General features: G+C 41.5%; 2 protein-coding genes and 1 pseudogene across 2 annotated transcripts; 2 read left to right on the top strand and 1 right to left on the bottom strand.

The window, feature by feature from the left end:
* Nucleotides 1-11,193: 11,193 nt before the first annotated feature.
* Nucleotides 11,194-19,330, bottom strand: LOC115783009 (putative beta-lactamase-like 1). The gene is made up of 7 exons (XM_030733586.1): nt 19,137-19,330; nt 18,866-19,006; nt 17,636-17,739; nt 17,388-17,545; nt 16,861-17,081; nt 12,860-12,965; nt 11,194-12,686 (listed from the first exon to the last, which is right to left on the bottom strand). The coding sequence occupies exons 2-7, from the start codon at nt 18,969-18,971 to the stop codon at nt 11,708-11,710; spliced, it is 1,674 nt and encodes a 557-aa protein (XP_030589446.1). The 5' UTR covers nt 18,972-19,006; nt 19,137-19,330; the 3' UTR covers nt 11,194-11,707.
* Nucleotides 19,331-26,885: 7,555 nt separating this feature from the next.
* ephb2a (eph receptor B2a) lies at nt 26,886-98,250 on the top strand. Its single transcript, XM_030732716.1, has 16 exons — nt 26,886-26,991; nt 54,952-55,016; nt 57,407-58,091; nt 69,835-69,990; nt 73,703-74,038; nt 74,189-74,313; nt 74,436-74,598; nt 74,721-74,829; nt 78,082-78,149; nt 78,317-78,439; nt 80,040-80,287; nt 83,092-83,307; nt 83,471-83,620; nt 88,037-88,230; nt 88,326-88,481; nt 93,690-98,250. Exons 1-16 carry the CDS (start codon nt 26,892-26,894, stop codon nt 93,796-93,798), a joined length of 3,003 nt encoding a protein of 1,000 aa, XP_030588576.1. The 5' UTR covers nt 26,886-26,891; the 3' UTR covers nt 93,799-98,250.
* LOC115782982 (transcription factor A, mitochondrial pseudogene) lies at nt 65,571-66,024 on the top strand (annotated as a pseudogene).
* Nucleotides 98,251-112,580: the final 14,330 nt, after the last annotated feature.

Raw genomic sequence — 112,580 nt, 5'->3', positions numbered from 1 at the left:
GCAAAAAGCTATTTAAGCATAAAAATTCAAAAACAATAAATAATACAGCTTCATCAACTGCACCAAAGAATAAAACAATTAAATGTGGATTGTTAAACATTAGGTCTCTCTCTTCCAAGTCCCTATTAGTAAATGATTTAATAATTGATCAACATATTGATTTATTCTGCCTTACAGAAACCTGGTTACAGCAGGATGAATATGTTAGTTTAAATGAATCAACACCCCCGAGTCACAGTAACTGTCAGAATGCTCGAAGCACAGGTCGAGGAGGAGGATTAGCTGCAATCTTCAATTCCAGCTTATTAATTAATCAGAGACCCAGACAAAGTTTTCATTCTTTTGAAAGCCTGACTCTTAGTCTTGTCCATCCTAATTGGGAAAATCAAAAACCTGTTTTATTTGTTATTATCTATAGTCCACCTGGTCCTTACTCAGAGTTTCTGTCTGATTTCTCAGACTTTTTATCTGATTTAGTGCTCAGTTCAGATAAAATAATTATAGTGGGTGATTTTAACATCCATGTAGATGCTGAGAATGACAGCCTCAACACTGCATTTAATCTATTGTTAGATTCAATTGGCTTCTCTCAAAATGTAAAGGAGCCCACCCACCACTTTAATCATACTCTGGATCTTGTCCTAACATATGGCATAGAAACTGAAGACTTAACAGTACTCCCTGAAAGCCCCCTCCTGTCTGATCATTTCTTAGTAACATTTACATTTACTTTAATGGATTACACAGCAGTGGGGAATAAGTTTAATTACAGTAGAAGTCTTTCTGAAAGTGCTGTAACTAAGTTTAAGGATCTAATTCCTTCATTATTATGCTCTTCAGTGCCAACACAGTGCAGAGCAGCTACCTAAACTCTGCTCCCAGTGAGGTCGATTATCTCGTCAATAGTTTTACATCCTCACTGCGTATAACTTTGGATACTGTGGCTCCTCTGAAAAGGAAAGCTTCAAATCAGAAGTGCCTGACTCCGTGGTATAATTCACAAACACACAGCTTAAAGCAGATAACCCGAAAGCTGGAGAGGGAATGGCGTCTCACTAAATTAGAAGATGCTCATTTAGCCTGGAAAAAGAGTTTGTTGCTCTATAAAAAAGCCCTCCGTAAAGCTAGGACATCTTACTATTCATCATTAATTGAAGAAAATAAGAACAACCCCAGGTTTGTTTTCAGCACTGTAGCCAGGCTGACAAAGAGTCAGAGCTCTGTAGAGCCGAGTATTCCTTTCACGTTAACTAGTAGTGACTTCATGGATTTCTTTACAAATAAAATTTTAGACATTAGAGAAAAAATTATTCATAACCATCTCAAAGATTATTCTTCATGTTCGGCTGCTTTCAGCACTGCTGGTATTTGTTTAGACTCTTTTGCTCCAGTTGATCTTTCAGAGTTAACTTCAATAGTTACTTCCTCCAAACCAGCAACATGTTTGTTAGATCCCATTCCTACTAGACTGTTCAAAGAAGTCTTTCCAATTATTGATGCTTCAATCTTAAAAATGATCAATCAGTCTTTATTAGTTGGCTATGAACCACAGACCTTCAAGGTGGCTGTAATTAAACCTCTACTTAAAAAGCCATCACTGACCCAGCTGTCTTAGCTAATTATAGGCCAATCTCCAACCTTCCTTTTCTCTCAAAGACTCTTGAAAGAGTAGTTGTAAAACAGCTAACTGATCATCTGCAGAGGAACGGTTTATTTGAAGAGTTTCAGTCAGGTTTCAGAATTCATCACAGTACAGAAACAGCATTAGTGAAGGTTACAAATGATCTTCTTACAGCCTCTGACAGTGGACTCATCTCTGTTCTTGTCCTGTTGGACCTCAGTGCAGCTTTGATACTGTTGACCATAACATTTTATTACAGAGATTAGAGCATACTATAGGTATTAAAGGTACTGCACTGCAGTGGTTTGAATCATATTTATCTCATAGACTCCAATTTGTTCATGTAAATGGGGAGTCTTCTTCACACACTAAGTTTAATTATGGAGTTCCACAGGGTTCTGTGCTAGGACCAATTTTATTTACATTATACATGCTTCCCTTAGGCAGTATTATTAGAAAGCACTGCATCAATTTTCATTGTTATGCAGATGATACTCAGCTTTACCTATCAATGAAGCCAGATGACACACATCAATGAGTTAAACTGCAGGAATGTCTTAAAGACATTAAGGCCTGGATGACCTCTAATTTCCTGCTTCTAAATTCAGATAAAACTGAAGTTCTTGTTCTCGGCCCCACAAATCTTAGAAACATGGTGTCTAACCAGATACTTACTCTGGATGGCATTACTTTGGCCTCCAGTAACACTGTGAGAAATCTTGGAGTCATTTTTGACCAGGATATGTCCTTCAATGCACATATTAAACAAATATGTAGGACCGCTTTTTTGCATTTGTGCAATATTTCTAAAATTAGAAACATCCTTTCTCAGAGTGATGCTGAAAAGCTCATTCATGCATTTATTACTTCTAGGCTGGATTATTGTAATTCATTATTATCAGGCTGTCCTAAAAGCTCCCTGAAAAGCCTTCAGCTGATCCAAAATGCTGCAGCTAGAGTACTGACAGGGACTAGAAAGAGAGAGCAGATTTCTCCCATATTGGCTTCTCTTCATTGGCTCCCTGTTAAATCTAGAATAGAATTTAAAATCCTTCTCCTCACATACAAGGTCTTGAATAATCAGGCACCATCTTATCTCAAAGACCTCATAGTACCATATCACCCCAACAGAGCACTTCTCTCTCAGACTGCTGGCTTACTTGTGGTTCCTAGGATACTTAAGAGTAGAATGGGAGGCAGAGCCTTCAGCTTTCAGGCGCCTCTTCTGTGGAACCAGCTTCCAGCTTGGATTCAGGAGACAGACACCCTCTCTATTTTTAAGATTAGGCTTAAAACTTTCCTTTATGATGAAGCTTATAGTTAGGGCTGGATCAGGTGACCCTGAACCATCCCTTAGTTATGCTGCTATAGGCCTAGTCTGCTGGGGGGTTCACATAATGCACTGTTTCTCATTCACCTTATTTACTTTGTTTATACTCCACTCTGCATTTAATCATTAATTTATATTAATCTCTGGCTCTCTTCCACAGCATGTCTTTTCTCTCCCATCAGCCCAACCGGTCGCGGCAGATGACCCCCCCTCCCTGAGCCTGGTTCTGATGGAGGTTTCTTCCTGTTAAAAGGGAGTTTTTCCTTTCCACTGTCGCCAAGTGCTGCTCATAGGGGGTCGTTTGACTGTTGGGTTTTCTCTGTATTATTGTAGGGTCTTTACCCACAATACAAAGCGCCTTGAGGCGACTGTTTGTTGTGATTTGGCGCTATATAAATAAAATTGAATTGAAATTGAATTGTGTTTAGTTTTCCTTCCTCTCAGGTGTTCCTCATCGCCTCATTACCTAGTGTGTATTTATTGTCTGCATTTTAGTCGGTTTATTGTCAGGTTGTTGGTGTTGTTGTGGTGGAGTGTTCGTGTGTTCCTGTGTTGCCTCGTCTTGTTTTGGTTTATGCTCTTTGCCTGGCTCCAAGAGGATTTTTGTATGTTCTGTTCTGTGACTCATTAAATACTTTTTAGTTATGTCTGTCTGCAGAGGCCTGCAGTTGGTGCATCTCTGCCTGTCACACTGCCCACTATCACAGCTACTATATAACAGATCAAAATGACAAAATGAAAATATGATGATGTCAGAACTACAGCGCAGCTTATTCACTACAGTAGCTTACCAAAACACAAACTATCAAACAACATTATGATTCCATGTAACTTATATGAAAATAAATGTTTACAAACTTCTGAACATAAGCTATGATCATATTTTCTCTGCTTAAGGCACTCTTTAAAATTCATGTGAATATTTTGTGCAATAAGATATATTTCGAACTCGCCTGTTCTTAATGCAGCCGTTCACGCTGACCGCGTAATTATGCAGGATGGATTTAAGGTATTCACTTTTTTTGGATCAATGAACTGACCAATCAGACCGCTGCATTTGGCAACGCGCGCATTCTTAGGTCTCACACACACCAGTACTGAACACACCGTGATACAGGAACGGTAACGACGCTGCTCCGGGATTTCTCTGCCTCCTCAGATGTTTTCCCAACTCTGCCAACAAGAGCTCAAACTGTCCCCCTGACATCCTGAAATATGTACGAAAGCTTCAACTCCAAACCGTGAACTTCTCCCTGCTGCTGCTTTCTGAACCCAGAATCTCCGTTTCTTCCATCTTGCTTATTTTCCTCATGATGCCGTTAACACAGCCTGTGTGAAACACCTCACACAGGCTGTTTCACACAGGCTCCATTTCCCCTTCCTATCTAAGCTAAAGCTGTTCCACATGGCTTTGGGCATTATGATGGGTTTCCTGTCATTCCCAACATTTCAGAGGACGAACTGAAACAAGAACGTTGAAATTACCGTCCTATGAATGAAGCCATTAACTACCTGGAAACAGGAGAAAGGTCTCCTCCTGCTGTGAGGAGAGAAATCAGAGAACTTTCCATCCTTCTGAGAGAGTTTAACAAACTTCAGCTGCAAAATGAGATCCTGTACTGCAGGTTGGTGCAGAAACTCATTACCAGATGGTCCCCCAGGGAGCCTGAGAGACATGGTCATGAAGAACGGGGCATTACAGGTCATTTAGGTACTGAGTGGACCCCTGAGTTCCCTTGAGCCAGATTTTTGGGCCCAAAATGGCTGCTGAAAGAGAGATTAGGACTTGCTGTGTTTGACACTGCCGGAGGAGGCGGTGCCTCTGGTAAACATCCAGGTCACCTGACCTCCTGAGTTAGTCTTTATAGACCTTCTCTTGATAGTTCCAGACTAAAGCAGAAGATGGCTTGTTATCACCGACCTCTTCCTAATCAAAAAGTGTCTTTGGGAGAATTTCAGAATTCACTATGGCATTCCTGATGTTTTCCTTTTATTCTCTACATTTTACATCTGGACTTTCTCCTCCTCACATTTTCCAAACAGGAAACTCTGTTACTCTGGGCTCAAGACATTTGAGGTGAGTAATTTTCCAGCACTGCAGGCCTTCAAACATCAAACAGTAACACATTAAAGACGCATCACCAGGACTTATGGAAAGAGGCAAAAACATATCATTTATGCATCACTTATAGTGCTATAGTCAGGATAAAATGGGCCACAGCCATCTGAAAGAGAGTTTTTTGGTGCATGTCAGTAAGTTGTGGTCGTGGTACTTCAGCATGTGGTACTTCAGTGGTAGGTAATTTCAAATGCAGCTTTTCCAACTGCTCATCAAATATCAGCAAACACAAACTGAGCAGCAGCTCAGAGCAGCTGTGGAGTTCATGATCAGAGTTAAGTTAGATCAGCAGAGTTGAATGTGAATATTAACTGATGATCAATGTCAGTGTAGGGAGTGGAAATCAGCCAGGATAGTTTGTGAAACATCTGCTTCCATCTTGTTGACTTCAGTTGTGTAACTCCCATCGGAGCAGCAGAGGTCAGCTGATCACAGCTGATCACTGCTGATCACTGCTGATCACTGCCTGACACAAAGAAGATCTACTGGATCATTGTTAGCTGTGATTCTTCTCCCCACACTGAATCCTACTCTAACCCCTGACTGCACTCATTTTTCTGTTAAGGTGTGGAAAAGTAAAAAAATATTTAAAATTCTGATGTATTGCTATTATTTTATTATTATACTTATATAGCACGGGATTCAGTTAGCTTGGCCTAAAAATAGCTGGTAGAAATGCGTGTCTTCTTTCTTCCTCTGAGGACTTTAAAAGACTGTACATTTTCACTTTTACTCGAGTAAAAATGTTGAATCAGTGCTTCAACTTTTATCAGAGTATTTTATCAACACAAGCATCTATACTTCTGCTTAAGTACAGAACGTCTGTATTTTTGCCACCTCTGGTGAGATTCAAGGTATCCAAAAGGTTCAAACCACACCTCATCACCCCCGCAGACTTGGTACACTGAAGGACACAGACAAAACACTGTTTATGCCTTTAACTGTACAAGACAGGAACCTTCAGGTCTTAGGTTACATGAACCACAGATGCCGTGGCTGTTAAAGCCCTGCAAAGGGATTTGCACAGGTTTAAAGTGGGAGGCTGTAACCCAGGCTAATATGACCCAACTGAACTCTGTGATGCACCCGTCAGAGTATGAATGAGGCATGTTGTATAAAAGGCTTTGAGGGCTCAAAGTGGAGTAGAAAAGCGCTATAAAAGAACCAGTCCATTTATATTGTATCTAATGATTAATAATCCTAATATGAAATTGAAATAATGTAATTTTCATGCTTTGTCAGAAACCAGCAGATCTGCAGTTGTGTAACGTGTTTATAATCTGAGTCTGGGATGAATGGTACACATGAAAGGATTTCCTGATAAATTCCAAGAACAAAGTGTGTGAGATCTGCACAAAAACTGGGCTGATCGGTCTCCAGAACCTTTAAACAATTTTCTATACTTCTGCATAAACATGACCTGAAACATGGTTAGATTTTCACAAGCTGTAAATAAGCAAAAGAAAATAGATGATGTGCCATTTTTTCCACAATTGAAAGGCATCAAAACAATGCATTCTGCTATGACCAATTTTATTTACATTATACATGCTTCCCTTAGGCAGTATTATTAGAAAGCACTGCATCAATTTTCATTGTTATGCAGATGATACTCAGCTTTACCTATCAATGAAGCCAGATGACACACATCAATTAGTTAAACTGCAGGAATGTCTTAAATACATTAAGGCCTGGATGACCTCTAATTTCCTGCTTCTAAATTCAGATCAAACTGAAGTTCTTGTTCTCGGCCCCACAAATCTTAGAAACATGGTGTCAAACCAGATACTTACTCTGGATGGCATTACTTTGGCCTCCAGTAACACTGTGAGAAATCTTGGAGTCATTTTTGACCAGGATATGTCCTTCAATGCACATATTAAACAAATATGCAGGACCGCTTTTTTGCATTTGTGCAATATTTCTAAAATTAGAAACATCCTTTCTCAGAGTGATGCTGAAAAGCTCATTCATGCATTTATTACTTCTAGGCTGGATTATTGTAATTCATTATTATCAGGCTGTCCTAAAAGCTCCCTGAAAAGCCTTCAGCTGATCCAAAATGCTGCAGCTAGAGTACTGACAGGGACTAGAAAGAGAGAGCAGATTTCTCCCATATTGGCTTCTCTTCATTGGCTCCCTGTTAAACCTAGAATAGAATTTAAAATCCTTCTCCTCACATACAAGGTCTTGAATAATCAGGCCCCATCTTATCTCAAAGACCTCATAGTACCATATCACCCCAACAGAGCACTTCGCTCTCAGACTGCTGGCTTACTTGTGGTTCCTAGGATACTTAAGAGTAGAATGGGAGGCAGAGCCTTCAGCTTTCAGGCCCCTCTTCTGTGGAACCAGCTCCCAGCTTGGATTCAGGAGACAGACACCCTCTCTATTTTTAAGATTAGGCTTAAAACTTTCCTTTATGATGAAGCTTATAGTTAGGGCTGGATCAGGTGACCCTGAACCCTCCCTTAGTTATGCTGCTATAGGCCTAGTCTGCTGGGGGGTTCCCATAATGCACTGTTTCTTATTCACCTTATTTACTTTGTTTATACTCCACTCTGCATTTAATCATTAATTGATATTAATCTCTGGCTCTCTTCCACAGCATGTCTTTTCTCTCCCATCAGCCCAACCGGTCGCGGCAGATGACCCCCCCCTCCCTGAGCCTGGTTCTGATGGAGGTTTCTTCCTGTTAAAGGGAGTTTTTCCTTCCCACTGTCACCAAGTGCTGCTCATAGGGGGTCGTTTTGACTGTTGGGTTTTCTCTGTATTATTGTAGGGTCTTTACCCACAATGCAAAGTGCCTTGAGGTGACAGTTTGTTGTGATTTGGCGCTATATAAATAAAATTGAATTGAATTGAATTTAATTGAATTGAATTTAAGAGTTAATAGTTAATACGCAAGCCATGAAGCTCATGCATGCATCACAGTTTTGCAAATCTGAACAAAAATTGCATCATTTTGCATACTGTGTACAGGTGTTATTCAAGAAGATGAAGAAGACCACAGAGGAAGAGTCAGAGGAAGAGGAGGCAGCAGAAACCTTCTGACAGACTCAGGCAGTTCAGCTGAACACTGCCATGGTCCTTATGCCCAGTGTTTTGTGTTTTCACTCTTATTGTTCTGTTTCATGATGTTTCTTAGTTTTTTATTTAGAGTCTTAGTTTGTTTAATGTTCTATATTTGTTAGTTGTAGTTATTCATAGTGGTCCTCTGTTCCCTGCCGTACCCTGTGTCTGTCCTGTCCCTCTGTCATGTCTCTGGTCTGATGTGTTTTGTTGTGCTGTTTATTTCCTGTGCAGTGTGTCAAGTCTGCGTTTCTGTCTTCATCTAGTTGTTTCCTGTTTTAGTTTGACAGTCCCTGGTCCCAGGTGCTTTATGTTTACTTTTGCTTCTCTTGTCTGATCTGAGTAATCAGTTTCAGCTGTGCCCTCACCTGTTGCCCAGTTATCCCTCTGTGTATTTATGGTCTCAGTCTTCCCCTTGTTGGATTCTTGTTTCCATGGCTGTGTTCTGCTCTCTGCTGTTTCTAGTTTACCTCCCAGTTTAGGTTTAGTTGTCAGTTTGTTTTGTTACCTGGGTTCGTTTTGCCACTTCACGTTCAGCCTCAGTCAATTCTTACCTGCCGTCTCCTGAGTCCTGCCTTTGGGTCCTCACCTCCTTACACAGCCCGCTCACACACTGTGACACACTCTGTGTTACAGCATCAAATAATATTTATTTTCTTACATGTTGCACTCATTCTTGTGGTTTTTCTCATTGAACTAATACAGTAAAATTATTGAGGTTTTTTACATACAACATGAAAAATGTTTGTTGCATGCACATGTAGCACTCTCCCATTTCCCATTTCATCACTGAAACATTTTCCAACAGCTTTGACTAAGGTCCAGATTAACAGCTTCTTTTAATGGGATGGCTCTTACCTGAGTCCAGTTGATAGGACTAACTCCTGTAAGACAGAGTGACCACTTTATGTGGGACTGCACAGTATTTCACATATTCCAGTGTGCCACATTTTGACTGATTTGGCCCTAATTCATGGTAGGCTGTCATGGTAGGGTATACCCTGGAGAGGCTGTCAGTCTGTCACGGGCAGTCACACCTACAGCCAATTTAGCATCACCAATTAACCTAGCATGTATGTGAATGGTCAGTGGGCTGCTGCTTGTATAGTACATTTCTGTGAGCACTCAAACACTTTCTGCAACAAGCCTCATTCACCCAATTAGATGTTAGAGCTGGTTAGTATTAGACCTAAGTGCTTTTTTTCAGTCTAACATTCACACAGGCACACAAACATACACACACATGCACACATGCACAGACACACACACACGGACACACTTTGATGGATGCATGAGGGGCAGCACATAATGCAATCAAAAACACTGATCTATAAGGTGTTTCAGTCAATGAATCTTGATAGGCCCATTTGGACAAAACAAAGATGGGAGGCAGAGACGGCCACAACCATTTCTGATGAAACATGGGAGGGAGTCTGGACTGAGGCACATCGGGCCACAAGCTCAAATACGTGGCGGGAATATAAATGGAAAATTATTAGTAGGTATTTCAGGACCCCAGATGTAGTTGCTAAGATAGATCCTAACACACCAAGTTTGTGCTGGAGAAATTGTGGCTCTACGGTGCCCAATCATTGGTCATGCCCTAAACTGCAAAACCTTTGGGATGAGGTATATAAGGCCATAAACCAGATTTTTCAGGAGGTCATACCAAAGGATGTAACAGTCGCAGTACTTGGTATTATACCTGCAGGTGTGCAAGGACGAGCTAAATCATATCTTTTAAATATCCTTTTTACAGCTGCCCTGAAATGTATCACAATTAGGTGGAGGCAATTAGAACCACCCTCCTAATGTCTGGGTTCAAAAAGTAAGGGAATTGTACCTAATGGAATAGATAACATATTTATTAAGACTTCAAAAATCTTTTTTAGCTTACGGTGGGGGCCAGCAGAAGCCCTACTCATGTAAAGGTCCTCTCTCCTTCCCCTTCTTTCTAGTATTGTATGATGCTAAACCCACATAAAACTGTTAAATGTTATGCTGAGGTGTTTAATTGTTGAAAGATTCTACATTATTAACATGTATGTGAATTGTTGCTGATGCTGCTGTGTAACCGCTCTGTTAAAAAGTTAATAAAAAATTTTAAGTTAAAAAAAAAAAAAACACTGATCAAACATTTGAGCTCATCATGGAGAATGACTGAAGAGCTCCTTGTATGCCATCCTGTCCTTAACAATGCTTTGCAGACCTTGTCTGGATATTAGATCTTTCCCCAATAACATAACAATTACATGGGCTTTGAAATGCATTAATCCATTATGTGTAACTAGTACATACACAGTAACTCAACATTTATTGTCACCCCAGAAGAAATCTTTCTTTCCTTACCGGCTGTTATGTTCATCAGTGCTGACCGTGACTTATTTCAGCTGCTCATCCCTCAGTAGACAAAAATTGTTTAGACCACCTTATGAGAAAAGTCCTGTGGTGCTAAAGTTCTTTAAATGATGAAGTATATGGAGGAAACCCAGGCAGGTACAGGAAGAACATGCAAACTCCACACTGAAAGGCCCCACCAGAAGATCTGAAGCACAGTGAGGAACAGTGCTAACCACTGCATCACCATGCTGCCCAAATCAATGGGTCTGTGGGCAAGAGACAAGGTTTTTTGGTTCTTGAAAACTTCTGGTTTCCTAATTGTAATCTGAGTAGGCCCAGTAAATCTGGATTACCTTTGACTGCATATGGATAAACTGTTTTAAGAGCAAAAAGTGGACCATTTTAGTGCCCTTGATGAAGATATTGATTAGCATTTCTTCAGTTTATCTCCATTTACAGTCAATAACCAGCACACTGAACTGGATCTCCATATTTTGTAATCAGGAGTTTGCACCCTGAAATCCTGGCCGGTATTAAACACTGTTGCAATGGACTCTCAGATTGTTTTTGTCCTTGTTTGTGTTTATGCTGTAACTTTGTTGTGCTTTGTAAATTTTGGGATATGTCCTCAGGGTAACTATGTGTGAAAAACTTTCATGGACATACATATTTGTGTTTTCATTGAAGAACACATCATGCTTGACAATTTTATTTAACATATTCTTTTATTTTACTTGCAACATATTTACATTCTTCCCTAGTGGAACAGAATCTGACCACACTGCAGGCACTCTACGGGTAAAAAAAGATGCTGCAACACTGTGCAGGAACAAAAATGGACACAGTACTGTTAGTTTTGCTTTGCTATTGCCAGAAATTTGGTAGGAGGATAATTTTCAAAGATCAATTTGAATTTACAAGACTAAAAGGTAAAATCTGTTATGAATAGAAGATTAACCAGTAAATAATAAAACACAGTCCTGATTAATATTTGCTTTGTAAAAGACAGTCTTGACGCCAGTGGTGACTTTGCAATTCAGCTGATCACTCTTCATAACATTCTGGAGTATACACAAATTGCCATCATGAAAACTGAAGTAGTAAATTTTGTGAAAACCAATACTTCATTCTCAAAGCTTTTGGCCATGCCTGTTTCTCACAGCATATCTCATTGATAAAATCTCCAGTTACAGTGATGGACTTGTTCAAAGTTAAATTCCAGTCTTTATGAGGTAAAATATGGTCTGCCGGCTATCCTGGTCATCCTGTATGTGTTGAGTCCTGGGGAGTCAAACCCTGGTGACACACCTTTCTTGTTGAAAGGATAAAAGTTGAAAAGCTGTCTGTCCTGTGCCTCCAGGGAGACAGGGACATTGTTAACCTTCAACTTGCAAGGGTATGGCCTCTCAAACACCACCCTAAAAACTCTGTCCTGCAGGTAATCCAGCCTAATAGTTCGATACTTGGAGGGCACAGTTGTGTCAACCTGTGGCCCAAACTGCTGCATGACAAGCACCCCATCGGAATCCGCCTTGATCTCATAGAATGTCATATTCCTATAAGTGAAAAATCCCAAATATGGAGCTGGGTCAGGTGGTGGTCTCAGAGTTTGTTGAGCTTCCCTGAAAGCATTCTCCAGTGCTGGGATTAGGTAGCTATATGCCTGGCTCACAAGGTCCTCATCTGTAGGCCGAACTCCTGCCATCAAGATCACCAGTCCCAGCTTGAGCTGGGGTACAAGGGAGAGGGTGGCACCAAACCCATCCAGGTCACCATCTTTTCTCACCACACTGTAGCCAAGCTGTTCATTGATCTCCCAAGGCGTACCAGTGAAGTTGGCAAAGTAGCCTCTGTGGCATCGGATGATTGGGGTCATCATTGTGTTCAGGGTGTCCTGGTGGAGCAGAGTGACACCATACGTACCCAGAAGAGCCATCATAAGTTTGGCCATGTCAGCTGCTGTGGAATACATCTGACCCGCAGGCCGATACCAGCCAAGGTTGTAAAGGGGAGCTCGCTTTCCATTGCTGTACACACCCACAGCCATTTGCTTCTGAATGGCTAGAGTAAAGTTAAAACCAGTGTCGTCCATGCTGAGTTGCTTGAGAATGTTGTTTGAAACCCAGCTCTCAAAGTCTATGCCAGTCACCTTCTGGGCCAAGATGTTGGCCAATAAAGAAAAAGCAACATTGCTGTAGTGGCATCTGAGGGGAAACAGAAAATCACATCTCAAATGTTGGCAAATTCTCTTTGGATGGTGTTAAAAAACAAAACAAACATTGGTCTATACTCTATATACTGCATCTAGATCTCCTCTGGCCATGCACATAAAAAAAATTAATCTTACAAAAACAGTACAACAAAGAAGGAAACTTACTTAGTGCCTGGGTCTGCCACAAGGACATCATCTTGTAACAAATTAAGGGCTTCCTGCGTATCTCCACTCCAGAGAAGGTTAGTTGATCTTAATCTTCTGGGTAAACCTGCACAAATGTCAATACCGCAAAGTGATAGTGCATGACAATATTTGACCAATGTATGTGTATGAACCCTTCACTTGACTTACAACTTGAATTAAAAATATTAATTAAAAACATGAATTAAAACAGTGTACACAATTTATCTTGAATTGGCACATTTTTTAAAAAAAAGCAGAAAGACTTTTTTCCCCTGCTCCTGGGATTAGTTGTTGGGGGCCTTTTGCCCCCTGGTAGGGTTCTCCCAAAGCAAATTGGTCCTGAGTGAGGGACCAGACAAAGAGCAATTCAGACAATCCCTATGAGAGGAAAATCAAAAGAACAGCTTAACCTGCCTGGGGTAGGATTACCAGGTGCCCCACCATAGGCCTGAGGAAGGTGCTTGAGGGAGAGCGCCTGGTGGTAGGCCTCAGCCCAGCTGGGCACAACCAGAAGGGGAAACTTGGGTCATGGGACATGGCAGACTAATCCCCAGCTATTGAGGCTGGTGACTGGGACATGGATCATCACCTTTCTGGTAGGGAAGAAGCCTGAGCTAGTGCATGAGGTTGACAGATACCGACTAGATATGGTTGGGCTCACCCTGATGCATGGCTTATGCCCTGGGACCAGACTCCTGGAGAGAGAGGCTGGGTCTGTTCCACTCTGGAAGGCTAGGATGGGTAACCTTGTATCCCTTGTTGCCTGTATATTGGGTTTTTTGCCGATGGATAACAGGATTGCTTCCCTGTGCCTTTGTTTCAGGGAACTCCTCCTGACTGTTGTTTGCACTTGTGTGCCAAATGACACTTTAGAATACCCAGCCTTCTTGGAGTCACTGGGCAGGGTGCTAGAGGATGCTCCATCTAGGTGATGCCATTGTTCTACTGAAAGACTTTAACACTCACGTGGACAATGCCAGTGAGATCTGGAGGGGTGTGATTGGGAGGAATGGCCTGCCTGATCTGAACCCGAATGTTGTTTTGTTATTGGACGTCGGTGCAAACAGAGTTTGTCCGTAACAAACACTAAATTTGAACAAAGGGTGTCCATAAGTGCACGTGGCACCAGGACACCCTAGCTCGCAGGTTGATTTTGTAATCGTATCATCAGATCTATGTTCTGGACACCCGGGTGAAGAGGGAGCTGAGCTGTCAACTGATCACCACCTGGTGGTGAGTTGGATCAGGTAGCGGGGAAGGACGATGGACAGATCCGGCGCACCTAAACGTATTGTGAGGGTGCGCTGGAAATGTCTGGCTGAGGCCCCAGTCCACAAGATCTTCAACTCCCACCTCCAGCAGAACTTCAACAGCATTCTATGGGAGGCTGAGGACGCGGACCATATTCCACATGTTATATGTTCAGGCCACTGCATGGAGCTGCGGCTGCCAGGTGGTTGGTAATCCCCGAACCAGATGGTGGACACCGGAGGTGAAGGGGGCCATCAAGTTGAAAAAGGAATCGTATCAGGCTTGGTTAGCCTGTGGGACTCTGGAAGCAGCTGATGGGTACTGGCAGCCTAAGCAGAGTCTGGGAGTGAGGGAGACAACTCACCTATTACTGGGGGAGAGGTCGCAGGGATAGTTAAACAACTCTTTGGTGGCAGGCCCCCTGGGGTGGATGCAATTCACCCTGCGTTCCTGATGGTTCTGGATGTTGTAGGGCTGTCTTGGTTGACACACATCTGTTTTTTGTTTGGTGATCTAGGGTGGTGGTACTGGACTGGCAGACTGGTGAATAACATCCTCAAGACCAGAGGATGTGCTCCAGTTATGGAAAGGAGAGTTCATCCATTAGTCAAACCTTGGATTCAAGAGGAACAACACGGTTTCCACCCTGGTCACAGAACAGTGGACCAGCTCATTATCCATCCAGTCTACATGTTTTTTGTGGACTTGGAGATGGCAATCAACCCTGTCCCTCAGGGTATCCTGTTGGGGATGCTTTTAGAGTATGGGGTGTCTGGCCTGTTTTACAACCTGTACAACCCAGTGAAACTTCCAGTGAGTGTTGGACTCCACCAGGACTGGCCGTTGTCACCAGTTCTGTTCATAATTTTTATTGAAAGAATTTCTAGGTGTAGCCAAGTGGTGGAAGACTTCCACCTGTGTTAATTTTGACAGCAAATTTTGATTTAGTTTAAGTCATAGTCTTTTGATGAAAATGTAATTCAGTTTTAGTCATAATTTAGTCATCTGACTAATTATCAACTAATTATCGTAGGAATATAGTCGACTAAATCTACAGTTGATTCAGTCGACTAAAATATAAAGGGTGTAAAATCTAAATGCTTTTTATTCACTTCCCTTGAATTAGTCATTATACACACTTACACAAAATTAAACACTTATTAGAAGTTATGGAATATTATTAATGCTTGAAAGACCAATACACACAAACATATTGAACAAACAACATCTTTGTTTACCTGACCCTTGTTTATTGAGCATAACAATAAAATATTGATGAGTAGGCCTGCTCTGCCTGAAAAATTCACAGGCTAGTTTGGCCTTCAGGGTTTAGATCAAATTTGTGCATCTGTGCGTTTGATTGGATGTTTTCCTAACTTGTCCCGCCCTGTCACAAAATTAAATAAGTTCTGTTGTTGTGATTTGGTATATAGTTAAAACCGAACTGATATTGAAAGCTTACTGATTATGTACAAGTATGTCATGTGGTGGGGTTTCTGTCAGTATTGGCCCACTTAAACAGAGTCATCACTGGATATTATTTAAAGCAGAAGTTCTTTGGCTCTACACATACATATGGGTACATTCATCTATCAGCTTTGTTTGTGGCCTGTCATCAAATAAATGGAAGTCTACACTCAGTGTCCTCATTTGTTAATCCTTGTTTTTCCATTGTGGGAGAACAGAGCTGATTAGTTCTATCTCTGGACACAGCTCAGTGTAATTATAGCTTCTTTCCCCTGATTTCAAGTTAGCTAAGGTGCTGTAGTGGGTGGCAGGTGTGTGCTTACATTATGAATTACATTATGTCACATATTAGACCTATATTTGACCACTATTGTTTACTGAGCTGTTTGACTATGTTGTAATGGTCTGCCCTTCAGAAAGATTCTGCTTCCTGAGGGCATCATCCTCATCAATCATCTTTACCTATGACGGGAACTGTCTTTCTGCCAAAAATGAACCCATTGTTAGAGCCAGTAGTTTGTTACTCCTGTCCATCCATCAGTTTTCTGTACAACTCATCCAATTCCAGGCTTATCCCAGATGCAATAGGGCAAGGTACACCCTGCACATCTTGCCAATCTATTGCAGAACCAAAACGCAGAGACAGACAATTATTCACATGTACAGACAAGTTCACAAAGAGACGTCAGGGGTGGGGTGTCCCACTTGGAGATGTGGTACGAGAGCTCTATGTACACAGTGACGGCGGAGGGTTTTGGCTTTCGTGCCTGTCTCCAAAAATCGCTGAAGTCACCAGAAAAATTCAGCTAGCTGCTGTACTAATGTAAGCAAGGGAATTTTCTTTGTTGCTGAAAATTATTCCGATGTTAAACATTAGTTCCACGTGACGTTTCTACCAGGTCGCTTGCACCCCAGCTGTCATGACCCTGTGCCCCACCACACACTTGAGAACCGCAGCCTAAATTTAACCAGAAGGTGACTGAAAATAAAACCTTAAACCTTAAAATGGAACAGCAGTCTTCTGGTCTGAAGCGAGATGCATTTATACCACCACCAACATGCATGTCACTTATTACAAACTTTGTCGCCCTCCCATATGTTTTATTGGTATGGTCTTCCTGACCACTCAAAGCACTTTAGGCTACAAGTCACATTTTAAGCAGACATTCATAGAGCACTTTTTTCTATACACTTCAAGCACAGTTGTTTGATGTGTGTTGCTTCAATGTATCAGAGATGGTTAAAACAGGCTGTGGGGTTACCAGAGAGATGACTGGCCATCCTGCGCAGGGTGAGTTCAGGGGTGTTGCTGCCCAGGGTCCTTACTGGTGAGGATGCTGGTTGCCTGCCCTTCCCCAGTGGGTTCTTGATGGTGAAGTTGTCTAAATACTTCTCCAGAGGGTCATCCAGAGAGTCCACCAGACCATCCTCCCATAGTTTGTATAGCATCAGTGTGGGAAAGATCTTAGAGAGGCTTGCAATTCTGCAGTCACAGTAATTCAAGTAAGTGCACCACATTGATATGGTGGTGTAAATAAATGTATCCTGGTTCAATGCATATAGTATTTCCACTGAACAGATTCAAGCACCTATCATGGTGAGGTTTAGTGTCATAGATCACACAACCATGGTCTAATCCCTAACTCCAACTCTGAGCCTCACATCACAGAGAAGACTCACACTGCTGGTTACAGCATGCATGGTAGTAAATATTGTTCAAATGAAGGTGTTAGTATTATGGAGTGAAAGAACACCTGTATGATACATTGTGCAGAAGAGTAAGTCTCACCTGTACACTGTGTACTCGTTGGGTGCAGGTGAGGAGGGGTCACTTGTGTTCTTCTTGCCAAAGTGTCCATTCCACAGAACTGAGTCATTTAAAACCACGATGGCTGACATCGAAGGTAGCTTGGTGGTGTGAATTCTTGACCTCAAGAGTACATCTATCTGTTAGGAGAAGCTTCATTAAGACCAAAGGTAAAATGCTGCATGAGAACATTTCAATATATATACTCCATATTTGCTGAAAGGATTCACTTTTTCTAATGCCACCCTCAGTGATGTGATGGGATGCTTGAGCGGCACAGGCTCCGGAAAGCGAGGACACATTTCTTCTGCTGTCACTGTTTTGGTCCATCCATCTGTGAACAGGGGAGAAAAGGCAGGCTCATCATGTCTGAAGCACGCAGACAAATCTATCTGTAACAGCAGGGTTTATTTTTAATATCTTTTACATCATATTTATGGAGAAGGGCACGTCAAAAATGTATGTATTACCAATCATCATCATATCTAAAGATTCTGACCTTTTAGGGAATGTGGCAGTTCCCAAGTATTGTATGTTGTACATGTAAACAAAACGTAAGGAAATGTGTTTGGTTGATTATTTCTTTTTTGCAATCAATAAATCTTAAGATCTTAAAGCCTGTTGATTTCCCTTACATGGAGCCACATTGATAAGGAACATGTATCTGTGGGCTGAGCAGCAGAGTCCAGTCGGTGGGTTGTGAGAAATAATCAACCAAACACATTTCCTTCCTTTTTGTGTTTATATTTATGCAGTTAACAGAGCTGCAGCGTGACCAGCTGCACTGATGGTTTCAGAGAAGAAAAGCAGCTGCTGTTGGTATGACACATGAAGATATGGAGTTATGTGTTTTCAGTGTTTTTATTGACCCTTTAGGTAACAGTAAATGAATATCCCAAAGGTGAGAAAACACCTGTGTATTTGGATGGTTGATGGATGACACACCTTTAATTGAACTAGGCCTGTTATTAAATATGGGCATGTATTAATATGATATTGGAAATACACTATTAATAATTGCAGTTTTAATTAAGAAAGTGTTCTGCAGTTTGTAATCTCTGCTAAAGTGACAGGACAGACTGTAACGTGTGCTGATAAAAATGCACAAGCCATAAAACAATTACAGTGTTCATTATTAAGTGCCATAAATATGTTATACTTTAGCTGTCCCAGGGCCACAAGGTTACAAAGCTGGGTAGTTTATTGTATGTCATCAGTGCCAGTGTGTTTGGCACCATCAGACAGCACACTGCTGTCTCTCAGGAGGAGTTAAGTCTGCTTGAACACCCTGCTGATCCCTCTGCTACTATTTCCAGCTTTGTGTAATCCTGTTGCAGCTCCTGCAAATGAGCAGTTACACAAAGAGGCTAAGAAAGGCCTCGTTCCAAAAGCGGTCCCAGGCTAGAAAATACTGTGCATGCTGTGTGAGTGTAAGCCAGTGCTGGCTAGCAAATCTTTACCTGTCTTCAGTTTTGGCTTCCTATACTGCCATATGAAGCAGCAGGTCATGACCACAGAGAGCAAGAAGAAGACAATCATGCCGAGCATGGTCCATTTCACCTTCATCGTGCTTAATGCTTCTTATAGGCAGCAACCAAAGTCTACAAAAAAGTTGCACAAAATGTTTTTGTGAAATGCACACTGTGCAAAGCTCACAGGCACGCTGACAAGTTCTTTCTTTTTCTGCTGACGTGCAAGAACATCAGTTCTGTTAGAGATCAGTTAGCTTACCAACGAAGTGCAAAGAAGCCTCTCAGAAGCCTTTCGTTATCTCTGTGGTATTCTCCATCATCAGACAAGAAAAATCCACAAATTAATTTCCTATAAGGTCCACAGAAGATTCCAGCTCTGCTGCTCATGAACCGTCACTGGCCGTCTACTACATGCAGTTAATCCTGACTGCGATCCCTGGCTCCAGAGGAAGAGTTCAGTCTATTCCCACTCAACATGACATCATAATCTGCTGGGACACTCAGCTGCACCACCAAATGTAAGGAGGGCAGGAGAATGGAAACCTCCTGAGGAATCACACTTCCTGTGGGGCTAATTTGACACATGCATCATTGTATCAGAAGCAAAGGGACAGTCTTATGGAAAATAATAAATAGTGATGTGAATGAACACAGGTTTGAAAGCTGCATGGAGATGAAGGACCACACAGAGTTTTTAAGAGCTTAAATCATTTTTGCACATAAAATTTCTTCTAAGTTCAAGTTACCAACATCTCTGTGATACTAAGACTGGACGTCCACAGTGCCTCTCCTTCAGCACATGGAACCATATACAGAATATATGCAGGAATTTTCCAAACACATTAAGTTAAATAGAAAGTGAAGATGCAGAGATGTTGTGTCAGGTAACAACAACAACAACAACAACATTTAGACCATGTAGAACATGTACATGTTTTAACTTACACATATACTCATATTTATTTAGCATAAAATCCAAATTTGTGACTACAGCATCAAATAATGTAAATATCACAGAAATCAATCAGAATGCTTCAATGTGCTCAAGCCAGTGTGGTGCCTCTCTGAGCCACTAGAGGGCACTCTAGATTTTAAATGAACAGATTTACAGACCAATGCAGACCTATAGATAGATAGATAGATAGTTTAAACATTTGATATGTTTTCTATGTTCTTTTCTGAATAAAAGATTTATGAGATTTATTTATATTTTATACAGCATCTTTGGGTTTGTATTTGAATGGGAGAGGCAGTCATGTGTGCTGCAGCAGTTCTCTGCTGTGTCTAAATCTGTACCCACGGATGCTGATTTAAGTTGTTCTCAGCTGCTTAATTCCTGAATGGCAGAACTCTTCAGGCTGTAACTTCTAAACAGAAAGAAAATTTCCTGTTCTTCGTTAGCATTAGCAACATTTACTTTATTGACTAGAGGTGTTGCCATATACTGACACTGATAATAATTTTGAAATTAAATATTAATATTATTGATGTACATATGATAGTATTACACCTTATTGCTGGCTGATATCACAGTGATGACAGTTTTAGCTACTGGATTTATTTGTCTTTGGCATGGAAACAAATGATTCAGTTTCATGGTTTTACTTTGTATTATTATATCATTGTGTAAGTCATCACTTTCAGAATAGTAGTTCAGCTGATTCTCAACATCTGTTGTGAACAAAAAGTTTTTTTCTGATACAATATTAGTGAAAATAATGTTGTACGAGACTGTTAGAAGATAAGTCTCTGAACACCCTGGATTACAGTGTCAAAGGAACTTTTCATTTTGCTTGCAGTGACCTATTTATCAACTTCATATTTACACTGGAATTAAATGTAGCAGCTTTTTGTAGAGTAACTTCAGTGTTTTGCTACATGTACTGAGCAGCTTTGGCTCAGGTGGTACAGGGTTGGTTGAAGGTTGGTGGATCGATCCCTGGCTCCTCCATGCTGATGCGTCTATGTGAGAGTGCAGGACAGAGTTTTTAGGCATTGATAAATGTGTTGTGTGAATGACAGATCAGCATTTTTAACTATAACTGCACTCAGGCTGATGCTGTGGAGCCTGACTGGTATTTACCACAGAATACCAGAACTGGCAGGTCCACCACTGGTGCCCTGTGCTTTTCACAGATGACAGCAGGTTCACCCTGAGCACATGTGACAGATGTGAAAGGGTCTGGAGAAGTCGTGGAGAACGTTATGCTGCCTGTAACATCATTCAGCATGACCGCTTTGATGATGACTCAGTGATGGTCTGGGAGGCACATCCATGGAGGGACACACAGACCTCTGCAGGATAGGCAAAGGCAGCCTGCCTGCAGAGGATCCTGGGTTCCTCCTGGTGGACAACAATGCCTGGACTCAGACTGTCCAGGAGCTCCACAATGTCCTGGTCCAGGACACCATCTGTTGTCTAATTAGGAGCACCGTCTAATTTATATATATATATATATATATATATATATATATATATATATATATATATATATATATATGCACACTTTAAAAAAAGAGGAGAAACTTGCAAATTAGTAGAATATCTCTGGTGGGGATAGTGTTAGCTGTGGCTAATTTAAGCTTCATTGACCCCCACAACCCTGAAAAGGATAAATGGATGAATGGATAACTTAACTTTGATAAACCACCACAGAGAATGAATCCGCTGTAGCTCCATCATCATCTTTTCATATATTCATTTGAATTCATTTCTTATATAGTGCCTAATCACAACAGTTGCCTGATGGTGCTTTGTATTGTAGGTAAAGACTGTATTACTGAGGATTTCTTTTTAGCAATTTCTACCTAAACCTTACTCCCACAGAAGGTAATTATCTTGTTAACAGTGCTCCTCACTGCGTACAACACTGACCACTAAGAATGGTAACTGGTAAATGGAAAGTTCTTATATAGTGCTTTTCTACTCTAGCTGAGCACTCAAAGCGTTTATGAAGGTGAAATCAGAAAGGTTTACCTCTGCGGTATAATCCACAAACCGGTGCCTTAAAGCAGAGAACTCATAAGCTGGAGAGGAAACAGCATTCAGCTCAGCACCGTCAACCACACGACTCTGCCGAGTACATGTGACTGTCTGTGCTGGGACCATATGTATTTACATTATACATGCTTCCCTTTGATAATATTATCAGAAAACATTGCATATATTTTCGTTATATACTGCATATATCTGCTATGCAGATGATACTCAGTCATATTCATCTATGAAGCCAGATGACATAACTCAGTTAGTTAAACTATAGGCATGTCTTAAACACATAAAGGCCTGGATGGCTTTTTATTTTCTGCTTCTAAATTCAGACAAAACTGAGGTCACTGTATTTTATCCTAAATATGTCATGTCTAATGAAATACTGACTCTTGGTGGCATTACCCCGGCCTCCAATAACACTGTAAGGATTATTGGAGTTGTTTTTTGACCAGGATGTGTCCTTCAGTGTGCACATTAAAGAAATATGCTTTCCTTCTTTCAGTAGAGCCCTTCGCTCCCAGACTGCAGGCCTACTTGTGGTCTTTAAAAGTAGAATGGGAGGCAGAGCCTTCAGTTATCAGCCTCCAGCTCACAATTTGGATTCAAGACACACAAACCTTCTCTGCTTTTAAAATGATGCTTAAACTTTACCTTTTTGCTAAAGCTTATACCCTGAAGCATCCCCTACTTGATGCTGTGGGGTCAGGCTGCTGGGGAACATTGTGTTTCTGCCACTGCTACATGTCATTAAGTTTTTTGTTTTGTCCTCATCTGTGTTTGCTCTCTTTGTTTCCCATCACCTACCAATCACAGATGGTCACACCTCCCTGAGCCTGGTTCTGACAGAGGTTTCTTCCAACCATCACCAAGTGTTTGCTCATAGGGCATTTTCCGATTGTTGGGATTTACCTTACAACATAAAGCACCTTGAGAGGGCTGCTGCTGTGAATCGTGGGCTTTGGGTTTACATATATAAACTGAACTGAATTCAATGGTTTGCAAATGGCTGCCGCTTGTTCTTGTTTGTAAATCTTTTAGAAAGAAGGGTTTTCTATCACCACACTTCCTCTTGAGCCACAGCCAGGCTCAAGTTTTTCTGGCCTTGTTTTGAAATATGATGCACCGCTCACACCTTCTGCACTGCTCTGTTCTGCTGGCTGGGACCCCGACAGTGAGAGCAGCCAAAGAAAGGCACCAGCTTTACTGTGCAATCTATGACCCATAAGTCAAGACAGATTATGTCTGATTGGATCGCTGATGGCGCGTCTGACCTACAATCTGCTGCATTCTCATTGCTGTCTCCCTGGGCATAGGTTTCCATGGGAACAAGCCGTAGGCTCCTCTAATCTGTTGTTTTGCAGCTCTCACTCATCTGGAGGCAGGCTGGATTCCTTTTTGTCATACCCATATTCTTCTGCTCTATTTCCTCACTGAGCTCTCTCTCTTTCCCCTCTTCCTGTACTGGCAGCACTGCTCTTTCTCACTCTGTTTTTCCCTCTCCCTCATTCTCTTTCATCCACTCCAGTCTTATCTTAGGGAACGGCTCAGACAGGTCAGCTGCACCATCTCTGTGGACATGCTAACAGTGCAGCTTGCACGAAAACTCAGCTATTATTAACTTCTCAGTGACAAAAAGACCAAATAAAACATGTAGTCACATGGCAGGTTATTCATTTTTTTTGTATATATATTTTCTCTTCCTGTCCACATAAAATGTCAGAAATGTAAAATGTAAAATGTAATTTTTGCAGTCATAAGATTTCACGGATTTACAAATCTAATATCAAAAGCATTCATGTGTTGGTACAGTACAACAGCCCACAGTCTTTCAGTTCAGTTCAATGTTTTTACTGCCAGTTCACAACAACAAGGTGCTTCATGTAGTAAGGAAGAGAGGCTGCAATATTAGAGACAGAACCCCAACAAGCACTTGGCAATGGTAGGAAGGAAGAACCCCCAGGTAGGAACGGGCTCAGGGAGGAGCACCTCGCTGGGGGTCGGGGGGCAATAAAAGAAGGAAAAGAGGGACAAGGAGAAATGACAACAAACAGGGGGGATTGCTGCAGTAGGGCTGGCAGCAAGAAATAATAATATAAAATAACAATAAGCAGGCAAGACTAAGTTAGAGCAACCTTCAACTAGTAACCTGCAATAACAGGGTTGTTATTTGAGTTCCTAGTTGAAGCTGATGTTTGGATGATGACATCTGTCTCTGAAATAACTGTTGCTCCATATGTTCCCCAGAAAAACAGGCAAAATAAATAAAAAGCTGTCAAGAACCACCCACCCACCCACAAAACAAACAACACTGCACACTGATGGTTCTCCAGGCTTCCTGTAGGACATTCAAAGCTGCTCTGCCTTTGGCTCTGTTCTCTGTCAGGATGATCTCACACTGCTTCAGTGATGCTGGGGTCCGGGCTCTGGGAGGCCGATCCGTGACTGAGTGTTCACCTGTGTGTGCGTTTCTATCCAGATCCACTGTGACTGCATTGACAGTGTGTTTGGGATCATTGTCCTGCTGAAACATGAAGTTGTTGAAGGTCAGATGTTTCCAGATGGTTTTGCATGGTGGATTAAAAGCTGACAGTACTTTTCTGTGTTCATAATTCCATCAGTTTTGATGAGATCTGCAACACCAGCGGCTGAAGTGCAGTCTGAACCATGACGCAGCCTCCACCGTGTTTCACAGATGGCTGCAGACACTCACTGTTGGACCTGATCTCCTCTGTACATACTGATGATCTGAGCCAGAAATTTCACATTTGGATTCATCACTCTGTAAAGTGGCATACCTCAGCCTTTTCTCCCTGTTTCCCTTCCTTAAGAATGGATTCTTGGCAGCTACAGAGATCATGTCTGATGAGGCTTCAGTGACAGCAGCTGGATCAGCTGAAGGTCCAGATGCATCTCTGAGGTCTTCTGTCAGGATTGTTTTCCATCTCTTAAGGAACGACTTTCAGATCCTGTTCATCCCCTGTAGTTTTGTAGTGCTACTTCTCCTTCTGTCCTCAACTTGTCCAGTTTTCTCAAATTTTTAAAGAACATACTGCACACCATGCCGATATATGTGAGGTCTTCAGCTAATAACACCCTGAGAATCACCTTGTTAGTGTTAAAACACTATTTTAGGCCTGTCATGCTGCGTTATCTTTGGCATTTTTTTTTCTTTTTACAAACCCAATTCTGAAAAGTTGGAACGTGTGTGAACTGTAAATAAAAACAGAATGCAGTGATTTGAAAATTTCATAAACCCATATTTTACTCGGAGAACAGAGAAAACATTAAATGCTTCAACTGAGAAAATGAACAATTAATAAATATATTAGCTCAATATGAATATGATGGCAACAACACTTTAAAAGAGTTGAGAGAGGGGGAACAAAAAGCTGGAAAAGTAAGTGATGCTAAAAAGAAATGACTTATGAACATTTGGAAATTAACTGGGTTAATTGGCAACATGTCAGTAACACAACTGAATCTCCAAAAAGTATCTTAGAGAAGTGAAATCTCTCCAGAGTAAAAATGGACAGAGGTTCAGCAGTCTGCAAAAAACTGTCTCCAAATTGTGAAATAATTTCAAAATAATGTTCTTCAAGGTAAAATTGTGAAGACTTTTAATATCTCATCATCTTCAGTGCATAATATCATCAAAGGACTCCACAATCTCTGCGTAAGAGAGACAAGGTCAAAAATCAGTATTTGGGCTCATTAAAAACAAGCAGGAAATCAGTGCATGAGCTCAGGAACACTTAGAACAAACACTGTGAGCACAGCTCACTGTGCCAGCCGCAAACACGGGCTAAAACTCTACAAAGAAGTCAAAAAGAAGCCATATGAGAACATGATCCAGAACCACAACCTCGTCTCCGGACCAAACCTCATTTAATTCAGTTCAATTTTATTTGCGCCAAATCACAACAGTCGCCTCAAGGCCATTTAAAATGGACTGCAGCAAAGTGGGAAACTGTTCTGTGGTCAGCTTGCAAATCTGGAAATCACCATTTATGCTGCATATACAGGTTTCAGAGCAACACGTGCTCCTATCCAGATGATGGGTTTTTGGCCTCAGCAAGACACAGCAGCAACTGTAACAACAGCATGGCTCTGTAGCAGAAGAGTCCCAGCCTTCCAACATGGACTGCTGAGCAGCTAGAATCCTCTAACATATAAGACCAGGAGTCCAGCTGCTCTCCTCAGTTCCCAGATGTTTCCCACCACTTCCCACCTTTTGTTGCCCTCTCCCAACACTCCCAAAGTGTTCCTGCCACCAAATTCTAAATGAGATGTTCTTCCTTAAAATGGTACATTTTCTCAGTTTGAACATTTGTTTTCTATGTTCTGTTGTGAATAAAATATAAATGTGAAAATCATTACATTGTTTTTCTTTACATTTTCCACAGTGTCCCAAGTGTTTGGGGCTGCTTTGTGATTGGTTCTCTGCTGTCTGTCAGGAGGAGTCAGTGAGTTCGTAGATCAGTGTTAAGAAACAAGGATGGACTGAAAATGAGCGAACAAGCAGCCAGTGTCCAAAGAAAAGCCTGGAGAATATTGCTCAAGAGCACTTTGACAACAAACTCTGGCTCTCTGGATCAAAATGTAAAGAAGAATTTTGCACATTGTTTTTATGAATTATGAAGTCAAATTTTGGTTAAAAATTAAAAATGGCAACAGTGACAGTAAATTTGGGTAAAGGCGCTTTCTTTAACTGGTGATGCATATTAATAACTCCTCTGATTATTTGGATGATCAGCTGAAACTGTTGATTAAGAACGTGAATCTGGATTTTGGGCTGCAGGACGGACCCCGGTGGCCTCCTTTAAAGCCCGCGGCGGGACGCCGGTGTTCTTCTCCGCCCCCTCCTTTTTGGTTTCGCCCAAACTGGCGTGAGCAGCGGCGCTTCAGCCTTTATCTCCGTGCTGCCGCTGCCGCTGCTGCTGCTGATGGTGATGATGATGCGGATGCTTCCCTCCATCTCTAAATGATTGCACAGTCAATGGACCACTGCTGTACAGCTGCGCGATGAATGCACTGGCTTTTAACGGGCATATGCCTGGAATATCTATGATTATGGATCTCTTGTACTTTCTATGGATGCTGCCATCGGTATGGGCTGTCGAAGGTAAGCTGGAGTTCAACTCTTTCTGAATGTAAATGCTTGAATGGAGCCGAACTGTGAGCGAAGGAAGCGCCATCATTAGTTTAAAAATACCGACTGTGTGTTTTAACGTGATTTAAGGAGCAGGCTGCTGTTTGGCTGCAGCTCAGTGTGCTGAGAAAGGCTGAAGCTGCAAATATGCTGGAGACACAAATTAATCAGCGTCTCTGGCTTTGACTCTTTATCATTAACGGCCATCAAGACAGCTGCATTGCCTCCATTCCTTTTCCTTTTTATCATTATTAGTAATAAGTAATCACTTTGACCTTTATAGCCACTGCAGCCTCTGTCTATGACTATCTATACGTGTAAATGTTAGTCTCCTGAAGCTCAAGGAGGTGTAGGAACAGCTGTGATGACGAAAGATACAGACTGTGGAATTTATCGATTCATTGCTGCAACAACAACAACAACAACAATAAATACTATCTTTGCATGTGTGTTAAATGAACTATGTTGTTAAATTCGGTTGAGCTGATTTTCCTTTTGTTTGCAGGGAGTCAAACATTCTCCAATCACACATCACTTCCGTTTCTAGTTTCCACATTTATAAGAATAATAAGAGTAAGAATAAGAAATACTCAAATATGTGAAAGTGGTACAGGGCTTAATTACATAACTACCAGCCTGTCCCATAAAAAGCTTATTGAAAGGGGCAAACAGGTAAATCAAACGTTTAGAGGCTGACAATGACTCTAAATGCATGTGGCAGGACAGCATAACTGACTTCAGATCAGTTATCAGGTGACTGAAAAGGTGTTTGGCTTTAGCTTTAAAATCTATAAATATAAAGCCTATTTAGAACATTTGTAAAAACAGGGAAAAAAAATAGCAAATAAATTGCAAACATAAAGCTTCTTAAAGGGCGTCCTGGGTTATCTGAGGAGGGGCGTACTGGCCTTTCAGTTCTTACAATTCTTCTAGAAAATTTCATTAAACTCAGTTTGTCAGATTGTTTGATAATAAAAAAAATTCAGTCTAGCCTGAGATAAGACAAGGTTGATAAATACAGACTGTCTAGTCCTATAAACATCTTCATGTTGGCATGGAAAATATTTTGAACGTGTAAAAGAACAGTGAGCGTCCATCTGAGACGACTCAGCGCTTCATACGAAAGCCTGGATCCTTTGACGCTGGCAAGAAACTGCTTGATGTTATTTATGGGGGCAGTATCACTGCAGGAGATTAAAACAGGATCAATTATTAAATTCAGTTCAGTTTCCAACAATCTTAGAGAGAGAACGGCAGCGATCCAGAGGAAGACCTTCAGCAGAACCAGGATCAGGCAGGACAGTGACTTTCTTTGGGAGATGAGACGAAGACATAAAAGTGGCATATAGAAGAACGGCAAACCAAACTGTGCCCACCAGAAATATTTGTCAGGTTAGTGAGACACCACGGACCAGACCAGCCAGAGACAGCCCTGCAGAAGAGCATCATGGGAGTCCTAGCACCCTGAGCCTGTAGCAATATTACTAAGGGATGGTTCAGGATCAGCTGATCCAGCTCTGGCTGTAAGCTTTATCAAAAAGTGTCTTCTCCCAAACATAAACTGGGAGCTGACTTCACAAGTATTTTCGAGCACAGACATGAATCCAGTGTAATAGGTGAATGACCGGACAGTAGCTTGATGTTACTGCAGGAATTTTAATAAGGAAGACTGCACTTTGAAGGCCTTCCATCATGCAGCGACTTTAATGGATTTAAACTCTCACTCAGTTTGTAGTACTGGACATGATAACTCAAAGCTATTTGTCCCTACGCCACCCGCTTCAGATGTTATCAGTTCATTAAATGCACGTTATTAACAGCTATCAGCCCCATAGTTAAGGGCCAGGAGGGGCCGTCTCCACCTCCTAGCCGGTCAAAAAGGTTGTTATCATCGTTCTAATTGAGGACCACTGTTCTGGTGTGATGTGGACTGGAGTGGATTTCTGGAGTGGATCTGGATTCATCGTAGTCCCTCCCAGCAGCCAGCTCTAATTAGTGATAACGGCCTACTGAGATGGCTAGCAGGTGCAGCAGGCCCAGTCTGAACTACACTTGTGGGACTGATAACTGTTAATAACGTGCATTTAATGGACTGATAACATTCGAATCAGCTGCCCTACAATGCTCAGAATATTTTTAAGAAGGATTTCACTGGTAATCATGTCTCAGGTGGCCTTCTGTGGCTAATTTATTAGCCTTAACATTTTGAATATAATGTCATGAAATGGAAATGGGTTCCATATCTTGCCCAAGGATACTTTGGCACGAAGACTAGAGCAGCTGGGAATCAAACCACCAACCTTCTGATTAGGAGATGCCCTGGTCTACCTCCTGAGCCACAGCCACACTCAACCTAACTGCAAAACTACAATAACTAAGAATCAAACAGTGACATTACATAAAAATAAGAAGTCCAATGAAAACGCTGGGTCACAGATGCAGCATCGTGAAACTATCAGTACAAGTGTGTTCATCAAAGTGCAGTGAGCAAAACACTGCATGAATTTATGAATGGTTCAATGTGACTAATAGAATAAAAGCACTTTGTGTGGTCTATTAGAGTATTCAATTCAATTCAACTCAGTTTTATTTAAATAGCACCAAAGCACAACAAACAGTCACCTCAAGGATTTTAAATTCTATTCTAGATTGAGTAAATAACTTTTTCCTTTATGCTATTTTAATATGGATGGAATAATTCCATCACTTGATTTTAAATACCCAAAGAACCACAAGTAAGCCAGCAGTCTGAGAGTGAAGTGCTCTGTTGGGGTGATATGGGACTATGAGGTCTTTGAGGTAAGATGGGGCCTGATTATTCAAGACCTTGTAGGTGAGGAGAAGGATTTTAAATTCTATTCTAGATTTAACAGGGAGCCAATGAAGAGAAGCCAATATGGGAGAAATCTGCTCTCTCTTTCTAGTCCCTGTCAGTACTCTAGCTGTAGCATTTTGGATCAGCTGAAGGCTTTTCAGGGAGCTTTTAGGACAGCCTGATAATAATGAATTACAATAGTCCACCCTAGAAGTAATAAATGCATGAATTAGCTTTTCAGTATCACTCTGAGAAAGGATGTTTCTAATTTTAGAAATATTGCACAAATGCAAAAAAGTGGTCCTACATATTTGTTTAATATGTACATTGAAGGACATATTGCCCATGTATGGCGAGGTGGGGGAGTGGTTAGCACTCTTACCTCACACCAAGAAAGTTCCTTGTTCAGATCTTAGCAGGGGCCTTTCTGTGTGGAGTTTGCATGTTCTCCCTGTGCCTACATGAGGTTCTTTCAGGTGTTCCAGCTTCTACCCACAGTCCAAAGATATGCTTGTTAAGGTCGGTGGTTTGGTGCAGCTTCACTGTATTGCAGTTTTAAAAAAAAACAAAACAATTCTGTATGGCGGAGTTTTTGCTATATCATGGGATTTTGCAGGTATCATCAGCAGATGAATACCGTACTGTACACAATGGAAACGCAGGACTGTACGTCACTACCACTTCCTCGAGTTTTTTCCCACCATCATACAGGCACCTGCACCATAACCATAAACACGACTTACATCTGAGTTGTTTTCCCATCTTCCCACACCCCCACAGAGGCCCACAGAAGTTATTTGAGTTGAAACACAAATTGTAGCTTGTCTGCTGGACCAGACCACACAGGCCAGCCTTCTCTGCCCACCCATGACCCTGTCGCTGGTTCACCGCTGTTCCTTCCTTGGACCACACTTAAAGGGCACATATCCTGTTTTTAAATCCTTCCTTTTCATATATAAATCATTCATTGTGGTCTATATAAAGCAGAACTGCAATTATTTGTTCCGAATTCCTCGTTATTGGAGCTCCACAGACCCCTCGTTTACCCCTTTTCTGAGGCGTCTTAGAGCAGCTCGTTTTGGTGCGGTCTCTTTAAATGTGAATGAGACATTTTACGCTCCGCCCCCCTCCAGATTACAAAGTGTTCCACTCCACCCCGTTCGGCCATTTTTGTAGTTTAATAGCAGCGATACTACCAGCAGAGAAACAACCACTTTGAAGAGGCTCTGATGCCGGGGTGGGGGTGGGGTGTAAGGAATCGTGTGGGTTAATACACCAACAACCGAACATTTGGACTTGTCTACTTGCAACTTCGGCATAACTGAACTTGGACTACAAAATTGCTGCAAGAAAAAAAATGGCGGATTCACGAGATTGTTTAGCCAGAAGTCCATGACCTTGTTTATCAGTTCCACAGCAAATAATAGACAAGAAAACGTAACTGGGAATAGAGAAAACTGAACAGACAAAAAATATGATCCAAAAAGAATATAAAGGTATCTACGCAGAGAGAATATATTAAAATTTTCTGCACTCCTACACACTCAAAGTACACAACAAAATGTATTTAAGGGCTAAAAAAGTGGATTTTGCATGATATGTCCCCGTTAATAGATACTGACCACTCAGTATGTCAAATGTTCTTCAGCCTCTTCAAGGACTACTTGTAATAAATGCAGCTTTTTCATAGCCTTGGAGGTCAGGCTCAGTGAATTGGAGACCATGCTCTGCACCACTGAAAATAATCCAGTTTATGTGGGCCAAAGTAGCTTAGCCCCAGTTAGCTGTCCCCTAGCAGGTCCTCCCGAGCAGCTGAGAAATCAGTCTGGCTCAGTAACTGTGAGGAGCAAGTGCAGTCTGAAACAGAAGTCCCTGGTACACCACCAACCTGTTCACTGTTCCAGCTGATTTTCCCCAGGAGGCGACACAGTGGCCGAGGAAAATGTCTGGTTACTGGTGCCACTGTTCTCAGAAACGTGACGCTAGAGACTCCAGCAGCCGTAGATGGTTGTAGATGACTGCCCCTCTCTCAGCCTGTTTCCATCAGAGTGTTCTTCCTGTTAAAAGAGGGGTTTTCATTCCCACGAGTGCTTAAGAGGTTGTGTTGTTGTTGCGGTTGCTTTCTAATATTGTGGGTGTTTACCTTACAATGTAAAGCACCTCAAGGCAGCTGTTGTTGTGAATTGGTGCTATATAAATAAAACTGAATTGAACTGATACAATACATTTTTTTATTTTCTCATTGCATTTATCCTGCGCCTGGGCCAGCTTATTATTAATTCAAGCCTGATATTGCATTGGTGGATATTCACAACCAAGATATTGTTATTTGATTGAACTGGAAAAGGCTGGATTTGTCCATCCCTAGTTGTGACATCACTTTTGGTGCGATGCCACAAGGGTGAAAGTGGCCTGCATAAACCAAGTGTAAAACATGGCCAAAAATGGGTCATGCAGCAGGACAGTGATCCCAAGCACAGCAGCAAATCTATGGCAGAAAAGCTGAAAACGTTAGTTATTTGAGTCTAGTCAGAATTTTCTAAGGCTGGAAGTCAGTTTGTTTATCTGCTGTCAGGAGAGAACCAGCTGTTCGAGTAATGAATCACTGGAGGGCTGGAAAGTAATCTCAGTCTTTTGCAGCCAGTCAGTGTCCTTTTATAGTACTGCAAACAGTGTTGAAGGAGCCAGTTATGGTATTGTTTGAAAAGGTTTCGTGTCATCCCAAAAACTAGAGTCTCTTCTCTGTCAGCAGCATGTCCTTAAGACAGAGCCCAATCTCACGTTCAGCCCATCAGATTTTTACCAATTTAATGTATTGTGTGCAGTTTTCCACTTGTGGTCTCCCAGCTGTGTGCAGTGTTGTTGGCTACCATTTATCCCATCTCCATATGCAAAAGCTTTTGTTCTTTTAAGCAGGAATATTTGCTCTTCTATTACTGCTGCATCAAGGCACAATTACCAAAGAATATCTTATGCAAATGTCAGACACAGAGATTTTGTAGTGGTAAAAATAATGGGTTGGCAAGGATCATACGCTCTAATATGATCATACGCTCATGCATACAGTGAGTGTTTTCCACTCTAGTGCCTGATTCAGAACCTTTAGAGTTTGATGGAGCATAATGTCTTTCTGAAAGTGCCTAACTAAGTTTCAGGATACCTCTTAATACCTACTTTATACCTCCTTCATTATGCTCTTCAGTGCCAACACAGTGCAGAGCAGCTACCTAAACTCTGCTCCCAGTGAGGTCGATTATCTCGTCAATAGTTTTACATCCTCACTGCGTATAACTTTGGATACTGTGGCTCCTCTGAAAAGGAAAGCTTCAAATCAGAAGTGCCTGACTCCGTGGTATAATTCACAAATGCACAGCTTAAAGCAGATAACCCGAAAGCTGGAGAGTGAATGGTGTCTCACTAAATTAGAAGATGCTCATTTAGCCTGGAAAAAGAGTTTGTTGCTCTATAAAAAAGGCCCTCCGTAAAGCTAGGACATCTTACTATTCATCATTAATTGAAGAAAATAAGAACAACCCCAGGTTAGTTTTCAGCACTGTAGCCAGGCTGACAAAGAGTCAGAGCTCTGTAGAGCCGAGTATTCCTTTCACTTTAACTGGTAGTGACTTCATGGATTTCTTTACATATAAAATTTTAGACATTAGAGAAAAAATTATTCATACTTACTTAAAAAGCCATCACTTGACCCAGCTGTCTTAGCTAATTATAGGCCAATCTCCAACCTTCCTTTTCTCTCAAAGACTCTTGAAAGAGTAGTTGTAAAACAGCTAACTGATCATCTGCAGAGGAATGATTTATTTGAAGAGTTTCAGTCAGGTTTCAGAATTCATCACAGTACAGAAACAGCATTAGTGAAGGTTACAAATGATCTTCTTACAGCCTCTGACAGTGGACTCATCTCTGTTCTTGTCCTGTTGGACCTCAGTGCAGCTTTGATACTGTTGACCATAACATTTTATTACAGAGATTAGAGCATAATATTGGTATTAAAGGTACTGCACTGCAGTGGTTTGAATCATATTTATCTCATAGACTCCAATTTGTTCATGTAAATGGGGAGTCTTCTCCACACACTAAGGTTAATTATGGAGTTCCACAGGGTTCTGTGCTAGGACCAATTTTATTTACATTATACACACTTCCCTTAGGCAGTATTATTAGAAAGCACTGCATCAATTTTCATTGTTATGCAGATGATACTCAGCTTTACCTATCAATGAAGCCAGATGACACACATCAATTAGTTAAACTGCAGGAATGTCTTAAAAAGGCCTGGATGACCTCTAATTTCCTGCTTCTAAATTTAGATCAAACTGTGCTGAATAATCTGCAACCTTATTACCCAACACCAGTTTTGGACCTTGCTAATTCATTAAGTTGTGTCTGAATGGAAGCAGATCGCTGCAGTAGGTTCCAGCATCTAGTAGAATAGTGTAAAGTGTTGCAACAGTATATTATTGCTTATCATGAGGAAATACTGTGTATGTACACTGTATGGCTAGAATGTTTAGATGTCAGCATACTTGTGGTCATTCTGTACGTCACTTTAATGATGAGATAGAGCAAAATAGGCTAGATGGGTGTTTTGCTACCGCATATCTGTCAAGTTACAAAAATACTCAAAGGTTATCTAAACTGCTTTATTTGGAGGTCCTACTTTAAAAGCAAGTACATCTGAATTATTGCTTTTAGTCTGGCATTGTTCAGGAAAATTAATTTAAAACAATCCATTCTTCTGCATCAATGAATAAAAATCCCATATTAATATTATCAGATATAAATTATGAACAAATACACAGTCATACTCTCGAATGTGAATTAACCTAAACTGTTTTCTATTATTGTTATTATATGTGTGACTTCACCTGTTTTAAATGTGTAGCATTAGATAGGTAAGGTGATCAATAAAGAGTAGAATAATGTAATAAGTGGAGCTTACTTATCACACATTTATGAAGATGAGGAACAGGTTATGAGAGGTGAGCAGGCTGACAGATGGCAGCGGAGAGCAGGCAGGCAGGTGATACGGGTGAGCCCGGTGAGTGTTTGACCTTTGCAGGAGAAGTTCTTTCTGAGAATCCAAATAGAGACTTTTGGGAGACCCAGTGGAAGCATGAAAAACAGGGAAACAACATTATTTAATGCTGCAGGAACATTCACAGGAAACTTGTGGAAACGCCATCATAAAAACACAAACTGGAAAAATTCAAACTGGATGCAAACAGGCACAGCAATGACATATTGCACTAAGCCTTTATTTTTTCACAAAAATGAAGCCATACCACTGTGACTGTATATGATGACACTCACTCTGAAACAAGGACAGTGCAAATACATTTGATTAGGGCTGCAACGATTCATCGACGTAATCGATGATGTCGACTACAAAAATTAGTCGACGTGGAATTTCATCATCAAAGCATCGTATTGTATCTATTTTCTTCCGCTTATCATGTGATTTTGTAATTGCAATACACTACAGGAAGATATGGGGCAGTATTGCCTCCATTGTCTGCCAATAACAACAATACCAATGAAGAAGAACATAACAGAACAATGTAAGAGAGGAGGGTGGAGAAGATGAAGGAAAATGGGGACAGACTGTCAAAGGTGTGGGAGCATTTGACAGAAACCAAAAATAAAGCTGAATGCAGAGCAGAGCTTTCCCTCCACAGCAGCATCACTGCAGTGCTGAGAGTTTAAAACGCCGGCACCCTGGAGCTGTGACGGCAGCTCTGGATGGGTACTTTTCAATTCAATTCAACTTTATTTATATAGCACCAAATCACAACAAACAGTCCCCTCAAGGCGCTTTATACTGTAATATAAAGACCCTACAATAATACAGGGAAAACCCAACAGTCCAAACGACCCCCTATGAGCAGCACTTGGTGACAGTGGGAAGGAAAAACTCCCTTTTAACAGGAAGAAACCTCCAGCAGAACCAGGCTCAGGGAGGGGGGGTCATCTGCTGAGGGGGGGGAGAGACAGAGATTAATAATAACTAACGATTAAATGCAGAGTGGAGTACAACGAGAGTAAAAAGAGGTGATTGAAAAGAAGCAGTGCATTATGGGAACCCCCCCAGCAGCCTAGGCCTATAGCAGCATAACTAAGGGAGGGTTCAGGGACACCTGATCCAGCCCTAACTATAAGCTTTAACATAAAGTTGTAGTAGCATTCAGTTTAAAGATGTGTTAATACATTTTCTAAGACAGCCTTCATCGTTTGTTCCACAGCAGTTCTAAATTTCTCCAGTATGAAGAAGATACTAATGAATGACTGAATGAGAAACATCTGAGCCCAGCCGTAGCTTTCAGTCACATGGCCTCATATTTGACTCTAGAACACTTTGGTATGCAGAGGAGTTCGTGGTTGAGTCAGTGACTGTAAGGTACCCAGTTCTTGTGGCTGCAAAACAAGCCCACATCAGCCCTCCACCACTATGCAGACAGGGGGTGGCTGTGGATCAGGAGGTAGAGCAGGTCATCTACTAATTTGAAGGTTGGTGGTTTGATTCCTGGCTGCTCCTGTATCCGAAGTATCCTTTTGCAAGATGCTAAACCCCAGGTTGCTCTCCAATGTAACCATCGGAGTATGAGCGTGTGTGAATGATAGATAGTAAGCATTTAGCTGCAGAAGGAAGTGCTGGTGTGAATGGGTAAATGCAAATGTGTTGCATGAAGTGCTTTGAGTGCTCAGCTAGAGTAGAAAAGTGCTACAGTATATAAGAACTAGTCCATTTACAGCTTGTATGAGGTGCTTGTGCTTGATATGCTTTTTTGTTTTCACCCACATGCTGTGGCCAAAAACATCTCTACTTTGTCTGGTCTGCCCAAAGGACATTTTTCCTGAAGTCTTGTGTTTTGTTCAGATACAACTTTGCTAAATTAAGAAGTGCTACCAAGTTCTTCTTAGAGAGAAGAAGTTTTATTCTGGTAAGCATACTTGTTCAGTTACCATGTTAACATTTAACATGCTAACCCCCCGGGAAGATTGTGACATTGGCCTGAATGCTCTGCTTTCTCAGAGGTGCCTCACACTTGCTGATGATCAGTTATTCAAGTGCATTTGATTAGCAGCATTTGATTGGCTGCTAGCCTCTTAATTCCTATGGAAGCAAAGAGTGACTGCATAGAGTCCTGTGAAAAATTTCTTTTTCACACAACTGTATATAATATCTGAACTAGCTGAAAATATTAGAAAAAAAATATCCACCCACCCATTTTCCTTTGCTTATCCAACTCGCAGGTTCGCGGTGGGACTAGAACCTATCCGGGCTGTCAGAGCTGAGAGCTGGGGTACACAGTGGGGCAGGTCCATCACAGAATAAACCACACATACCAGGAGGTCAGCACTCATTTACCTGTATTAGCCCTAGAATTGCCACAGTTATCCAAGAAATGTAAGATATTAAAATTACAAGTTTTAAATATAGCTTCATATGGCAATAAAAAAGTGTAACAGCCACCTCATTAATGATTATAAAATTAATATAACCAAACTTTAACACTCCACAAACTGACTGAATGCTGACTGCTCAGTCCATCCCTGGCATGATGGAAGAAAGGGCCATTTCTCACTCCTGCATTTATTACATACTGGACTATTTTAACAGAACAACAGGTCTGTCAGGTTAGAAATGCAACAACATTTTTCACCTGTGATGCTGTTAAATATGATTGGTTTTGGAATTACTTGCTTTGAGATGTGCATTTTTTCTTGTGCAGCCCTCAGCCGTATGCTGCTTCCTGAAATGGGCACTCAGTAAACTAAACCCTGAGGACTCCTGCCCAGAAATCTTTGTGTTAACATTATAGACTCACTCTTTCTTTAAGTCCATACAGTATATAGCATATTAACTAATATTAACCCTGTTGAATCAAAAATAATGTAGGAATACTTGAAAATAAAACAAGACCCAGCTATATCAAAGTTTGTTGTTATGAAGAATTTAAGTTAAATGGAATGCATATAATTGGGTATCTTGGTAAATTAGTATAGCTAGTATACCAAGAATAATAATCATTAGTTATCATTAATCTCTGCCCCCCCCCCCCCCCCAGCAGATGACCCCCCCTCCCTGAGCCTGGTTCTGATGGAGGTTTCTTCCTGTTAAAAAGGGAGATTTCCTTCCCACTGTCACCAAGTGCTTGCTCATAGGGGGTCGTTCTGACTGCTGGGTTTTCTCTGTATTATTGTAGGGTCTTTACCTACAATACAAAGCTCCTTGAGGCGACTGTTGTTGTGATTTGGTGCTATATAAATCGAATTGAATTGAATATGCTCTGATAAGTAATTTTGTCTTCTTAAACCTAGAGAGATGTCTGCAGTGTATACTTGCATATTTACAAAATTATACCTCTTTCAGTGCTGAGAAGTGGTGACTGTACTCTGGTCACCTCCTAAATGACAGAGGTCCTCAGTTATAAGGCTTCTCTGCCTTAGAGATAAGGCGATATTCTACAGTTAACAGCATTTCATTGAAGTTAAGCAAAATCATCTTCAGTCAATTAATCTCCCAAATTTGTTGAATGAGGTTTTATGTTTTAATTTTCTAAATTCCAACAAATGGCAGTGTAATTGTAGTATTCTCACAATTCCTATTTCCATATACTGAAAGTGAGAAAATGTTTAAAACTGTACGTTTGACCTTAAAACTTTAATTTAAACTTATTTAACTCAGTGATTGTCCTCATTTCTCAGGGGCAACTTCTTTTCTTTTTTCTTGGTTAGAAGCCAACTTGGCCTCAGTGCTCTTTGCTGACATTTCAGAGTAGAAGTGACTTATCTAAGCCAATCAATATTCAGTGTTAGGAGCAGCACAGTGCTCTTTCGCCTCCGGGAGCAATGACAGAAAACACTGAGCATCATGACCTAGTTCTTCACTGGCGCATAATCAGTCTGTTGCTTTAAATCGAACAGGAACGCCTGCTGCACCCGCCCCTTTCAGGAAGAGGTCTGTGATTGACAGAGAGAAGCAGCCAAAAGGAGCAGCGCAGCCTATTTAGTGTAGTCTGTGTGAGGCTGTTCACAGACCTGAATGAGACACTGCATAGCTTCTTTTTCTGTGTGATCGCTTTTCTTCTAAATGCTTCTGAATAATCAGCAGTGTCTTTGTTTTTAACATATATCAGACTGTGTCTGATCACGTGGTTACTAAAATCTAGATGTTAGTGGAGCAGTGGCTTGGTAGATATGGTAGTGGGTCTTCCTGGTCTCAATAGCTCTTCTGGTGTTTGACAACAGGAGCAGAGAAATGTGTTTAAGAACAGATTTATTGTGAATTAGGTTGTATTACAGTGCAGTGTAAATTAGTGTAGAGTATCATGGAAGCAAACAGAGGTAAATGGCTAACAGAAAGTCAGCTGAGTTTAAATATACTGAAGCACATAAAGCAACATGAAAACAGTAACACATGCCCACTACTTCTATGAATCCCTCTTTAAAGTTACCACAATTCACTCTCATCCCTCAGCATTTCATTTCAGACCTCTGGCCTGTAGGCATGCGATCAAAGCTAATAATGACGTTACGCACATGAGCCACACTAGGCAGCAACAGGTTATCCTTTTCCTGCAGGGTCATTGTCACATTTTTATTTTATCAGAGCTGTTACATTTCTCTCATTAAGAGACCAGTACGCTGGACACACACAGAGCCTACACACAATTTTGTGGACTGTTTATATGTTGCAGCTGTTTACTGTCATTAGGGGCAGTCACAGAAATATGTGGAGCAACAGGTCTGTGAGCTCCTCTTGCGTGTGCTGTTGTTGGTCCTTCAGCCAACCACAGAGAAGATATGTTAGACCATAGAAAGACGTGAAATAAAATCCATCCATCCATTCCCTTCCGCACATCCTGTTAAGGGTCGCGGGGGGGCTGGAGCCTATCCCAGCTGTCATAGGGCGAGAGGCAGGGTACACCCTGAACAGGTCGCCAGCCTGTCACAGGGCCAACACAGAGAGACAAACAACCTTTCACACTCACATTCACTCCTATGGGCAATTTAGAGTAGCCAATTAACCTAACCCCAGTAAGTGCATGTCTTTGGAATGTGGGAGGAAACCGGAGTACCCGGAGGAAACCCACACAAGCATGGGGAGAACATGCAAACTCCACACAGAGAGAGGGAGAGGCCTGGGCCAAGGTGGAATCGAACCCAGGCCTTCCAGATGGTATTCTAACTGTGAGGCAGCAGTGCTAACCACTACGCCACCGTGCTGCCCGTGAAATAAAATCAAGTGTTAAAAATAATGAGAGCTGTCCACTGCAGCCACCGTTTGTGGTTTTCATGCAGATTTTTTTTTTTTTTTTTAAATCTTAGCTTCTCTCTCTCTATGTCAGGGATCCTCAAATCCAGGCCTCGAGGTCCGGTGTCCTGCAGCTTTTAGACGTGTCCCTGATCCAACACACCTGAATCAAATGGCTGAAGTACCTCCTCAGTATGCAGTCAAGTTCTTCAGAGTCCTGCTAATGACTTCTATATTTGACTCAGGTGTGTTGAAGCAGAGACACATTTAAAACCTGCAGGACACCAGCTCTCAAGGCCTGGATTTGATGATCCCTGCTCTATGTGGTGAACTCAGCTTTTCCTGTACAGGCAAACTTTTCAACCAATCACCAATCAATCTATGCAAAACCCTCTTGGGCTACACACTGCTGGATTTCTATTTTTTATTTTTGAGGACTGCACACAAACATGTTTGCATAGGTTCCATATCCATAATCCTTAAATCAGTGTATCCAAATGCCTGCATAAACAGATACAAACACAGTACCAGTTCAATGAGGAGAGATAATCAGGAAGAGTTGAATGTAATTTATTGATATACAGAATTCAATTAAGCTATTAGGCGATTAGACTCCAATGGCCCATCGAAGCAGAACAGAATCCCAGCGATGATAGGAATTAGACAGCATGGAAAAGCAGACAGGATGTGAAGAATAAACCAAATAACCAGAAAGCAGAGTGAATACAAACCTTCCTTACTGAGCTCACGCATAAGCTTCATTACCATGAATTAATTCCACCAGATTCCAAAAACAAAAAGCAAAACAAACAAAAAAAACACTAACCTTACCTCAAAGACCCCCCCCCTCCACAAGCAGTCTGGTTTGACCAAGGAAGAAGCTTCAGTTTCTCTTTCTTGATGTCCGACACAAGTTTAGACCTTGCCAGTATATATTTGAAATACAGCCCACAGTCATCAGTCTTGTTGAGAAAAATATGCTTTGCTGCTGACTGTCCACAGGAGTACATTTAGCTTCATGCTATGATACTCCAGCTGTGTCCAAATTCAGGGGCTGCATCCTTCGAAGCACCCGGCCTACATAGACCGGATTCTTCAAATCCCACAAAGGCTGGAAGTGAGCGGCTGTGACACTGGACGGTCTAGCCTTCATATCTGCGTCGCCTGCCTTCATCTCAGCATAGCTCATGTCACCTAGCAACTGTGACAGTGTGAAACACCGCTGTGGAAAAGCAGCTGTTAAAATGGAGCCGAACATTTTCACCTTTTCTTGTTTGTTTATTTAATGTCAGCTGTTAACACATTTCTACATCGAGGAATACAGATGAACGAATGATTCATTTCCAAATATATTAACAGCTCTCTAGAAAGACATTAATGTTAAATAAAACTATCCTGTTATGAAGCTTAACTGTAATTTCAGCCAAACTGATTTGCTCAGGAACAAATGAAACACTGAAATAAACCAAACACCAGCCATCAGAGATCATCTGAGTGAGTTATATCTGTGTTTAACTTCCACTCAGTGGCGAAAGGATGTGCCAGGAGTCGGGCGTTCTCTCCGGGTATAGCGAACCTTGACTGCCCGGTCAGCTGACAGCTGGTGAGTCGAGCTGTTAGCGAAAAGCGCTCCAAAAATGTTGAAGTGCTTTTGCAATTATGTGATGTCTTGACAAATCAAGCAAATAATTGAGGTTTACACATCTACATTCTTGCATGAAAACATCTTAAAAGTTTATTTTGTATCACAGAAATGGTAATTTCAAACTTTTTGGCAGCTGTCCTCCACCATTGTCGCATTTGAGTTTTGCCGTGCAATGAATTATGGGATATGGTAGGCCACACAGAATACACCGGACCCATCCTTCAAATCCGGGAAAAAGAAGGACACATTCATCAACCGCATTTGGAGCCTAATCGGCCTACAAATGTCGAAGGATGCAGACCCTGAACTTGGACACAGCTTCTGCTTAGCACAGACTAGTGTTGTAGTGCTCGAGACCGGTCTTGGTCTCGAGACCAGTTTTTCATGGTCTTGGTCTTGTCATGTACTCGACCGCATTTGTACTCTGTCTTGTCTCGGTCTCGGACATTGAGATCTTGGGATTTCATTTCAAGACCAGTCAAGACCACAATGGTGGAAATATCACTAAATTGCCAGAGTATTGTCCAATTTATTTGTTAACATCTTTGCTTTTATTGGATGCAAAAGGAGTGCACCCCGCGGAATCCGCCCCCGGCTAGGTTGATGCTATTATTGCCTCTTGCGCCTGTATCATTTCACCGCAATTTGAAACTACCACAGGGCACGGGCAGTTTTATTCACAATGTGCACATTTGAGCTCGCTACGGTCATGCGTGCACTTGATTTTGCGGGCTACAGAAATCGAAATGACAACTAGCATGAACGCGAGAAGTAAAAGGAAAAAAGGAAGATCACATGAAAATTTCAGGCTTCCAATTCAACAAAAAAAATCCCAGAATTAAAGGTAAATACCAACCTTCATGAATTTTGATACACAAATTGAAAATTTAATGAAAATTTTAGGGCTGCAACGATTCCTCAAGTAACTCAATTTGATTATTAAAAACAACAAATATGTTTCAATGTTTTGTTTTAACTCTGCAGCTCAGATGTCTCTGTGTAAGCGGAGCATTTCATCCACGTTAGCAGCATTGAAGTTCTCTGTCACTGCGATGGATTTCCATCATTTGGAAAAAAACGACCCTTTAACAGGAGTGGATCATTGCTGACAATTTTTTACACACCCCCACTGCTCTGTGCTGTGAGTGTGCATGTGTGTGGGTGTGTGCGTTGTGCAGAGAATGTCTGCTGTTATTTTTTCTTTACTTCAGCTGTAGCCACCAGAACAGACCTATAATCACAGTTTGCTAGCAGGGGCTGCCATTAGCACTAGCGATCATTTGGTGATGGAAGGCCCCCTCTCCACCCCCCTTCAGTACAGAGGGGCTCCGTCAAAATGTTTTCTATGCTTTAATCTCTGATTACCACCTAAAAATAGAGCTGCAGTAGAAACGTAATTTGGAGGATGCGTGTGAATAAAAAGCATTACAGCATTAAGCTCATGCAGCCCCCAGTTTTTCAACAAAAACACAACAGCAGCTGTTTTACACGCAGTCTGTCTGCACACGCGCAGCAAGCGCAAAGAGGCGGAGCTGTTACTGAGACGGTGAGCTCAGGTGGAGTGAAAGGAGACATTTTTCTAGCATCCAAAGCAGCAGCTCTTGTTCCTGTAACCAGCTTAAACCTTTACTGGGAAACAGCTGGAGGTCCTTCATCAACCACCTGATCAGCAACATGAGGAAAAGAGAACTTTGTAGCTGCTCCATCCACCCTGTTTGTTTCACACAGAGAAAAAATGCAGTAAGGAAGTCAAAATATGTAGATGAATTGTTAAATTATTTCTTATTCAATTATTTGAATAATGGATGGAGTAATCGATAGAATACTCAATTACTAAAATAATTGATAGTTGCAGCCCTGCTTGTATTCAAAAAGCCATAGTCAAACATTAGTTTTCAGCACCAGTAGAGCTGTGAAAGGCCTTCAAGAAAAAACTACAGTTCCCAGCAAGATGATGTCACTTCCTGTTGTTGCATTAAAAACGTGATAGTTTATGCTCACAACATGGTGGCTGATATTCAAATGTAGGAAATGCTTTTAGCAGCTGATTGTTAAAATATTCAATTCAATTCAATTCATTTCATTTCAATTAAATTTTATTTATATAGCGCCAAATCACAACAAACAGTCGCCTCAAGGCACTTTGTATTGTGGGTAAAGACCCTACAATAATACAGAGAAAACCCAACAGTCAGAACAACCCCCTATGAGCAGCACTTGGCGACAGTGGAAAGGAAAAACTCCCTTTTAACAGGAAGAAACCTCCAGCAGAACCAGGCTCAGGGAGGGGGGGTCATCTGCTGAGACTGGTTGGGCTGAGGGGAGAGAAAGACATGCTGTGGAAGAGAGCCAGAGATTAATATCAATTAATGATTAAATGCAGAGTGGAGTATAAACAAAGTAAATAAGGTGAATGAAAAGAAACAGTGCATTATGGGAACCCCCCAGCAGCCTAGGCCTATAGCAGCATAACTAAGGGAGGGTTCAGGGTCACCTGATCCAGCCCTAACTATAAGCTTGATCATAAAGGAAAGTTTTAAGCCTAATCTTAAAAATAGAGAGGGTGTCTGTCTCCTGAATCCAAGTTGGGAGCTGGTTCCACAGAAGAGGCGCCTGAAAGCTGAAGGCTCTGCCTCCCATTCTACTCTTAAGTATCCTAGGAACCACAAGTAAGCCAGCAGTCTGAGAGCGAAGTGCTCTGTTGGGGTGATATGGTACTATGAGGTCTTTGAGATAAGATGGGGCCGGATTATATGTAAAAATTATCACTCTAATGATCTAATAAGGCCTGATTTAGAGTTCTGCATTGGTCCTGCGTACATAACTGAAAATCTCTCTGAACCTAACCTGACATGCACCTCGAGAAATGTAACTACACGTCCACAAAGACTGTGATTGAAGCCTAGGCAGTAATCACAGTCTTTGTGGACGTGTAGTTACATTTATCAAGGCCCCGCCACTCAATTAACAAGCGGGAGAGGCATTTAGCGGTTAGTATTAGCTTACTAATTAGCATTAGCATTAACGCTGGGCAGAAAAAAATTTCTGGCTAGAACCCTGTAGTTAGCATGGCCACCAATGACGACAGATAAGTAAGTTTCTCCGCCATTAGTACACTGAGAAGCGCCTACACGAGGAGTGATTGACAGTGCTAAGACCCTCCTCCTGGCTCTGATTGGTTGTTTTTGACCAGGAGAGCTGCATTTCTGCAGATGGCAATAGTAGCTCAGGGAGGAGGTGGAGGAGCTCGATTTTTTTTTTTATTTACAGATTATCGGTCTCATACTGTCGCGACATGGTGACAGTTTTAACAAATATGTAAAAAAAAAGATTTTTATAAAAGTTACATAGTGCAGCCTTAATCTGTATAAGAGAGAAACTCTTACCGTTGATGATTGTTTGCCTTTTTTTCAGTTTTACACATTTAGCTATGTGTTTTTGAATAACACCCATTTTCACAGAGATTGTTGTTGGTTTATGTATAACTTTATGTATTGTTCATGAAAGGCAGAGAAAAGTGAAGGCTATTGTGATGAACTATGAATAATTGTTTTACATTCTGTGATAAATGATGGAAGTCACCCAAAGATGGTTATATTTATTTGAGCTGTGAGTGTTTAATATCTAGGTGTTTTAATGGCAATGTGGATCTTTCAGATCAATTTGAGAAGTGATTTTGATCATGTTTCACATTTTATTGGGTCATGTAGCCTCAGGCACTGGTCTTGGTCTCAACTCGGTCTCAGACCCTAAAAGTCTTGGTCTTGTCTCGGTCTCGATACACTCTGGTCTTGGTCTTGTCTTGGTCTCGGGTTAGGTGGTCTTGACTACAACACTGGCACAGACCCAAGAAAAAAGTGAGCAGAAATTCTTAGTGGCTTGTAAAGACGTGACTGTCTTGTTGCAGATTGGGGGGCTGGAAGAATGCTGGTTCTAAGGCACATAAAATTTTTACAGCTCATAATTAACACAGGAAAGCGTTGCCATTGCTTCAGTATTTACTTACTCACTGCCATAGTCTATTAAAGATTACAAATCTGGTCACATTCCATCCTTCGTCTACCTGGCATTATATTTCCCTAAAGGTCAAAGTCATGATCTCCCAACATGACACTAAGACTGCAAATCCACTGAAGCATAACTTTTATCAGGGAGAGTTTCATGGTTTGATCCCAGAGTTGAAGCTGCATCACAGCCGCTTTCACACATATTTCAGGATATCAGTGGGCAGTTTGAGCTCTTCTTGGAAGAGTTGGGATCACATCTGAGGAGACAGAGAATAATTTCAGAGAGCCAACTGACCCGGAGCAGTGTGTCGCTGTGTTTGAGGTGAAATTGTATTATTTTACTGTTCCCACATCACTGTATATTCAGTGCATCAGTGCGCATTTTGCACTATAAGCTCACATGTTGCTAAATGCAGTGCTGTGATTGGTCAGATCCGTTTGTTCGTTTGTGAAAGTCAGAAAAATTGAACTTGATCCGAAAAAAAAATTGCTGCAAATTCGTCCTGTGAAATGCCGCAGTTGCTGTGAATGGCTGCATTAAGAACAGGAGAGTCCAAAAAATATTTTTTTAACGCACGAAATCTAGGTGTCCGGTGTGTAAAGGCCTTTCAACAGGTACTGAAACCACTGAAGCTTGTGGGTTTAATTTTAGTGGTAATGTATCTCATGACCGAGACAAGCGTCGTGTAACACGTCAAGAGTGAGTCATAGACAGATGCAATGGAGAGAATCAGCCCATTTTTCAAAATAAAGCATTGTTCAGACTCATAATAAATAAAACAGAAATAATGTAAGTAATTTATTCTTTCAGTGCAGTCCGGTAACAAATGACCTACAGACTGGTACCTGGGACCTCTGATTTAAATAACATGAGAAATGGTTGTCTTAATTGGAAGGGAAAATTAAATTTAAAAAAGTAACTTAAAGGGCCAAATTGTGTTATACTATTGATATCAATTTGCAGGCTGGAAGCAGGGGGGCGTGGGCTGGAAGTGGCCCGCGGGCTGGGAGTTTGAGACCCCTGCTTTAGGTCCCTTTGGTATGTACGTTGATGTTGGAGCTTCTGGAGTAATGGTAGTATAGTAATGATACACAAGTTCTTGGCTCCCTTTTTTGGTGCTTTTTAGTTAGTATTGCATGCATGCTGCTGTATGAAAGTGTTTCTGTGAGTGGTCTTAAACTCTCCTACACCCTAGCCGAACTGAAAATTCTAGGAATTACATGCCGTACAGTAGTTACAAACAAGTTTCTACAGTCCCACAACATTCTGGAGGACATCGCCATTACATCGGGCTCTCCCTGGCTAGTTTTTGGATCCGTTAGGCAGAGACGGTGGCGGAGGCATCATAAACAGATGTGGGGATGCAGAGTGGGCCTCATAGCAAGGCTACCACGTCAGCCACATAAGCCGCCGATTCCAAGCATCTTCCTGACCAACGCCAGATCCATTGTCCACAAAACAGACGAACTGGAACTACTACAGGCAAGTAGCAACAAGATTCGGGACTGCTGTGTGATTATTATCACGGAATCCTGGCTACACCCGCTCATCCCGGACACTGCTGTTTAGCTAACAGGCCACAGCCCTCATTGCTACAACTGCAACACTGAGTCTGATAAGAGCAGAGGAGAGGGACTTTGCATCTACACACACAATGACTGGTGCACTAACTGCAGAATAATTTACACCCACTGCTGTCCAAATCTAGAATCTAGGCCATCTCAGTCGTGTGTAGACCCTTCAACTTGCCTAGAGAGCTCACTGTAGTGGTTATAACAGTAGTGTATGCACCACCCGATGCTAACGTTAGCGTAGCCACGTAGCCACGTAGCTCCTGCATGATAACATCAACAAGCTAATGCAGGTCTTCCCAGCAGGAGCCTTTGTTGTTGCGAAGGACTTTAACAAAGCCTGCTTAAAAACCGTGCTCCCTAGATTTGTACAGTATGTACATTAGACTGGATCTATTCCAACCTGAAGCAGGCATGCAAAGCTGTTCCGCTCCCCCACCTGGACATGTCTTATCACCTGTCTCTGCTCCTTGTACCTGCATACACCACCCTCAAGAGGAAAACCAAACCTGTGACAAAGACTGTCAATTCCTGGCCTGAGGGTTCCCTCAATCAGCTGCAGGACTGCTTTCAGAGTACAGCATGGGCTGTATTCGATCACCTGGAGCTAGAGGAGTACGCAGATGCTGTGTTATCATACATCAGATGCTGCACAGACACTGTCACTGTGAATAAGTGGACCTGGGTCTATCCTAATCAAAAATCCTGGATGACCTGGTGAAAGCATTTTTGAGGGCCCGGAACTCCACCTTCAAGTCAGGTGACAGAGCTCCTTACAGTACGGCTAGATCTGACCTCAGGAGAGGTACAGTATTAAGGCTGCTAAGGAGGACTACAGGAGGAAAGTGGAGTTGCACCTAGAGAACTCTCGGTGGGTGTGGCAAGGAATCCAGCATCTGACAAGCCACAAAAGTCAACCCATCAGCAGATGTCAATGCAGATGCCTCGTTAGCAGATGAACTCAACCACTTCTTCGCCCACTTCGAGTCATCCAGACCAGCCACACCCCTGGTGCCCTGCCAATCCCCCAGCCTACAACCTGTCACTCTCCAGGAACACCAGGTGAGGCGCAGACTAAAGGCTGTTAAATCACAGAAGGCTGCTGGACTGGATGGGGTCCTGGGCAAAGTGCCCCGTGCCTGTGCAGATCAGTTGGCAGGAGTACTAACCAGGATATTCAACACGTCCTTGACGCTGGCTGAAGTCCCATCCTGTCTAAAGGCAGCCACCATCATCCCGGTTCCTAAGAAAACAGCCATAAAAGACCTTAACCACTACAGACCAGTGGCATTGACGTCTGTAGTCATGAAATGTTTTGAAAGGCTTGTCTTCGAGCACCTCAAAGCCCGCCACCACCAGAACTTTGACCCACACCAGTTTGCCTACATTGCTAACCAGTCCACGGAGGATGCCATCTCCACTGTTCTCCACACAGCCTTGGAACACTGGGACCACTCAGTAACCTACGTCCACTATAGTTCGGTGTTCAACACTATCAGCCCTGACATCCTGGTGGAAAAGTTGGCTGACATGGACTAACCCCCCTCACCTGGACTGCCAACATAACAGCACTGGTAAAAAAGGCCCAGCAGAGACTCCACTTCCCGTGTGTCCTGCGGAGGAATCACCTGGAGGAGAAGCTGCAGGTGTCCTTCTACTGAGCCACCATAGAGCCAGTGCTGATGTACTGTGTGTCTGTCTGTCTTGCTACCTGCTCTGCTGCAGACAGGAGGGCTCTGCAGATGTTCACGAAGTCTGCTGAAAAAAATCATCCGCTGCCCCCTGCCTCGATTGGAGAACATCGCTGCATTAGCAGAACAAAGAAAATCTTGGCAGGCGACTCCCACCCTGGTCAACTCAGGTCCCACAAAGGCAGGACGAACAGGATGAAGAACAGTTTTTACCCCTGGGCCATCAGACTCTTAAACGCTACACAATAATACACAATAGCTTCACGGACACATTGCTCAGTTGTTCTCTCCTATCTCACTGTACTGTTCCGCATCTGCTTGGTAGTGGATTCATATTCAATGCATGTCGGTATCAGCACAGTGGACAGGGGTAGGGTATCCTTACGGCAGAAAATCCCATGCGCTGAGCGGACTTTAAAGTGAGCGTCATAGCATTCTCAACACCAAGGGAGTGATGCCACATCCCAGGAGTATTTTGCTTGTTGTAGTCCAACACCACACTCAATGCATTTCTCTGTAATGGCGATAACACAGAGCCCTTTTATTTTAATCTTCAAAAGTGCATAAGCATGCAAGCATCTAGACAGTCTAGTCTAGATAGTCTAGTGGTGATTTAGTTGTGATGCTGAGTGTGCCACTAGGCCAGGGGTCGGCAACCCGTGGCTCCGGAGCCGCATGCAGCTCTTTCAGACTCAAGCTGCGGCTCTGTGTGGCTCGCGGAAGTAAATTATAAGTATCCAATTGAAGTGCATTTTATTTTTGTCAGTTCGGTTTTTGTTGTAGTTTTAAATTGGAACATTATTGTGATCTTGAAATATTAAATTAAAATCATTTTATTTATTTATTTATTTTTGTTTCTCAATATATGCGTCACTCGCGTAGGCCGCTACCGGCTTCCTCTAGTATTTGCGGCTCTCGGTGTCTTGTTTTCCGTGGGAACCGGGTTCAAATGGCTCTTTCCGTATTAAAGGTTCCCGACCCCTGCACTAGGCAATATCCGCCGCCCATGGAGAATTAAGCCTAGGTGGCAGGGTGTTTCATGGACTTATGGTAGGTGCCTTTCTGGGAAAGAATGCACCATAAGTCATCAACCCTCCCACTAGAACAATTGGATCTATCATCTGGAACCACAGCAACACCATAGCAAAACTGAAAAAACTGAAAAACTAGCCCAAGCCAACCCCCCTGAGCTCCGAGCCACACCCTCTTCCTCTGTCTTGCAATCCCAAAGCAAAAGTGAGCAGATAGGACATCAGGAATATATACATCAGTGTTTTGCAGATGACACTGAATATCTTCAGTGGATTAAAATAGTGAAGCCAGATCAAGACTCATCCATAATATAATTACTGCACCTTGAAAGAAACCTCTACAGCTTGTATGGCCATTCTCTGTTGCAGTAATAAAAAAAGGCACAAGGCTAGAAGAAGCCAAAATTCCACTGCACTCACTCTTATTGGTGTAGCTGACTAAGTCATGTGGTATTGTCTACCATGGTTGTTGAATCAAGACGGCGGTCTGTATTAATTAACTCCTGGGAAATTCAGCCTTGGTGATACTGTTCTGTGGTGTTGTGGTGCTGGATGTAGTCTACCACTCTTTTACATCTTGTCTTGAATACTGATCCCACTGACTCATCAAATCAGTTAAACTTGTAGAAGTTCTATTGTCCCATTCAATATATACATCCCTGGACTCTGTAGTCACACAAATTTTCCCACTCTGTGGTTTCGAAACAGTTCCTCAAAGCCTCTTCAGCTTCTTCAGACCATTTCTTCACAGTGCGGGTGACAGCAGGTTCTCTATGTACAAGCGGTTTGTACACATTTGTACAGGAGATGAACCAGGTTGTGATCTGATCTTCCGAGGGGGGTGGGGATGAGTTGTATGCCTCCTTTGCATTGGCATAAAACAGGTCCAATATTTTATTATCTCTTGTGTGGCAAGCCACATACTGAGTGAAAGTGGACAGGATGGAAGATGGGGAGACATGGTTAAAATCTCCAGAGATCAGAAGATCAGAACATCACAAGCAGCGTCAGCGTTAGCCGAGGGGGAGCATGCACTGCTATCTCGATAATGTGCAAGAATTCCCTCAGAAGGTTATATATATATATATATATATATATATATATATATATATATATATATATATATATATATATATATATATATATATATGTGTGTGTGTGTGTGTGTGTGTGTGTGTGTGTCCAATTTTGTGAAACTTTTACAATGTTGCACAGAATCTTAACTTTACCGCTCAGGTTATATTAAGCTGACTGGTGTCTGGTTCTTAATCAAGAGTAATAAATAAATCAGGAGACTGTGTCTGAGTATGAAAGCTGGTGCTGAATGCAGCATGGCAGACAGCGCTGTGACAAAAAGCAAAGTGAATTTCACTGAGGTATCCCTGTGGGTTTAATCCAGCGGGGCGTTGTGCAGCCTACAAGGATTATGTGTGCTGGACTTAGTTGCCCCACTCTCTCCTCCTCTTTGCCCTACTTTTCATTGATTCATGAAGGAAAGGCAGAACAAGAGCTCTCTCTATATATGTGCTGCAGGACTGCAGGGACAGATGAAGCCAGTGGGATGAGGAGGGAGTCAATAATGTACAGAAATACAGTGAGCTCTACAATGAATAATAAGAAACTGTAGCACAACCAGGGTTTAGTTAAACAAAAATTCCAGCTTAATGAAAATAATTCATAGAGAGTCCAGAGAAAACCATTAGGTGCCCTTAGTTCTACTTTGAATAAAATGTCACTAGAGTCAATAAGTAGTAGGTCCAGCAGCATATTGTGGTTCCTCAGTCACTCAGCTGTGTTCAAACTGCAGGGACTGAGTAGCTGCCGTGACAAATGTCTAGTCACAAAACGAGGGCAACATATACTAATGCACCCCCACCCTTGCAAACCCATGCTGTCCCCATTTCCCTTGTCCAATTCTCATCTGTAGCTCAAGCCAATGCCAGCCTGCAACACTGCTCTTCACAATTAAACAGATTAATTTGTGACTTCAGAGCTGCTTTCTCCCTAAGTATTAAAGACAGTTTGTTGGTTAGTCACAAAACTGGCTGTCAGATTGGCTAAATTTGTCCTGATTCAAGCAGGAGATATTACGGCAATTTAAAAGAGCCAGTTTAACTCAAACAGCCTAATGCAGAAAAATAGACAGTACTGTGCCAAGTAGATGTTTAGATGACCTTCGTCTCTTTTTCAGTTCAGTTTAAGTCATGTCTGTGTAATTATTATTGTAAGGTTAAGAATAGAGACAGAACAATCCTGTTTTCCAAGGTCTGTGACAGTTTTTTGGGACTAAAAATATTCTACTGAACCAGGTTTTTGAGATTTCTGATTATATAATTAGCTCAGTAGTGGCTGTAGCTCAGTAGGTAGAGCAGGTCACCTACTGATCGGAAGGTCAGCGGTTCGATTCCTGGCTACTCCAGGCTACATGCCAATGTATCCTTGGGCAAGATACTTAACCCCAAGTTGCTCTCCGACCATCCTGTCGGAGTATGAATGTGTGTGAATGTTAGTTAATTAAAAGCACTTAGCTTAGTATAAAACATGGAAGTGCTTGTATGAATGTGAGTGCATGGGTAAATGTAAACATGTTGTGTAAGCGCTTTGAGTGCTCTGACTGAGTAGAAAGCGCTATATAAGAGCTAGTCCATTTACCATAATTATACATTTTCCACTGTAATCTCAAGTAGATTAAAGTCTTTCTCCTATTATCTAATTTTTCAGTAATCGTTATTATTATTATGTTAGCTATGGTGCCCTGTGGTGTAGAGCTGAGGGGAATTACAGCTTTGTTATAAGTCAAATTCATTGCTGTGAGTAACAGCAGTCGTCGTTAAGCATCGTTCAGAGAATACAGATTTGTTCACCAGCTTCAGACCATACACAGACATCCTGTAACATATTTTCAGTGTGTGTGTGTATAGACATTTACTGCGACATTGAAAAACATTTTGGTTATTTATTTGGTTTTGTAAAAAAAGGGGTTTCATATAGTTTTTTGTCAAAGTAGATTATTAAAGGAAAGGAGCTCAAAGAAAGGTGTTGGATCAACATTTTCTGCTCCTGTTTTATAAAAGGATGGAAGCTGACTCAAGTCAGAAAAAATCTGAATGAAAATGTCTCTGAAGAGACTTTGTATTTAGAAACAAATGAAACAGCATTTAAGCGAAACACATACAGTTGGTTTCTTGGTGATTAAATCTTCAACATTGCAGGTCGTATCAGTGCTGCAACACAGAGATACATTCAGAGCTTTAGTCTCCTCCATCCCTCCTGCTTCCTTCTTGGCTGAGTCTGTGGGAATTGGTTGCAGGTCAGTGCTCATGGCCTCTTTATTCCTATTAAGTGGTGGCTGTGACACCTGGGTTGCAGCTCCTTCCCAACTCCTCATTAATAGCTGCTGATACTAATAGGAAGCGAGCAGCCAGAAAAATGGGCCATTTGAGTGCAACACTGGGTGCTTACATTTTACCCTGACTCTGGACCAATACAAGACTGACAAGACTCTGCTTTTAACAACAGTCCCTAAACATCTGTGATCTGAGGAGACCAGCTGTTGGACTTTTGGGAGAGGAATGATGTCCTGTTCTTATCTGTTACAGGATTCTAGCTGACAGCCTGGGATCTTTTCCCTTTGCCAAGGAGGTTATGTGTGTCATCATTCTGTCTGTAAACACGATAGCTTGAAAAGCTTTGAATGAATTCTTATAAAACTTTGTAGGGGTGTAGAGTGGGGTCATTTTAGCAATTCATTAAAAATCCACCAAGACCTCTAAGGTCAACTTAATGATTTATTGGTTGAAAATTGACAAAATGCCTTATAACTTAGAAACTATGATTCTTACAAGTGTGGTGTGTATTGTCAACATATGGAAAGTAAATGAGCTTGTTCTTATGTAGCACTTTTCCACTCTACATGAGCACTCAAAGTATTGTTTCTGCTGTGTAGTGGAGGGATGGCATAGGGATTATGAACCTCACTCAGAGGCTTTAGATATAGTGACAGAGAGAGCAGATATCTGAAGGCAGGTGAGCTAGCAGAGTGTGCTGGCACTTGGAATAAAATGAACACAGTAGAAAAACAGTGTGAGTGGCTTTGTTAACATGGATGTGTTTCTTTAAGAACCAGTGTGAGCCAAAAAAAAAAATACCACCTTTGCAAAGTACAGTGTGCTCTTCCAGAAAGATGCTTAGCCAAAACTGTGACAGCTTTTTGACATGATTGGAACAAATGTTGTGCTCAGCAGTTTTAAGTCCAAATAACAAAGTCCACACTCAAAAACACAAAACAGAAATGCTAAAGCTTCCAGGTAATACAGAGCAAACATCAAGGGAGACATGCAGCTGCTGGAACAAAGACCAAGGAAAGGAAAGGACTTTATACTCACTGTGGGATAATTTGGGGATTGAGAGCATTAGTGAAACTGGACAAGATTGAAACTAATCAACACAGTCACAAGAGAGGAGTAACACTCAAGAGACAGCTAACAAAGTAAACCAGGAAATTAACAAAGTAACCAAACTAATGGGAAAACTCACACTGAGAATGAGACTAAGAAGCCCTGGAGGGGCTAGAATATAAAGCCAAGACAGAAACCAAAATGCATCCCAAAACTGAAAGAATAATAAAACTAAGGACACAAAATTAAACCAGTGCAAAGGTCATGTCATTCATTTTCTATGGTTGCTCCATTGCAACATCCCCCCAGCAGCCTAGGCCTATAGCAGCATAACTAAGGGAGGGTTCATGGTCACCTGATCCAGCCCTAACTATAAGCTGTCTGAGAGAGAAGTGCTCTGTTGGGGTGATATGGGACTATGAGGTCTTTGAGATGAGGCCCAATTATTGTATACTGTCATTGTAATTTTAACTCCCACTTGTTTTGTTTTGTCCATCTTCAGAGGTACTAATGGATTCAACAACTGCGACGGCAGAACTGGGCTGGAATACCTACCCATCTCAAGGGGTGAGTAGTAGAATCAAGACACTAGGATCAGTACAGGCAGTGTATAAACAACCATTGTATATTGTCTTATAGTTTTTATACTTATTTGTTTTTTCTGTAAGCACGAAGTACCGCAGCAATTTCCTAATGCTGTGAACCTGTTCACCCATATGGCAATAAAAACCTTCTGATTCTGATTCTGATTGTACAGATGTGCTTCCGTAGCATAGCATCACCGGGAAAATATGCTCATGGTGGAACACACAACTCTATATTGATTTCTATACTTTAAATGTGGGTGTCAAACATGTGGCCCATGGTCCAGAACAGCCTTCTCAAAGATCTAGTTCAGCCCATTGGATAACCTTGTAATGTATGGTCAATTAATTAATTATTTAATGTTTTTCAATAAAATGGATTAATATTCCAGGTGTGATGGTGCGATGCCAACATTGCTACACCAGAGTGAAACTGCAGAGAAACTTAGATTAGCACTTGATCATTTGTTTAAATGATGAAGACAGAATACTATTGTTGCTCACAGTAACTAATTTACAGTGCAATGAAAAAGTATTTGCCCCATTCCAGATTTCTTAGTTTTTTTGGCATATTTGTCACACACTTCAGATCATCAGACAAACTTTAATATTAAATAAAGATAACCTGAGTAAATACAAAATAAGATTTCCCTTTTCTTAAGGGATAAAACACTATTCAAACCCACCTGTTCATGTGAGAAAGTAAATACCCCCCCCCCCCCCCCCCCCCCACACACACACACACACACACACACACACTCTCTGGAATGAGCTGTGATCAGTTTTTAGAAAGCTGAATTCAGTTTTAATAGCCACACCCAGGCCTGATCACTGCCAGAGCTCTTGAATCAAGAAATCTCTTTGTCTGACACAGCGAAGTAACAAATGTAAAAGCAACACATCATGCCACAATCTGAAGAAACAACTGAGAATAAAGTCTTTGACATCTGTCAGTCTGGAAAGGTTGCAAAGCCATTTCTGTGGTTTTGGGACTCCAGCAGACTAAGGTGAGAGCCATTGTCCACAAATGGAGAAAACTTGGAACAGTGCAGTTCTTAAGTAGAAGTTCTTGATGCCAAGGGTGGCACAACCAGGGGGCTGGATAACTTTTTCCCTTAATAAATGAAATCATCATTTAAAAACTGCATTTTATATTTACTCAGGTTATCTTTGTCTAATATTGAAATTTTTTTGATGATCCGGAACGTTTAAATGTGAAAAATATCCAAAAAGCTAAGCAAACAGGAAGGGGACAAATAACTTTTTCACAGCACTTAAGCGCTTTGAGTGCTCTGATTGAGTAGAAAAGCGCTATATAAGAACTAGTCCATTTACCATTTACCATTTACCACTGTATAGAGCACCTGTGGTCTGTAAATGGTCATTACATGTACATTACATGTAACAACACTAGACCCACTGAATGTGGGAAAATAGACATATTGTTGAAATATATTTAGATTTGCTTATTAAGAAATTTCAAGCTGTTTGTTATATTTTTGGTGATGGATGGCTCATTAAACAAAACTGAATGTTTTTAGAATTTTTAGCATTATTTTTTTGTGGTCCAGACCAATAGAAATCAAACTGGGCTGCATGTGGCCATGAACTAAATTGAGCTTGGCACATCTACTTTATGCAATCAACCTAAATTAATCAGCATGACTCTTACACCACTGTATTTCACAGATGATGAACGAGGCGTTGGATTAGAAGCCAGTCAGTGTTCTCCATATACTCTTTGTCCCAGCACCATTCTATTAAAGATTAATATTAGTTTCATCTGTCCAAAGAGTTTTATTGCTGCTCACACTTTGCCTTTGCTGTCAAAGTCAAAACCAAGCCTTTCTATTTTTGAGGTTCATTAATTGTTTACACCTCTTGTGTTTTTTCTTATATATGTCCTCTTTATGGAGGACTCTATAGATATGATAGATGTGTCTGCCGCTGATCTCTGCTTGGCTGTTGTAAAGGGGGACTTCTTAACCATGGAAAGGCCCACAGCTGCTGTCTTCTGTTTATGTTACCACGCTCAGCATTTTATCAAACAGTTGAGGTGGACACTTTTCATTTTCCTGCTATTTCTCTGATTGACTTGTTTTATTTCTGCAGCCTATGGATGGCTTGTTTCACTTTCATTAGGAGATAGCTGTGAGTTCAAGATTTCCAAAAACACAAATGGCACACTTGTCCAATATTAATATGGCATCATTTTTAGACCTATTTTTTTGTGTAACACCATGCCATTGTCCAAAGTGCAGTGCACTGCTCTCAGAGCTCCTGCTGCTCCTGGACTGCTTCCAGTTGCCTTCACTGTTTTAGTTTGCACATGTGTCACTTTATCAGTATTTCTTTTTCTTGGCTCTCTTCTAGTGGGAAGAAGTTAGTGGCTATGATGAAAATATGAACACCATCCGAACATACCAGGTGTGCAATATCTTCAATACCAGCCAGAACAACTGGGTCCGCACCAAATACATCCGTCGCCGTGGTGCTCAGCGCATCCATGTTCAGATGAAGTTCTCTGTGCGTGACTGTAGTTCCATACCCAATGTCCCTGGCTCCTGCAAGGAGACCTTCAACCTCTATTTTTTTGAGTCTGACTCAGATCTGGCCACTAAATCATACCCACCCTGGATGGAAAACCCTTGGGTGAAAGTGGACACTATAGCAGCTGATGAAAGCTTCTCTCAGGTTGATCTGGGTGGCCGCATCATGAAAATCAACAGTGAAGTTCGAAGCTTTGGACCTGTTTCCCGCAATGGGTTCTATCTTGCTTTCCAGGATTATGGCGCCTGCATGTCACTGATTGCTGTCCGAGTCTTCTACAGGAAATGTCCCCGTGTTATCCAGAATGGAGCCGTTTTCTCTGAGACACTGTCCGGAGCAGAGAGCACCTCTCTTGTGGCAGCCAGAGGAGTGTGTGTTCCCAATGGTGAGGAGGTGGATGTACCCATCAAGCTGTACTGCAATGGCGATGGGGAGTGGATGGTACCTATTGGCCGCTGCATGTGCAAAGCCGGATATGAGGCTGTGGAGAATGGTACAGTCTGCAAAGGTAAGGAGCACATCAGTGCTACACCCCTGTTTTCTAGATTTTTCCTGAAATTGTGCTGCACAGATCCAGTGATTGTTTATTTTTGGACAGTTGCTCATCCTTCCTTCTTGAAGAGAGTTTTCAGTGTTTTCCAGTGAATGTGTTATTATGAGCTGTGGCTCACTACTCTGACTCTGTTCTAGAGCTGTGCTAAATCTCGCTTGAGATAATAGCGATATAAATTTTTGCTTGATATAAAAATGTTATATTGCAATATCATTGTATAGCAATGCCATGTATTTACCTAGACAAGCCCAGCCATGTCTAGGAGCAAGAGTCACGTGTCAGCCTCTGATGACGATTTAGTGCCTAAAAAGGGAGCAAAGCAGAGAAACTGTTACAGCTGAAGGTGGAAACGACAAACGTGTTAAACCTGAGACAAAAACACACCGCTGAGTCCAACTATGCTATGAAAGAAGAGATACTAGCAACTGGCAAATGGCTCAAACAGGCATCACTGGAGCACTCACTAGTTGTGCTCCCTATGACAGGAAGAGCATACAGGGCATGGAAATGACCAAAGTGGTTACACGGTGGAAATGTGGGGCTTTAAGAAACTGATTAAAAAGCTCGACCCAAGGTAGAAAATATTTCTCAGTTTTATTATTATTATTATTATTATTAGGCTCCTGAAGATTTAAAAAGTTACTTTAGGTGTTGTTAAATTAAACTTTCACTTGAAATTTCCCAGGAAAACACTTCCTAGGATACTTTTGTGCTTACATCTGACTTATGATGTGTTGGTGGACATAATGCTGGGTCACTGCTATTGTACCATAATGCTGCTGCTGCTGCTGCTGGCATCTTGTTTCAGTAGATTCACACTTCAAATTAGGATGTGTGTCTTCAATGACAGTAGCTCATTGGAAAAGAAGGATGGAAAATGACCTTCATTTACTTGCACTTAAATGATGCTGCCTCCAAGTATCAATAAAACATTCAGTTTTTTTTACATTGTCAGAAATCATCGACAAATTTTCTTGAAGTAGATATCAAAATGCAGCTAATAATGGTGTTGTGTTAGTGTGTTACTGCCATGGTCCTGGGTCATTTTGACCCAGTGTGTTTTGTTTATTGCATTTATCTTTTCTGGGGTTCGTTTATTGTGGGGCCTGGTTATGTTTTGATTTCTAGTTCCTTGTGTTTCCTCAGTGTTCAGTGTCTAGTCCACGTCTTTGTTCTCTCGTCTGACTTCCTGTTTTATTTTGATAGTCTTCTGGTCCCTGTGTGTGATGTTCTGTTTTGCTTCCCCCTTGTCATTAGTGTTATGTGGTTCACCTGTGTTCCCAGCTGTCCTCACTCCCCTCATCAGCCCTCTTGTGTATTTAAGTCCTGTGTTTCCTCTGCTTGTTGTCGTGTCCTCATCGTTGACTTTCCCGCTGTGTGCCTCTGTGTCTGAGTCCGGTTTTGAGTTCATGCTGGTGTCCGTCCAGCCCTTCCTGTGTTTGACTCAGCAAATAAAGCTTTAATTTACAGTAAGCTTTTTGTCTTGTGTATCCTGTGTTGGGGTCCTCTATCCTGCCTGCCACAGCGTTTCATGACAGTTAGAATAATGTCTGAATGTTACAGTATGTTAGAATTACCGTATTTTCCGGACTATAAGTCGCTCTGGAGTATAAGTCGCAACAGCCAAAAAATGCACAGTAAAGAAGAAAAAAACATATACAAGTCGCACCGGAGTATAAGTCGCGGGGGGGGGGGTTATTTAATAAAATCCAAGTTAAGGTAACATGAACAGTTATTCAGATACCTAACATAAAGAACATGCTTACAAGTTTATCAAACCATTTTTATCAAAGTTTATCTCACTCCAAATCATCAAATCCATTGAACTCTTCATCCTCTGTGTCACTTATGAACAACTCCGCCAACTCCGGAGGTGGACGAAGCGCCACTTCCTCTTCTTTGTCGCTTTCGTCAGTCTCGTCCTCAGTTACATTTGCAATTATTCCAGCCTTTTTGAATCCCAGCAGGATGCTTTCGGTTTTCACTGAAGCCCATGCTTTGCTGATCCATTCAATGACTTCCGAGAACGTTGCGTGGCGCATTCTCCCGGTTGCCGTGAAGCTGTGCTCTCCATCCATCATCCACTGCTCCCACAGGTGACGCAATACTGCCTTAAAGCTGCGGTTCACAGAGATGTCAAGTGGCTGGAGTATTTTAGTTAAGCCTCCAGGGATGATGGCAGGTATGGTGTTGAAAACTTTTAATTTATCTTTGAACTGTGGCGTGATGTGCGCTCGCATGCTGTCCATCACAAGCAGGGGTTTGCATGTTCTAAAGAAGCCATCCGGACGCTTAGTGTAGCACTTCGTAAGCCATAAGTTCATCATTTCTTGATCCATCCACCCTTTCTCATTCACGGCGACGGCAACTGAGGGGGACTGGATTTTTGGCATGGTTTTTCGTTTGAAAATGACCATTGGTGGCAGTTTTGATCCATCTCCACAACATGCCAGCACCACTGTGAAGTGTGACCAGTTGTTACTATATTCACACTCTTTTGCCCTTTCTCCGCGACACTTCGGCCCATGGGAATGTCAAACGTGAGGGGGACCTCATCCATGTTAATAATATGATCTGGAGTCACGTTGTGCTCAGTTACATGCTTTTCAACAAACTCACGGAAACTGTCGACCTTGGCTTGGAAGTCTGCTGGCAGTTTTTGGGACATTGTTGTCCTTGCTCTGATAGAGAGGCGGTTGCGTTGCATGAAGCGGTAACACCAAGAAGGTCCTCCCGCAAAGTCATTTATATTAATTTCCTTGGCAACTACCTGGGCGTGGAGACGCAACTGCACTGTTGACAAGCCTCTCCCGGCTGCACGTTGTTCAAGCACCCATGTGCGAACTCGTTCCTCTAGCTGTGGCCACCTAGCTTTTAGCCCGCGATTAGCTTTTTTAGTTTTCTTCATTGCAGTAAGAGTAACTTCCGCTTTTCGCCAGTCCCTCACAAGTTTCTCGCTCACTCCGAACTTTCTTTCTGCTGCTCGATTACCATTTTCGGCTGCATATTTCACTACTTGCAGCTTGTAATCTGCAGAATATGATTTTCTTTTCTGTGGCATTTTTTTTTCCAGCCCTTCTCAGTTGTCTTTATAAGTTATCGGTAATGTTGAAACTTTAAATTTTCAGTGGTACAAATGTAGCAGGTACCGTACACAAGCCTAGAGCGCCCTCTTGCGGTTTTCAGTGTAAAAATAACGAACATGTGAAATTACCATATCTAACATTCCGGGTTTTTTTTTTTTGTCAAAAACGCCTAAAAATGTACCGTATTTTTCGGACTATAAGTCGCTCCGGAGTATAGGTCGCACCCCCAGCCAAACTATGAAAAAAAGTGCGACTTATACTCCGGAAAATACGGTAGTTAAATTAATATTTGCAATATTCCCAGTCTCACATGCTCCTCTTCAGACACTCAAACACAACAGTACAAATGGTTTAACATTCCAGAATTAAATCCCCCTCTCTACTGTAGTGGCCGTGGCTCAGGAGGTAGAACAGGTCACCTACTAATTGGAAGGTTGGTGGTTTGATTCCTGGTTGTTCCGGTCTGCATGCCAAAGTATCCTTGAACCTGAGTTGCTCCTGATGCATTGAATGGTAGATACAAAACACTTAGATGTAGAAAAAGGTGCTTCCATCAATGTGTTTTGAGTGCTCAGGTAGAGTAGAAAAAGTGCAATTTACCATTTACTGTGTTTACCACCTGTGCCACTTAATTTCAGTATTTAATATGAAATAATGTCAAAATGCAGAAAGTGCTGTCAGTTTAAAGAAAGAATTAATCATTATTACCACTACAGAATATTCCTAACAGAATGGTCTGCTTTGATGGGTTTTTTCTGCTTTCCTCCAGAGCGCCATCTGCAGCACATATTTTCTTTACATCTGTAAATTTTCATACAGGGAGGGAAACATCATCCTGTTCCATTTACTGACAGTGGACCTTAGGAGTGTTAATAAATATGTGACAGTGACTCGGCTCTGCAACATGCTTCAGAGTATGTGAATAATGCAGTGAACGGCTTTCAGGTTAGGGATGATCTTAGAGCTGATACTCTATCCCCATAACAGCAGCTACACCATCAGTTCCAACAAACCGTGCAGGTAACGTTTCTTCAGACACCATCACAGAAAGGCATTTTAACGTGAGAGAGCAGGCCCCAACACAGAGCTCCAATTCGGTTTCATACACTGCAGAAAAACCAGGATGTGGCACAATAACAGTCTCATCACTAACACACAGAGGGTTTGGAGTCTTACAGTAAATAATGTTTTGTACACATCATACATATTACACACAGATTTCATTTTTATAAGGAGGAGTTGTGTGTGATGAAGCAGCTCTCAGGATAAATCCTGCTCTTCAGGCTCAGTCTTCAGGACATTTACACACCCCAGCAGCAGACGGCTTCATCCTCTGATGCTGGCTCTTCTTCAGCCTCCTCTCATTCAGCTGAACTGATACGCTGTTTTCATCATCGCCCTCTTAAAATAATGGCCCGAGTCATTTGTTTCAGGTTTTTCAGAAAAACAAAAAACTGAACCAAACACTGAAAATATGTTTTAGGCAAAAATAAAACTTTCATTTCTTTTGTCATTATTTTAAGAGGGTGACGACATGCTTACACTGTATTACAGTACTGTGCAAGTCCCGAGCCATGCCTCATTCGTTTATATTTTGCTAGGAAAATGGGAATAAGGTCATGTTAGTTATTCCCAGCCGCGTGCCCACCTGCTTCCCATCCAAGTGTATTTATTGTGTCAGTTTCCCTTGGTGCCTTGTCACATTCTCCCTCATGTTGGGTGTTTCTTGCATAGAGTTTTCTGTTCTTTAGTTTGTATCCCTGGTTGATGCAAAAAATATAATTTTATGCCTGTCAGTGTTATCGTTGGCATTTATTTGTAGATTCAACTAAAGAAAAGTTTTTTATAGCAGCCTGCTAGTACCATAAGTGCAAATCTGTGTAATTTGTCAGTGCATTACTTGCACCCTCATTGTTAATCTGCAAATTTGTACATTGGGGACTCCACCCCTAGCTGTGGTGCAGCACTACATGTCTGATGTAGACAGCAACAGGTCTGAGGTCTGTCACAGTTAATCATAGTGTTATCACAAACAGACTGTAAGTTCCAGCTTGACCCAGTTCAATCAAAAACTGATAGCAGACTGATTCCATCTTATTGCTGTTTTATCCCTTTTTTATTACCATCTTTTCACACCAAAGTCTGTTTGAAGATGTCGGTTCACTGCGAGCGGCTTCAAAGTTCCTGTCTTTAACGCAACCATTTCAGAGGCATGGGGACTGCAACATCACTGCACACAGTCACAATCATTTTAGTCATCTAACCACTGTTTTCACTAGTGTGACTGTAGCCTTAAGCAACTGGTTAAAAAGCTGAACCCAGATTACAACAAATCGGTTTCAGTTTTATTATGTGACAGCAGGCTGCTGAAGTATTAAAAGGTTAAGCTACTTGAGTTATTGTCAAATAGTTAAGCAGCTATGTTGTACATTAGATTTCCTTTAAAAACAGTACCTAAGCTACTTTTGTGCTCAATTCAATTTTATTTATATAGCGCCAAATCACAACAAACAGTCGCTTCAAGGCACTTTGTATTGTGGGTAAAGACCCTACAATAATACAGAGACTGCTCACAGTTGATGTATGCTGTGCCACTGTATATAATGCTGCTGCTGCTGCTGTTGGCACCTTGTTGCAATAGATTTACACTTCAAATTAGGAAGTGTATCCTCAAAGACAGTATTTCATTGGAAAAGAATGATGGAAAATCCTGATGCCTGCGAGCTGCTGTCACAGATAAAACATTGTTCAGTCTTTTTTTTCTACTTCATTAATATAATTTCCCCTGAAATATTGTGATACAATTTTAAGGCTCTTTAACAGCTAGATTTTCACATGGGTATGTATGGAGGAGGTTCTAGGAGACAGGCAGTTAACCTAGGAGAGCTGGACAGGGCCATAGAAGGTCTTTCGGCCATCAGCAGGATCAGTATTTGCTCCATTATGCAAGGAGGAACAAGATGAGCACTGCCAGAGCTACAAAGTGACCTCCAGCAGCCACTGGTGTGAGTGTCTCTGAGCAAACAATCAGAAACAGATTTGATGAGGGTGGCCTGAGGGGCCGACGTCCTCTAGTGGTCCCTGCCTGGCATCATGGAGCTTGATTGGCATTTGCCATAGAATACCAGAATGGCAGGTCCACCACAGATGAGAGCAGGTTGAGCACATGTGACAGACCCGAAAGGGTCTCTAGAAGCTGTGGAGAACGTTATGCTGTCTGTAACATCGTTCAGCACGACCGGTTTGATGGAGGGTCAGTGATGGTCTGGGGAGGCATATCCATGGGGGGATACACAGACCTCTACAGGCTAGGCAACGGCACCCTGAATGCCATCAGGTATCAGGATGAAATCCTTCGACCCACTGTCAGACTCTACGCTGCTGCAGTGGGTCCTGAGGTGCTTCTGGTGTACAACAATACCTTGTGTGGTGAGAGTATGCAGGAAGTTCCTGGAGGATTGACTGTCCCCCACGCGGTCCTGACCTAACTCCAGTAGAACACTTCTGGAACTCTGTGTTTTGGTCCATCTGACACTGCCAGGTTGCATCTCAGTCTGTCCAGGAGTTCAGTGATACCCTGACCCAGATCTGGAGGTAGATCCCTCAGAACACCATCTGTTTTCTCATTAGGAGCATGGGTACATTTTCTCCAGCATGTTCTTGGTCTGCTCCGGTTCCTCCTCCCAGTAGAACATGCTCCTCCACCAACCACCTAACCTCTCACCGAGGGCAATTCCAGAACACAACAGATTCCAGGCCCTTTCCAGGAGACTGGTTCCAGAGACCAAGCCATGCATTGAGGTGAGCCCAACTGTATCAGGATGGTATCGTTCAGCCTCACGCACTAGCTCAGTTTCCTCTCCACCTGAGCGGTGAAGTTCCATGTCCCAATAGCCCACCTCAATAACCTAACATCAGACTGCCAGGGCCTCCAGCCCTGACCACCACCCAGCACACATTGCACTGAACCCCTACAGCCTCTCCTGTGGGTGGTGGGCCTACAGAAGGAATCCCCATAATCCACCAGGAGAGAGTTATGGTATATTCTGTTTGTAGACCGTTGATGTGACATGCCGCCAAGGAAGAGGGAATATTTCTCCTCTCCTGGGTTTGTCATACAATTACAGCTTCAAATGCATGAATACAGAGATGCACTTAATGACAGCAAGTGTTAGCTTGCTGGCTAAAACCTTCAGTGTGCTGTCCTGAACAAGCACTCTGGTAAGGTGTACCAGTGTCCCCCCCTCCACATACTTCAGCTCAATGAAATTTCTGACCTCTGAGGCCAGCTGTCCTACAAAGACCTCTGAATAGATACATGGGATATGTTCAGCAACTGAAGCCAATCATGGCCGGACAAAATCCAGGCATCAAAGCAGTGGATCTCATAAAGAAGATTGGCCAGCAGTGGCGATCAATGAGCCCAGAACAGAAACAGCCATTTCAGGAAGCCTCTCTCTGGGTCAGGGAACAGTTCAAGTGGGATCTAGTGCACTATGAAACCCAGGTGACTCCAGCGAATGGCCAAGAGGAAGACCATCCATAAGAAGAAGGATTTAACAAACCATGGGAAGCCTAAACGCCCTTGCTCTCCTTTCAGCATCTTCATGTCAGAGCTCTTTGAGGAAGCTAGAGGAGTTATGTCTCAGGCAAAGATTAAGTCACTTTTGGAGGAATGGAGGAATCTTTTCAGCCATGAGAAAAAGGTCTACACACAGCTTGCTGAGGATGACAAAATTTGCTACAAGAATGAGATTAAATCATAGGAAGACCACATGGTGGAGATCGAGTTTTCCAGTTAGCACTAAGTGTAGGGCTTTCAAATGAATTATAACTCTGACTGGGTCTTTGCTTGATTGATAAGCTGAAGTAAAAGCTTGATGCCACTTCTGTGTGTTGAAGATTCTGACAGTTTGTACCCTCAGTGGTGCTGATTCATTAAAACTAAGACATTCATCTTGCTCTAAGCAGGTTTCTTGGAGGCAGAATAAATCAATATATTGATCAATTATAAAACCATTTACTAAATGGGACATAGAAAAGAGAAGCCTCATATTTAATAGTCCACATATAATTTATTTACTCTTTGGTGCAGTTGAGAATATTGTTCTTTCTTCCTTTTTACACTGAAATAGTTTTTGTCTGATTTTAGGTTTGTTTTTGGGGGGTCTGGGACAGTGTTAATTTTGTTGACAAACTATTTTCATCATAGTTTTTGTCAACGACTCTTTTTTTCATGGTGAAAATGAGACGATAACTAAATAAAAACCACCTAAAAGGATAAAAACGATGACGAAATTAAATTACACTTTTGTCAGTGAATGAAAATGAGACAAAAATGCTTGGTGGAGACGACATCCAATCAGAACTGATTTAATTTTGTGACAGGGCGGGACAAGTTAGGAAAACATCCAATCAAACACACAGTTGCACAAATTTGCTCTGGTCTCCACCCTGGGTAGTCAGGTTTTAGGAGGGTTAATAAATTTGGCCAGATTTCTAGAAATGAGAGCTGCTCCTAACAAGACCAGGTTTCCCCCAGAAACTTTCCCAATTATCTATGAAGCCCACGTTGTTTTCGGGACACCACTCAGACAGCCATTGGTTGAAGGATGGGATGTGGCTATTGCGGTTTTCTCACATGACATCATGCACAAATTGCTCAACAGTTGTCTGCCATATTAGATAGCTTCAGCAATCATTTTCCCTGTGACTTCCATCAACCTCCAGCAATCACTCACAACCATTTTGACCTCAGGACCATCACAGGTGGTCTCTAGGTCTTTGAGACTGGAGCCTAATTTACTTGATCCTACATCATCACAACAAGTGTCACGTGTCAAAAATGGCTGACAAGTTAACATAATTAGTGGTCACACATGTGTAAAACATCAATACAGGTGATGACAGAGCAGGTGATGCCTCAGCGTCACCTGCTCTGTCCCCTGGAATACATCTGATTATGATGAAACACAGTGTCATTATTTATTTAACAGAAACTAAGCTAAAATGCAGAAGCAGCGTGTGAAAAACGAACTATAACCCTGACTGAAAAAACTTTAGATCCTTCTACCATGTGCTCAGATGTAGCCTTCAATTTCACTGTTATAGCAATGTTACGAGTTTCATGGAGGTAGCTATGGCTCTGGTGGTCATCTACCAATCAGATGGTTGGTGGATCCGTTCCCTGCTTTCTGGACTCCTCACAGTTAGGTTGTCAGGTTTCAAACCCATGATGGAATTTCCAAATCATCACTATTAATCATTAGGTTTGCATATGTGCATCTTTGAGCTTACAGGGTTTAAAAAATTGTGTAGTAAAGTGCTTATGTTTTACAAAAATACCTCCATTCTAATTCAGTTTAATAAAACCCAGGATCATGAGAATGGGTTGGACGAATCGTGTAATAAGGAAATCTTTGCCTTGGGTAAATCCAGTTCATTATTTCACATGTAGATATAATTCAAAGACTGAACATATTCAGAGTTGGCTCAAGGAATTGCTATTTGAAAATCCATTAGTTTGGCTTTGAGGCATAGTCTATGGTAATGTGGAGCACTACCATAAATATTCAAGTACTTCACTCACTCTGTTGATGCCCTCCTTAGTTTTTCTTGGGTTTTTAGGTTTTCTAAGGTCTGGCTTTCCCACATGTAACAGCCTGAGTGCTCCTCATTAAAGCATGCCCCAAAACACACATGCACAAATTTGTTCCTGGTTGGCACAAACATCAAAAACACACCCATAAAATATATTTTTTAAAAAGGCAGCAACATGGAAGACGAGGAAGACAGGCTGGCTGAATATACTCAGAACTGGCAAAGAGGTTGTTCAGTCGCCTTATCAGCTGGCAGCACGTGTCCTCAGTATTACTCCTACTGCCATCTTCCTTCACTTGTTTATGGAACTGGCAGTACCGCTCGGACAAACACCGCGAAATCCAGAAGCGTATCACTGAAAGATTGGATCTGATGAACTGACAGTCTTGTGAGTAAAAACTAATAACTGAAAAGAAAGCAGTCTTGTTTGTGTTTGAGGTCGATCTATTTTGTTGTTTTGTTGGACTGCAGGAAAAGAAGAACTTCTGTGTTTATATTTATAAAGGAACAAACACAAACCTGAACAATTTCCTGAGTTGAAAAAGTTTGTTGTGTTGAATTTGACATATTGTTTGAATATATTTTTGAATTTTGAATATATTCTTGGTTGCTTTTGTTTGCAGTTTTGGTTTCATTCAGGATTCAGTTTTAAGGGTTCTTTATGCTTTTTCAGTTTGCTCACATCCTTTGTGTCAGTTTAATGGGTTGGAGAGCACATAACAGAGACCCAGAGAGACTGAAAAAATAAAGTGTTAGATGTGAGGACAGAGACCTGGATAACAATCTAAACATCTATTGTGCCTAAAAGGAATGAAATTAACATACACATGCATAAATAGCTGTTCCATTCCCCCTTTTTTTTGAAAACATTTTTCTGGGTGAAAATCTGTTATGCTCTGCATCAGAGAAAGATAAGAATTAATAAAGGTGAGATCCTTTGCGAGTGTTTTTTTTTTTCTTTGATTAAATTTTGACTGAATTCCACAATAATTAACTTTTCAGAGTTAAAATGTTTTGCCTTTAAATACAGTGGTGGAGTTAGTCCTGTTGTAATTTCTGTCCTGTATTTATGAACCCATTATGGAAAACACTAATAAAATAGTAATGCTTGCGTGCGGTCTCTGATTCTTCCTTGTCATGTGTAATCCCAGACACCCTCCCGTGCTCCACATTATGCCATGTTTTACAAGGCTGTGAACAACAGAACTAACAGCATCTGAAGGAGTTCCAGTACATGTCGTTTCAATGTGCTACCCTTTATGAGATCCTGAGATGCGGGCTATCATGACTAAGTGAGGGAAGTCATTGGAAACTAAATATGTTTATATAATGTTAATATGTTTAAACTAAATATGTATTGTCATGTAACGACTGTACGGCAGGCAAGATTCTGACCCAAATTCAGAGCACAGGAGGAAAAACAGCTTTAATGCTGAACAAAACACAAAACAAAGGCTGGTCAGGAGCAAGAAATCCAAAAACACACAACCATGAGGAATGAGGGAGGAGACGATAAAGAACTAAGACAAACTGAGGGGATAAATACACAAGATGAGGGCAAACAGGAGACACCCGGAAGGACAGCTGAACCTAGTTTAGAAAACAAGACAAGGGATGTAAGATTAGATACACACACAAGACAAAAGAGTAACAAAACAGGAAGTAACTGAACTCGGGAATAGAGAGGCAGAAAAGGAAAAGCAAACTCAGGGAACCAGGTCGACTCAAAATGGCCAGAGCAAAGACCAAACTAATCAGAAGAATATGAAGGGGAAGCATCTGAACCATAAGCAAACAAACCGCAGATATTTAACAATAGCAGAACTTCAAAGACCAAAAAATCATAAAACACTGGGTGGCAGACCCCAGACCGTGACGCTGTTCTGTATTTGTGGTTCATAAGAACGTTTTTCTGTACTTGTATAGTGTGCATTTTGTTCCTAAGCTAACTGTTTCTTCTTTCTTTTCTCTGCATTTGTATCTGTTTAACTACTGTATATTTCCCCTCACAGCATGCATCACAGGCTTCTTCAAGGCTGCACAGGGAGACCACAAATGTCTACAGTGCCCCATTAACAGCCGGACCACCAGCGAGGGAGCAACTAACTGTGTCTGTCGCAATGGCTACTATCGCACTGACTCTGACCCTCCGCAGATGCCTTGCACCAGTACGCACACACACCTGTCACAACAGCACATTCCTGGACAGCAGTCTACCAGCCCGTATTATATGAACACCTAAAGATATCAAAAGATGCACACACAAAACATGGGGCTGTTTATATATTGTGCGAGTAACATTTTCATGATAAGTCATGAGCTGAACATGACCTTCTCTCTTCCAGTTACTGTGTGACACTCTTTGGGTGGGTAGTCACACAAGTGAGCTGACTCCATCTAATGAGTTCGTTTCCTTCCTTCTTTCAGAACTTCAGAGCTGGTCCACCTGAAGTGAGCAAAACTGAGTTATCTCACTTTTAACTCAGCAGTTCCTTTAGGACCCCGCCACCATTAGAGTTGAGAATGTAATCTAGAATATATATATATATATATATATATAATGTATCGTAAGTCAATAGATTAACTTATTCTAAAGACAAGCTGAACAGGAGTTTAGTTTAATTTAGTTCATTAGGATCCCCATTAGCTACAAGAGGGAATTCTATGGGAACGCCACAGTGGGATTGCTCACAGAAAACCCATGTGAGGCCAGTGTAGGCCAGCCCACAGCAGTTTTTCTTTTTTCTTTTAATTGTGGAGCTTAATTCTAAAAATACAACAGTTTGAACTGCACTGAGTGACAGAAACAAAACAAAAAACAACAGAAAAAGAGAAGAAAAACACATTTGCACATATTTTATTAAAATTTGTGTGTGTGTGTGTGTGTGTGTGTGTGTGTGTGTGTGTGTGTGTGTGTGTGTGTGTGTGTGTGTGTGAGTGTGTGTGTGTGTGTGTGTGTGTGTGTGTGTGTGTGTGTGAGAGAGAGAGAGTTGCATGTGCATGGCTGCATTGTGTGGTTATGTGGATGTGTATTATTTGGATACATGATTTAGTTCAAAAAGTGATATTATTGAGACGAGATATAAATAAGTAAATAAATAAATATTATAACAACAACAATAATAATGTCAGTAATAATAATAATAATAAAGGATAATACCATAACCATACAAATAACAACAACAATAAGAAGACAAAAAAGAAGAAAAGAAATAATAAAGGCAGTAGATATGTAAAGATATGCTCAGGATAAACCTCATTAGGGTACCACAGCAATTCTGCCCTTTTGGGCCCTAATAGGGAATTCTGTGGGTAACACACTGTGGGATGCCCATAGGAAACACGTATAGGCCCCATGTAGGCCAGTCCATTTGGGACCCATAGCAATTTTGCCCTTTTGTTTCCCTGTTAGGATTTTTGTGGACAACCCACAGTGGTCTTGCCCACAGAAAAGCCTCACTGGACCCCTTGTGGGTTAAGCCTATGGTATGGGTATAGGGTGGTCACCAAATAGCTGATTTGGCTAAGTGGTCACCACATGACCAAATCAACCGTGATGACTTATGAATAAGGGAGTGGCTAAAAATAGCTTTCTTTCTTTCTTTCCTTCTTTCTTTCTTTCATTCGAGCAACATTCTGGTCCACACTTCATATCAGTTGGTGGTGGTAATGCATCATGGGATACATACAGTATGGGCCCCACGCTGTGTGAAGCCCAGTATCAACATAAAATGTAGAACATGTCTGGGCCCCGCACCTTGTAGTCAAACTTACTAATTTGCCACCCTGTAGTGGCAAATTAACACTATCAGGAATTAACACTATAATGAACCAAAAGGTCTACCATAATATCTTGGTGCATCACGGACCACGTGACGCACCAAGGGGCCCACTGTGGGCCCACTGTAGGCCCCAGTACCAGCATGAAATGTAGGGGAGAGCTGGGCCCAACAGTTCAGGGCCCAGATGGGCTCCAGTGGGGTAGCCCATAGTTGTCCACATTAAGCAGGGAGGAGCCCACAGTGGGCCCCACTGCAGCCTACCCGCTATATGCTGTCTCAGTACAACATGGAAGCTGCTGTTAGGCATCATAGTGGCTAAGATGAACAGACACATGGCTCCAGCTACAAATAGAGCAGTCACTCAAGACTGTGCACCGACTTGATTGATTACAAGAAAGCTCACACATGGATCCTGGAATGCCTAGAACTGTACAAAATCAACAGGACCCTAAGAGCCTTCATCAGGAACTCAATGGGGATGTGGAGAACAGCACTAGAGGCCAACTTCAAGGCATTTGCACAAGTCACCATCAAATGCAGGATTTATCAAGGAGATGCTCCCAACTGGTGTTCTGCATAGGCCTGAACCCCCTCAGCCAGATCATTAACAAGACTGGCTACAGATACCGACTACAGAATGGAGCAAACCTCCGCCACCTCCTCTAGTCTGCTTGAGCCTCTCTTCCAGTTTTGGGGTTACAGCTACTAATGCTCATATTACCACTGGGACCACTTTGGACTTTACTTTTTACATCTGTTCCAGTGGTTACTTCAGCATTTGGTCTTCTCTTCTTTGGTGGTGTTTTCCATCGGTCTTGAGGACTTCTAGTTCATATGTGGCACAGATGTTCTTGTACACTATCCCAGGCACTTGGTTGTGCCTCTCAGTGTATGCGGTCTCAGCTTGCATCTTACATCCTGCTTACTATGTGGTGAGGTATGTAACAGGGACACTGGGCTCCTGGATGGGTTTCACTGGGAGAGAGAGAAGTCAGTTCATTTTAGGCAGGACAGAAAAGCAGGGTGCGCATAGTTCCAGAGACTGAACTGAATGAATGTCTAACTTGTGTAGTCAACAGAGCACTCTGGAAGGGGTGCACTGGTTTGTTTGTGGAGAAATGCTGGTAGAATGAGGTCATACCTGGACCCTACAGAGGTTGCATACGTAGTCCAATTCCTCCAGGATGGCACATCAGAATCAAAATGACCTCCAGCAGCCACCAGTGTGAATGTCTCTGAACAAACAATCAGAAACAGAGTTCATGAGGGCGGCCTGAGGGCCCAACATCCTGTAGTGGATGCTGTGCTCACTGCCCAGCACTGTGGAGCCTGATTGGCATTTACCATAGAATACCAGAATTGGCAGGTCCACCTGTGCTTTCACAGGTGAGAGCAGGTTCACCCTGAGCACATGTGGCAGACGTGAAAGGGTCTGGAGAAGCCGTGGAGAACGTTATGCTGTCTGTAACATCATTCAGCATGATCGGTTTGGTGGTGGTGGAAACCGACCAGATTTCCAGCATGATATTTTCCCCCACTGAGATCTGATGTGTTTTCCCCAACAGAAAGATACAGTCGTAAGGCCAATAGACAACAGACATCCTTCACACCAGGCCAAACACAAACAGAATATGTGAGTGATAGGACTATTAGAGCCATCAGCCACTGACAATGCACTCAACTTGTAAGGTAGCTTACCATGCAAAGGTAAATAACTTGTTCACTTTGCTTCTCCTGAATTGGAGATTTAAAAGTGAAGATGAGATTTCTTTTTTTGTTTTTGTTTTTTTTTTTTATTTTGTAACCACAAAAAATATATTAATGTTTTAATGGTTTGTTTTCATGATCATGACATAGGAAATTATTATTTTCTGATAAAGCAGGGTTAGGGCTAGGGTTAGGAAACAGGTTATTGGAACAGACAGATGTTCTTTGGTTGTTATGTAGTCTCTCCACCAAACTCCTAGAGAAACAATGTCCTGATACACCATAGATTTTCTTAAATTTAAGTATTTGTAGTACAGTAATTTGGTAAACAAACCTAGAACAGCCAGTAATTGCCATTAGCATCACTTTCTTCTCTCCCTTTGTCTTCTAGCTGTTCCATCAGCGCCACAAAATGTCATCTCCATAGTAAACGAGACTTCTCTGATGCTGGAGTGGAGCCCCCCAAAGGAGAGTGGTGGCCGAGAAGATGTTGTTTACAACATCATATGTAAGAGTTGTGGCAGTGGCCGCAGCGGCTGCACCCGCTGTGGTGACAACGTGCAGTTTATCCCACGTCAGCTGGGACTCACCAACACTCAAGTGCATATCAGTGACCTCATGGCTCACACACAGTATACCTTTGAAATACAAGCCGTCAATGGAGTGTCTGATCAGAGTCCTTATTCACCGCAGTACACATCTGTCAACATCACCACCAACCAGGCTGGTGAGGCTTGACATAACTTCACTCTAGTGTTATTTCAGTGCTCTGACGGAAGTTTATTCAGTAATTTCAGTAATAGCTTCTGTTTTAGTAGCTTTTCTACCTGTCAGTATGTTTTCTACACACTTCAGATTCTCTTTGTTTTCTCCTCAGCACCATCAGTAGTGTCCATCATCCACCAGGTCAGCAGAACCACTAACAGCATCACTCTGTCCTGGTCCCAACCTGATCAGCCCAATGGGGTTATCCTGGACTATGAACTGCAGTACTATGAGAAGGTATATCAGTGCTGACCATAATGAATCTGAAACATTGTAGCTCTTGAACTGTAGTGGAAATTTTACAGTTCTGATGACAGACAGATCTGCCTGATTTAAAGTTACTGGTGCGTGTTATTTAGAACCAAGCAGAATGGAACTCGTCTTTAACGAGGAGTCAGACCAACACGGCAGTCATACGAGGCTTAAGGCCTGGAACCATATACGTCTTTCAGGTGCGGGCTCGGACTGTCGCTGGATTTGGACGCTTCAGTGGCAAAATGTACTTCCAAACCATGACTGAAGGTAGGAATCAGACCAACTATATTTAGACATATGTCTGCCCTCATGGGCTTTCTAATATGTAAGTCTGTATTTTTAAATTACTCATGTTTTGTGGTTTCCTGTCTTTTCACCTGTCTTTGTAGAGGAATATAACTCCATCATCCAGGAGAAGCTTCCCCTCATAATTGGTTCATCTGCTGCAGGGGTAGTCTTTATCATTGCAATCACTGTCGTCATAATAGTTTGTCGCAGGTGAGTCAGTAACATTACAGACTACTGAACAATAATAATGACATGGAAGTTTCCTCCAAAAATATATAATTTTGTAAGAACATACACTATATTGCCAAAAGTATTCCCTCATGTGGCTTGTCATGCATATGAACTTGAGTGACATCCCATTCTTAGTCTATAGGGGTTAATATGATGTCGGCCCACCCTCTGCAACTATAAGAGCTTCAACTCCTCTGGGAAGGCTTTCCACAGAATTTAAGATTGTCTTCATGAGAATAAGGTCTCAGCTACTAACTTCCAGTTCAGTGGACACTGGTGTGTTTTGCAGCCGCTACTAGCCGAGAAAACTTTTTACACCCTGATGTGTTTAAGATTTGTGTTCGTTTGGCCGATTGGACTTTTTTCTCTATATGTGAGCTATCTTTTTCTCTGTTATCAGTTCAGTTTTCAGTTGGGCAAGCAACAGCTTAACCCCTTAACACTCTAATCAGACGGCTTCGTGACCTTACCTGGCCACTGCGACTCATAATGTGGGTCAGTCTGATTTACATCTGGTCTGCTCTTGTTTGGACTCTTCTGCCACTCCTCACTCAGCCCGTGTCAGGTCTCCTCCAATTTATGGCTGCTGAGCTCCTTCGTCTCTGCTGGCACCTGTTCGTACCTCCACCGTTGATGCTGCGCCTCCACCCAGACATTGCTCTCCTGCCTCGCTGGAGATACATTCACTGAGGGTCTCCTGGAAACTTCCAGCTCGACAAAACCCATCCATTCCATCTGGTCCACCACTCGTCGGCCTTGCAAGAATGCCGGCCAGTCTGCCGACATGTTGGCCAGCCCAGCCAGATCGGCTAATCCTTCTGTCAAACCTGCCTCCACCGCTGTGATCTTCAGTCTGCTCAACATCCATTCACTCACGAACAAAGGACCTCTTACTCAGGATCTCCTCACTGACCGTAAGCTTGATTTTCTGTGTTTGACTGAAACCTCGCAACAACCCATGGACTTTTCACAACTTAACAATTCCATGCCACCTGGCTTTGTTTACATTTGTCAACCCCGTGGCTCAGGTCACGGTGGTGGTGGTGCCTGTGTCAATACCCACCGTCAGTTTTTCGAGTGTATTGTCTGTAAACTGTCTGGACCCACTCCCACCATCAAGCCAAGCCCTCCACATGTCTCCTCGATCCTCTTCCTACAGCTCTGGTTAAATCCTGCCTCCCCTCTCTCCTCCCCTTCATATCTGCCATCGTTCACTCTTCTCTTACCACTGGAAGTGTTCCCACTCTTTTCAAAACTGCAGCTGTGACTCCAATTCTGAAGAAGCCTGGTTCTGATCCAAATAATTACAATAATCTTCGCCCCATCTCTAACCTACCCATTATTTCCAAAATACTTGGAAAAAACTGTTGCTATTCAACTTCACTCCCATTTAACCCAAAACAGTCTGTATGAACAATTCCAGTCTGGTTTCCATAGCACAGAAACCGCTCTACTCAAAATCACCAATGACCTTCTCATGGCAGCTGATTCTGGACCACTCTCCATCCTCATCCTCCTTGATCTGAGTGCAGCCTTTGATGCCATCTCCCACAACATCCTCCTCAATAGATCATCTTCATTGGCATCACCCAAACCCCTCTTGTCTGTTTTCGATCTTATCTCACAGGCTGCACTCAGATCATCCAGCTTAAGCCTTTCAAATCCCACCCCTCCCCTGTTACCACAGGTAACCTCAGCACCAGGGGAACAGAGCTTTTTCTCACCCCACTCCCCGACTGTGGAACACTCTCCCATCCATAGTATCGACTCTCTCCCTGTCTTCAAAGCACAACTCAAAACTCACCTGTTTAAGAACACCTACTCACTTTAGTTCCCGGGTCACTGAATTCTATTTATTTTATGTGATTTTTGTTTGTTTGTTTTTGTTTTTCTTTCTGTAAAGTGTTCTTTTGAAAGGCTCTTACAAATGTACAAATGTACAAAATACAAATGTATTATTATTATTATTATAAATGTTGGATGAGAAGGCCTGGCTCACAGTCTCTGTGCTAATTCATCCCAAAGCTGTTCTGTCAGGTTGAGGTCAGGACTCTGCAGGCCAGTCAAGTTCTTCCACACTCGCTCATCCATGTCTTTATGGACCTGCTTTGTGCACAAAGTAGAACTCCTGAAAAACACCCCCACACCATAACCCCCCCCCAACAAACTTTACACTTGGCACAATGCAGTCAGACAGGTACCGTTCCCAGACTCCTCCCTCAGATTGGCAGATGGAGAGGCATGACTCATCCCTCCAGAGAACACGTCTCCACTGCTCTAGAGTCCAGTGGCGGCGTGCTTTACACCACTGCATCCGACACTTTGCATTGAGCTTGGTGATGTAAGGCTTGGATGCAGCTGCCATGGAAACCCATCCATGAAGCTCTCTACACACTGTTCCTGAGCTGATCTGAAGGCCACATGAAGGTTGGAGGTCTGTAGTGATCGACTCTGCAGAAAGTTGGTGACCTCTGTGCACTATGACTGTAGAATATTTAGTAGCAAGGAAATTTCACACCTGGACTTGTTGTACGCTGGAGTTCCTGAGAGCGACACATTCTTTCACAAATGCTTTTAGAAGCAGTCTGCATGCCTCTGTGCTTGGTTTATACACACATATATATTTATATGTGAGTGAACTGGGTGGGTGAGTGAATACTTTTGGCAATATATTGTACATGTTTATTTTGAGTTTTAAGTACCATCTCTGCTGTGAGTTATTGTCTATATAAAAACATGAAACTAAAGCAATTGCAAGATACAATTTGAAATTAAGCAGGAAATGTTCAAGTCTTCACCAGAGTGTGAGCTTTTGAGGTACACGTGTTTTTTTACAAAGCCACAAAAATGGTACAGAAGTCACTTTATCAAAAGGAGGGTAGAAACACAAACTGCTGTTTTTGTTGTTTTTGTTTTCCTGGAGTAGTTCAAACTCAAGATTTGACCATGTCAGGCTACGATTATTAATTTATTTAACATATATATTGTATCCTACATTTTGTTTTCTACATTTTCAGCTGAAGCATTTTTTGTGGTGCTGATATTTAATTTTAGCACATTATAAGCCACCACCTCATGCTTAGTGGTCATGTATCAGTTCTTACTGTACATTAGCATAAAAACGGAGCTTGGGCTTGATTCATCACTAATTCAGTTCCAATGTGATTGGTAGAGTTTGTTGTTGTTTCTGAGTTGATGGAGCTACATGCAGACCTGTCTGTTTGATTCCAGCAGGAGAAACTCTGACAGACCAGAATCTGACTATACAGACAAACTCCAACATTACACCAGTGGCCACAGTAAGCACCTTTTTACTGCAAGCTGTTAATAGTCATTAGTGCTGTATTTTGTCAAATTGGTTTAGTTTTGGGGATTGCAGGGAAACAATTGTTTCTACTCTGTGTTTTCATATTTCAGTTGGTGTGTGTGTATATCTGTTGCTGTTTCTTCCATTTCTCTGTTGAAGTGTCACCTGGAATGAAGATCTACATTGACCCCTTCACATATGAAGATCCCAATGAAGCAGTTAGGGAGTTTGCCAAGGAGATTGACATTTCCTGTGTAAAGATCGAACAAGTGATTGGAGCAGGTAAAAGAAGGAGGTGCATTAGAAAGGAAATGACATCAGTAAAGACAGGCAGTAACTGCTGAGGTTTTAACAAGTTCTCCCTGGAGGTGTTTAATACTCAGTACACCAGGACGTGACTTTCTTGACTTTTATTATATTAACTACTTGTGGTGCTTTTTCACTTCCTTCGTGAATGGTAGACATGTATGGTTCATTTTTCTTAATATCTTTGTTATACCACTATATATAGGTATATAGTCAGATGACAAAAACTTGGTTGTTTATGAACAGTTAACAACAGAATGACATAGACATGTAGAAATGATTTATAACCTGTAATTGAAAAAAAGACATTTAAAGGACTGGTACTGCTTTCTCTGGTCAATAATTTAAGATCTCAAGTCACATCTTGGCTGTTAATCTAATGTAATCATGTAACTTCAAACTGCTGCCTTCATAGTAATTCATTTAAATTTTAAATAAATATCTATACAAACTGGGGGGGGGGGGGGTAATTATTTGATCCCTCACTGATTTTATAGGCTTGCTCACTTACATACAATCGGACACTCTCTAATTTTTATGGTAGTTTGAATGGCTGCAGATAGAATATCAACCAAAAATCCACATAAAAGTTCTAGATTGATTTGCTATTGAATGAAATCATTATTTGATCCCCAAGGAAAACATGACTTACTGCTTGGAGGAGAAACTCTTGGTAGCAAGCACAGAGCTGTTGGCCCACTCCTCTTTACACAAACTCTCTAAATCCTTTAGGTTTTTTGGCTGCTGCTTGACAGCTTGAAGCTTCAGGTCCCTCCACAGATTTCTATGGGACTGAGGTCTGGAGACAAGCCTGGCCACTCCCTGACCTTCTTAATTAAGATTAAGAAGTCACTGCACTGTTACCACCATGCTATAACTTATAAATACCATGAAACTGAAAAACACAACTCTAACACAACATAAACAACTGAACACAATATTCCATCTATGTACAACAAAATATCAAAGGCAATTTGACTGATGGAAGTGCTTGTATGAATGAGTGTTAATGGGTGAATGCAAACGTGCTGTATAATCCCGTTGAGTGCTCAGAGTAGAAAAGCACTATATAAGAATTAGTCCATTTACCACAATTATTCTGTATGGTAAATGGTAAATGGACTAGCTCTTATATAGCGCTTTTCTACTCAGTATGAGCACTCAAAGTGCTATTACAACATGTTTACATTCACCCATGCACTCCCATTCAGACAAGCACTTCCATATGTACTAAGCTAAGTGCTTTTTTAATTAACTATCATTCACACACATTCATACTCCGACGGGACGGTCGGAGAGCAACTTGGGGTTAAGTATCTTGCCCAAGGATACATTGGCATGTAGCCTGGAGTAGCCAGGAATCGAACCGCTGACCTTCTGATCAGTAGGTGACCTGCTCTACCTACCTGCTCTAATCCTGCCCAGATTAGAGCAGTTTAAAAAAAATATGATGTTGACACTAAATAAACTGATTTTTATGGAAACCTGTCTAGCACCAACTGCAATGGTAAGAAATAAGAATGGTTTCAAATTTTATTAATTTACCTTCTGCTCACTGCTCCTTTCTTCCCATCAGGAGAGTTTGGAGAGGTGTGCAGTGGAAATCTCCGACAGCCTGGGAAAAGGGAGATTTTGGTGGCTATTAAGACTTTGAAGGCAGGGTACACTGAACGCCAGAGGAGAGACTTCCTGAGTGAAGCATCCATCATGGGTCAGTTCGACCACCCCAACATCATCCATCTGGAGGGGGTGGTTACCAAGAGCAGCCCTGTTATGATCATCACTGAATTCATGGAGAATGGATCCCTTGACTCCTTCCTTAGGGTAAAAGAAACACACTCTCTAATTGTTAGTAGTTTCTCTTTTTATTTATTTATTTTTCTTCTTTCCCACCTTTTTCTCCACTTTCACATTTTCTCCTCTTTGCAATCACACAGATGATGTTTGATTAGGACCAGTGTGTTGTTTGGGTCCCCTGGGACCTAACAGAGACGGCTTGCCCAGTTCATGACGCCTTGAAAAGAAATACCCCCCCGACCCTGAGGCGGGGGCCTGTGTCTTAGCGGGTCAGCAGTCAATTGATGTTAATATTTTAATGGCTGAAGGTGGGGATAAGCCTACTCTCAGGGAGCCCTCTGAATTCATATCCCCCAACTCCTATGGACAGACTGGAAACATGTTGTTGTTAGAGGTAAAATAAACAAATAGTAAATAATTGAATAAATGAAAACAACACCATCAAAAATAATTACAATAAAAACAATAAGTAGCAGATGAGGAGGAAGGAGATAAAGAATAATATGGAATATGGGGCAGAGATTATTTAATGCACAGCTAGTTAACTAGAGCATAAGAAATTGGAGGATGGATGATAATATTAGTAAGAAGAAGAAGAAGGAGAGCACAAACAGTTACATTATTAAAATCCTAATCATCAGGGATTGGAAAACAAATGTAGTACCAATAAGCACAACAATGACATCATAAAAGTTAGTTAGTTTATTATTATTGTCACATACAGGTAACAATGGCACATCAATACCTGCAATTTTGAAATTCTTCAGCCCAGGCCCCTCAATATTTCACATTTAAAGACCAAAAGCAAATTGCACATGAACACTTAAATAAATAGAATGAAGTAGAATATAAAGTAAACTATATAAAAAGACTGTAAAGACTATATACAGATAGAATAAATATAGAAGCAAAATACAGAGTACTTACTTACTGTGGCTTACTGTGCTCCTAAAATGCTACACATGTAGTAGTAATAGTAGTAGTAGTGTGTGTGTGTGTGTGTGTGTGTGTGTGTGTGTGTGCGCTATCATGTAGTGATCATGAAGATGTGCAATGGGAGACTGAGCTGTAGGCTGCTCGACCAATCAGACATTAAAAGTATTACAATACTATTTTCTGTGACCTTTTTTCAAGAAAAAAAAGTAATTTCTCTTTATTTTGTATTAGATACGTAAGACGATTCATTTTCTGTATACATACAGTATATTTAGTGCTTACCAATTTAGAGTCACCATTAACCTAACAGGCATGTTGGGGGGCTCCAGATTCTTCCCAGTCCTGTGGAAAGAAGCTGGAGTCCCAGTGGAACAGAGCACTTCTCTCTCAGGTGCCGTTTACACGAGACCGTTTTCACTTTGAAACGGCGTCGTTTTGATGTGTTTCGGCCTTCTGTTTACACGACAACAGAGTGAAAATGATGTGTTTCTGAAACGGGGTCCAGAGTGGAGCGTTTCAGAAACGCACCGGCTTGTGTTCTCATGTAAACACTTGAAACCGGGGTGATTTGAAAACGCTCGACTCGCACATGCGCACTATGGTTGCGACGGCCACAGTTTTTCACGCACGCGCAAATTGATAAACAGTACTCGCGGATTCACGAGTGCTTCTTATGCTTTTGTTGTGTTTTCACCATTTTGTAATTCAGCGTTGTGTGCAGCAGCGATCCAACCTCATCGGCAGTCCACACAAAACCTCTCACATTGGCCGTTTTGTAATGAACAATTTGCCGCACTACCTACTGTGTCACTCCACGCATGCGCGTCTTGCATAAACAAACTTTGCAAAGAGAAAACCAACGCCAACTTGTGGCCTAGCAGGGGAACTACATCGTTTTCATCGTTTTCATCATTTCCATCGTTTCACGTCATCGTGTAAACGCGGATCGTTTCTGAAACGCCATCATGTAAACGAAAGGCTGAAACGCATCAAAAGGACACAGTTTCCAGTGAAAACGGCTTCGTGTAAACGGCACCTCAGCCTGCTGGCTTACTTGTGGTTCCTAGGATACTTAAGAGTAGAATGGGAGGCAGAGCCTTCAGCTTTCAGGCCCCTCTTCTGTGGAACCAGCTCCCAGCTTGGATTCAGGAGACAGACACCCTCTCTATTTTTAAGATTAGGCTTAAAACTATATTTCTTTTCCACTGACCTGTTTTTACTCTGTTTATACCCTACTCTTCATTTAATCATTAGTTATTATTAATCTCTTGCTCTCCTCCACAGTATGTCGTTTGTCCTGTCTCTCTCCCCCCTCACAGCAGATGACCCCCCCTCCCTGAGCCTGGTTCTGATGGAGGTTTCTTCCTGTTAAAGGGAACTTTTCCTTCCCACTGTCACCAAGTGCTGCTCGTAGGGGGTCGTTCTGACTGTTGGGTTTTCTCTGTAATTAATGTAAGGTCTTTACCTTACAATATACAGCACCTTTAGGTGACTATTTGTTGTGATGTGGTGCTGTATAAACTGAATTGGACTTAACTGAATTGAATTGAATGTTGAAAATTTTTCTTGGTTTAGAAGGCTCTTGTGTTTCTTGCTAAAACAACATTTGCAGAACTTTTCTATAGAACCTGGTACCCAAGTAATGCAACTAAATTACACTGGATTTTAATTTCAAAGGAATTATTTTTACAGTTTAATATCTGAAAAAGGTTGCACATGGAAGCAGGCAGAGTGGTTTTAACATAATGCTTTGAGTCCAATGTTGGGTTGTTATTTTTTTCATGTAGTTTTGTAACAACCTGTGACGAGACAAAGCTCTGGAGAGCCAGCACATGTAGTTGGTGTGGAGTGAATTTATTTAAATTTACATTCATTTTTTGTTGTTTTCTTAAAAGCAAAATGATGGGCAGTTCACCGTGATCCAGCTGGTAGGAATGCTGCGTGGCATAGCAGCGGGAATGAAGTACCTGTGTGACATGAACTATGTCCACCGAGACCTGGCAGCTAGGAACATCTTGGTCAACAGCAACTTAGTGTGCAAAGTGTCTGACTTTGGCCTGTCACGATTCCTTGAAGATGATACTTCAGACCCCACTTACACCAGTGCTCTGGTGAGTCCTTATCACTGACTACAGAGGCAGAGGCCTGCATTCAGTACATTTCAACATGAAGCACTTCATCTATCTATCCATCTATCCATCCATCCATCCATCCATCCATCCATCCATCCATCCATCTATCATGTCACTCTTAATACATTTCTTCTTTGTTCAGGGAGGGAAGATTCCCATCAGGTGGACAGCACCAGAGGCCATTCAGTACAGGAAATTCACCTCCTCCAGTGACTGCTGGAGCTATGGCATAGTCATGTGGGAGGTGATGTCCTATGGAGAGAGGCCCTACTGGGACATGAGCAATCAAGATGTGAGTAAAGCCCTTTCAAATAGCCAGTATTTGTGTTTAAGTGCACATCAGTAAACTGTCACATAGTAGTAACTGTCTTCTTGGGCTTCAGTTAAGCAGTTTGAAATTTCTGCCAGAATAATGTGGTAAAGGCTCATTACACAGCATGTCGTCAGTGAAAGAAAATCTTTCATAACTGAAGTTGCATCTAATTTGCTGGTCGCAGTGGAATAAAAAATATATGATTTCTAAACATAGAACAATATCTTTTAACTTAACTAGTGGTTTCAACATAAGAACTATTAAGCAGCGTCTTTTATGGGGGGATCTGGGATGGTGCCTCTGGATTGGCAGACTTGGGTGGTGTTCCCATCTTTAAGATGGGGGACTGGAAGGTGTGCTCCAGTTATAGGGGGAGCACACTCCTCAGCCTCCCCAGGAGGTTTTACACCAGAGTACTGGAGAGGGGAGTCTGCCTGTTCATTGAACCTTAGCTCCAGGAAGAACAATGCAGTGTTTGTCCTGGTTATGGAATGCTGGCCCAGCTCTTTGTCTTCTCAAGGATATTTGAGTGTATGTGGGAGTTTGCTCAACTGGTCTACATGCACTTTGTGGACTTGGAGAAAGCATTCAACCATGTCCCTCAGAGTATCCTGTGGAAGGTTCTTCAGGAGTAAGTGTGTCTGGCCCATTGTTATGAGCTTGTGTTGAGCAATAAAATCTGTAAAAACCATTATATGCTTTTTCCATTTTTAAGTGGTTTGAGGTTTCACCTCCAGCTTTGTAAGGTATTGCTTCAGCTACTCCCAGATGCTGCAGTTGGCACCTGCTTTTATGAAACCATTATTAGAACCAAATACAATGTGAATTCCAAAAATTTGGGACACTGTGTAAAATGTAAATAAAAACAGAATTTGGTTATTTGCAAATCTATAAACCTGTATTTTAACATATCAAAAGTTCAAACTGAAACATTTTATTGTTTCATAAAAAATATTAGCTAATTTTCAATTTGATGGCAGCAACAGGTCGTGAAAAAGGTGGTAAGGGGCAACAAAAGGCTGGAAAAGTAAGTGGTACTATAAAGAAACACCTGGAGGAATATTTTGCAACTAATTAGTTTTATTGGCAGGAAGTCCCCAATATGACTGGGTATCAAGAGTATCTGAGAGAGGCAGAATTTCTCAGAGGATGGGCAGTGGTTCCCAAATCTGCAAAAAACTGTGTCTGCAAATTGTGGAACAATTTCAGAATAATGTTCCTCAACATTAAACCCACAGTACATATTGTCAGTAAAAGAGTCAGAAAAACTGGAGAAAAGGACAAGGCTGAAAATCAGAATTGGATGCTTGTGATCTTCGGGTCCTCAGGTGGCACCGCAGTAAAAACAAGAGTGATTCTGTCATGGAAACCATTGCTTGGGTTCAGTGGCGGTTCCTGATATGGGCAACATGGGCAGCCACCCAGGGCGGCTTCTCATCTAGGGCGGCATGACCCTAATAAAATTAGATGCACACAATTGATAGAACACAAAGCACATTTCAGTTATAATTAGGGATGGGAATCGAGAACCAGTTCCCAGTAATTCAACTCCTTGGAATCGTTAGTCTGCTTGCTTAATGATTCCACTCATGGATTCCACTAACATGAAGACGCATTTGTGTGATTACATCACACACGCGTCTTATTTGGTTCGGAATATATTCAACAGCGTCAAGATAAAAAGCATTACAAAATTATGTTCAAAGAGCTTCAACAACAGCAGCAGCTGTTTTACTGCAGTCTGTGCACACGCAGCAAGCGCAAAAAAGGCGGAGCCGTTACCGATGAGTATGGAACTGCAGTATGGAAGTTAAAAAATACAGATGAATTGTTAATACGAAAAAAGGATTTCTAATCCAATCACTCAATCAATGGAATAATCAATACTGTAGTTGCAACCCTATTTGGCTGTACTGCTTTCACTATACTGTATGAATTAATCTCCGTCTCCTGGTTTAGTTGGTGAGGACTGCCACAGTCTGGCTGGCTCAGAGGTTCTCGCACACCTTACAGTTGTGTTTTATGTTAAAATATTATTAGTATTTATTTTGAAAGAGGAATTCTTGTTTTTTTTAATACCAGTTTTAATTTTGTTCTACTTTACATTTAAAAGAGTTAATGCAAACCAACCCATCTGTGGTATATTTATTCACTAACCCAATGAGAATCGATACTAGAATACTAGAAGAGTCTGGTTGCTGAACTGGCCTACTTGCAGTCCAGACCTTTCACCAGTTGAAAACTGGTGCATTGTGAAATCAAAAATACGACCAGGGCTTGTAGAGCAGCTGGAATCCTCAATCAGAAAAGAACAGGACATTCCTCTCCTAAGAGTCTATCAGCTGCTCTCATCAGCTCCCAGATGATTATGGACTGTTAACAGAAGAGGGATGTTACACAGTGGTAGCCACAGCCCTGTCCAAATGTTTTGAGATGTGTTGCTACCATCAAATTCGAAATTACCTCATTTTGTTTTTCTTAAAGTGGTACATTTTCTCAGTTTATACATTTGAGATGTTTTCTACGTTCTACTGTAACACAGCATCCCAACTTTTTGGAATTGGGTTTGGAAAAATATGACAATTCTGAATCACTCAAATCCTTAAGAGTCAAAGACAATTTGTCAGAACATGTAAATGCAATGTTACCCTGCTGCTTTTAGGATAGTAAAAAACTAAATAAAAAAAAATCTGAATCCAAGTTAGCTAGTGGGCTGCAAAGATTACACTCAACTTTTTGGCCATCATTCTTGTTGATTTTTAATTTGGTTTTATTACTTTTGTGGTTTTACAGTATTTTTTCTTTTTTTTAAAGTCAAAGTAATAAAAATTTAAGGCTTGATGCTCAGGTGAACGCAGTGGTGAAATCCTGCTTCTTTCAGCTGAGAAGACTGTCGGAAATCAAGCTTCTATTTTCAAAATGTAATCTAGAAACAGTAATACATGCTTTTATAACATCTCGTCTTGATTACTGTAATGCCCTTCTGACTGGAATGAGCCAGGCCTCCATTGCTCGTCTACAGCTGGTGCAAAATGCTGCTGCTCGATTTTTATCTGGTACAAACAAGCGAGAGCACATCACCCCAATTTTAGCTTCTCTTCATTGGCTTCCGGTTAATTTACAAATCCATTTTAAAATTCTTTTATTTGTTTTTAAGTCTCTTAATGGTTGGCCCCATTTTATCTATCTGAACTGCTGCACTCATGTGTTCCATCTCGTTCCCTTTGGTCAGAAGACCAGATGCTTTTACTTGTACAAAGGCGCAACGAAAACTCAGGGGTGATCGAGCTTTTGCAGTTGTGGCTCCAAAATTATGGGATGGTTTACCGCTGTATGGCAGACAGGCTCCTTCACTTGCTGTTTTTTAATCTGTTTAAAAACACATTTTTATTCCTTGGCCTTCGACCCAATGTGAGACTTAAATCTTAAGACACTGTTATAGCTCTTATTTAATGAATGAATGAATTAATTTAATCTCTTACACCTTTGTTTTATTTCTGTATCTCATTGCCTTTTGACCTGTTTTGGTTTTTTATGTGTGATGTTATTGTACAGCCCTTTGGTCAGCCCTGTTGTTTTTAAAAGTGCTTTATAAATAAAGTCGTATGGTATGGTAAAAATTGGGCCAAGTTAAATTATATAAATGGGAAAATAACAATAATAAATAAGCAAAAATAAATAAAATAATTTAATACTTAAATAAAATAGAAAAAATAAAAATGTAATAAAAATATATATATTAAAAAAAGAAACATACATAATCACAGTAAAATGAATGGGTGACATTCAAGGAATAGTGCATCATTATTAAAAAAAAAAAACTTTGATTGCTGATGATTTTGTTAATATCAGTTTGTAGGTCTAGCTTAGAATGAGGACTGGAATCAGGGGAAATTGCTAATCCAGACATAAGAAACAAGTTATTTCCTGATTAATAAATAGAATTTATCACAAGGACTGCACAGCCAAGTCAATTTTGTATGCACTGCACTCAGTTGCTGAGCACGCCAAAAGACAAACACTTAACATAAATATATACATTCTAGCAACTCCTGATTTTCATGTCCATTACCCAGTGTTAAGGTCACTGTTGTTAATGATAACCCAACAGATGCATTCTCCAAAATACAAAGTTTCAAGTAATATTAGAGTCACCATATTCTACAAGCTAAAATGTTGACTATATGGTGAATACCAACAAAAACTGGCGCGACTGATTTCATTAGTTGTGCTTTCTGTCTTGAACAAAATGAACAGTATGGCAGAATTCTACTAAATGACTACTGCAAAATGCTAACTAATTCACTCCAGAGCTTGTTATGCCAAGCATATTTTACTTAGGTTCTCATCAGGTTCTCAGACATTCACTATGAGTTTTCATGTCAATTGCTGTAGGTAATTAATGCCATAGAGCAGGACTACAGGTTGCCACCTCCTATGGATTGTCCTAGCGCACTCCATCAGCTAATGCTTGACTGCTGGCAGAAAGATCGCAACAACCGTCCCAAATTCAGCCAGATTGTCAGCACACTGGATAAGATGATCCGCAATCCCAACAGCCTCAAGGCCATGACACCACTGTCATCAAGGTATAGCAGGAAGAACCATTATTTCATAGTGAGAGTAACTGACACCCAAGCAACTTCTTAACTTTGTCTTTTTTTGTCTTTTTTGTATCCACCAGTGTTCACTTAGCTCTGCTTGACCGCAGCACTCCAGATTTCTCCTCTTTCAGCACTGTGGATGAGTGGCTGGATGCCATAAAAATGGGCCAGTACAAGGAGAACTTCACCAATGAAGGCTTCACCAGTTTTGATGTAGTCTCTCAAATGACCATGGAGTATGTTAGATACTTTTCTTATATCAAAAAGACAGGTCACACAAAGAAAGTTGGGATGACAATATTGAGTGTTAATGGTAGTTATTATTACAACCCTCAAGGTCAAGGGCAGGCAAGAGTTAAAAATGCTAGGCTATATATATTTAGCTGGATAGTGTAGTGGCTACAGTGCTATTTTGGGGACTTTGGGGATTTAGATTAGATTAGATTAGATTAGATTAGATTAAACTTTTTTAATCCCTTTGGGAGGGTTCCGTCAGGGAAATTAAAGTTCCAGTAGTGCTGTTTACATTATAGTCACACAAGCAGAGATATAGTTGGAAATATTGTCAGTCGTAAATATACAAGAATATACAGTCAGAAATCTACAAGCAAAGAATAAATAGATAAATAATAAGCAAAGACACAACAAGACAAAGAAGATATAAGATGTCAGACAGCTGAGGTAATAGTTGCACATTGATATTATTCATTGTCCAGTACTGTTTTACGTTACATTGTGTTTATGGTCAGGCTCAGGCTGCTCCCCCCCCACTGTCCTCCTGTTGCCCCCCCCCCCCCCCCCCTCCCCCCCAAAAAAGAGGAGTTGTACAGTCTGATGGCGTGAGGGACAAAGGAGTTTTTCAGTCTGTTGGTCCTACACTTGGGAAGCAGCAGTCTGTCACTGAACAAACTCCTCTGGTTGCTGATGACCGTGTGCAGAGGGTGACTGGTATCATCCATAATGCCCAGTAGTTTGTCCAATTGAATCCCAGCCAGGGCATGCATCCAGTAAGGGTCCCCAGGCTAGGCCCAAGCCTACCGTGGAACATGAGCGAGAGATATATGACTGAAGTGATGCCAGCTCAGCTCTAACAAGGTCCGAGTCATGTGTTGAGGAACCAGGACATACTGAGAACACCTGGCCTGCTAGAACAAGTCTACAGCGTAAGTGGAAAAAGGGATGAGAATAAGGAACTGTTGTAACGCTGCTATGCATGTAACCCCAGGGAAAGGGGTTACATCAAGAGGAGGTAGGACCTACAGATTCTTCGACATCCAACATCTAGATGAACATTGAAACAACTATTAGGGCAGTGTTTACTCCAGAGCAACTGCTATTGCGACTAGACCAGTGGTTCTCAAACTTTTAACATCATGCCCCACTTTGCTGGTCAGAATCAAGGGGGGAGGTGAGGTGACACAACAGCTCTATGTAAACAAAACACAGTTGTCGCTAGCCACTATGCTAACCATAGACATACCTGCTGTCATGGGCTACTGGAATTTCCTTGTTCCGCCGTGAAAATTAATCTGATGTTCAACATTTGTTCTGCATGACTATTCTCCCGGGTCGTTTGTGCCCCACCTGTCATGACTCTGCGCCCCAATCTGTCGGGCACGCCCTACAGTTTGTGAAACACTGACCTAGAGACTGATGAGATACAACACAAATGCTATGGCAAGGGGGAGCCAGGACGTCACGTCAGGGGGGGAAATTTCATCATCCACACACTGCGTGATTGGGCAACAATCCCCAAGAACAACTACTATGTTGAATGCTAGAGCAGCTGACCTAAAAGAAAAGATCATGGCTAAGCTGGAACCCTGGACCCTCTGTGGTTGATTACCAAGACTATGTAAAGTAACCTCTGAAAGTAAATGTAGCATTACAGACAATCCCTATGGAGGCCATTGCTCTATACCACAGCAACAGTGATCTTTGAGATGCTTGGCTATAAGATGAATTCTATGGACAGGAGATTTGAGGCCAAGATCAAGGCAGCAAAGAGAGAAGTTAAGCAACTATCAGAGCTGCAGAAAGGTGTGATGAAGAGAGGGGTGCCTAAGAAGTACAACAAGGGACTGTTCCTATCCAATTACTTGCCAATAACTTGTCTCAGGACATCATGAAAGCTCCTGTCAGGCATCGTAGCAGCTAAGATGAACAGGCACATGGCTCAATACATGAGCGGGGCCCAGAAAGGAATCGCCAGTAACACCAGAGGAGCAAAACACCAGCTACTTGTAGATAGAGCAGTCACTCAAGACTGTAAAACCAGACTGACCAACCTGTGCACTGCCTGGATTGACTGCAAGAAACCTATGACTCAATGCTGCACACATGGAGCCTGGAACTAGGAACTATAAAAGATAAACAGGACCCTAAGAGCCGTCATCGGGAACTCAATGGGGATGTGGAGGACAACACTAGAAGCCAACTTCAAGCCACAAGTCACCATCAAGTGCGGGATTTACCAAGGAGATGCTCTGTCCCCACTGCTGTTCAGCATAGGCCTCAACACCCTCAGCAAGATCATGAACAAGGCTGGCTATGGATACTAACTACTGAGTGGAGCAAACAATAGCCATCTCCTCTACATGGATGAGATCAAGCTGTATGCCAGGAGTGAATGAGACATTTATTCACTGATTCACACCACGAGGATCTACAGCAATAACATCGGAGTATTATTCGGACTGGAGACGTGTAGTTGGATGGCAACAAAGAGAAGGAACATAGTCAGAACTGCACTACTGGAAGGTAACAGTGCACACAATGAGGACAACTGCAAGTAACTTGGAATCCCACAGGCAAATGGGAACCATGAAGAAGCCACTAGGAAAGCTGTAACCGCGCTGATCCACACAAGTATGATCTGCAGTAATGGCATTAGAATGTCATTCAGACTGGAGAAGTGTAGTCAGATGTAACAAAGAGAGGGAAGGTAGTCAGAACTGAGGGGCTGCACTACCAGCATTATGAAAGGGCAGGTGTGTACCACCAGCAGATTGAAGAAGTGGCCAATATAGAAAAATCCTACCAATGACTGGACATTGTCTGAAAGACAGTACAGAGGCACTATTCATGACAGCACAGGAACAAGCTCTAAGCATGAGATCAATATAGGCTGGGGTCTAATATACCAGGCTGTGTAGAAATACCCCTGAGACAATCCAGTACATAGGGTGCATAGGGCATAAATGGAACATCATAACCACATGGCTGGAACAGTTAACACACGCAGTCCACCTGCACAAGCATAAAAACGCCAGCAACAACATCGGCCACTTATGTAGGTTACGTTGTATCTCTGCATAGACCCAGCGCTGAAGCCTGAATCAGGGGGAAGCTGGACGAGGAGGCTGGGGGAGAGGGAGGTCTGGGCTCCACTGCTCAGGTTACAGCCCCCCGCAACCCACCCTGGATAAGTGGAAGAAAATGGTTTGTATTGTACTGATTTTGATGCGTGTGAATCATAGAACAACGAGCATCGTTCATAATGCGCGACACAGTGCACCACACTTTTAAGTGGCAATTTATTCATTTTTTGGATGTTTTTTTTTTCATATCCAATATCATCATATCATTTGTAGTAACGCATTTTCATATATTTAAAATCAATTAATTTAAAATTTTTTTCTTCGTTGTTTGGCATGTAAGGTTCAACGTTCATAATGCCCGATGTGCGATGTCGCACAGTTAAGCAGCATTTAAAGTGCGAGTCATTATAGAAGAATGTAATTAATTATTCAAATGACTTTGGTTAGACAGTTTTTGACATTGACATCAAGAAGACTTGATTCCAAGGTCAAGATAGCACACAGAGAAGTTAGCCAACTGTCAGAGATGCAGAAAGGTGTGATGAAGAACGGGGTGCCTAAGAAGTACAACAAGCTGTCCATATCTGAGGCCTTAAAAACTGTCAAGCAAAGACTCACAGCCTTGGCTAACCACTAGAAGATGTATACCAGAGACATAGAAGCCAAATGTTCTCCACTGAACCATCCAAAGTTTACTCTCAGTGGCAGGGGAACAATATGACAATAACCCTAGACTGACCAACCTGTGCACCGCCTGGATGAACTACAAGAAAGCCTCTCTCATACATGGATCTTGGAATGCCCAGAACTATACAAGATCAGCACCCTAAGAGCCTTCATCAGGAACTCAGTGGGGATGTGGAAAACTAGAGGCCAACTTTAAGCCAATTGCAAAAGTGAAATCCCTCAAAAGTGAGGGATTTACCAATGAGATGCTCTGTCCCTACTTCTGTTCTCCATAGGCCTGAACCCCCTCAGCCAGATCATTGACAAGACTGGCTATGGATACCGACTATGGAGTGAAGCAAACATCAGCCACCTCCTCTACATGGATGACATCAAGCTAAATACCAGGAGTGAATGGCATATTGATTCACTGATCCACACCACTAGGAGCTACAGCAATGACACTGGAATGTCATTCAGACTGGAGACGTGTAGTTGGATGGTAACAAAGAGAGGGCACCTGAAAGAACAAATGTGTTTTCACGGGTTGAAAACCCAAGTAGAAGACATGTGTAAGGTAAAGTCCAAAGTGGTCCCAATGCTAATAGGAGCATAACACTATTACCCACAAAGTAGAAGAGGCGCTCCAGGAGATTCCAGACAAAATCAGAGGTCTATCTAAGAGACTGTACAAAAGAGACTGTCATAATTTCCAAATAATATGAACTTTAAATTTAATTCAAAATAAGACCATGATAGCATATTAATTGTTTTGGTTTTTTTAAAACTATATGTTCATTTTTGTCTGTGTAGGTTCAAAGTCATCCAGGTCATGGTAGTTTCTGGTGCTTAAAAAAAGATACTGGAATTCCTGTAGTTTCTAGAAGATATTTCACTTCTCATCCAAAAGACTTCTTCAGTTATAAAACCAAATGGAGGTGGTTGTTGACCCACTATTGATCATGTGAATAATCACATAAGCCAAGGTGTGAAAAAAAGGGTTGGGTCATTACAACAGTGGTTTCACACTCTATCTATCTATCTATCTATCTATCTATCTATCTATCTATCTATCTATCTATCTATCTATCTATCTATCTATCTATCTATCTATCTATCTATCTATCTTATTTCTACAAAGTCATCCATGTCCCCAAAATGAAAAGCTGAAGTTGTTTTCTTGGCATATTGAAGGAGACCCAGTGTGTATAACGAAGGCACAAGTGCATGCGAACGTCCATTGAGAGATCTAAAAGTAAATGCTGTGCTTAAAGTGTTGTAGAGTTGATTGAAAGGAAGGTTGGCAAAATTTCACGATTGTTTATGGTACAAGTCCCAGAAACTTTTGTTCTCACCTTGTATATTATAAAATACACAAACAAAGAATGCCTTGTGAGATATGTCAAGTGTTAGTCTTGTGGTGTTCTTAGGTGGTACTGACAGATGATTTGTTTTCAGGGATATCCTCCGAGTGGGAGTGACATTGGCTGGTCACCAGAAGAAGATTCTGAACAGCATCCAGTCAATGAGGGCCCAAATGAACCAGATCACCTCTGTGGAAGTGTGATCTCATAGACCAGGAGCACAAAGACTCTGTTCACTGTACGACGTCCAGCTGCCAGTAACCCTGCATTGAGGACACAGAGACTATGGCTTCAATCGAACCTCAGATTCACCTTTCCTTACTCCAAACACTGTCCAAAGGCTTCCATCAGTATGCAGCACAGCACAGATGTTGGGTAGTTTTGTTGAAACTGCTGTAAATTCAGGTAACAGTCATGTTTGAGGGTTGTTGACCATAACCATCGGCATCTAATCTTCAAACTACTACAGTCAGATTTATTGTTAATTTCCAATCACTCTTCCTCTTGCTCCACTACCAGCAAGTTAAGTTATTCTTGCAAATTTTCTAAAATTGCCCTTGTAATTTGAATTTTTGTCACATTGAAAGGTAATATTTAAAACAGCATTAGCTGGACTCAATGAACTGACTAGTGCAAAATGCAAATCATGCGTTGAGCGCATTTATTTATAACTGCCACCTTCACCTTACTGCTACCTCTGTCCCACAGTAATTGTGGACTTTTTATTAACTATTAGAGTTACAATCCAGAACGTTTTGTCAGATCAAACCCCCTTTTTGGTACAGGTAATTTTACATTTACATACAGTGTGTGGTGTGAATTCAAAAAAGGAAGCATTGCCTAACTATGACCATAACCCTCCTTAGTTTATTTAGCAGTTAAAAATCCAGCTCTTATTAACATTGCATTACTGGTGCACAGATGATAGTTGTTTTGGGATATCTTTATTGTGTTTATGGGCTCCAAGACTGAAATTAAGTGAAGACGTTTGGTCTTTAAAATGTCTCTTTAAATGGTCTTCGTAAATTTCAGTGTCTGGTTGTCCATAGTTGTTTCAACTGGTGAAAGGACTTATGACACAATGAAGGAACCAGGTACCTACTATCGACCCACAGACTTTAGAAGGATCTTTATAACAAATCATGTTTGTGGTGGTCATCTTACATGTCATAAATTGACACCTAATATGTTGAGAAGTTAATTGATTGCTTTTTTACAGACATCTTACCCAAAAAGGGAATATTTTAACTCTGAAATATAGTCCTTGTCACTTGAGATGAACTATTAATTAGACCATGCTGTTTGCTAATTAGACCATGCTTTCCTGTTACTTCACTGTCCTATTTGCTGTTGGAGCTCTGATGAATAACTGTAAATTCTGAATCAGGATTCTGACTAGCAAACAATACTTTGCAATATGCTTCTCAGTGCTGTACATATGTTTTGGAGGTAACGGTTTACAAGTTTTCATGTTTTACAGTCAGTTGTTCAAGAGAAATCCTTTTTAACTTCCAGTTGTCGTGTTGTACATATCAGTCTATTTTTTCATTTGAGAAGATAACCTGACAGAAAAAAGACTGCACTTTTATATGGCACCTTTTAATCATAGCTGTTACACAAATTGCTTTACAGTATTTCTTATTCTCACACACCAGTGGCAGCTACGCAAGGCGCTGGCTTGACGACAGAAGCAACTTAGGATTCAGTGTCTTGCCAAAGGAGAGTTCTGTATGATGAGGCAACTCAGCTACTAACCCTGAATTTAGTGGCGCAACACTACTTGAGCCACAGCTTCCCAAATGGTGTCTGCTACAGTCTAATTACCACACCAGCATTTATTAGTCTATCCTCTAAGTAGTTTAAAAAACATCCAAATGTGCTCCAAATTTTAAAATTTCATGTCAGGCTGTAGAGGAGTGCTTTTTAATATAGGTCAGAAACATAATGAAAAATGTAATGAATTATGTGCAAAGTGTCAGATTAAAGTGGATGATAGATATCCCTTTATGGAATGACTTCTAAATTTGACACCAAAGCGTAGCCTTTAACATCGAACTATGTGTCACTTCTTGACTGTGACAACCTACAATGTCAGTTTCTTGGATACATAAATTACACAAACTCCTGCTTTCATAATTACAGATACAGATCTATTCATTGTGAGACAACTAGTTCCTTTTTGTGAAAAATAGATTCTCGTAATTAGTATGTCATATTTTCTCATTAAAAAAACTGGATAGCATTTAATAATACGATCCACAACCTATGCTATAATTTCCCATATTTAACATGTTTTCATTTAGGATTTTTTTCAGTTATCTAAAAATACTTCTACTGTAGGTACATTGCAGCGAAGAGTAATCATTGGAAGTAACTAAAAAAAGAAATACATTAGACTAAAGTATAATAAAGTACTGCAATATGGAGTAGAAAACAGACACAAATTACTGTAAGAATGTTTTATTTCCTTTTGGAACAAACAATATTTCCCCTTCTTACTTTGTAATTACATATTACTATTTGGAGTCTGTACTATGGCATATCCTAGCCTCTGGCTGATTGCACTGCAATTAGTCTGTTTTGCTGTGCAAGCTGTAACAAGCTTCAGTTGTGTTTACAAATTGAAATAGCGCCATTCAATCATCCATTTTCTTCCGCTTATCCAGGGCCAGGGCCGGGTCACTGGAGCAGCAGCCTAAAAAGAAACCCAGACCTTCCTCTCCCCAGCTACGTTCTCTAGCTCATCTGGGGAAACATCAAGACATGTCCAGGCCAACTGAGAGATATAATCTCTCTAGTGTGATCTGCATCTATCACAGGGCCTCCTCCCAGTAGGACATACCTGAAACACCTCACCCAGGAGGCATCCTATAAAGATAACCTATAAAGATAACCAAACCACCTCAGCTGACTACTTTCAAGGAGTAGTGGCTGTACTCTGAGTCCCTCCTAAATGACTTAACTCCTTGCCCTTCTCTAAGGGAGAGGCCAGCCACCCTTTGGAGAAAGCTCATTTCCACCTTGTAAGGGCAATCTCATTCTTTTGGTCTATACTCAGAGCTTGTGACCATAGGTGAGGGTAGAGACGTAGATCAACTAGCAAAATAACAGCTTCACTTTTATGCTCAGCTCTCTCTTCACCACAGTGGACTGGTATAGCATCACATCACTGCAGATGCAGCACCAATCCATCTGTCAATTTCCCACTCCCCTCTCCCCTCACTTGTGAAAAAGACCGTGAGATACTTAAACTCCTCAGCTTAAGGCAGTGACTCATCAGTGACCAGGAGTGGGCACTCCAACCATAGCCTCAAACTTGGAGGTGTGAAACACTCTAATGCAAACTGGAGGCCGCCACCTGATGCAGCCAACAGAACCACAGCATGCGCAAAAAGCTGAGATGAGACTTTGGAAGGCTTCCACTTTGGTGGTCTCACACCAAAGTGGAATCCTTCCACCAGCTGACTACACTGAGAGATTCTGTCAGTAAAAATTATGAACAGAATTGCCAAAGTCTCTGGTGAAGTACAACACCCAGACCAAGTCTGAACAAGTCTGGCTTACTGCTGATAATGCGGAACAAGCTCTCACTGCATTTGTATAGAGACCAAATGGCTTGTAGCAATGGGCCAGATACCCCAAACTCCTGAAGCACCTCCCACAGGCACCCCCAAGGGAAGTGGTCAGATGTCTTCTCCAAGTGCACAAAGCACATGCAGACTGGTTGGGCAAACTGCTACGCACCGTCGAATATCCGAAAACCTCCTCCTGAATCCAAGGTTTGACCAACAGATGGACTCTCCTCTCCAATACCCTGGTGTAGACTTTCTCAGGGAGGCTAAGTAGTGTGATTCCCCTATAATTGGAGCACACCCTCTGGTGCCCTTTTTTCAAAAATGGGAACCACCACCCCAGACCTCAACAAGATGTTACTGAGACGTGTCAACCAAGACAGCCTTACAACATCCAGAGCCTTGAGAAACACAGGGTGAATTTCATTCACCCCAGGGGCCCTGCCGCAGAGGAATTACCTCCTCCATCTCCTTTCCCTTAGTGATGAGCGAGTCATCCCCCTTATCACCAGACTCTGCTTCTTCTGTGGAAGGCATGGCAGTGGGATTGAGGAAATCTTTGAAGTATTCCTTCCATTACTCGACTATATTGGAGTCAGCAGGTAGAGCACCAGTTTCCCCTCCTGAATCACCTGATGATTTGCCAAAATCATTTTTAGGGCAAACTGAAAGTTTGTGTACCATGGCATTATCTTACTCTTCCCACACCCGAGATTCTGGCTTCAGCTACTGCCAGAGCAAAGCCAAAGCTCTTCTTGGTCTGCCAGTACCTGTTAGCTGCCTTCAGAGTAACACAAGCTAACCAAGCCCAATAGTACTCCTTCTTCACCTATGGCTCCCTTGACCTATGGTGTCCCCCATCTGGTTCATGGCAGCCATCAACCACCTTGCAGCAGCAGCTCCATGCCACTGCCTCAACAGTAAAAGTGTGGAATAAGGTCCATTCTGAGTCAGTGTCCCCAGCCTTGTTCTGAATGCTGCTGTAGTTCTTCTGAAGGTGGGAATTAAAGATCTCACAGTCCAGGGCCTCTGCCAGATGCTCCCAGCACACCATCGTTTTGGACTGCATGCTGGACTGGCCTGGCACATTTGGGTGTACCAGGCCAGTCCGGCATCCTCTCTTCACCTGACTGTCCTGACTGGCCACAGATCTGATGATGCAATTACAAAATCAATTATCAGCCCATCACCTAGGGTGGCCTGGTGGCACTAATGAATACCCGTATGCTCAAACATGATGTTTGTTTTGGACAAACTGTGGTTAGCACAGAAGTCCAATAACTGAGCACCACTCGGGTTTAGATCAGGAAGGCCATTGCTCCCAGTCACACCTCTCGCGGCCTCACTGTCATTGCCCACACGAGCACTTAAGTCTTCCAGCAGGACAATGGAATTGCCAGGTGGTGCAACTTTCAGCAGCGCATCCAGCGATTTCCAGATGGCTGGATACTCTGGACTGTCATTTGATGCATAAGCACAAACAACAGCCAGGACCCATTCCCTGACCCAAAGGAACAGGGAAGCCACCCTCTCATCCACTGATGAAAAACCCCAATGTACATACAGCTGGAGGGATATAGGAATATCCACGCCAGCTCACTGCCTGTTTCCAGAGACCAAGCTGTGCATTGAGGTGACCTCTACTATATCTTGCCAGTATTTCTCAACCAACTTTGTGCACTAGCTCAGGCTTCTTCCTCACCAGAGAGGTGACATTCCATGTCAATTCAATTCAGTTCAATTCAATTTTATTAATCGAACAACAACAAACAACAAACAAACAGTCGCCTCAAGGCACTTTGTATTGTAGGTAAAGACCCTACAATAATACAGAGAAAACCCAGCAGTCAAAATGACCATGTCCCATTCACCAACCTCAACAGTTGGGTATCGGACTGCCAGGGACTCTGCCCTTGATTGCACCCTAGCACACATTGCATCTGACCCGTACGGCACCTTCTGTGGGTGGTGAACCCACAAGAGGGTGGGCCTGTGTCACCTCTACAGTGTGCGACCAGCTGGGTCCCATGGGCTAAGACCCAGCCATTTGGCCGTCTCCCTTGTGTTCGCTCCCCAGGCTTAGCCCCAGGATGGGGCTCCATTTACACTAATCCCAGGCAGAGTCAAGTGGTCCGTTGGTTATCTGTCTTTCATAGAGGTCTTCTGAATGATAGCTATCAAAATGACAAGAAAATGTTACTAGTTGAATGGCATTTTAGAAGCCAAATTATGGTCCTAATCCCCCCCCTCCCTTTTTTTTTTCCTTGAAGTTTTTACACTTTGTTTGCTATTTCTGTTGTTCAGTTTGGTTTTAAAGTATGATTTATTCACTTTTCTATTATTTTAGCTTTTCACCTAAAAATGATAGCTAACTGACTAAATAATGGTTCTTATAATTAAAAAGTTGAGAGCAAAGAAATAAATTCTTTACTTGTCTTTTTAACTTTCAGTTTAATCATGCCCACACCCCAAAATATTGTGTAATTACAATGTAAAGAAGGGAGGTTTGAATTCTTTATAATACAATGAGAAAGAGAAAACATGGCAAATGGTCTTGTACAGTAATTTTCTACTCTACCCCAAGGGTACTCATCAATCTGAAAAAAAAAGATACTACATAATTTGTGCCCACTTTTTAAAAAAATATGTATTCCAAAGTTTACTTAACATTACTTAAAAACACTGACGCTATTATAAAGTACCTACTGGTAAGTATTATAAGATACAAATTACACCTGAAATTTAGCAACATTACATGTAGGGAAATTTCACCATACAGTAAGTAAATGTAGGAAAAGATCGTGATAGTTATGGTCAGTGTTTGGCATTTTGGCACCATAACTGTAATACCATTTCCATCTTTGCTTCTGAGAGGAAAACTGTTAAAATTTGCCATTAGCGCTATAAGCACCAAACCTAAGAACAAAATAACTATGCTGTGGCTCTTATGGGAGTCTCTGCAAGAACGTAGGTATTATATCCTTTTTAGACAATGGTGTTTATACACTCAGGTTTTTTGTAGGACATACAGGTCCTGTACTCCACGTTATTACCATAGAAGATGGGTTTTCATCTCTTGTCTATTCATGTGTAATATGTCCTTGTACATATTCCCTTCATGATTTAAAATGAAGCTGAAGTGTATCATCATCTGGATTCAGAAACCACTGTGGGTTGAGGTTGGAAAGGGAATGGCTTTTAGGCCTCATAGGACCAATACATTCTAAGAAATATTTTGTCGGATTTTAATGTGAATTTTGATAAAAATGTGTGTTTTTTTAAATAAATGTTATGCATTCATTGTAAGTACAGAAGAGAAAAGTGAATTTTCAGTTTGGGTCATGTGATGTTTGAGTGAATCTTTTTTGATATGGGGACATTTGGCATGTTAAACCTCTTCCTGCTACTATACTAGCACAAATCACATGTTCACCCATTCATCATTGATATTATGTACAGATTACATGTTATGTAGAGTTCCTTTTGATCTCAAAACCCATTGAACTTGGTCTTGTTTGTAAATGTTCCGAATGTTGTCAGTTATTTTGAGGGTAGAACATGCTTTGATGGTAGCATTGAAAAGCACAGCACAGTGTATTCCCTGCTGATGTGTTGAAATTCAGTGCTATTGTAAAAATCAGGAAGGAATACATATGCTTCTTTACGGGCGAGTTATTCTTTGCAGTCTGCTCACTGGAACACAGTTTTTCATAACAACAATAAAAACAAACTCTTTAACAAACTGCTTTAGAAATGAAGGTTTGAATTTCTAGAGTTGGATTAGGACAACAGTGGGCATAAAGGCCAAACTCCCCTCCTCCTCCTGTAACATAGTTGCACTAAACTGAAATACTCACACAGCATTTTGTGGATGCAAGTTCATTCTGAACATATTTATACATTTTCAACATTTCAATCAGATTTATACCAGATTCATACTGACACCAATCTGCAGTCTTTTGTCATATAATGTAATTGAAAAAAAAAAAAAGGTCTTACATGATTTACAGGCACAGTGTGTTAACCGTGCACGTTTAACACACTGTGCCCAGGCAGCACATTAAAATTAGATGATGACTACTTCTGGTCAAACTGACATTATTTCATGGTGTTTGGTAAGAAAACAGATTCTTTAAATTGATATTCCATGCATTTTCTCTGCTTATCCAATCCAAGCAATAGTCTAGGAAGAGATGCACAAACCTTTGTCTCACCAACCACCACCTCATGGTAGTTCCCAGTTCAGCCAGAAGAAAAAATCTTTCCAGTCTATCCTTGGTCTGCCTGTGGCACGTGCCCGAAACACCTCACCTAGGAGGTGTCTAGGAGGCATCATAGTCTGATGTCCAAACCACCTCAACCGACTCGTTTCTAGAGGAGGAGCAACGTTTCTCCTCTGAGCCCCTTCTGAATAACTGAGCTCCCAATGCTGTTTCTAAGGGTGAGTGCAGACACCCTTTGGAGGAAAGTCATTTTCATTTATTTTTATCATTTATCCATGATCTTATTCTTTCAGGCATAACCCACAGCCCATGGCCATGAGAGGAGGAATTTGAACATGACCCTTACATACTTGCTCTTCCACATGAGGCAGAAACTTATTGGTACACCCCCCACCCCTTTTTACGCCCAGCTGCAAACTGCTCCAACACATCACTCAGTGAAGCGAACAGGACCACACCACCCACAATAAGTAGGGACATGGTCCTGAGACCACCAAATGAGAAACCCTTGATTACACCTATAAATTTTGCCCATAAATGTAACGAACAGAATTGGTGACAAAGGGCAGCCCTGGCAGCGTCCAGTGCGAACCGGGAATGAGTATGACTTATTGCCTGCAATAGTTCAAACTCTCACTGTAATAGTACAGGGATGGAACAGCCTGTAACAGTGGGCCCCATATTCACAAAACACAGGTAGACTGCTTAGATAACCTCCCACACACTCTCAAGAAGGTAAAGAGCTTGTCTAGTTTTACATGACCAGAATGAAAACCACAGTGTTCATCCTGAATATGAGGTTCGACTATCAGGTGGGTTTCCCTGTGATCACCCAGAAGTTGTAACACACCCTTCAGTCTCCATTCTTGAAAAGTGGGATATGACCCCAGCCTGCAAGAGGGTCTTTCACATTCCTTCATGCAATACTGAATACTGTAGAGGCATGTCAACCAGGAAAGCCCCACAACTTTAAGGAACTCAGGGCAAATCTCATCCTCCCCAGAGTTTTCTAACTACCTCAGTGACCTTATTCACAGTGATGGGTGAGCCATCCCCCCAAGTCCCCTGCTCTGCTTTCTCTACAGAAGATGTGTCCAAATGAAATCCTTGAAGTATTCCTTCCACCATCCAACTATGTCCTTAGTTGAGGTTAGCAACACCCAATCCCCTTTGCATACAGTGTGGATGGAAAACTGCTTCTGCCTCCCATTATGTCTGACAGTTTGCCAGAATCTCTTTGTGACTGACAGAAGTCTACGTGTTCCATGGGCTTACCATGGAACATGTAGACTGGAACTGCCAGTACCCATCAGTGGCCTCAGGAGTTCCAGAGTCTAACCAAGTTCAATAGGATTATTTCTTCAGTTTGATGAAGCCCTTTCCTGTAGCATACATCATGTGGTTCTGGGGTTACCGCTGAGACAGGCAACAACACCTTACTGCCACAGCTGCATACAATTGCCTCAGCAATTCAGGTAGGGAAGAAGGTCCACTTGTAATTAGTGTCCACAGCCTCCTTCAGAATGGTGTCAAAGTTCTGCCAGAGGTGGGATTGGAAGATTTTCCAGACCGGGACCTCGGCCAGACATCCTCAGCCTACCATAACTACGTGTTTGGGCACGCAAGGCTCGTCCAGCATTCTCCCTCATCAGTTTCCAAGACATAATAGTGCAATGGGACAATATCATCCAAGTCCAGGCAAGGTGTCTTGAATCCTTGTAGTCATCATCATCATAGAGGTCTTTTGAAATTTAGTCTGGCACTTTACCTGAGGTGAAGTGAGCCACCTTGTGAGACACTACCAAATTGCACCTGACAACATCTTAGAATCACTTGAACCCCTGCAAACCCCTCCATCATGATAAGGTGATGATCCATGGAGGGAGAAATTGATATTCCACAGAGTTTATTTTTCTCTAAACTGGCAGATTTTTTCCATTTCTTATTAATTGTATTTATTAAAGCCTAACTTAAAAATGGGAGAACAGAGCCAAGACAGCTTATTGGTAATCAATAAATACTTGATTCATTTAAATGAATGAAACGTTCTCTTATGTAAGAGTGGCTGAACAATGAGAGTCCAATGAAATTTCCAATACTTTAAATTTGCAATTAAATTTCAAATTTTAAAGATTTTATCTTTTTTTTTTATTAAGAAAGTAAAGAAGCAAACCAAAAAAGTAAAGCAAATGTTTATGTTGTATTTGGAATATTCTTTAAATGGATGCACTCTAAACAACAGGCTATTAAAATGCCTCCTAAATTTATCTTTCACTCAACACAGTGTTATATTTTTTCCTTCTGATATTTTTTTCTGCCATCATTACATCATCAAATAACTATATGCATATTCAGTTCTGTATGGAGGGGGCATTCACAAACAGTAAGAACAGAAACAAACTTGCTTGACTATGATCTGCTCTATGGCAGCTTCTCTGTGCTCTCATAGAGGTGAAATGTGCCTGATTCAGCTTTAGCTCTAAATTATTCCCTTAACAGTTCCACAGAAAAAGAAATATGCCTTCTTTCTTTCTTGCTGAGAGTAAGATACTCAGATGTTGGCCTGTATCTGTATGTTCTGTCACAGAAAGTAATGTGCCCATCCAATAAAAGTCTGTCATCAACATCTTCTGTGTAAATGGCAGTTTGCTCATTAGGCTATAGTGACAATGGGATTACAGATATGATTACAGCTTTTCTTGAGTGCTCCCCTTGCTGATAAGGCCAGGAGAGGGCAAGATAGCACCAACAAGGTAAATGTAGGCACAACATCCAGTCTAGAACTATTTCTGAACCATAACAGGGTGTACAATGGGCTTTAAACATTTCAATATCCTTTGGATTCTGCACTAAATTCTTAAGGCACGCCTTAAAAAAGCAGCGCCTATGATCACTCTCAGAAAGAAGTATCCCTTATGAGCATTTTTTTTAATTTAAAAAGTCTAAACACCTCAAATAAATTTAAACTGGTGGTTTTCACAACCACACATACATGTGCTTTACACTATGAAGGCTATTTTCAAGGCTGCAGTAAACTGTCAAAATACCTCAGCCAATAATCAAAGTGCATAATAAAAGGGATACATGAAAATTGTTAGAATCCAGTATTTCAGCTGCATGCAGCATCTGTTCCCTTTACTTCCTTTTGTTTAACCTGGGTGCCCTGAAAGCATTTCTAACCTCACAATCAGGAGTTTAGCTTAAGATATTAATTCGAGTCTTTGGGTTTAAAGCATACAGGGCACAGCTCTTACCACTGTGATCTCAGCTGGACTTTATATTTGTTGTAGAAATGTGTATTTGATGGTATACCTGTGAATTATATATATTATTTGTAATGTTATTGATTTATTTTGTAAAAAACAAGAAAATGAAAAATTAAAGAACAAACACATTAAACAGTGTTTTGCAGCAACCATCTGAATGAACAAATGACAAAGAAATGACCTGCCTTCCCTTAGTTCATTTGTGAGGATTCAAATGATGCTGAAGACCCAAACGTAGCACTGCCATGTCCCATTTTTAGGTAGATGGTTTTACAAATTATGAGCACTGAAAGTGAAAGTCAGCTTCTGATTTGACTGATGTTTGCACTGCAGACTGTTTCAAGAACAGCGCTTAAAGAGGGGGTGATCAAATTTTATGCATGAAAATTTATTTAGCAGAGGCACAGAAATATACAGATAGGGTGGGGCATCTCCCCTGCAAATCACACCCTGGCTGTAACCAATGATGCAAGCTTTGAACACAAAGTGGTAAAAGACCCCCAAGTCATGCAAATGTAAAGGAGAAGAAAAGCAGCAAACTCCCAAATCACAACTTAAGTCATCTCAAAGCACTTTACTGAGTCAGGTCAAGACTTGTGTTATACAAAGCAGTCAGTAGGTGGAAAAGAAATCCAGGAAACAGAAAACAACCTCAGACAGAGCCAGACTCAGTGAAGACATCTGTATGAGCAGCAGCAGTGAGAGGACAGTGGAAACCACACTGTACCTGAGTTCTGTCAGTTAGTGACAATAATAACAACAAAAGACAGATTAGATACTTATTAGAGGTACGAATCGCCAGAGTTTATGATCAGTTTATGCTACTTAAGTCACAATCCCATATTACTGTGATTTACAATATTTTGCAGTAAGTACTACAATAAGACATGTAGCGGTAAATAGTGACTGTTATTTTTATTGCTGCAAAATGGGATAGTTAAGCAGACACTGTCGATATTCAATTCAATGTTATTTATATAGCGCCAAATCACAACAGCCGCCTCAAAGCTGTCATAAACAGAACCCAATCAGTACTGATGTTTGCTGATTTAAAAACTTTCCAGTATATCAGCTGATATTTTTATGCAACATGAACAGATTGCCCTAACATGTTTTATTACCTTTAACGACGCTATTACAGGCTGTTAACATCACATGGCATCTTCAGCATTTCAAAGAAACAGTCCTGAGATTGGGCAGATTGCCCTAACATTTATGTGTAGTCATCGATTTACTTCTTTACACTGCCCAGCTCTGCTTGGATCAGCTGGTTGTTGTGTTTGTGGTGTTCCAAATAACTGTTGCCAACAGGGAAGTTTCACTGGTATACAGACAACAGTAACAAGCATAGCAAGGTTGAAGGGTTCTTCTTCCTTCTCTTCTTTACTTTTTTAAAGGTAAGGACTGCTCAGTGGCATTTGAAAAACTGGAAATTTAAAGATTACCTGTAATGCAAATTATTCATTCTTTTTGGTTCAACTGTAGAAAGAGAGAAGTGGGGCAGAAGTAGTTGTAGTCTTCCTTGATGAGGAGATCCAACCGTGGTCCAAATGCTACAGTGCTGCACAGCATCCCTGAGTGAGTAAAGTGTCAGAATCACAGCTGGTGGAGTCAGTCATGGGCGGTCGATGGAGGAGCTGACTGTGTTTGCTTCCTCTGCTGACAGGGGACCACAATGCTCAGCCTGCATGCTTAAGTTTGTGACCATCCAAAAGGCGATCCTGGATCGGATGAGTTACTCTCCAGAGGACCCTTGTCACCAGTTCTGATGTCCTATGTCCAGCAGCTGAAAGACACAAACAAGGTGGCTGCAGCCATTGGAGGCAGCACAAGAACAACACCTGCTGGAGCTGGTGGTGACAGAACAATTTGTGGAGGGGCTGCTGCCAGAGATGTTGGATTGGTTGGGGTTCCACTGGCCAGCAAGCCTGGAAGCAGCAGTCACCATACCTCCCCTCCCTGAGCCTGGTTCTGCTGGAGCTTTCTTCCTGTTTAATGGGAGTTTTTCCCTCCCACTATTGCCAAGTGCTTGCCCACAGTGGGACATCTGATTGTTGGGTTATGTCTGTATTATTGTAGGCACCTTGAGATGACTGTTGTTGTGATTTGTTCCTTTAATACCTATAGTATGCTCTAATCTCTGTAATAAAGTGTTATGGTCAACAGTATCAAAAGCTGCACTGAGGTCCAACAGGACAAGAACAGAGATGAGTCCACTGTCAGAGGCTGTAAGAAGATCATTGGTAACCTTCACTAATGCTGTTTCTGTACTGTGATGAATTCTGAAACCTGACTGAAACTCTTCAAATAAACCGTTCCTCTGCAGATGATCAGTTAGCTGTTTTACAACTACTCTTTCAAGAGTCTTTGAGAGAAAAGGAAGGTTGGAGATTGGCCTATAATTAGCTAAGACAGCTGGGTCAGTGATGGCTTTTTAAGTAGAGGTTTAATTACAGCCACCTTGAAGTACCTGACCACCCAGGGTTGAGACCAGGAAGCAGAGTTGCAGTCTTACACGCCTCTCTGCAGCTTCTCTCCTCCTGCCATCCCCCCAAAACCCCATCCCCATAGAGTCGGTGCCTGCTCCCAGACCACCAAAAACCAAAGCTAAAATCAGCAAAAAACTATTTAAGCAAAGGAATTCAAAAACAATAAATAATACAGCTTCATCAACTGCACCAAAGAATAAAACAATCAAATGTGGATTGTTAAACATTAGGTCTCTCTCTTCCAAGTCCCTATTAGTAAATGATTTAATAATTGATCAACATATTGATTTATTCTGCCTTACAGAAACCTGGTTACAGCAGGATGAATATGTTAGTTTAAATGAATCAACACCCCCGAGTCACAGTAACTGTCAGAATGCTCGAAGCACAGGTCGAGGAGGAGGATTAGCTGCAATCTTCAATTCCAGCTTATTAATTAATCAAAGACCCAGACAAAGTTTTCATTCTTTTGAAAGCCTGACTCTTAGTCTTGTCCATCCTAACTGGGAAAATCAAAAACCTGTTTTATTTGTTATTATCTATCATCCACCTGGTCCCTACTCAGAGTTTCTGTCTGATTTCTCAGACTTTTTATCTGATTTAGTGCTCAGTTCAGATAAAATTATTATAGTGGGTGATTTTAACATCCATGTAGATGCTGAGAATGACAGCCTCAACACTGCATTTAATCTATTGTTAGATTCAATTGGCTTCTCTCAAAATGTAAAGGAGCCCACCCACCACTTTAATCATACTCTGGATCTTGTCCTGACATATGGCATAGAAACTGAAGACTTAACAGTATCCCCTGAAAGCCCCCTCCTGTCTGATCATTTCTTAGTAACATTTACATTTACTTTAATGGATTACACAGCAGTGGGGAATAAGTTTTATTACAGTAGAAGTCTTTCTGAAAGTGCTGTAACTAAGTTTAAGGATCTAATTCCTTCATTGTTATGCTCTTCAGTGCCAACACAGTGCAGAGCAGCTACCTAAACTCTGCTCCCAGTGAGGTCGATTATCTCGTCAATAGTTTTACATCCTCACTGCGTATAACTTTGGATACTGTGGCTCCTCTGAAAAGGAAAGCTTCAAATCAGAAGTGCCTGACTCCGTGGTATAATTCACAAACACACAGCTTAAAGCAGATAACCCGAAAGCTGGAGAGGGAATGGCGTCTCACTAAATTAGAAGATGCTCATTTAGCCTGGAAAAAGAGTTTGTTGCTCTATAAAAAAGCCCTCCGTAAAGCTAGGACATCTTACTACTCATCATTAATTGAAGAAAAGAAGAACAACCCCAGGTTTGTTTTCAGCACTGTAGCCAGGCTGACAAAGAGTCAGAGCTCTGTAGAGCCGAGTATTCCTTTCACTTTAACTAGTAGTGACTTCATGGATTTCTTTACAAATAAAATTTTAGACATTCGAGAAAAAATTATTCATAACCATCTCAAAGATTATTCTTCATGTTCGGCTGCTTTCAGCACTGCTGGTATTTGTTTAGACTCTTTGGCTCCAGTTGATCTTTCAGAGTTAACTTCAATAGTTACTTCCTCCAAACCAGCAACATGTTTATTAGATCCCATTCCTACTAGACTGTTCAAAGAAGTCTTTCCATTTATTGATGCTTCAATCTTAAAAATGATCAATCAGTCTTTATTAGTTGGCTATGAACCACAGACCTTCAATTCAATTCAATTCAATTCAGTTTTATTTATATGCGCCAAATCACAACAAACAGTCGCCTCAAGGCGCTTTGTATTGTGGGTAAAGACCCTACAATAATACAGAGTAAACGCAAAAGTCAAAACGACCCCCTATGAGCAGCACTTGGTGACAGTGGAAAGGAAAAACTCCCTTTAACAGGAAGAAACCTCCAGCAGAACCAGGCTCAGGGAGGGGGGGTCATCTGCTGCGACCGGTTGGGCTGAGGGGAGAGAAAGACATGCTGTGGAAGAGAGCCAGAGATTAATATCAATTAATGATTAAATGCAGAGTGGAGTATAAACAAAGTAAATAAGGTGAATGAAAAGAAACAGTGCATTATGGGAACCCCCCAGCAGACTAGGCCTATAGCAGCATAACTAAGGGAGGGTTCAGGGTCACCTGATCCAGCCCTAACTATAAGCTTTATCATAAAGGAAAGTTTTAAGCCTAATCTTAAAAATAGAGAGGGTGTGGATTGTGACTTTTGCACAATAATGTAGCTCAAAAAACCCTTAAACATACAAACAAAAGATAGACCTGTAGGATGTGCTGGATAAACTGGGTTGGGTGGGAGCATTAGACACACTGGAGGTGTTATTAGCAGAGAAGACATGTGTCACCAGTAACATTGGCAGAGTAACCAACTGACAAGCCATGTGTGTTGTCACTGCCAATGACAGATGTTCCACTGAAGAAAGGCTCACTCTCATCAACAGTGACGACAGCAGGATCGGTGGACATTGTGAGGGTGTTGGCAGAGATGGAAGGTTCAACAGTACAAATTTCTTGCGTAGCACCACACCAGATAACAGCATCACCAGACATGGGCTGTGTCCTAACAGTGGAGATGGCTGAGACAACTTCTTTAGAAATTTCAGCTGTAAGAACGAAAAGAACAGTGGTTTAGTTTTTCAATAAAATTTCATTTTTGATAATAATGAGCATCAAGACACATATTGAGCTCGAACTTTTCATCTATTTTGTAACAGATTTAGTTTTTTTTCTGCTCAAAATCTTAAAATAAATTTGAATATCATTTTAAAGAAGACTTGATATTTAACTAAAGATTATACTCAATAACAGAAATTCAACCAACTTGACTTCATGTTTACTTGTATTTGATTTTACACAAGAATATTTACCACATTTGTCAGAGTCCAATGTTTCTGTAAAATCATGCCCGCTTGTATGGCTGCTCTGTTCATCAGAATTTGGCTGTCAATTAAAATAGATAATAAAACACTTCACTTACACTATACTAATAACAAAATGGCATAATATTATGACAAATCATTCAATATATTCAAGTTTCATTCTATATATTCAGACTTTCATTCAATATATTCAGACTCTTATTTTAATGTATATAATACAGTTTTTCTCGATGGTTTACCCACATATACTGGTACTTGAGACACAATGACCACAACATGTAACTCATGCACCAACCCCCTGAACCAGTTCTGCTAAACTACAAGCACAATTCCTGCTTTACACTGAAACTGCAGTTCTGAAAAACACTTTTTTCAAAACACTACACACAATTTTTCTGCATTTGGCACAATTTTCATGAAGAAAATCTCTTGTTTTCGCAAGGAACGCACTGTCATTCACAAGTCTACGTTAATAGCCCTACTATCCACACTGACTCTTCACATGGGCAAACATCTGTCACACTATTTTACAATTAGCAATCAGAGCTTTAGCATAAAAGGGCAACAGGAGAGCTCTTCTGTTTTAGAGCAATGGATGCCAACATTGGAAACAGAGGCAGAGCCAGAGGACTGAGAGGAGAAGGACGGGGAGGATGAGGACGAGGAAGGCCAAGGACCGTAATCTCTGATAAGATCTGAGCCACTTTGGCTGACCATGTGGTCAACCATGGCCTAACAATGAGGGAAGCTGGGCAAAGAGGACAGCCAAATTCGAGCAGGTACACTGTAGCATCCATCATCCGGACTTTCTGAAACGAGAATAGATAAGAAATCTACTCTCACTAGAAAACTGCAGTACTGCATATCAATAAAGTACTCAGTGAGTACAGTAGTACAGTATTGCCTGTGGACTGTAAGACTAAAAATACAGTAAAATATGTTCCAAGTATTTGGGAAATGTATTCCTACTTTGTGTTCCTAAACAGTATTTACAGTATTTTACTATTAGTATTACAGAACTGAAAGATTACCAACACAAGGTGGACGGGAACGACTTCTGTCTCCTGAACAGGAAACTGAAATCATGAACATGGTCCTAGAAAATAACACCATAACATTATGGAAAATACAAAGAACAATAATAGAGAACAATGAGATATTTCAAAATATTGATCGGGTAACCTTATCAATGCTGGACCGTGTCTATAATCTGAGGTGGAAGCAGGTCTACAGGGTGCCATTTGAACGCAATTCAGAAAGAGTCAAAGAATTGTGATATAACTATGTGCAAGCGTAAGTCCTATAACAATCCCACAATTGATGCATCCTCTCTACACTGTATGAATTATGCATATTTCAGTACTGTAATCATAATGACTGTGCTTCCCAATAGTGACCGCTCCATGTCTATTTCTGATGCTGTCATGTGTGTTTCAGAGAGTCTATGAGCTAGAGGCGGCTGGAGTGGAGCACCGGTTCATCTTCATTGATGAGGTTGGATTCAACCTCACAAAAAGACGAAGGAGGTGAAGAAATATCATCGGCACAATGTGTGCAGTGATTACCCAGCAGGGCGTCATCCATCACCATGCTACCCTTGGCCCCTATAACACTGCCCATATGATCACATTCCTGGACACCCTACACAACACACTCATTCCACCAGATCAGACAGACGGCCCAAAGCAGCTCAGGTACGCTGTCATTTGGGACAACTTAAGTTTCCACTGGGCTGCACTGGTTCCTAACTGGTTCACTGCCCACCCATGCTTTTCAGTTGTTTATCTCCCTCTATATTCTCCATTCCTCAATCCTATTGAGGAATTTTTTTCTCCCTGGTGATGGAAAGTGTATAACCTAAATCCACTAATGTGTATACCCCTTCTCCAAGCTATAGAAGATGCATGTGGAGATATAGCAGTCACAGGGGCGCCCAGGTAGCTCAGTGGTGGGGCAGGCAACCACATGCATATAGTGCAGACAGCACAGGTTCGACTCCCGGCGTGTCGCCAATTTGCCTGAGTGTCCTCCCCTATATCCTTTCACTGCCAATAAAGCTGCTGTGGCCCAAAAAAATAAATAAACAAATTTGAAGTTGACATAGTCACTCATGGATAAATGTCAAGCCACACCCACTTGAAGGTCTCTTTTAAATCAGGTCTCCCTTGCTCTTATCATAATGCCGAGTACATGCTCACACCTAAAGCAAAACAACATGGGGGATGGCTTGACAAAGAGGATGCTGAAATGCCCTGATTCTGGCAGAGAATGTGGGATGATGATGTTGGCTGAGCATATGCTACAGCATCAGACATGAGTCACAGATCATGATGTCATCCTCGTCTTCACTTCAAGTCTGCCTGTGTGACGAAAAGGATTTTACTTTGTTTTCAGAGGGGATTCTCATATATATATATATATATATATATATATATATATATATATATATATATATGCTCCATCCCTCTGCATGTTCGCCATCTCCTGCGCTCCAACAACTTCATTCCATGGATCCGTTTTGATTTCCTGGTCCTTTACATAGATCAAAAAAAAAAAAAAAATCCCTGTCAAGTGT

The sequence above is a fragment of the Archocentrus centrarchus genome, chromosome 7 (genome assembly GCF_007364275.1).
Source record: "Archocentrus centrarchus isolate MPI-CPG fArcCen1 chromosome 7, fArcCen1, whole genome shotgun sequence".
NCBI lineage: Eukaryota > Metazoa > Chordata > Actinopteri > Cichliformes > Cichlidae > Archocentrus > Archocentrus centrarchus.
This window is presented reverse-complemented; position numbering and strand designations above follow the sequence as displayed.

What these genes read in the sequence shown, in the direction of transcription:
- LOC115783009 (XM_030733586.1), bottom strand. Translation starts at nt 18,971, where the DNA reads ATGAAGGTGAAATGGACCATGCTCGGCATGATTGTCTTCTTCTTGCTC. An exon ending in GAAGCCAAAACTGAAGACAG is followed by an intron (nt 17,740 to 18,865) that starts GTAAAGATTTGC and finishes CCCTGTTCACAG; the next exon opens with ATGGATGGACCAAAACAGTG. An exon ending in GATGGCCAGTCATCTCTCTG is followed by an intron (nt 12,966 to 16,860) that starts GTAACCCCACAG and finishes ACATTTGTGCAG; the next exon opens with GTTTACCCAGAAGATTAAGA.
- ephb2a (XM_030732716.1), top strand. Translation starts at nt 26,892, where the DNA reads ATGAATGCACTGGCTTTTAACGGGCATATGCCTGGAATATCTATGATT. An exon ending in TCCGCAGATGCCTTGCACCA is followed by an intron (nt 69,991 to 73,702) that starts GTACGCACACAC and finishes TTTGTCTTCTAG; the next exon opens with CTGTTCCATCAGCGCCACAA. An exon ending in GTCATAATAGTTTGTCGCAG is followed by an intron (nt 74,830 to 78,081) that starts GTGAGTCAGTAA and finishes GTTTGATTCCAG; the next exon opens with CAGGAGAAACTCTGACAGAC.